The sequence below is a fragment of the Camarhynchus parvulus genome, chromosome 4 (assembly GCF_901933205.1).
Source record: "Camarhynchus parvulus chromosome 4, STF_HiC, whole genome shotgun sequence".
Classification (NCBI taxonomy): domain Eukaryota; kingdom Metazoa; phylum Chordata; class Aves; order Passeriformes; family Thraupidae; genus Camarhynchus; species Camarhynchus parvulus.
Window position 1 is genome coordinate 45,696,531 of NC_044574.1, and position 123,759 is coordinate 45,820,289.

Here is a 123,759-nt window from a genome sequence, read left to right on the forward strand (position 1 = left end):
CTCAGATACAGACAAGATGCTTAAGAAACTCTAGGGTTCATCAGGCTCTAGAAACTTCATTGGAACATCCTTGAAGCTTCATTGCAAGAAGCTGAGCTGGAATCCATTCAGACGTGGCTTTTGGTCACAGCACTGCCAAGGGAGATGTTTCCTTTGACCACAAGAGCTCTTTCACTGCCAAACGATGACTGTCCTTCACCAGGACGCAGCTGCCACAAGGCCACAAAGGTACTGCTCAGAGCAAGCAAATTTCTTCCCCATTCCTGGAAGTGTTCAAGTTCATGTTGGACAGGGTGTTGAGCAACCTGGAAGGCCTCTCTGCCCATGGCAGAGAGCAGGGTTGGAACAGGGGGATCTTCACATTCACTTCCAACCCAAACCATTCTATAATTCTTGGGCCACACTCTCATTGCTTTTCTGCACTGCCATTCAGTCCATCCAGCATCAGCATTCAGCTGGATGCAAAAAAACCCAGAAGGAAGCCACCTACCTACTCTCTTCTTCAGCCAGACCCACCGGCCACTCCTTTTGGGGTTAGGGTCAAACAGAGCCTCGAAGTAGGAGCGGTGAATCCTGTTGTACTGGAACAAGGCTACTGCTCTTGGGACCAGAAAGAGTGGAGGAGGAGGAGCAAGATTCAAAGCTCAACACATCTAGTTTGCTTTAGGTCTTCTCAAATTGCTGCTCTTTCACCACTAAAAGAACAATCACCAGTCAAACTGACAAGCAATCTAATATTGCATTCACTTCAGACATCAAAAAATACACCCTTCCTTAGCAGGAACTTCTCTCAATCACCTAAAGCCACCAACAGAGCGGGGCAATTTCAGACAGGCAAGCACTTTCTAAACACCTGCATGAGCCATCCTGCTAACAGCCCAGCCTGCCCCCTCACTTTGGCTTTGTTTCAGGGAGCTGAAGGTGGGATAGCAAATGCTTGGCTTCATCACTCCCTGATGGAGCTGGCTTCAGCTCATGTCCGCTTTCAAACCTCCTGGCCAGGGCAGTGTGTCTGCAAGCAGCCCTGAAGTTCTGACGGAGTGTGAGCTTGCAAATGGGATTTAGCAAAGCGCCTCTGAGTCTGTTCAGACCTCTGGAAAACATCCCAGTGGGCTTTCAGAGGAATCTGAAGGCTAGGAAAACGAATGCTTTAAGTTATTCACACACTAATCTCACTTCTCTGGAGAAGTTTTCATAACTTCTAGTAGGCTTAGGACAAATCTTCACCTGGGATTTTGGCTTCTGTATTGTAAGGTGGCCCTGCAACATGCCAGGGCATTTTGAAGTTCTTGCTACTGGGAAAAATCAAGAGTGAAGCAACTGGGTATTTTATTTTATTTTATTTTATTTGCTGACTTACTTGGAGGAAAGGGCAGAAGTCAGAAAGTATGATATTAAATCCTGTCATAACTTCAGCTCATATACAGTCTCAGGAAAAGGCTTAGTCCTAAAAATGGAAGAAAGTTGTTTGTCTGCTCATAAACAAGTCAATTGAATATAGATTAAAATATAGACTGTATAAGAAGAGCTTCCCACCTGCCTGTGAACGCCTAAGGGAAATTACCTGAAAATGCAGAAACTGTTATACAGATCAAACAAAAGCACTTATCTATAATTACTGGACTTATCTGTTTGTCTCGGGACTAGCAGCAACAGCTCCCATTGTCAGGAATAAATATGGTGCTGTGATTTGTATTCTCTTCTTCTATCTCTTCCACCAAGATCACTCAGGAAGGATTCAGTTTATCAAAAAAAAATGTTTCCTCAACTTCACTAAATAAAGGCAGATTGAAGAGATTTGGCCAGATAAATGAGGGAGGGAAACAGAGCAAGAAGAATAGCCAAAAGCTCTTTAGAGAGGATTTTCTTTCCTTTTAATAACTTTAGAGCTGGACCTGCTAGTATCTCAAAGACTTTGGAAAGTCACCTGGGAAACTCCTCACATTTCTGCTATGTCCTGGCTCTCATCCTACTTATTCAATAAAAAATTATTAAAGTTTTAAGTATGCACAGAGGAAACTTCCTGTTGCTTAGACTGAACAGGCTCCTGCCAACTTGACAAGCCAACACTGCACAGATGATACCGAAGCCAAAGGATAGTTATCCGGTTTATATGAAGCTGAAGGAAGTGAGTGCCCTGCTGGTTTGTAATCATTTGCTGTTGGCCAGTAGCCACGGGGACTTGTCTCCATCACACCCCCTCAAGTTTACAACTTTCTTCTGGGAAAAGGTATGCCTATGCAGCTCCCACTCAAGGGTGAAAGTGGTTAACCATGCCCTACTAACTACTAGAGTTTAGGAGGCAATTTTAAATACAATAGAATAGAATACCAGAAATGTGTCTGTTATGTCCTAGGGATGCCCAAAATGCATCCCAGTGGACAACATAGACATCCAGACGATCTGTGTCACGTTTGGTCCCACAGGCAGGTGGAGACCCATCCTCCATGAGCGGTCACACCTCCAACTGCAAACACTCACCACCCTATGGCTGCTGAGGGAGGACAAGTTACTCCTGCCTGAGCTACTGCCCAGCACCACTGTGTCCCCAGTGTCACCAAATGCTGAGGTTCCAGGTGACAAATGAGATGCCTGTGCATTCCTGCACCCCTGCATCTTCCAGCACCTCCTTTCCAGTCCTGCAGGCTTCAGTGCCCAATGAGAGACCAGGCACAGCCCTTGTGCCAGGGCCAGGGTGGGAGCTGTTTGCCATCTCTATGTCACATTGACAGTGTTGCCAGGAGATTCTCATGTGCAAGTGGGCAGCACAGAGGGCAGAGCATGGGGCTCAAGCTGTGGGGACAGATGAAGCTGAGAGGGATGGGGATGTTGGAGGGATGAGGTGGGACTTCCCCAGGAGTGTAAACTGCACAGACTTGGTGACCAGAGCAGCTCCCAGTAACTTCTAAGCCATGAAACTGTCATTTCAGAGAGGATGTAATTGATAAAGGAATTACTTAGTTAATCATCAGGGACAGATCCATTATAAAAAAAAAGAAAAGGTCTATCCGCGGGGCTCCCAAAAAAATCAATTACTGGAAATGGTCTGCTGGGGCTCCCTGGAACCACTATTGGCTTAACTGATTATTTCTAATTTAATACAAATCACACTCTCCCCCTCACACTTTCATCCACCCACTTCCTGGAAGCCAACCTGATGCCTGTGCCTGGATAAAATATTCAATGAATCCTGAACCAGTGTTGCTGCAGCCTTTTAGACACCTAAATTCAGCTGTTAGATATTTTTGAGGACTTGTGTCTTTAGGTGCAGCACTGAGCTCCTCCTCCAGCCCTCCAGACAAGAGCAGGTCCCAGAAAATGCTGAGTCCATTATCCATTTCCAAGGACAGCTCCTCCTTCTTTCTTTTTCTCCAAAGATGATAGAAAGTTGGTACTAAGGTGCACCAACAGCAAACTGTGGTGCTCTTCTGTGGAGAAAGGTCCAAGCTCTGGTCATCTTCCTACCACCTTCTTCTCAGAGGAAAGGTGTAAGCAGATAAACATGTCTGGGCACTGCAAGTCTTCAGACAAGAGTTAGGATGAATTTCTGAATCAAACACACTTACAGGAAAAAATTAGGTTTCCCACAAAGTAACTTTTTGCAAACCTTTGGCAAGCTTGCTTTTTCAATAGACCATCTAAAATCAGAATCCTTGGAAGAGGAGGAGGAGGAAGAAAGTGAGAATTTTTGGCAATAAAGGTTTGTGCTTTAAATCTCTCTCTCCCAGGAGTCCATCTCATGCTCCCTGGACAGATTTTCCATCACAAACTGTCCCACACATCCCACCAGTAACCCTGGAGGTGATGCACCTGCTTAGCAATGCAGCGCTGTACTACCTAAGCCCAAGAGCCTGTGGAGAGAGGGAGGTGAACCCCCCAGGTCCCTTTAGGGAACCCCAGTTTCCCAGGCTGCAGCCACCATCCCAGCCTGCCTCCACCAGCTCTGAGCCCAGCCTTGGCTGCTAAGGAGGAGCATTTCATCATGCACTACAATCAGGGAGCTGACAGGGAAAAAAAAACATATGGGAAGGAAACCTGGATCCTGATAGCTCTGGAGACTTTCTAAGCAAGTATTTTTGTATTTGTAAGGAAACCAGCTTCTGTCTGCAGCAGCTGTAATGGGTATTTGGGCCAAGCTGTGGCAGATGTAAAAACATCAGTTTGCCTCTGTACCCTCCCATCCCGTGGGTCTCAGCCACTCACCCCTCAGCCTTCTCACCTTGCTTTCCCCAGTTTCACTGCAGTTCCCTACAAAACAAAGTGCTGCACACTCTGAGACAAATTACCAAAATTTAGCCTTTTCTGGTTTTTGAGGTTTTTTTAAGCAATGGCTACATTCAGAGGCCAGGTGTATTTGTATGGTGAGAGTGCAGTAGGCTGTGTGATGTCAATGTTTTCCCTTTCAAAAGCAAGTGATACTGAAACTAGCCTCTTCTTAACTTCATCTATTTTTTGCTAGCTTTGGGGTTTTCTTAATATGCAATAGGGAGTCTTTTAGGAAATGTATTCTCTTCACAGCTTTTTTTTTTTGTCCCACAGTAACCCTTTTTAAAATGCTGAGTATATGCTTGCTCAGATAAATGTGTATCTGAACACACAAGCAATTATCCTATTTTCATATAATTAATTTTTTTCAAGCTTCTATATGCATTTCCTGCTCATTTGACCATGCAATAATTAATTAGCATTAATTATCTTAGATTATACCTTCTCCATCTACACACAAATTCAATTAGAAAGGCAGGCTTTTTACAGCCCACTTCAGAGGGAACACCACAAGCAGTGAAAACATATCCATGGTGAGGGCATACTTCACACCTGCCAGAGTATTCTGAGAAACTATTACTATTTTTCAAGAAACACTAAAATCAAAATCAAAGCCAGAAACCCACATGGTCTCTGCTGCATCCATGCCAGGGACTGGACCTTCCCCCTTCTCCTTCACTGTCCCTCTTTTCCACATCCACGGGGATATTTTCTTCCTGGAAGAAAGGTTATTTCCTTCCTCTAGATAGATATATCTGTACTTTGAAAGCTCTCTCACTGTCTGGACCGACCTCATGGCTCTTTGATGTCCTCTTGTCCATCTGCAGCTGGTACTTGCAAACACTCAATTTAAAGCCCTTGTGCTCCTCACTCTCATTACCTCCAGCAGCTCTTTCTCTCCACTTCAGGAGCCAGCAATTACAACTGAGGACCAATATCTAACATGGCTGACAAATTAAAGGGTTTCATCTCTGTGCTGCTAAAAGCTGATATGTGTTTTTCCATACTGGATAGGCATTCTGGTTTCCTTCAGGAGGGGCATGCCCACTCAGTCCAGGGAGAGGCAGTTGGGGAGACCTTTTTGGTAGTGTAAGACATTTTCAGCCAAACCATTTCACCACCTTTATACCAAGTCCTGCAGGAGTGAGACTGGAGGATGTTGTGGTAATCACTGCCCTCCTAAATTATTAGGGATGAAGTGGAAGGGAAAATTATCACTCCTGGATAGCTAATGCTATCTGGATGCTACAACAAGCCAACCATAAGTTTAACATGAAAGGAAGGAGCAAAGTACAAAAATCCAGACAGTGCAGCTTAGCACAGAGAAAGGGAAGTGGTAGCACAATTTTCTTTAGAAGACCAACCACATAAGACAGTGCCCCTGGGGCTAAAGCTTTTGAAGTACCAGCACAAGGAGATTAATCATCTTGCCATTAAAAAAAAAAAAAATATATAAAAAAAACACATCTAACCTGAGACTGTGCAGATGAGCATCATACTGATGCAAGAGATGAATCATCTGCCACCTGTGCTGACTCAGAGCAGCACCATGGGAAGCAGCTGGTGCTAAAGGCTTTGCTGCTGAGTCCCTGCACCCCCACACTGGAGAAGATGCCCCTAAAGCCCCCAGGGGAGAGGGAGGGAGGGAGCCAGGGATGGTGGGGAACATGTGCCATGGTGTGACATCTCTGTAGCACTGAGTCAGATCCTGTTCACTGATAAAAGCTTTGGGTGCACGTGCTGTACACACGCATATGTTCATGCATATAAATCTGCATATGCATGCACGTATACATGCATGACTGCCTATGCAGTCATTTGTACGCCCCGGGACAGTACACATAATTTGGCAGCTATTGGCACTGAGGGGTGTTTGTGACTTCTGAGAAACTGAGCATCCTTCAGCCACATATCATAAACCTGTCACCTGAAAAAGGGAAAGGAGTTTCTCCTCAGGGCATGTAAGCAGCTTCTTATCCCAGCCTTGCCAGCAGGGCTTGGTCCAGTCACTGTCTCCTGTGCGGTCTCTGAGTAGGGGATTAAATTCCCTGGAAGTGTTTGGTGGTGCTTCTGAGATCTCTGCTTCCTTGGAGGGGAGATGGTAGTGACATAATGGCCCTTTGCCTCTCCCTTATGAAGCCCCTTTCTGTGGCAGGAGCCATTTCCTCCCCAACAGATGGGGCAAGGAACAAACTTGGCCTCTAGGTACAGTGGCAGGTGTACAGTCCCCACAGCTGCCCATGCAGCTGGAGGCTCAGCTGTGGCAGGGAGAGCACCACCAGCACCCCTCCTTCCCAACAAAGCCAAGAGGAGATGGGAAGGGAGGTGGGAGAGATGCACAGCAGCCACTTTTCCTGTGTTTTGGTCTGGTCCCTTGCAGAGCCGGGTGAGGAAGCAAGAGAGCCTGAAAAGAGAATGTTGAGGCTGTATTTTGGAGTCACGAGCCTGCTGTTCAACTGGTGGTCCTAACTTTGCCCCTGGAGCACTTCAGAGCATCTACCAAAACATCCTTTGGTTCTCCTAGGCTTCCTTCATTTGCCTGAGGATTTTTAGCACGTTTCTCCCTGGCAGTGCAGCCATTAGGCAAGCCTGGCACTCGTTCTCTCCTCAGACTCCCCTGAGAATGCTTTTGGCAGATGAGATTAAACCAAACTGCCCAAAAGCACCCAGCAGTTCTCCTTCCCACCACTCACATGGGGACCAGCCCCTAGGCCAAGCCTACTCTCGTGCAACAGAAGGAATGAAGAAGGATGGTTTTCACATGTCAGTGGAAAGTAGGTCAAAGGATGTGCCATCAGCTGGGATGTGTCTGCATCTTGTGCCTTCCCAGACCCGTCCAAAACAAGTGTCTTCCACAGAGGAAATGTGCTCACCAAAGGAGCATCCCTCAAGCCCTTGAGCACAGCTTAGGCACATGTGATGGCGCTCCTCGACTGGGGATGTGTGCAGCCCTCTCTCAGGAGGCAGGCAACAGGACAACTATGGTTCATTACAGACAAAAATGAGGTTGCTTATAGAATTTAGTTATGTAAAGCAGCACCAAGAAGCTAAACTTTGCTGGGCAAATGATTTTCCCCACACTAGGTAATGATTTGTATACAGGTAGATATGCCAGGACATGGTTACAGTTCATTATCTCATGGAGCCACGACAAAAAATTAGAAAATACTCCCTCAGGACAAAGTCTCCCAAATCCATTCAGGCAGATAGCATTTGTAAGAAGGTTTTCCACGTCTAAAGATCCTTCCCACGTAGCAGACCTAAGGATGCAAAAGCTGCCCTCAGGGTCGGCATCCCAGCCAAATTCTGCGGGAAACCTCCTGACACCTTCACCACTGTGCAAATGAGAGCCTTACACATAAGCACTCTGGAGGGGGAATTCATGTCCCTGCACATTTTAAATCCTCTGGAAATGCCTTGCCCGTAGCTAAACGGAGTAAATGAATTAGTGTTTAATGCCACCGCAGGCTGTGCCAGGAGCTGGCACCCCCGGTGGTGTCTCTCAGCCGCGGATGCCGAAATGGCAGGCGTCAAGCAGCGCCGCTGGCAGCCGCAGCGTCTCACCTCGGGCAGCCGGGAGAGTTTGCGCAGGGAAATCTTCCATGAGACACAGAGGCGACTGCGGCCGCCAGCGCTGCCAGGTGTCTCCTGCAAAGAGCCTTTCATCCGGGCAAGGCGGAGGTGATGGGGAGGAGGGTGGGAGGCTCGGGAGGAGCACTGTTCCCCCAGGGAGTGCCTCCCGCAGCACTGGGATGCGGCCCCGAGGGCCAGGATTGCAGGAGGGTATGATGGCAAGAGGGGGCTCTCCCTGTTCCCCCGTGTTTTGTACCAGGGGGAAGAGGAGTGCAACAGTTTGAGGAGGAAGAATCTCCCTGTTCACATTAGAACAATTTCTCTTCCCCTCAGTGTCCCAAGGAAGAATTAAGTTTATCCTTGTGCCAAGCCCAAACCGCAGCTCGATGAGACCTAGCTCCCCCTGTGTCCCTCATGCTGCCTCCTTGCACCACAAAACTCCACAAAGAGGTTTGTGTCTCTCTGGGCTGCAGAATGCTGGCATCTCCTTCCCCCATGTCTCCTCAGAAAATAAATCCAGTAAGGGACAGGGACAGAGGATGAGGATGGAGGTGGGAGCAGCACACTGACATCTCCCACACCTAACAAGGCTCACCCTTCCTCTCAGCTGTCCCTGCTGTGGACTATACCAGCCCAAAAGCAAACTGCTGCTCTTCAGCCCCAAGGAAGATCAAGCCCTTCCCCAGGCTGTCCTCTGGTAACCCTAACATTTTGTCAGAACAAGAAAAAAAGCCAGAGAAAAACCCAAAATGTCCCAAACTAAGTGCTCTCAGATTTTTGTAAATGACAATTTAAATGTCTGCCAGTCTATCAGCTGATACCAGAAAGCAGATTGCAAGTGCAACAGGATGCAATCGAATCAGACAATTCCAGGGAGAGCAGCAGAAGGCTTAATATTAGGACTGTTGGCATTCACAGCCTCTGCTAATGCTTCACAATTGTGTGTGCTGATTTGGGCTGGCTTTGCAGTGCAGAGAACAACACTTTCTGTTCAAAGCTGAAAGAGACCATCAAGGCTTGATGGTCTATCTTGGTGGCTGCCTTCTTCTAAATATAATTTTTCCACACCTTAATGTGAAATAAATATGTCGACAAAATTAACAAACAAAGTCAACTCCCCAGATTGTAATCTCAAAGGATGGACATTTTATAGGTAATTTTTCAACCAACACCATTACCTCAGGAGAAAAAACACACCTGCAGGACTCAGAGGGATTTAATGCCATTGAAATCCTGCAAAAAGCACCAAAGAGAAGACAAGAGGTTTCTGCTGCCTAGGGCTACCCTTCTCTTTAGGGAAATCCACTTTTAAATTGCCCCTGTTGCAACTGGGAGCTGTGTTGCTCTCTTCAATTTGGTGTGTTAAAGCCCAGGCCGGGTGGGTCACACTGTCACTAAGATTGCTCCCCTGACTTTAAAGTGCCTGTGCATTTAAATTAAAAAATTCTCCACTCTTTGGAGGCGAGTTTGGCTGCTCACTGAGCTGCACCAGTTGGTGCCTATCCCTCCTCAGGCTGCCCTGCCCTTGAGGTTCATCGTGTACCAGCACAGAGGTACTTTGGAAAGAGGTCCCAAGCCCTGACCTCTAGGGAAGGGGCACCAAACAGAGCAGGCATGTGGGGATGGCCAACACATAGGAGACTGCCAGCGACACGTGTGACGCAAATCAGCACGTGCAGACAGCTCAGTGCCTATAGCATCTAGCAGCAGGGAGAGTGTCAACACCTTTTGGGTGGCTTGGAAGTAGATGTTAATTGTTAAATCTCATTTAGTGCTTCCCAGGGAATGAAGCCTGGCATACTATGAGTGTTTTTTTCTAAACCTACTGGAAGAAGGAATGTCCAACAGTTAAGTGGGGAAAAGTGGGGGGAAATTTTTTTTTAAACCTGAATAACCTTGAAAGCCACACACCAACCAATGAATCTATTAGGAGGAATAGCCCCAGACCCTCAGCAGCCTGCAACATCCCACCCAGAACAAACCAAGGTTTGTTTCTCATTTCATTGGGTAGTAGCGCTGACAGCATCCTGCATCCTGCTTTCCCCACACTTAGGCCAGCCAAAATTTGTGATACCTTAAAATAGGGCTGGTTTTACAGCATGAGGAAAAAAAGATGAATGCTGGCCCCTTGCTTTCTTAGCTGCCCTGGGGAGAGGGGGATATACCTTAAAAAGAAGCTTTCCATGGTTGCATTCTGTGGATGCTGCTAGAGCTGTGGTGATGGGGATGCCAACCAGTTCCCTACAGAAAGAAAGGGCTGCTGTTTTTCTGTGGGACCACAGGGTGGACTGGGAAGGTGACTGGGAAAAGGGATGAGAAGAAGGAAGGATGAGAAGAAGATGAGCTCAGAACAAGCCCTTTACCCGGCAGGTTTCATTACACGTTCCATTTCATACCCAGCTCAGTGCTCTGCTGAGGGGCAGCTCCCTGCCTTCACCACTGCCATAAAGACAGAAGACAAATCAGGAAAGCAAGACAGGGGGCAGGTAATGAGGGCATTGTTTAAAAATGCAAATTCCTTGCAGCTGCTGGATCAACTGAATATGCACACAAGGTCTCTGCACTCCCATGCTGCTCTTCTCCACTCTTCCCCACCCACAGATCCCACCACAGGTGTGTACAGGCCAAAAGGGCTTGAAGGCATCATTAAATCAGGCTGTCACCTCCATACACAGGTGACACACGCCAGGTACAGCAATGCCACGAGCAGGCTTCAGATGGGAATTTTTACCTCCCCATTGCTGCTGATTTGCATGTAGCAAAACCATGGAGCTGGGAGAAATATATCAATGAGTTTAAATGGACTGAAATGCCAAAACCATAAATTCTAGGTGACATTCAGCTTCCAGACCAGATCTTGCTCTCCTTGCCTCAGGAAAGTTTGTCCTTAGTGAGACTCAGACTCTGACCTGCACTGAAGCCTCAATGACACAATCCATTGCTCAAAAGCTTGGCCAGAGAAAAACAGTCTGAAAGAGCCAGCACATTGTGGGGGAACAGGATAAATATTATCTGCTAAGAAAAACATCATGTTCAAAGTGCAAGAGGAGCAAATGTGAAATTAAGAGCTTGTTTTTCAACATGAAAAGTGTGGGTCTCACCTAAGTCTGGAGTGAAGGGGCATTATATTCATCAAACTTTTAAGCTATCTTTCCTGAGAGCATTTATGCATACATATGTTTACATCCCTGTCACTAATCTAGTACAGACACACATGCACATGTACAGGCAGTGTCTACCTTCACTTGGGATTGGCATCTTTGCCCTCAGTGCAGCTGACCTGGTGAAATCTCCCAGCAGATGCCCAGAGCTGTTACAAACATCAGCCTCAGCAAACATCAGCTCTGCTGCCTGTTGGTTCTCTCTAATGCAATTAGGATAGATTAACATGGGTGACTAGATGTGAAAGAAAACTGCACCTCACCATCTCCATCCCACCCACATTTATTAATTTGAGTCCTGCCCTTTTCATAAACTTGCTGCTCTCTTGACCTCCCTCAGATGGAGCACCCCTTTTTTTTTTTGCTGCTTGAAAATTAAGGCAAGCTCTAGCAGGGAAGCACAGCCAGCTGAAACAGTCAAAGCCACAGGAGCCCTACAGCAACCGTCCACGAAGTTTCTTTGATAATCTGGATACATGTGGGAGCTTCACAAGCTCCCTAGTGGGCTAGCAGCCACCTCTCGACTCCTCTGTCAATCTGTGGTTTCAAAAGTCCCGAAAGGACTGTGAAAATAATACCATTACAACTCTTCGCATGGGACATCTTGATTTTATCTGTTCACTTTGGAACGCCAGGCATCTGCTCCCTGCATAGACCTCCAGCAACAGGGCAGACATCTTCAGGTTTGTGTCACGCTTTTGTGCCACAGTAACAGTTTGTGTTACAATAACAGCACAAATGGCTTAAAAGTGTGATCCACTGACTAAACCGGACCACACAATCATCTTTTCTGACTTCTCACACAACACAGCCTTTAGGTAAGCAGCTAAAGCACCATGACATGTCTTTTAGACAAATGCTTGATTGAAAGGCTCTGGCACTTCCCCTGTTAAATTATTCCACAATTTAAGAAAAAAATGCCGCTTGCTCTTAAAAATGAGAACCTTTCAGGCTGACTTTCTCTAGCTTTAGCCCTCATCTATTGTGTTTTGTATTGTCTTTGTCTGATTCTAGGTTCAGTCCACCCCCTGGCATCCTAGCAAAGAGTAATGTAAGGTGTGCTCCCTCCTTCTCTTGTGACAATGTGTTCTGTAACTCCCTAAGTGTGGACAGCCTAGCAAATGGCACCCCTCTGCTATTTATCTTACTCCAAGCACCCAGATTTTATTTTCTGTGTGGTCTCCAACCACAACATGATGCAAACATGGGTCTCTGAAGGACTGTAGGTCGTTTCTGGTCCATCCTTGGCCTGTGTGGATGTTTCCTGACAGGCCTCCCCAGCTGAGCTTTGGGTGCAATATCTTCTTCAGGCAATTTCTTTAAGTGCAGAACAATCTTTACAGTCAGAAATTACTGTCCTGGCAATAGATGCATATTGCTGCCAATTAGCCCAGGTTTTCCTTGCTTTATTTCCAGAGGATGTGAAGGGAAGTTGATGCTCAGCATTTTAACAGGATTTAACATGGAGCAGATGACTTACCATGTCCTCACAGCTGCCAAAATCCCAATCAGCAACTCCAAACCCTTCTGCTTGGGGGAGAGCTTTGCTGTATAAGCTGTCATTCCTGCAGATGACCTCTGAACTCCCTCATCTAATATATTCCTGGAAGCTCTCCAGCTGGCTGCATTTCTCCATGCAAAGCTTCACCAAGCTGTGAACACCAGAGGGTACTTCCCTGTGGGGCACACTTTGCCCTTGCACAGTACCACTGGGCTGCTGGCTCCAGAGCAGCCTGTTCTGCTGATGCTGAGCCTCTGCCCTCCTGGGGACCTGTGGGCAGGGGCCAGGTGCCCATCACTGCCCAGGAGGGGACTGCTCAGCAGCTGCTTGTGCTGCACCTTCCTAAACATCTCCCTTCCCACCAAGAGGGCTGTAACAACCCTCCTCTTTACACCCTCCCATCTTTCCTCTTTATCTGTCTCTGAAGTCATTCAATAAATCTTCCTCTTGATTCCCCACAAATGTCAGATGAAGAACAGCCTTTCCTGGTATTTGTTGCAAAATTTAACCCCCATTTTCTCTGCTTAGTTTTCCTAAATCAGCGGTGCCCTTCCATATCTGTCTTTCCAAGCTGTAATCTGTCCCCCAGAGTCTCTGTGGTGCCTGTTAAATCCTGGTTTGCTTCTGTGCTAAATATCCAAATACTTCCTGTTTATTTTCTATACTTCTGGCATGATTTCTGAAGGAATTAAAACCAAATCTGTTTATCTTTGCTAAATCCCTCTGCTGATAAGGGTATTAGTGTTCTTATTTACAAATGGAAGAGTAAGGCAAAGTAGGACTGGAAATAAAAATTGCATAAAGTGAGTCTCTAATTTGAGATGTCCTGAAAACATCTAGCAATTGAATTTTCTAAAAATGCCAGATAAAATATCCTCTAAAATTCATGCCCCTTAAGGTGCTTCAGTTTAGGGACCTCAAATCAGTGGCATCCCCACTCCCTTGGTACTGAAGAAAATCGAGGATCCTGCCACAGAGGTGGAGAGCTCATCCACAGTTTTTTGTGGAAGGAAATAAGATAAGTACATTGCAGGCTATGTGCCAGTCAGAGTCCTCGGCCACAGATAACCTTCTTCTATCAGAGCAGTTACTTTTTAATGTCTCCTAATTTTTCAGAGATGGAATTAGCAAGGCAGACATCACCCCAACAGCTATAATTTTTTTTAACTTTTCACCAGGTTCATAAAATCATTCTTTTCCTTGTCTCTCAACACCTTACTAAGGGAAGTAGAAGACAGGGTAGGTTACCACCCCCAAGAAGCAGTATAGCTATTTTTCATTTTGACAGTGGCATTCCATATTGGAGGCAGTGGCTGCATGCAATGGTGCATGTTGCCAGTTTAAGGCTGACCACTGAACATGCTTTGGACTCCGGCCCTCAGCCCTGCCCAAAGTACCTGCTGATGCCAGTGACCAAAAGCAAATCCCACCTGCATCATCCCACTGCCAGCCAGAAAGGGGCACACATTGTCACATTTGGATGACAGAGGAGACCTTGTGATAGTGAAAGCTGCCCCAATGAGCCAGGAAGGCAGTTGCCTTTTGCTGAAAGAAGAGAGAATTTTGGGGTTTTTAAGCAGCTCAGGGTGGCAAGGGCTTCTGCTGGTGCCTCACAGCTGCTGAACTCTGAAGTCTACTCTTCTTGCTCATCAAATCCTGACATAAAAATGTACCTTTTAACATTATGCAGCGACTGTGACTCTGATGTATGTTCGCATCTTCCAGCAGAGCTTCTCATCAGCTTTTTGAAGAAGGGCAAAAGGGCAGCTGTATATAACATCCCCACTTTCACCTGAAGAAAAAGGATTGAATGCACAGCTCCTTCCTTGAGCTGCATAACCCTAGGCTACTGCCACTTTGTGTCCAAATGGGTGTTCCTTGGGTGTCTTGCCCCTGAGGAGATATGGTGCTGACTCCCTGCCTAAATCAGTATTAGGCATGTAAGAAAAACTCAAAGCAAGCTGACAGCTCAGCTAGGACCACAGATAAACTGCTCTGCCAGAGAAGGAAATCAAAAGAGACAAAGACAGCTACAACATTTATCTTCTTTATACATTGCTTCTAGATTAGAAAATCCACACTGCAGAGATCGCCAGCACGCACACATTTACACTGCTTTGGAACACTATTTAGCTGCTTAAATGCATGCTGCAAAGCAGTCAGCTTTGCATATAGCTTTTATTTACAGGGTAAAATTGATTTCAGCAGAATTTAACTCGATGCAATTGTGCCTGCACTAAGGATATGAACAAACACGACACTTCTGCTCAAGGGCTGAGAATTTTTGAGTCACAGAGCAATGGCAACCCTGTTATAAGGTTTGGGTTTTTCATCTGGATGCACTGGGAGAACGGCAACCAACAAGTAAAGTCCTACTGAGCTTGTTAAAATGACTAATGATTAAAAATGAAAAAGTAAAGCTCTTTGAGTCATACAACGTTACAGCCCCTGCCCAGGCACACAGCTAAGGCTCCTTCCAAAGACTAGCATTTGCTGTATCACATCCCAGGTGTCTGTATATCAGCCTGTTTAACTGTTTCATCAGTCCCTTCTAGTTTTCCCTTGGCACCTTTCCCTTTGCAAGACTCTCTTAGGAGCCAGCTTTCATTACATGCCAGGAAATCACAGGCTGCACTGCAAGAAGTGGCACATATCCTTGACTTCTCTCAGTTAACAGCAAAACCTCTTCCTTCCTAATTGAGAGATGAGCTGTAGAAAATTACCAAATTCCTGATACCTAAAGCTGTATGTTAAAATATATACATTGGGAAATATCTAACTGAAAGGGACCAGTACTGATTACTGAGACTGTCATTAGTGTCACTAGGGGACATCAAGCTCACCTGGAACAGAGATACCTTTCCTCAGTGCTAGAGACACAGGGAGACTCTTTTCAGACACCTAATTTGAAAATGTGGTTTCAGGAGATCAGTGCTCAGTCACTTCCTCATTTTCTACCATGATGCTCTGAGGAATATGAAGTCAGTTTTCAGGGGGAAAAGACACCAAGCCCCTCTCAGGGCCCAGCAGCTGTAGGAATTTAGCCTTCCGTCCATCCTGTTCAATTTGTAGTCAAGCAAAAGTCATGTACAGGGACAGATGAGAGAGAAGCCCTTGAAAACAAGCCACTGTTCAAACTGGGACACTTTTTGGTCACGCTGAGAAGGCAGAATGAACACTACTGATTTCCAGCAACAGAAGCACCAAACTCCTGCAAAAGCCTCCTGCACCCTGCTTCACACAGGCTCTTCTCACACTGCTACTCAGGGCTCATCATATGCAAGAGATGCCGTTCCATCACTGTCACCAGCAGAGACCAGGAGGAGCCCACAGGAGACTCCATGGCCTCCTCCGCCTGCCTGCTCCCTTAACCCTGCTGTGGAGCCACAGGGCAAGAGCTGCCAGCAAGCGAGGTGATGCTGAGCAGTACAGCAGAGCCCATGGGCAGCACGTAAGGATCCACACCAGGAACCCACCCACAAGGCTGTGGAAGGCTTTGAAGATAAGGAGAGTAGGCAGGGGGAAAAAACAAGTAAAGGATTTGGCAGCTGTAGCATGCCTTTCCTGCCCAATCCACTGAAGCCCTAAGCTGTTCATGCAGCTGCAAAATGCTCACAGTTCAGGGGTTATCAAAGGATTTTAATTCCTCCAACAATCAGAGAATGGATGGATACAGCTACCAAATGTTGCTGTAGCCCAGAAATTCAGTGAGAGAGATGCATATTGTCACACAGAGAACCTGACACAAGTGCAGCAGTCCTGGTTGCACATCATTGCACAACGGTTCTGAGGAGGGTTAAAAGCACAGTTTTCCCCCCCAGAGCTGGACTGACTGATGGTGTAGCTTCGAGTCACCTGATGGCTGGGTAATGCACTCGACAGAAACAGCACAGCTCACCATACTTTGCTGTGACAGGCATTTGCCTGTGGGAGAACATTCCACAGCAAGCCTGACTGATGGAGTGAGACCAGCTGCCATCCTTGCTCACAGGGAAGTGTTTTGGGGAAGAGCAACCATGCACTCTGCTCCTGTCCCCCTGCATGTGTTGGTCTGTGCTACTAGGTTGATGCACTTGTTTTCCCAGCTTTGCTGCCTTTCCCAAAGGTGCTGCAGTCCAGGAGTGAACACAAATGAGCAATGCTGGCAGGCTGGGGAGGGGGATGAGCAGAGCAGGAAGAATTGATTTTGATCCTGAATGTCACCAACTCAGCTGCTTCTAGGATCAGTATCACACTGCTGCTCTTTCTTTGCAGGTCAGCTTCTGGCCTTTTCTTGGAAGGCTATTACCAGAAGTCAACAAAGTCAGCTCAGGAGTATCCACAGACCTGGTTGTCCATCCCTCAGCCCACGCTTTCCCTACAACCCCTCAGTAGAGCTTCTGATTCTTTTGCACAGAAGATTCAAGATTTTACTCCTACAATGATGAGAGAGCAAGCTTGGGATCCCAAAAGGACAAGCTGTACCTTCAGAAAGGGTCCTCCTGCTTCACCTCTGTTTAAGCCTCCCTTATCCCTTCTCCTCTGCCAGGGGCTTCCCTTCCCCAGGGCATTAATCCCAACCATGATCTTGAGGGCAGGAATTGCCCCTAGCAGATGTCTAGGGTGCCAAAATTCAGGCTTTCCAGCCATAAATGCCTTAGCAATCACAAGGCTACAGTCACCTTAGAGCCATAAACACTGAAGAGCAGCACAAAGACATCTACACCCACTGGCAAAAGCCAAGGGTTTAAAAGCTGAGCCATCTACAGCTCTTAGGAAACACACATCTCCCACCAACAGAATGACAGCACTGGGCAGACAACTCATCCCAGTGTCCCTGCAGGCATCCCAGCCACTGGGCACCTTGCTCCCAAACAGACAAACAAAACTCCTATGTGTCTCCTCTGCAACAACTCATCTCTGCAGTCCTGGAAAAGTCCCCTCCTGTGCAGGGTAGGAATGCAAAGACATGACAAATAATGATCTTTGATGAATTTGGGGGAAAAAAGTGAGGTGGCATCCTGTCATCAACATGAGTCTGGCAGGGCCACCTCCCGCTGCCTGCTGGCATGGCTGCAGCCCCAGCATCAGTGTGATCCCTCAGCTCTGAGGCTGGACTCGCAAGCTCATGGATGAGCTGATGTCTCAGGACCTGAAAAAGCCCTGCTGAAAGTATAAACCAAAGCAAAACAACAGCTCACTGAACTGGTCCTGTTGCCTTTCCCTTACCTTGTCCCTCTAGGGCTTCTGGTGGATGCTGCTGTGATCCAGACATGGGCCCACGAGAAATCAGTGTCCCTCATGACAGAGACAAATGTCTGTGTGGAGGAAGGACACAAGAGATTTTCTGCAGGCCCATGACATAACAGCAGACAGTTCTCTGGGCCCCAGAGGTTTGCTTGAGGAGGTGAAATGGGATATCTAGCAAATTTCTTCCCTCTCACCTCACACAGCTGTTCACACTTTATTATGGGGGCAAGACAATATGAATAAAAACAACACGAAAAGTTGAAGTCTCAGTAGAAACAATTGAGTTGTGGCTCTGTACTGGTTATTGCATAGAAATTCAAAGTCAGAGTTCAATTTGTCCCTGCAAGCTATGTGAAGTGGGTAGCTAATACAAACCCACTTATTCTGCAATGCGGGGTACAGGATGAAATATTGTCTGCACTGTACATCTCTCTGGATGTTTCATTTGGGACTTTGAGGAGGCCACGTACATTACATTCCCTCAGTAAGTCTGTCAGGTTTGCTCACTGCAGCAGGAATCTGGCTGCAACTCTTGTCCTGGCCCCCCCAGCATCCTTACCAGTGAGAAAGTTTTCCTCTAGCAGAAGGGCAAGGCCCACACTCTTTGAAACTGCTGGATTAATTGTGTGCAATTACACACGTACACACAAATGCTCTCATTGCAGGATGCTTTTCACCTGTGGTTTTGCCCATGAAAAATGGTGTGGCTGGGATAGTTCTAGAAACAGCTCCAGAACATTGTTTGAGCTAAGTGCATTTCAGCACACTTCCAAAGAAACTGCACATCTGTTTCTTACAGCAGGTACTTACTTTGAGGAATGCATACAACTTAAGTCAGGGGATGCCATGTTTGATGGGTAAAAGACTTTTTGCCCCCAACTCTTTAAGGCTGAAAAGTGTGTGTGTGGGGGGGGTTTATGGGACTTCTCACACGGCAAAGCAAAATGGGTCAAAATGTCTCATTCAATAAATACATTGAAGCAAACAGAACTACTCCAAGGGAGAATTTAGGTTCATGTCCCTCCCATCAGGCTGCTAACAATTACCAAGTAACATGCATTGTAGAGCACACTATATTTGACAGGGGTATGCTCAACAGAAAGCCATTGTCTTGGAAACCAAAAGATCCTGGTTTGCCAAGATGTAGCAGGATGGCACCGGGTCACTTGTAGGTCGAGATAGCTGAGCACAAGCTGGCAGCACAGGGGAGGCTCGGTAAATGTGCCTTGTGCTCCGGGAGGCAAGACAGTATTGCTGGTTCAGCAGGACTGCTCCTGAGTTTACTGAGCCTCGTGATTACAACAGGCTGTCATTAGGGCAGTAAAGTTGAAAGAGAGAGAGAGTGAGAGAGAGCAAAGAATAGGGAAGGGAACCACACCTATGTCAGGAAGCATTTAAAAAATGCACGCGTTTCTCACATTCATATGTGCAGGTAAAACATGCATGAGTGGTCCCTTATCTTCAGCACAGAAGCACAGTCAGAAAAAAGAATCCCAGCTCAGTTTCAAACTCCTGCTTGTGGCTTTTGGGTTTGGTGGTTGTTAAAGGGTTTTTTTTTTTTTTTTTTTTTCATTTTACCCACTCACTCAGGTTTGCAGCTGCTTGCTCATGCAAAGGGAAGATAGGTCTTTGCTCCGATGCAGCAGCGTCCTGCCAAAACCAGCCACCTGCCTTTTCCAGCCACAAAGGGCTCACAGGCACGGGAGGGATCTGAGCCATGCAAAGGAGGGTCGGCTCTCCCAGCACAATGCAAATTGCTGGAGAAAAGCACAGAGAGAGGCCCCGCCAAACCGTCAGCACCGAGCCCTGGTTGGGCAGAACAAGGGTGCAGAGGATGGAGGTGTCTGCAGCATCCTTAGAGCAGTTTAGGGACGAGACAGTGCTTGGAACCCACTGAGAGGCTGAACATGTTCATTCCTTGTCATATCAGCTGGATGTGCCACACCAGGGGATAAAGCAACCCCAGGCTTTAATAAAACAGGCAAACCTAAAAGGGTTTTAAATGCTTATTAAAGCCTGCTGGAAATCAAGCAAGTGCTGTGAAAGCACAAAAAACGGCACAATTGAGGCAGACCTTAACCATTTTTTGCATAATTTAGTTTTCCAAGAAGAGAGAGACCTGCGTCTATTTGCACAGATTTAGTCTGCACGAAATGCTGCTGAAGTCAGCTCTGGAGAAGTAAACACAAAGGTCTTTGTCAGAAACCCCAGGCACTTTCCTACAGGATAGGGCTAGCCAGCCCAGCACCTTTCCAAAGGGAGAACGAGCTGCCTCGCAAAGCAGCTATTTTAGCAAGTTGTAAGGGCAAACTTTTATTTCTAGTGTATTTCTGAAATGTTTCACAGAAATTAAAGTAAAACCAAAACTCAGCGTACAGCCTGTGATATGAAAAACAAATTACTCAGTGATGACCTGAACTTCCTAGAAATCACTCTGATCTGCATCAAATGCACCAGATTTGTCATCTTGCCGAAGCCCTTTTTCACCGGCCTGCCTTTGCCAGGCAGGGGACAGATGCGGATTCAGCATCTCTTGGGTACCACTGATGAACGCAGTGCTTGTAGACCTTCTCCTGGCACCCCCTGGAGAGGGGGAGAGGACCTGTCTGGAAAGCTAATGCTCTCCTAAAATCCTCCCGGGCCCCGCACTTGCCCCGGACCAGCGGAAGGAAAGCAGCCTGTGGGCTGCTCTACTTGGCGCAGTGGTAAGTGGAGGGACCCGCTGGAGGGTGCGGCCCCGGGCTCCGTCCGGCGCTCGGGACTCCGGGCCGTGTTTCGGCGGTGTGAAAGCCCAGCGCCGGTTTTCAGAGAGGAGATTTTGCATACTTCTGCTCCCCGCAGCTGCCCAGCTGGAAGGGCTCCGGCTCCGCCGGTGAAAGGCGGCGAGCGGCGCACGGAGGGGATGGCAGCGGGGAGCTGTCCCCGCCGGCGGGGGCTGGCAGGCTCGGGGGGCACCAACCTCCGCTTCCGGGGCTGGGACCGGCAGCCAAACCTCCTTCTGCGGCTCCAGCTGTCGCGGGCACGACACCGTTTGTCCTGCGGCGAGCCCCGAGCCCGTAGTTTGGGAACGGTGCCGCTGGTCCCGCTCGTCCCGCACCGAGCCGCGGGGCTGCGGGCGCTCCCGGGAACGAGCGTCCAGCGCACCCCGCGCTGAGCAATCCCCGCTGGCAGCCCGGGGTCTGCGGGCACAGGGCTTCATTTTGGGGAAGCCTGAGGGGATTTTGTAGATTCCCCCCCTCCACACACACACTTTTCTGTCTTGGCTTTTCTTTTACTCTGCCAGCCGGCCACCGCGCACTACCGAGCTGCACCCCCAAGCCTCCCGCCGCGACCGGGGGAGAGCAGCTCGCCGCACAGCAGACGGGCTCCCGGGGCCGTGGGAAAGTGCCGCCGGCCCCCGGGGACGGGACGGATGCGGCACGGGGGGTGTCCCACGGGGGCTGGCGCATGAAGGGCGGTACCCTCCGCCCCGCCGCGTCCCGCGAACCCACCGGCGAAAGCAGAAAAGGCGGAGGGGTGCAAGAGGGCGGGGGTGGGAATCCCCAAAAGGCCGAAAGAGCGTCAGCAGCCGGGAAAAAAGCCCCGCGCGGTCGGGAACGGGGACGGCGCCGGTGACGGTGCTGGGGGCGCCCCCGCGCTGCGCGCTGCGGGGGACCGGGGGGAGCCGTGCCGCGCGCGCGGGGCGGTGCGCGGGGCGGGCGCCGACGTCAGGGCGCCGCGCGCATATTGATGCGGGGGCCCGGCCGCGCTCGCCAAGGAGCAGAAGGAAGCAAGATGGCGGCGCTGTAGGAGCGGGGAGCGCGGCGCCCGGGCTGTGCGTGCTGGATGTCGGCGAGGCTGAGGGACGCGGCAGAGGTCAGAGCGGGATCCCCGCGCCGGACGCCTTCCCCGCCCGGCACCGCCGGGAGGTGTCGCGGGGCAGCGCCGCGTCGCGCCGCCGGGGGTCGGCGAGGAGGGGGCGCCGCCGTGGGTCCCCCAACATGGCTGATTGACAGGGGCGGCCGGGGCGCCGCCGCCCCCTCCTCGCGGGGCCGGACCCGGGCTTCGCCTCGCCGCCCCTCCCCGCGCCTTTGTCTGCGGACGGGGCACGGCGGCCGGAGGCGCCCCGGCTTTGTGCCGCTCCCCGGGTCCCGGCGGACACAAAGGCGGGCGCAGCCCGGGGAGAGGGGGAGAGGCGGGGGCTTGCGGGGCCGGGGAGGGCGAGGGGGCGGCAAGCGGAGCGCGGTGCCGGGGTCTCGGGAGGGAGAAGTGCGTGCAGGCGAGGCGGGGGCTCGGAGCGAGGCCTCCCGTTTTCCGTGCAATGGTCCACACGCGTGTTTCGCCCGCGTTGCTAAACCCCGCCGTCGGGGCACAATGTGGCCACGGGATGAAAAGGAGAATCACTTTCCCGAGCATGCTCCCCTAAAAGAACGCTTTCGGCGAGGTCAGGCTCGTTCCCCGCCAGATGACAGACAAGAGCAACAACCTCGCCGCGCCTGAGTCGGACGCGCGGCAGTGTGCGCTCGCTCGCTCGCATCGCGGCGTTTATCGGAGTAAAATCACCCCCTTAGACACCAGCACTGATTCTCTTGCCCAGAGTTAAAAGGAGGCTTTTCGGCTCGCGGTCTGAGTGTTGGAAATTCAGCAGACTCTTTTCTGCTAGGTAATTTTCCTTTTCGGAATGAGGTGAAGGGAAAAGTGATGCGGTCTAGCGTGCTTTCATCGAAACGCTGCAGCCTAAGATCTCATCACAAGATTTGCTTTCCATGATGAGCGGCGTGCCAATGTGCAGGCTTTGAGCAGTGATCGGCAGCTCCGAATATATGTTCAGCATCATTTTCTTTTCTTCTTCTTCCTTTCAATGTGAAGTTGAAGAGTTTCAGAGATGAGCAGATAACAGTGTCCCTAGTGAAAGCAGGTCAGTGGGTGTTGTTTGTCGGCTAATGAGGCCGTTCCATTCGCGTGTTAATGGCAGGTTGATTTACTGCAGCGGGGGGTGAGTGCAGTCACACATTCACTTGTGTATCGGCGTGTGTATTCCACTGTAGCACTTTGGAGGCTGCAAAGTACAAAACAGGACGTGGTTGCCGAAGATACTCAACAGGGAGATGTCAGTGATCAATAGTCATGTCTAAACTGGAGTTACAGCAGGATCTGGCTGCTGCTGTTAACTCTCTGAAACAATGTGCCCACCTTGGATTTTATCCCGCAGAAAATCACCATTTGGAACCAATGGAAAAAAATCTCTGTTAGGCAGTATTTTGTCTCTCTCTTGGAAAGCTTAGAATGACCCCTGCCAGTGAAGTCAGAAAACATTTAAATCTAGAAGCCAGGGTGAGGGGAGGAGGGGAAAAAAGGAAATGCAAAGCTGTGGAAAACAACAGTGTTTTGGTGGTGGTACTAAACTGCTGTTAATGTGAAATGAAGAACTCAAAAGTCATCTTTCAGTGGAAAGAGTTGTTACATTTTGGGAAGTGGCATAAAAACTCCTTTGTGAATGCATCCAGGGAACCTCGGAAAGTGGTTTTGTATTGCCCATTCCGAACAAATCTTCAAAAGAAGACAAGGCTGAACAGGAGACACTAAGGCACCTGAATCTACAGAACTATCACTGTTGGTAGTAAGGTTTTTAATGAGAACTTTGGCATTGTCGTGATTCATTGTGGTGGCTTTTAGCCAGAAAAACTGATATTGTTTTTGTATCATGCACATGGTCTTAGACTTTGGTATGTCAGCATTGTTTAAAGAACAAGAAATGAGCGCTTGTTGCAGAGTTATTGAGTTATTATGATGGACAGATTTCCAAGGTCTCTTGTTGGTACCAGTGCTGCACTGGGTAAAAGTTTTGGCTTTTGCATGTGGAATTGGGAGAACTTGTAGCTGCTGCTGGAATTGACATTTCAGCTGCCAAAGTTGGATGGGATTGTTCCTTCTTGCCCAAGCACTTCAGATGCTGCTGGCCTGTGTCCTCCACAGTGTTCTCTTAAATATTAACAAGAGCCAAATAGCCCTAAAGAAAAGGGGGAAAAAAACCCTAACCGTATTTTGGAACAAATCTGCTGCTCGAAAAAACATGAAGGTCAGGTTGAATTAACGTTACTGACTCTGGTCAGGTTTACAGGGAGTGCTTCACTCCTAAGTTGCATGGACAGTAGTGTTTTTATCAGTGTGCCTAAGCAGTGACTTTAAATCCCTGTTCCATTTAGTTCCAAGTGGAAGATGTATTTTGTGTTTCTACAAGAGCCAAGTAAGGTCCTTTTCGAAAAGCTGACAATTTGTCAAGGTGGAATTACAGAAGAGCTGTCAAATTTGGCTGGTCACAGAGAGTGACCCCTCTGCCTCTCTCACTGGGCTGCTGCACAGTAGCTCTAGGCATGGTAGCAGCATCTGTAAGCAAGCTTCACAACTGGAACTTGAAAGTGGTAGAACAAAGTTGCCAAGTTTCAAGTAGAGTCGGTGGTTATCTTGGAAACTGTGCTGGAGAACACAACCACAAATTATTTTGGCAAATAATATACAGTATTTATTTAGTCCAGCACTCTGATTGCTGTTAAGGCAGTCAGCCAGCAGCATTAAGAGTTGTGACATCATTTTGAAAGGCAATGTGCTGGTTCTGAAATGGAGTGGGATGTACTATGATTCATTATTAAAAAAAAAAAAAAAAAAAAGCTGTAGTCTGACAGAGATAAAGCATATGACTGCATCATGGCTGAAAGCCAAAAAGAGAATTGTATGAATCAATCACACTTGCAGCATTATTCCCATCCCTTACTTCATAAGGCAGTGAGTACCATCTTACTCATTTAGTGACATTCTGCAGCAGAAATAAGCTTTTGAACACTGAACAAGTAACTACTAACAAGTTGCCATAGTTCCGGTTGCTACTACATCATCACTGCTTACATGTTCAATTTTTGCGTACCTGGTCCCAATAATCCTAGATAATAAAGCTTTACAAATGGAAAGTACCGTGAGTAATCATCCTCTCAGTCACCCATTGAAAAAAATCACTTCTGCCTTACCTTAGGGTAGATAAGTTTGCTTAAAAAAAAAATCTGTATCTATGTGTATATATATATATGGAAAATCACTCATTTTGCCAAGAAACTGCTCAATGAGTGGATGCAGAGATGATGGGGTTAAAGGAATAAAATTCTGACCCTCCAGCATCAACTGGACTAATCCCAAGGACAGCTGATGACTGACCCAAAAAGGTTGTTTGGATTAAAATACTGGGAATGTGCCTTGCATTACGTAGCAGGGAGGAAGAAGGTAGAGAAAAACAAGGTCTGAGAAATAGAAAGAACAGCTAACTAATTTTACTCATGTATCTCACACTGTTCTTGAAATTAAGAAAAAAATAAGTCCTAACTTAGAGGTGGATCAAAAAAAGTTTTCTACTAGTTTTTCACAATAAAGAATTTTAAATCTGAGGTCACTTTAAAGACAATTGCCATGCTTTGAAAAACAGTTTAACAAATAAAAGGCATAAAGATTTAGATTCCTGTCTGTCTTTTCAAGCCGGCTTGTTCATCTCTGTAAAACACCTTCCAGAATGCTGAATCATCTTAGTAACCTGAACAAAATTGAGGCTGTCTTTAAAAAGCAAAGTTTTCTGTGGAGGTGGGGATTCCAAGTTGGAGTGTTGTTGCCTTGTAGTATACATATAGCAAGAAATCCCAGAAGGATTATTCTTACAGACAAATAAAGGGTTGCAGTATTTGACCTAATTCCTTGTGTGTGTGTTTTTCCTCTTACTAAAACAAAAATAAAATGTTAAATAGAGGAGGCATTTCTGTTGTGGTGTGGAATGAAATAGGCTTGTTCAATGCTCAAGTTCAGCAAGAAAGGAAAATTCAGCATTTTAAGCCTAATCAAGTACAAAGTTTTGTTAAACCACAACAGACAGTTTCAAAGAAGTGAGCAGGTGAGTGTTTAGATAGCTAAGATAACCAAGAATAGCTCAATAATCAAATACCTCTTGGAAGTGTCTTCCCCAGGTATAGGGCAGTACCATCTGCGCTCTGATTAAATACTATGATGCAATTTAGACAACATGAAATAATCTTCACATGTTCTACAGCATTACCTCTTACCTCAAATATATTCCACCTGTTTTCCCAGCATAGGAATATTGGTTTTACCAGGTGTATACGCAGGGGAGGGGAAGTTTAAAGGTTTAAGTTGAATTTTTGCAGCTGTATAAAGAACATCTTCAGCACTCTACAAAAGCTACCCTGTCCTTAAACTCACATTTCAATGGCTAAAGTTTAAACAACTCTTCTGCCTAATCTCCTTTCCAATAATGCATCAGCTGTCCAAGATTGTGTTCCAGTGTCCTGGCGTGAGCTACTGTAAGTCACAACGTGTTGGGAAAGGATTTGGCTCCTTTGCAGCAAAAGCCCAGCTTACCAAGTGGGGAGGTTTAGGTCAGGAGGATGACTCTCCATGTGGTTGCGTGCACGTGGTTTGAGTGTTTACAAACAGTGTCCCAGCATCCTCAGCAGCTGCCTTGACGCAGACAGTGAGGACAGAGTTCTAGGAATGTCCCTAGTCCTCGAGACAGCCGAGGAGGGGGACAGAAATAAAAAAATGCAGAGTTGTAAGAACTCATATCATAGTTTGGGTTTTGGCTGAGCTTTCTGCATCTGTGTTGCATTCTAGACTGCTGGATCCTTTGTCAAATGTTGTTGTTTTTTTTACTCTGCACTTGAGCACAGTCTGGGCTATGCTGATGGGTTTGTCTGGAACAGACTGACCCGAAGTATGAGATGGGGGTTAAGGGAATTATTGCAAAGGTTTCAAATTATTTTTGTGCCCCTCCTCCCCTTTTAAAAATGTATAATTAATTCAAGTCCCAAAAGCTTTTATGGCAAAGCAGCTCTTTACAATATAAGAATCCCACTGTAAATGGTTATATATTTTTCCATAATTAAACATGATTCACTGCCTGTTAGGATACTAGAACAATTCCCTTTTTAAAGAACAAGAAAGAAATCGTGAATCCCACTAACTTTATGAGTAAAATCAAATAGCTGAAAGTCTTTATAACTTAATGAGACATGTTGACACAAAGAGGTGTTCCCATTACGAAAGCTTATACCACTGCAAGGCAAGTTTTGGATCTCCATTAGATGTAAGAAGCTTGGTGGAAATTTCAGCATTTACCTAACCAAATGAATAATGCCACCAATCTGTTGCTATTAAAAAAAAAAAAGAGAGGGGAGAAGTGGTGTTAATTATTAGGGATTCCTTGCAGAGACAAAAATTTTGTGATTCTGTGAAAATGCACTGTAGCTAGTCAGAAGCACCCAACTGACAACGTGTTTCCTGCTCTCACCTGTGGACCTAAACCAAACCTGTCAGGCCAGTTCTGGTCTTCAGAGACACTTGGAGCCTATGCCCTGCATGTGCTGTAGGACCTTATTATCAGAGGTTCTTATGCTCCCTATCTGGTCCCATGCACATTTTTTAGACTTTCTTAGGCAGTTTTGCAGGAAGCACTCAGAACATTGTGCAAAGCACATTACTTGCTTTACAAAATAAATCCTAAGATCTGTTTTCTCCTTATAGCGCTCCATGTTTTGAATTTGTCTGGATGAGTCATGGTATTCACTGTAATGCAACAGAGTAGGAAGGCTGATCATAGATCTTGTTATACACATGGCTTCTGCTAGCAGTTGTATGTTCACATTGGTTGCTCCCATTTTCTGTTGATGTCTATTACAACACTGTAATTTTGTAATTACACTGCAGTGGTGTCTTCTCATTTGCAGGATAAAATTATTTGTGTCATATCCAGAATCTGCTTCTGTTTCAGTAAGCTCTTTAACCACTTTTCATTGTCTTTTCTGGCCTTTTTTTTTTTGACCCACAGTTCCCATTACTCTTGCACTGTCTGGGCAGCAGAAGGTAGCAAGCAAGAGTAAAGCATGTGAGACAATACGTGACAAAGGCATTCCTGAGTTTGTGCTGACTATTTTTTCCTTCTCTTGCCAATTCTAGCACTGTTAGAGAGGTCAAAGGGTAAACATTAACCCGGAGGGAGAGTTTTGCCCTCATCTTCTGTGTCCTTTAGCATCTTTCCAGATTTGTCCCTTTGAATGAAAGACAACTGTTCATGCAACACTCACGCCCATTTCATGCCCCCAATGCTTTTTTTCATCTTTGTTTAATCTGTTTGTTCTTTCAGTGCTACTTCACTTGTGTTTGAAGTCACATTCTTTGAAGTTATAAAATTTTTATACTTGCCAAAGGACACAAAACTCTTTCAGCTCTTATGTAAGCAAAAAGGAGAAAAGAATGATTGCATATTTTCTCTTGTGTGCAAGTAGTATTGGACTCTCCTGCTCATGGTAAAATAAGGAAAAGGAATTGTTGCAGTAAAACAGGAGTTTCTACTGCTTTCCCAAAGTTAAAGACCCCAGAAGTGAGGTATTTCCGTGAAGCTCCAAGTGCATGTACAGCTTAATAAAACAAATGCAATTTATCCCTAAAAGAGAACTTAGGAAAGCTGGCAAATACATGGGACTCATCTCTTCCTGGGATATGGAGCAGTGGTATGTGTGCACACATATTACAAATTTTAACATACTTTCTGGTTACCAAATTTCTGTTCCCTCTGCACTCCTTTGCTTGCTCTTCTATTTAATTTCAAGTTTGTTTGCCCAAAACAGCTCTGAGGTATTACTTAAATGGCAACACTAAAAATCAAAAACATGAAAGCTGAACAACTGGAAAGAGTCAGATTTAACAATTCTTTCATTTTGTGTATCTAGTAGACATTTTGTGGGAAGGAAAAGGTATGGTAGTGTGTTTCCCATTCCATGCACAGGTAGTTGCAAATGTACACATCACATACCTAGAAGCAAGTGAAAATACAGACCAAATAGGGAAAAACACTCTTGATATTCATAAAGATGAAAACCACACAAAGCAGAAAAATACAACAGCCTTTCAGTTCTCTATTGTTTCTATGGTACTTTCCATACTTTACATGGAACATTTGTTTTTCCTAAATAACTTCAGACCTGTACTTTTCTGCTTCCCTGTAATCCCTAATGCACAGAAGCTTCTGTAGGTGTGAGAAAGCAGTAAGAAAACCAAGAACTGTGCTGATCTATTTTCTTTCTATTACTCTGTGTACTGCCTGAGAAGTGAGAAACCAGGCAAGAAAATACAGATTTCTATCTATTTTTCCACTGTGTCTATGTTGTACAGTTGACAATACATTAAGTATAGGTGGCTTTTTTTTTTTCCCAATGTCAGCTGACTTGTGATCCTGCAAACTGCCATTTTCACAAAGCCCTATTCATTTTTCCTGGGCTTGCCAAGCTATACCAGAGACACCTGGAGCAGTGAGGCACCTAGTCAGTCATATACTTTGTAGTACTGAAAAAAGAAAAAGAAAGGTAGGTCTTTTTGGGTTTTGTTTTTTCTGTTTTTTTTTTGTGGGAACAGGGAGAAGAAATGGATGGAAAGACTACAGGTATAGAAGCTAAAAACCAAATTTTTACTTAGAAACCCCAACTTTTCAAAGCAATTGCAAGTTAACATGTATTTTGCTATAAAATGTCTCTAGCTGATTAATAAGAAGTTTTGCCTCTGGAAGAGTGGGTCTAGCTACTAACAGAATAGCTGCTTTTTCTTGAAACAGTGAGCTGGTTAGAGATACTTTGTTGGACAAGCTGGAGCATGAGTCTAATTCAGGATGGCAACTCTGATGCTTCTAAATATAAGGAGAGTGGATAGAGTGAAATTAATTATTGCACATTAGGAGGCACCTCATATCCCAGCCATGAAACAGAATCCCCCTGTGCTTGGGGCTGTACAAACATAAGCCATTTTTGTTCTGTCTTACTATTTAATTCAGTAAAAGAGGCAGAGAAAAGGGGTCTGGCAGCACACAAGGGGCCAGAGTGTTAGTAACTCTTGTTTATGGCAGAGGCAGGCAGTTCCCTTTCAAAAAACTAAATATTTGCAGTAAATAAAGCAAAGCTGCTATTAGTGCCTGCTCTGTATGTGTGTGTGTGTGTGTGTGTGTGTGTCAGAGGAGTTCCTAAGCAGAACTGCTGCAGCCTTTTCCCCAGGGTGCTGATGTTAATGAGCAGGCAAAACACGCAAAGAAGGAGAGAAAGGGTATAAAATTAATACGCAACAACTGAGAGCCAAAGCACACAGAAATCATGCAATGTGGTACAAACCCTGCTGGAGTCATTCTTTTCTGTGCCTTTTTTTTCTTAACCCTAGAAGACCTACAGGAAAGCTGTGGTATAGCTGGGAACTGAACCCATATCTCCTAAACCCCAGTGCTTTACCCTCCTTCCTGCTCATTCAGAAGTTTACTGATCGTTTTCTCTGCTTACTAAGATAACAGAAGTATCAATTTTAAGAAACAGAAACTGGACGCTTTTCATTTTTTTTTAGAATTTGGTTTTCAGTAGCATTTTCTGTTGATTGACAACATGTTCTGGTTTTGCTGCACAAACTTTCGGACCTCTAAATCAGCAGTGCTTATCCAAAACAACTCAGCAAATTAAATAAATGTCCTCAGAGAAAAGGATGACTTTTTGCTTTTTGCTTTGTGGCACTGTTTAAACCCTCCACTCCAACTGAGAAAGGATGCAGGGAAGAATGTTATCTCAATTTTACTGGCACTGTAAAATGATACATAAGTCCATGTACCTCCAAACAAATAATTAAAATAACAATAATTAAAAATAGTAGGTTGTGTCAGTTAATCACAGTGTGTGAAACAGTTATGACATTTCTATAAGTAGGTACTCCAGTTAACTCCCTTTAATACCCTTGATCCTCCTATTCATTCAGGCAAGATTTCCCACAGTCTGCAAGCCATTCATGTTCATCAGTTCCAATCTACCACACAATTCCCATTTGATCTGTTTTATCAATTAAAGGTTTGTCAGGGTCCACGAACCTTCATGTTGCCATCATAGTTGGTAGCAGCGCTCAAAGGAGGAAAAAATACCAAAATCAAACCAATTTTCATTTGTTGTCAGAAATCTCTCTGCTGGAGATGGGATGCACAAGCCTGCATTGCCCCGACATTAACCATAGCAGCATTCATAGCTTTCTGTTCAAGAGTCCACCTTCCTCTCCTCAACCTGAATTGGAGATGGTAATCTTTAATGTCTCTGGCTTTTGAGAATTCCTTTGCTGTGGATCATAGTCCTAGCTCAGCCTGCCTGGTTACACAGTGCATTTAACCAACCACCCTATTTAACTTCAGCACATTCATGGACTTCTAATACAATCCATGATGAACTGCATTTGGAAATAAAATCCAATAGGTAATTTAGCTCATGCAGCATCTCTGGATGCTGGCAGATGCAGCTGGCCATGAAGGACAGATCGATTTTTTCCCTGAATGTTTAGAGATATACCACTGCAAATACATTGGAAAAAGATGGAGTGGAGCATTCGGACTTGCCTCCCGCAGCTGCTCCTCTCCCCAGAGCAGTTTGGAGGTTCAGCCAGCCCAGCCCCACGTGGCTCACGTGCATGTGGCCACGCTGTTTACAAACACCCTCCTGGGTGTCACCAGCGCCGCTGGGTGCCACACTGCAGCTTGTGAGAGCTCCTGTGTTTCACCCGCGGTCTTGGCTGCTTGCAGCAGTCATGGCTGAAGGCAGGGCTCTGATGGGCTGTGGAGCCTGCTAGCTTGTTCAGGTTTACTCATTTTACATTTAAGCAATACTCAGGCCAGGGGTTTAGAGCAAGGTTGTCCACAGTGAGTCAAAAATAGAAACTTCATTGCTTGATAGCGTAGTAGCACTGGAGAGCACTAGCTGATGTACACACAAGTGTGAGGAAGGTACTTTTCTGCTTTCCAGAAACGCTACTAAGGAATTGGGTAACGTTTACGGTAGGGCAGGATTTCAAAAAGCCTGTGGAAATGAATGGACACTTTTATTTTTTTCATTTCCCACTAACAAACCAGGGACCAAGTCTTGTCCAGGTTTAAGAGATGGGGCTCAACAAAACACAAATAATTCAGAGCAGCTAGTATTTAAAACCAGAGTTGCATTGTCACTCCGAGAAGACTGCCTTAGTTCTGCTTTGTTTTAGCAGGCCACTGGCATACAGTAAGAAAGAGGTTTGAACAGCTGTGTGTTGCAGCTTTAAATGGCCTCCTATAGCTGAGGTACAAAAAGACAAAGCCTGTTTCTTTCCAGCTGCCCAGCTAACATTGTATTCACTTACTTTTTCTACTCTCCTCACCAGTTCAGAGTTCAAGGACTCATATATCTACCATACCTTGAGTTCAGATAATAAGACATAACTACATGGAGGGAAACAAACAGAAAAGTTCCCATTCTTCAAATATGAGCACTTTTTCTGTACTCGTTCTCCTGTTTTGTTTCAGGGTGTGCACAGTTTATTTTTCTCCTTTTGTTTTACTCTCCCTCCCCGCACCCCCTCCTGCTCACCCTCTGCTGCGAGCACACCCTCTTCCAGCCTCCTCTGGCTTGGCCGGCCAAGAAGTGCAGACTCAGCAGAGACTGGTAACACTTTAACTCTTTGTCCTATTCTCAGCTCCCCCAGGAAAGGTCAAAGCAAATGACACTTACAGCTGCGCTTGAAACAAAGCCCCTACAATGGAGAGGGACATTGACCACAGACTGTTCCCCCTGTCACATGTTTTGGGTTTTTTTTCCTTGAAGCATATAAAGTGTGTGGCCAGCATGAGATGAAACTTTGCACAGGTTTGGGTGGCTGAATCTGCTTATTTCTCGTTAAGAGGAAATTAAAGGCTCGTGACTTTTGTTTGTACTGGCCATATCATGCAACTTCTACTGATAAACAGAAATAATTTAGGAGGTACTTCCTCAAATGCCTGAAACATGGTCTTAATTTCATCAGTGCAAAGCCAGCAAAAAGCTATTACAGACACGAAGTCTCTGTTATGTGTCTTTGAAGTAATTTTGGAAACTTTGGCAATGTGTCCTTATACAGTTCTTTTCCCTAAGAGTCACAGTTTTGCATTGTGTTCTGGGACCATGTGGGCTCCAATTTTAGTGACTTAGGGCAGAAAGGAGTCCTATTTTTCTTAAGAACAATTCAGCACTGCCATTTGCTTACACTGACAGACAAACCTGCGGGGCCACCATCAACACTAGCACACATCCACGTGTGCTACGTACAGGAAAAGGTTCCCACCTGCCCTTCAAACACCGCGCCGTGGTGGCTCCCAGGGCTGCGCGGGGCGTGCGCCAGCTGGGGCGCTGGTTGGCGTAGCGACATCACCCTGGCGCCAAGCTTTACCTCTTGGCTTTGGCACTCCAGGTCATGCTGGTGTCTCGCCACGTGCTTACACGCACATGGCAGCAGTGTTTACAAACATGACCCCAGAACTCTTCCAGGCAGTTATGAAAGAGCAGCGAGTGCCACATCCCGCGCCAGGCTGACCTAGATCGCCAGCGCTGGGAACGAACAGCGAGGCGCTCGTACCCACACAGGCTCTGAGAGACGTTCAAAGCAGATGATTTTGCTTCCAAACTGTTTGGAAGTATCATTGCCACCATGAGAGCGTTTTCCACCATAAACTAAAAATAGCTACTATTAACTAGCAGGAGCGGTGGGTAAGTGATTCAGCAACTCAGGGATAGAAGTGACTGTATTCTTCGGCACTCTGAGTCTGTTTCTGCACCAAACTAACTCAGCACATAAAATTCTTACAATGGGAAGGAAATGCAAAGCTGGATTACTTTGGCTAAAAGAAAAGAACACTGCACGATCATGTATTTCCTGATTGACAGTTCCTTTTTTATTCCTTTATTAACATTTGCACTCAGGCACTAATGAATGCTTTGTAGTCAGGCTGTGACCATCCATTTAGGAAAAAGATGCCTTAGTAATTTCAAATTAAACACTTCCATCTACAAAACATGAATACCACTATATGGCTGATTTGGTTTTTTGACATGGGCCTTTAGAAAAAAAAAGCATAACAGAAATGCTGCTTCAGCAAATTAAGCACTGAGTGTTCAACTGTCAAATGTCCATGTTTTATCTTCACACATATTTTTTTTACAGTACACATCTACTGAAAAAAAAGAAAGCATTCCTTCCTCATTGTTGAAGCTCTTAAAAGAAGTTTGTATTGTACGTCAAAGTACTCCAAAGCAGCTTGCTTTCTAGAAGTTAGCAGTTTATAGTAGAGTGGAGTACATGATCCAACAATTCATTTTTGACAGATTCTAGCATTTTTGAAGTTGTCTCAGAAATACACGTGTGGAGGAAGACAGGTACTATAACTGTGAGTGATTGCTTAAGATAATCAGAGTTTCCTTGAAAAAGCTGCAAAATGAGCAAAAATAACCCATCCTTGCTAGAAATCACTTCCAGTTTTCACTTTTGGAATTGAAGAATTTAATCTCAGCTTTGCAAAAGCCTCCTAAATGATGAAAAATTATTTTCCTCCTCCTAAATAGAAAGTTTGGCTTTTCAGAAGCAGATGAGATGATAAAAAGATAGTAGTTCTATTGTAATATGTCACAATGTTTGTAAATATCATAATGATAAAACCTGTAGAAAGACACACTATGAGCTTCTCCATGCCTCTTCTGCAATACAGTCCAATCCCATTACTGAATAAAATTTTTCTAGGTATAGATGTCATCTTTTCCAACCATACCCATGGCAGCTCTACATTAGAGTTGTCAAAATTCCTGCAAAGTTTCTTTGCTATGTAAGCAAATGAAACGAGAGAGGGTGACACGTGTTCACTCTGGCTTGGTCACTAGCTCATTTCATGTGGTCTCTGATAGCTCTAACCTGAGCTGGGGAACTGCTCTGCAAGTCAGCCCCTGACCCATTGCCAGTTTTGTCCAGTCTCCTAACTATTTTTAATCTTGTATTTAGAACGTAAGCAAACATCCTTGGTCAGTTATTGTTGTCTTTTCACTGCTGAATGTTCATTACACTGTATATAATAGACCTAGAAATAAGAATGGAAGTACTGAAAATAGGTCACTGCTGTGTTCCTATTTAAGAGCTCTTTGTAGCATTTCTCCTGCCTGAGGAAAGCAAATCCTCCTTACTGTGAAACTGTACAAGTATGGGCAGAGTGGGAGAATGGAGAATTAGAGCCTTAGTGTAAAGTCATCCCTTAGTGTATATAGCTTTCCTCTTGGGTACATCATTGTACATCCTCTGGAGTCTTTCTTCAGAAACCCTAAAGCACTTTTTAAATTGTTCTGAAACAGCAGAGAGTACTGAGGCTTTACAAGGACTAGATTATTGGTATTTATGATGTCTGTGGGCTTTACCAGTACATTTAATTTAACCAGTGTAATGACTATACAGATACACAAATTCTGTCTGGTGAATCTCTTACTCAGAGAATGTTCTTATTGTTTATAATACTTTCTTACACTATATGAAGAGCTTCTTTTAGTCACCCAATGAAGAGAATATTAGGGAAGAAGTGCTGCTTATGATGAAATTTATTTTATTTGATGTTTTTAGCTGGGGGCAGGAGGTAAGGGAACAGTGTAAGATTACCATTGTATGCTACAGGGTGAATGCCGCCATTGTGTCAGTTTAGATGAGTATCTCAAAATAAATACAGACTCTCTCATGGGTTTGTCCTCTAGGTAAAAAAGCAGTGGAAACCTTGTTTAACAAGTTCAGCAAAAGGCACACCTAAAGTTTAATTATGTCTTCAGATGCACAGGTACAAGTCTTACTAAAGAGTTTTACTCAACTCCCAAAGAACAGACTTAGGACTTTTGATTTTTCTTATACTTAGATGGGTTGATCTACAGTCATGACAGTGCACAGTTTGGGGAAGAAAATCTCTTGGCATAATAAACAACTATTCCCAGCCACAGGTCTCTCTGCCACCCAGGTGTGTGGGAGAGAGCAAGAGATTATTCACCAGTTCATATTTTTCACTCAATACTCCTCTTTCCTCACCACTCTGAAAAGCCAATCTACCAAAAAAAGCAGGGGAAGATGGACAAGAGATGAAACAACACTTCTGGTATTTACCTGAGGGTTCTGTATTAATGTCTCTTCGAGTTGGGAATCTTGGATAGGATCTGAATTGCACATCAATTGTGCTCCAAAAGTTGAAGCACTGAATGAGGCAGTGAGAGGACTTCCTGACCTAGGAGGCAGACAGACGGGTCAAATTGTTCCTCTTACTCATTGTTTTCTTAGCAGAAGATGGTTCCTTAACAGACCAACTGCTTATTGGTTTTGTGCACAGAGAATAAAATGTACAGAATACTTGCTGGACAGTACATTAAGTTACACTAACAACTGCCTGTAGCACTCAAAGGCAAGGTGGGAATATTCAACAGGCCTCCTAAATAGCATAAACCACTGGCAGAAAGTGTTTCCCATCACCCTACTTAAAAACAACAAGTCCTGTAAATTCAAGAGTCATAAGAACTATAATATGTGAATAAGAGAACAAAACCAATGAAAGGAACAAGGAGCATTTCAGATTTTCTACAGTACTGAGGAAAAGTGCCCAGAGATGTTCTTAGGAAAGCACGAAAATCCCCCTTATAGAGTGAATTTAAAAAAACAAAAGATGGCTGAGCCATACCAGCAATGGCTCTTCTTCATATACACAGGATTAAACCAGTGAGGTGCTGAGGTTTCTTCCCGTGTCTTTCAGTCCTACAAGAAACACTACTGTGCTTTGCCCACCAGCCTGGCTTTGGCCATGGCCAACCCTAAAGCTTCAAAATATGACAAAAGCCCTATTTCTAGTAGTCAAGTTATATATCAATGAAAGAAAGCAACTGCATATATTTAACAGCCAAGCTGCAGAAACCCTGATTCATTAATTCAACAGAGATACACCAGAAGCAGCAAAATCAGACCATCTCTTCTACTCATGTTTCACTATCCTGGCCTTTTTCTTTTTTTTTCCTTGATTTTTTTTATCCTTGCTGCAGCTCCACAAACATGGACTATGGTTGTCTCAAGAATAGCAATTTCCGTGAAGTGTCATGCAAAAAAATGTCATGTTTCAGTGTAAAGTTTTGATGTTGACAATTTGAGTTAGTTTAATTTTGAGGGGAAGAGTGGCCAGTATCTTTCCTTTATGAACTCCTTTTTGGCCTATTCAAACTTGCTTGCACCCTTATCCAGGAAAATTCTCATCAGGATGTACAGCCTTTCCCTGTACCAGTGCACAGCAGTAAGAAAGATGGACAAGCTGCTCCTAAAAGTTGTATGAAATAGTCATGGAAGGACCATTTGTTCCATCTTCTTCTCCCAAGTCAGCCAAATCATAAAACTGGCACTTTTGATAAATAGGTGGATAATCTGCTATAGAAGACCTCTGCTAATAGAGATTCTGTACTCTTCCAGGTCTTCTCATTTTGATGAACATTTTTGCCTTTTGGACAGATAAAGCATGCTAGTTGAAGCCCTGCCAAGGCTTAAGAAGAAAAGTAACTTAATGTCTGACAAAGCCACAAAAAAGAGCCTGTGCAAAATTTGTCTTTTTTCTCAAAAATGTTGACAAAACTGCTCAGCTTGATGTTCACTCTTAACTTCAGGAACTCCTGTTCCTCATTCAGTGTTTTTGCTCATGATTGTTCCTGCCTTGAGACATTGCCCTCAGGCTACCAATAAAAGGAACATACTAAGAACTTCAGAGGAACAGCTAGTGTGTGAAAGAGAGAAGTTGGTGTCATCAAGGAGTAGGAACTGCATAGTGTAGGGATCTTAAGTAATCACACGTTTTTGTGAGGGTCTGGTGATGCATCAGAATGTGATGGTGATCCATCAGCATTTCTTGGCCAAGGACCATGCCTGTGTTATCTGGGCACACTGCTGCTTTTCTCTGCATGATGCAAAGAGTTCCCTGCCATAGAAGAAGATCTGGACAATACAATGAACAGCTTAAGTGTAGGCACTTGCTCAATGTCGCAGTAAAGAGAAGTAGGAAAAACAGATGAACACAGTACTTAATCTTAGCAGTATGTATGGCTTTGTTAAACTGTAGTGAATGAAGACAGAGAATGCAAAACACTAGAAAATATTTCTCTTGAGCTGTAGTGCCAGAGGTGTATGGTTTGACCATGGGAAAATCTGACTTCCCCTCCTCTTTCTTGTTCCAGTGGGATTTTCAGATGAAATTGGCAAATTATGAGTGTTCCCATGTACTCTGACTCCAAATACAATAGCTTGTGCTGGGTCAGGGCCTCAAAACAGGCAGCACAGAATGAGGGAGCAGGAAGTAGAGCACAGTGAAAGTAACTCTGGAGTGTGAGCTAGATAACATACACTCAAGACAGAGAAGGGCTCTGAGGAGCTACCTTTGGCTTTCTAGCACAATCTGAAGAAAAACAGTATTTAAAGAAGGTAGCAGCCAGCATACTTCAAATTGCTGAAAGGAAACAAAGAGAGCGGGTGTGCTTAATCTAAAGACCTTGCCATCACAGCCTGTCACTTAAGCAGGTTCTTTTGTAAGCAGCAGACATTTCTGTGAATTAGGACCATGTCTAGGCTTCTGCTCCTTAAGGATACAGTCTATAGGGGGTTTAAGTCTCATGGTTTTGGCTATCAGCTGGAGGTCGGCTGAATGTATTACTGAGTGATTATACATTTCTCTGAGGCATTTGGCCTTTAGCAGACCATGATAAAAGCAGACAGTTGTTTGCTTCAGTGTGGCACTTCTCAGCTGCTGCTGGCTGTTTCCCTGTGAGCTCCTTCCTCTAAAGACTTCGCCACAGTATGCCTGAGAGTACCACTGCAGCAAAAACAGGGTCCAGAAAATCTCTTATCAGAAACATGTACAGACTGTCAGACTACCCCAAGAAGCTATTTTCTTCATTTTTTCGTTTTTGCAACATCCCAGAGAGTTGTAGTTTATGTCACCAGCAGCAAGTGTGGCCATTTCCACAGTTCTTTGTAAAGCAGTGGCACGAACTGTTAAATTATCTAAAAAGAGCAAACAAGTGTTGGGGTTTTTTCAAAGATTAGATTGAAGGAACAGGAAAAAGATCTCTCTCTTAGCTTTTTCCTTTTGTTTCTAGTTTCAATATTTAATGAACATATGATATCGTTTTAAGCTAGTCCTGATGGTCTTGTGAAGTTAGTATTTAAAGCAGATGGCTGCAGTGCTTTAATAAGGTGGTTACTATAGAAACACAGCACTGTGAAAGCAAGAGTTACTGTAATGCATGGTTCCCTCACTAAACATTTTAAAGACTCCTGATCTACATGTAGCAGGCCCAAAGAATACTAACCAAGAAATGGAAAAGAGAGATAATATGCCCGGAGTATTTACTTTAGCAGGGGTCCACTTTAACTTAGCTGGATAGCTAACATTTTTGTGGCTTGCTAAAGAGCTGCTTGAAACAACATGAAACATGCGAGGAGAGATAAGCACAAATATTGATGGAGGAGATGACTGTGGGCAGGAGACAGATCGTTTCAGTTATCTTTTTTTAGAAGGCATGTTGGACTCAAACATTAACACAAACAAATTTAAAAATGCAAAACACTCCCAAACAGCTAGCTAATACACCTAAATATTTACTTCATAATCCTTGGGCTTTTTGTTTACTTCATCCTTGCATATCTAATGTTGCCTATCAACACACTTGTTGCAGCCTAATGCATGGGGAAGGACTCATCATGTGCTTTCAAGGATTTGGGCTTTTTATTACTGCCTCTGGTTTTCTTTCTTTTGCCAAAATTGTTTTAACCCGAAAGTACCTAAATTCCTCTGCATATGCCAAAGGCTATGACACAGACTTTAGAAATCCTTTTAAAATGTTAATTATATATATGAATATGATTTGAACTATTTGAGGGGGTAAATAGCAGTCCTTTTGGAAGGGTTACAGGTTCTGTGTTCAGAACTGAGCAGGAAAGTGCTACCTCATCTGATTGTGTCCTTCCCTCCAGGGAATTTACAAGTAGTTTTCAGCAGTCTCAGAGGGTGAGTACACGGAGATATTGGTTGGAGAACTGTAGAGACTGTGAAGCAAAGAAGGTTTCAAAGCAACACTGGATGTAAAGATAGCACTTGTGAGAAATAAACATCCTCTCATACAATCTGGGCATCCTGCAGAAACTCCTGTCTTGCACTATAGTCAGCAACAGTGCTGACCTGGACAAGGTTCAGAGGGAACTGGAAACAACCAAGGCCTTTTCTATGTTTTATCCTTTCTTTTGTTTCTTTCTATTCTCCTAAACTCAGCAGGTATTTGTGCTTGCATGTTTTCTGCTTCCCTCTGTACCTTAAAACACCTAAACTGGGCCGGTTCTGTTGCAGGGTTTGCCTCTGTTAGGAAGCCGAACATCATTTTAAAAGCAAGAAGGGAAAAAAACCCTGTGAGAAACACTCAACTAATAGGGTTTTCCTCTACCCTGAGACTTAAATTCTCTCATCAGTTCCTGTTTCTGTATGGTCATATCTGATTCCTTTATGGGCTTTTTCTATGACTTAAAACTTTCAGAGAAGGAAAACCACATGTGATCTAAAACACCTCTCACTTTTCTGCCTTGTCACTATGACCCTTGCCACTGTCATCCTCTACACACCAGTCAAGGTACATCGTACCTACTTTGCTCTGTCCTTTAGTTTCTTTCCTTGCAAACATCCCCTGTTGTATACCCCATCCCACTTATGAGGCTTAGCCTGCCTCATTGCTCTTTATTGCTCTGTATTTCTCTCATGCCTGTGAAGTATTACTGTGAGCAGCACTGCCCACAGCTTTGCAAGTTTAGCAAGTCTAGAAGTCAGAGGTATTCCCTGCTCTACTTTACATACTGTCTGCTTTGGTTTTGATGTATTTACAGTGCAGCAGTAGAGCTATAGACAGATACTCAGAAACAGGTATCAAGCCCTTATCATGATGCTCACTGTTTAAATAATCCTTCAGTACAGCATTCAAGGATCTGGGCTTCAGTACAGCATTCAAGGATTTGGGCATCCTCATCTCTGAGGATGACGAAGCTTATCCTCAGACTATCTCCACGTGCACTTACAGGTACATTAAACACACAGGCACAGCACACAAAACCAGAGATCTCTGTCTCTGTTTTCATAACAGGAATATTTTTAGGCATGACAGATACTATGAAGGAACTCTGCCTGGCTGCACTCAGGATAGATAGGCAGGCTATTTTAGGTTATTACATAGCAGTTCTTAAAAAAGAAAGCTTTGTAACTTGCAGGCAAAAGCTGAGGGAAATCTGTCCCTCAGACACCAACAAAAGGAGCCCTAGGGGAATGGGTAGCCCTGTGCTCTGCATGAAGATTTAGTCCTGGACCCACTTGGTGACCTCAGAAGGACTTGTGTGATCCATGAGCACCTGTTTCCAGTTCTGGCCTTTGTCTGCTGCTCAAAGTAGGATTGTAGTACTGAAAAGCTTTTTCCCCCCTTTCATTAAAAAGAACATGAATGCTTTTCCACAGTGGTGATTATTTAATCTCACAAATAATGTCACTGACTGCAGTGAGATCACATGGGAGAACTTACATGCATCCATGGAAGAACTCACTCTATAGCCCTTTGGGAAGAACAATATAACAGTGAGGGAAGCCAAAAGGGCATTTTATATCCTTCCAGTATCTAAGAGGAGGCCCCCTAGCTCAGCAGATGCATGAAGACATGCCTGTGGTATATAAATAGCAGATAAATACTTTTTCTGTATAATTTGTTAATTGTTTTTAAGTGCAAATACTGGGTAGAGGTGCAAAGCTTGGAAGTATATTGAGTGAGATGGTATAAAGTTGGGAAAATCCTTCACCCTAGACCTTACATTTCTGCTTTTATGGTAGAATATGAGTCAGAAGAGGCAGAAAGCTCTTTGTAGGAAGATAACACTAGAAAACAAACAAACAAACAAACAAAAAAACCCCAAACCCATGCTTAGTATGGCTTGCAATAGAAACATTCTGTCACTTGTCTGTGGTGGCAGTGGCTTATCTTTCACACAAGCAGAAGCAGAAAAAAGTCTGGTGATCACAGCCTCTGGGAGATTATCTCATAGCACTATCTGGGTTAGTCCTAAAGGGCTGGAAACCTTTTACATTGATGCAGTCATAATTAAATGTGATCCAATTGCATTTGTGGAATTAACTAATCACCAGTATGAGTAAGGGGCTCACAAGTCAGCCAGAAGTTACTCTGGGAAAACCTCTGTGGGTTAAACTGAAAGCTCTTGAGAAATGTTGATATTTAAATGGCAAAAACAGTAGCTCAAGAACACGGGGAATAAGCAACTCTGCTTCTAACATTTCCTGGCATATGACAGTTTTGAAAAGGGGATTACTCTAAACAAAATTCTCAGTCTCACGTATGTTCATAGCTTTAATTAGACGAAGCGTAGATGGAAATTCACAGTCTGCTTAACCTATTTAAATCTCTCTGATATGTTCCCTTTGCACACCTGTTTGAAATAAAGTGTGAGTGGAAAGAATAACCTCACAGTGCTCTTTCAGGCTTTTATTGTACAAGATAGGTGGCTTTGTCTGCCTGAGTTGCCTTATTTCCTTAGTATTTAGAGTATTTTTTAGTAGACAACTAGGATCTGTGTGTGGAGAATGCTTGTTGGTGGGTGCAGCAGGAAACTGCAAGGAGCAGGTTACAAGAGGATACTGTAACCTAAGTAGCGTGAAGACTCCACTAGCTAAGTCTCATAAATGTCCACGATCATGTGCAACTAATATATAATCCTGTCCCAGTTCTGCCTGTAAATTATATTTTCTTCAGTAAAACTACATTGTTCATTCTTTCAAAACCACAAATTTGAATGTTACAAGCTAAGGGAGGGGGTTACTGCTGGTCAGCAGGGGCTACTTTCATAGGTTAAAGTGTGAATATCAAGTCTCTATATGTGATTTTACATTAGCTTTTCAAATGTGTTTGCTAAAGGGGATGTTAGGCCTGCTTAATTTTGAACAAAACATATGTAAAGGGGCTGAAGATCCTTACTACAAAATATAAAATCACTATTGTGTGGTAAAATTAAAGTGGCTGCTGGCAGATGCCAGCATCATAAGGATTACACAGCTGTACCCACCACACCTATCAGCCTGACCGAGGAGACCACAACCTGCAAACTATGTTCTGAATTACAGGGGTTGCATATGTGCTGACACTCGTTTTAAACCAAAATTCTAAAAAGACCTTCTCACAAGAAGATGTAACCACATGAGAAGACTCTTGATTTATTAAAAAAAAGAAAAAAGTATGCTCTGTGAAAGTCCCTGCCACACCCCCATTAAAATGGTGCTTTTTTGAACTTCATTCTAAACTCACTGAAGTGAGTGAAAAGTGAGTGAGAGAAATCTAATTTCAGTGATCTTGGGATCATATCTTAAAGTTTAATTGAACAAATGCTGACCAAGTGCCCAGGTATAAGGCTATGAAGAACTACATCAACTTTTCATTAGAAAGCTTGCATTAAATTCCCACCAAATTGAATTGTATTTCTAATGAGCTCACCAACCTTTGGGATCAAAGTTCCTGATGATTTATATTTTAGCAGCAAGCTTGCCTGAACACTTGAGTATTCTGGGGTTTTTGCCTGCTGACTTCTCCCCTTCTCCCTCCCCCTTATTTACTCTGTTCTTTTCCTATCAGTATGTGCCACTGTACTGTACATGGTGCAGTTACATTAGCATTTATCTGATGGAGCTGAAAGCCTAGATCTTTCTCTGTAACTTTTGTGAGCCAAACTTTAAAAGCTTCTCCTTCTCCTCCCCCTCCCAGATCCCTGCAGGGAAGAAGCAATATGAACAAGAACATGCACAGATCTCTCAAGAATACAAATTATGTTCTGCACAGAGAGTTGGCTCATGCATGTCAATTACTTGTTATAAAGAATAAAACATTCACCTATAGTTAACCTTTAGAGGGAATGGAAAACACAAAGTTATTGCTTGCTATATGCTTTTTACTGAAGTGGCAACTGGCAGAATGAACTGTGAAGGGGGAAAAAAGTTGCTCTAGAGGATTCTGGGAGAGTAATTTTGAAGCAGCAGAGAGAAAGTCTTGCAGCAAAGGACAAAATTGATTTGTTGCCAGGGTGTGCAGCATGAGAAGAAGAGACATGCTCAGCAGTGGTGCTTAATTGTCCTTTTTATACTCACTGCACTGTGTGTAGTCAGGAGGAAAAAAAAAGAAAGCCCAATCCTGAGTAAAATAATGGAAATGCAGAGGAGTTCGGCCTGCCTGATCCAATGGACCTGCTTAAGCTCCTTGCTTATGTGTGTTACTAAAACACCTGTGGTCACTAGAAGATGTGCCATGAATTATTTACCATACTTGTTTCTGGTGTATCTATCAGTAGGTGCCTTTTCAAAATGCTTTTGCTTTTTCATTTTTGCCCGCTATTGCACGTTCTCAAAGCAGTAGTATCTTCAGGAGAAGACTGCATTGGCCTGTAGTGGCACAGTTGTAAGCCTGTCACTCTCATTAGACAGGATCAGCATACTCCATGACTTACTAATGTAAATATATGGAAAAGTATAATTAGTAGGGCAGAAAGAAGAGAAATTGCTTGGCCAAAGTGAAAGCATCAGAGCTGATGGACAAGGTAGTGAGTAACAAACCTACTGAGAAACAACCTACTGAAATCAAATAAACTTTTTTTATGAAGATGCAAAACCACAATTAGAGTACCTAAGCTTGATTCTTTTTATCCTCCACTATTAATAAATTGGACCTCATTCACTTCTACCCTTGCCTCAAGTCCATGCTCCTCCACACTGCTAGGGAGAACAGACTCACACCCTTCACACTGAAGTGTTGTGCTATAGACTTCTTCATACATTGCAAGGACCAAAATACCCACTACAGTTTAGTGGATAAAATAAGCTTCTTAGGGCACTCTAGAAGCTACAGATGAATACTATGGGTTTTTTTTAATAATAGAAATATGTCCTTGGGATCTTTCTGGTGCCTGTGTATGGGTATAAATTCTGGTTTCATAACAGAAGCCAAAGGCTTCTCTGTTCACAGTTTAGACCCGAGTAGGAAGTTGACGTGTGAGGTAATTTAGTAGTCTAGATCCTGACCTGATGATGTGTACCTCAAAAGCCACGAGGAGTAGTTCATCTCCACACTTGCTTCAGACACTCACATTCCTGACAGAGAGAGGCTGGTGCATAACTGTAATACTATCCTTGGTGACAGTCAGGTGATGGGGTTGTGTCTGGGATTGCTCAGGTCTTTATATGACGCTTGACTTATGGTCACCTTCTGGAGGTGAAAGCAGAGCACTTAAGCCAGGCATCCAACTAGACCATCAGGATGTAAAGGGGTACAGGAACTACATTAAGTCATTCCTGGTTTGTTTGGGGTGGAAGGTGTTAATCGAGGGCATTTCCTTCTTTGGGAAATGGGTACTTGCAATAGAAAGCTATTTTTAGTCACTCTGTGCTCCAGGAGTTGATACACAGAGCCTTGACCTGTCTGCTGATAACACATTACCTCATTTGCAGCTTCACTGCTGACGTGTGCTCCACCATGTCCTTGCCTGAACCTGGCAGGCACCATGTGGTACAGTTGTCATGGCATTGTCTGAAGCATTCAGCTGCAGAGAGGAGGCTGCTACATTTCAAACCGATGCAGAAACCCCAAATAAATTCTCAGCAGCAATATATCTTAACAGAAACACTTGAGGGGCAGGCTGACATCTGTGTTATACCAGGAAGATCTGGAATACTACCATTTTACAGGAGTGCAGTAACAGCCTCACTGTGTAATGCCATTGCTCAGACCTTGAGCCAAAAGTCAACCAGCACAACTGCTGAAATCAGGGCAGTTACCCTGACCCATAGCAGTGCAACACCTGCCCTCGTCTCCGCTATTTCTTGCAAAATACCAGATATTTTTGGCCAAAGCTAACAGGGCATCCTCAGCAAGCGTTCAGTCTCCGTAAAAAGCTTGTCACAAACAGTGAGTGGCTACCCAACAGACTGCCTTCCTCCTCTCTGCCAGGTTTTCACTGCTGCCAGCACAACGCCACATCCATCTGGACAGGCAGACAAGTCACACTCCCTTTGGAGGCAGCTCGGCTGCCTTGCTGCGAGTTGGCGCGGGGCTGGCATGGCAGCGTGCCGAAGGACCGGGAGCCTTCTGCCCGCCGGGAGCGCGCGCATCACCTCTGGGGCACGCTCGACATCCCTTGGCCTGAGGCCCATGGCCTGCAATCATGAGTCAATGCTCACACTGGGTTTGTCACCCAGCTGACAGTGTAGTGACCTTACTCCAGGACACAGATTTGGTTCCACGTGCCGCAGAAAAGATATCGTACAAACCATTTGATCATTTTGAATGGCGCATTCACAGCACATCTTGTGAACTAACTAGATGGGTAAATTCATCCTCCTGTATTTTTGCCACACCAGAGACCTTTTTCTCATCATATCCACCACTGTTACCACTTGGTCACACCACACTAGCTCTTAGAAGGAAAGAACAACAACTGTCATTCACAGAAAGCTGAAGTTCACAATTTTGTTAGATTAGTTTTAAAAGAAAACAGAAAATCCTATTTCTTATCTCATTTCTTACCTCTATAAACTCTTTTTCACCTCTCGCTTGGTCTGTTCACTTTCTGCAAGTTGAAAAATGTAACTGCTTTATTTCAAAATATGCTTTTGTAAGCTTTTTCTTCCACTACCCAGAACCTCTTTTTTTATATCTAGCCTTCTCCATTTCACATTCTCACTCATCCCTTCTTGCCTTCCTTCAGGATACTTCCTTTGATCTCACTGCTGTTTTTTCCAAAGAAGGCCAAACATCTGAATAATCTAAGCAAGGTCTGCATCTGTATCTGGATATATACAGCACTCTCCTTCTCAATTCTTGGCAGCTGCATGCTCCCAAAGCACCTACACATTTTCTGCCTGTATGACTGCCCTGCTTCCCTTCATATCCTTCAAACTTCTCTCTTCAGTTCCTGTGACCAAACTTTGCAGCTATCTTCAACTCTTTCAAAACAGTTCCCTTCACAAATTAAAAATTAGGAAGGGACTTCTTCTAGCACATTCCCAGCTTTCTGTCCCTTTTAGTTCTGAAGCTCTCCAGCCTTTCATGTGTGTGTCACTTTACTGTGTGTGAAATGTTCTCTGGGAAAATTTGTTGACTGGCACGAATTTCCTACCCTGCAGTTGCATGACTTAGCATGCATTAAAACAGCACAGAATTTTTCTAAACTCTACCACCTGTCTGCCCTACCCCCTTCTCAAGCATTGCTGTGGGCTTTATTTCTGACTTACCTTCCCCAAAACATTACTTATCAAGCTTCTCTCCATAAAAGACGAGAAAGCTGGAAATCCAAAGTACTGTCCTCTAGCCAGTCAAATTACAGTAAGCCTGTTGCTTCAAAAAGACCTGGTCAGTTTTACTTCTTACCTTCTCACCTCTCTCTGTGATCCCAAACAGGGAGTGTCTTCCTGTGAAAAGCTTCCTGAGAAAAGCTTCATGAGAAAAGCTTCCTGTGAAGCAGGAGCGTTTCACTGCTGAAACTCTCAGTCACCCAAGAAAAGCAAACCCAGGGTAATCGTAATCTTCCTGAGGCTTGGTGCTTCTGAAACTACCTGCTTGGAAAGCATGCCATGGGTCCCAAATCAGGAATAGTTCCCACTCCAGCCAGAATCATTTAGCATTTGCATTTCAGCTCAGAAATACTAAATATTAGTTTACAGCATGTGTTCTTCATGCTCAGAACACAAGTACCAGTAACGGTACCACAATCCCTGGAAAAGGCCTTACCTCCTAGGTTCGCATTCGGTTCTTAAAAACTCTGAAAGTAACTCAGGATAATGACAGGTATGTACTGACTCTGGAGTTGGATTCAGCCTGTTTGGGTTATTGATCTACTAATTCTCATGTTATAACACTTCTACTTCTTCAGCAATGAGGTTTCTGTATAACCTGCTCACTGCAGAATGATCTCCTTCAATGGGATAGAGGCACAGCTTCACAGGATCCTAATAGAAGTGTTTATTCAGGGGAAACTTCAAGACAAACCAGGAGGTTTTGAGGAAGTCTCAGACTACATAGTATTAATACTGAAATAACTACCATAAAAGGCAAGAAAAAATTATTTTCCATAATGCCAAAGGGATTTAGAATAACCTATGCAAGGCTATAGAGAAGAAAGAAAACATATGGCTGAAAACACTCAGGAGTATTCTGGCTTGCACGCAGTGTCATGCTTACTTATACAGTTATTCATACTTCTATATATAGCTCTGTGTATCCCCCAGATTGTCAAGGTGTTCTGGATAGTTTACATAAATAAAAACCTGACCTGTAAAGATCACTCTTTTCAGTTCCTGCCCTTTCCTTACTCTGAACAAAAATGTAGTTAACTATTTCAGAGGAAGACCGATTTTTGTGCCTGCAAATCAGGCTACTTCATCTTTCTGTGTTGAGGGTTTGGAGCTCACATAAAGGGAAGGTGGATTTACACGTGGAAATATGAAGCCTACTTCTTTTAGCATTTGTCTTTTCCTTGTAACTAAGTTTATATACCTGCTTAGCAAGGGAGGTCCAATATCAAGGTGAAATTGCTACTGCATTTCTTTTTTTTTCTTTTTTTTTTCCAAAACACTTTAACCTCAGCTTCATACGGCTGATTCTGGCAACTGTTCACATATTGTCAGGATGTTGTGGAGGTCAGCAGCAGACTAAGCAGGTTCCACGAACTATGTATGGGTCAGACTAAGACCAGGCAGGTTCCACAAACTACGTATGGGACTGCTAACTGAATGGCAGAGGCTGGTGTTATGGAGAGTGGGCTACCAAACCACCAGCAGTCCACAGCAGAGCTCGGGTATCCTGCAGGACAGCTGCATTCACAAGGGGATCTGACCTGTGTATTCTGTGGTCACCAAACCTGCATACCTGACTTCTGGTCAAACCTAAGGACCATCTCTCCAGCAGCATTCAGATGTTTGGAGAGTCAGACTGGTATTTCTGTAATTCCACAGAGTTTCTATTTGTTTGTAAATCCCCAGGACGTGTCCATCTGCATGTCCATGTGCTTAAACACCACTGCACATTTTGGCCCATCTTTCTCTCATGTCTTCAGTCTGGCACTCAGGTTTTGCTGAGTGCCACGCCGCTGTCCCTTTGTAGCCTCGGCAGGAATAGCCAGGCTTCCCTCCGTGTCCCTGAGCACTGCGGGCACGCCCCCAGCAGCCTGGCTGTGCGTGGAGAGCTGCTTCCTCAGCAGCTGGCTCACAGCCAGCCAGGAGGCTGCCTCCAAAGCACGTGGATGCACATGCAGCTTTTTCCAGCACGGCAAAGCTGTTCCTCTCCAAATCTTGAGATCAAGGTACTCAGAAGGTGCCAGCTTGTTTCTCCCTTAGGAGTTTGTCCATTCTGCCTACAGGAAAACTCTTACGTGCTTGAAAGTTTCACAGCAATGATTCCCAAGTTTAGACAACAATGAACACACAAGCAGTAGAGCAGCAGTGAAAGCAGTTCTCAGTGCTTCATGCACGCACAGAGCTGATGTTAGTCACGCACAGCAGCCAGATCAAAATCCAGCCTGTTACTTCATGATCCCTGATCACTGTGGGAATCATTCTGTTGCCTGCTTAGCAGCAGTCACCTCACCACTGCGTTCTCCTCCTGCATTTGCTGGTTTTCCCCATTACACAACACACTTAGCTATTTTTCCTGAATTAAAGTTACTCCCATTCCTTGCATATTTCCGTGATTACTCTGTGATTATCTATGATGTAATTAAGAGTTCTGCCATTTGGCATGGTGTATGCTTTCTGGAGTAATGCAGCACTCTGCACTCCTACTTGGTGCCTTCTGGTTTCCAAGCAAGGCCATGGGAGGACAGATGTTCAGCTGAGCAGCAGAAGAGTTTCTCACTGAGACCTAACCTTCTTGGCTTCATGGAAAATCTGTTTATTCTCCCCGCAAATATCCAAAATATTTTGGAATAACAGAAACAGAATTCTTCAGCTTAAGCATATTTCCTCCTTTTTCACTATAATTAGGAATTGCCTGGAGTGACTCACCTTTCCCCATACACCCCCTCTTGACGACTTCCTCCTGGACTGTACTCTCCCAGCAATGCTGGCAGCCATCGGGGTGTGAGAGAAGAAAGGGACAACCACCCTGGGTATTTTCTTCAGACAGAATTGTTCCTGAAGTGTTCTTTCTTTGGTGTGTTCATAATTGTCCATAAAATAATGAAAGGAAAAACATGCCTATGTTAGCCTGTCAAGGGAAGGAAGCAGGGCAAGAGGCTTGTTTTTAATTAGTTGTTTTGTGAACATTTGTGCAAGGACAGAGTCTGCTGCCAAACAGCATCTCAATTAGCATGTCCCTGTGGGCAGACCTTGCTTGGATTGATCTGTGACTTACAAAGGTGACAGAGAGAAGATGCAGAAAGGATTAATTTGCTTTTTTATTACCCCCCTCTTTTTTGGTGCTAGGAGAGGAGACTGGTACAGTGGGTGGTGTCTTAACTGGGAGCAGTGACCCAGTTCAATAAACCTGGCTTGGCTCCTGTGGGATTGGAGTGAGACAGTGCAGAAGAGCAGGCTGGGACCATACCAGGCACAGAGCAAGAAGCTGTTTCTAGTGTTTTATTAGGGAAGAGAGGTGAAACATGAAGCAGTAAGGCAAGGATGAGGAAGGATTTAAGAAAGTAAAAGTACACTGAGCAAAGACACACAAACCCAGAGAGCAGGTTTTGTCCCTGGTTGATAATTCTTTGCAAAGTATTTATCAAGTTCTCCAAACTTGGAGAGGTTTTTGGGGAGGGCTGGAATTGAAGGAAAGGAATACTTTTTTCCTAAGAAAAAGTTAATGAAGAGTATTTTTCCCTACTGAAAACAAGGTGTGCATCCTTAAAAAGCCATGATATTTCACCAGAGAGATATTTTAGAGGTTTTGGTGTTTTTGTCACACAGCAGAATGGTGTTTTGCATCACTGAAACTCCCTGAGGAGTGCAGTAGCATTTCTCAGCATGTTAATTGTTACATAGTGCAGCGGGTAGCTTCTGCTCAGGAGAGGGGGGTGGCAGTGAAGAGATTAAAATGATGATTCAATCAGGAGACTCTCAGAAATCTGCCTAGTGACATTTTTTTTTTTCTTAAAAGACTCAGGCTCTGTGGCATAGTTACAAAGGAGGAGTCTTAATTAAAATTAGCAGGCAGATGAAGCATTTGAATGGGCATCTTTCAATTCTTTTTCCCTTTCAGTTCACAGTAAACCCTCTTCTCCTTTTTTGTCTTTTCTCACAACAGCTTAAGTTTGCTTGAACAGTTTTGCTTGTCCATTTTCTTTCCATCACAAAAAAAAAAATCCTTTAAATTGTAGTCTCTCTAGAGTGCCACACAAATAACTTGCATTTCTATGATTCCTTTCAGCCAAGAACAATTTAGAGGCAGTTCTGATTATCAGCCTGTGAGTTAGTCTGTATATCACTCACTATCCCGTTGTAGTTTGTGAAACAGGCACAGAAATTAACTTAGGGTCTGCATCATGATTAGCTTTTGCTGGGTGTCCCTAACAGGAGTTACACATGGCTTATTTGCAAGTGTATCAGATCAGAACAGAAATGTTGTTCAACTCTGGTTCCAGTGCTTCTGACACCTGTTGACAGTTAGGGGTAAAATTTTATGCACTAGGACAGACAAGCAGAAACTAACTGTGGAGATCCTAAAGCTAAAATGAGTCCTTGAGCTTTCATACACACACACACACACACACACACACACACACACACACACACACATATATATATACACACCGTGCAAGATTTCACTGCTACTAGCAAAAGTCATGTCATACTACATTAATTCATATATAGGTGTTATAAATTATGGTAATCAACAATTTAATTTGCACCTCCTGTTTCACTACCCTTTCATCATGCAGGAAAAGCAGGCAAAGGTACATTGCATGCTTCCACCAGAGAAATGAAAGCCCAAACCCATTTCATATCCTTAAACCAAATTCTTCTGACTAAGCAGATAGGAAAGAAAGCACGTACTCTTGAGTAAGTATCAGCATTTAAAGGACAGACAAATGAAATCTATTTTTGATTATCATCATCATATAACCATAAACAGAACACAAGGCCAAATAACTTGGCTTTTAAGTTTCTTATATTCCTAGATTCAGGAATAGCTTTCAGCTCAGCATCTTGCTGTGTATTTACTTTGCCAGGCAGAACAAGCCAGCTTGCTGTATTTCTTGCTAGAGTTGGAATTAAAATGTAGATTCAAAGCAGATGGGGATGTTTCTGCAGCAGCTGAATAGAAATACACAGAAAATGAGAAAATTCGTCCCTCCCCTCCCCCTCCCAAACAAAGTCAGCTATCATCTCCTTCTGACAAAGGCCTATTCTTCTGCAGACCACATAAAATTATCTATCTGGTGAAGATCTGAATTTATGTACTATCAGAGCCCTTTGTGAAGTGCTGGTGAGCCCTTGGGCCAGCAGAGCCTCATTGCTCACAAGGCCGCTCCTCGAGAGGAGCAGAGCGACCTCTGTTCAGGAACTCCTTCAACGCTTGTTTTACATACAAAGGGAAGGGAAAACAAAACAACCAGAACCAAAATCAGCGAAACAGAAAATGATTTCCTAGATGGCTGGTACCTCACCATCACTCAGTCTAACCTGTTCTGTATTGGAGCAGCACAACAGAGCCATCCTCCTGGATTAGAGGTTAGTAAGCACAGACAGCTGGTCTCCCCCTGGATCTCTCCCCTACACTGACCTTGCACAGGGAATCCCTCCCTCCTTTATCCTTAAATAAACTCCTGTCGCCCCTGAAACCTGAATAACTGTGCCATCTCACAGTCACATTGCCTCTGCATCTGTCAGGCATCATTGTGAACCACATTTGTTTCCAGCAGGGAGTTTCAAGTCATTACCTGCCTAAAACAGGATTCAATCATTGTGTTAGTGACTCTGAGAGTTTTCTTTACCAAGGCACAGGAAGATTTCTTCTATTTGGATTTTTCTTTTCTCAGCTATTAACTAGGCATTTCATCAGATGATGACTTAAAATAATCGAACAAGAACAAATCAAAAAAACCCATCCCCCCTCTTTCTTTCTCTAGAAAGTCAGTAAATCGATTCAGTTTCAAATCTGAATGCTAATCTCTGCCATTCTACCCTTGGTGGGTGCATTTTACTTCTACAAGCTTTGGATTCCCCTCTTCACTGTTGCGGCTTCTTTTTCTTAGTCTTTTCAGTATAATTAGTCTCAGCTGTGATACTACATATTTTCTTCTTCCCCTGGGCAAAATATCCCCCCCAGTTTCTGTCTGTGCTTTCCCTCCCTCTTTAAATAGTAATTTACCTTTTAAGAAAACACAACTGCCTCCCTCCATGATACTGTCCTTATCTCCTCTATGCACAGCAAGAACAAGAATTTCTACTTCTTGAGAAAACACCCATAAGCTCAAGGAGAGAAAAGGTCAACTGTGACAAGGATTATGCATTTCTGAAACTCCTTCTCCTATCTACAAAGATTCCTATTTTATGTCCGAGCTACAGAACTCAGGTTTAGCCTTGCAAAACCAAAAATCTTGCTATAGCACTTGTATCACCTGCTACAAGGTGATGATACTGTTCTTTGTTATTCAAACAAAAGCTTGTTTTTCTGAATTGCTAAAATGCCATTTAAAGCTAGGAAATAATCCCTTTCCTTCACCCCTAAAGTTAGCTTAGAAAAATTTTAGCTCTCTTTTACAATTGGAAGAAATAAAAGAAAAAGGTTATAGAACTTTTTCTGTGAGACAAGAAGTATAAGCACAAGATTTTCCTAGATTTTCTTTCTTCCTCAGCAGCCCTCAAATACAGCTAAAGTTGAAAGGAAGACAATAAAAGCAACCAGCTGTGAGGACTGTAGAATTGAGGAAAGAAAGATTTCTGCCCATCCAACACTGATTCAGTTTTCCTCTGCAAAGCATTTTTAGTTCTGCTTTTAAGACAGACACTGAACATGGACCAAAGTCAGATGGGGCATTAATTTACATACCTTCCTGAGTGTGGGGAATCTTTCAGGAATATCCCTCTTATCTAAGACCTTGTGCTGTCATTTTGGCTTTTCGAGGCTCTGCCTCAAATGCTCAGATGCTAAACATACATTCAGGATCAATATCATGTAGGGCAGGAAACTAATGCATCTACTTTGTGCATTTAAAATCACCAAAAATTTTAAGTGAAGAAGCACAGTTTCTCATTTTTCATCTGGGTGGCTTGACTTTAACTAAGCTTGCTGTCATGACTAGAGATAACAAGTGATAGAACTGTGTAAATCTTCCCAGCAGATGATCTATTTGACAGCCTAACATTGTCAAATGCACTGTCTAAGTATAACATTAAAAGAGAAAGCTGATGATCTTTGCTCTTTTGAGGTGTCAGGTACTTAATATCATCTGTCTTCTTCATTCAGATACTATAAATCTATTTTTTCCCTTTTAAGAAAAGACAAGACTAGAATGAGATGAGAAGATGAGAAATACAGAAAATAGAGTTAAAATATAAAGGGGGTTTTTGTTATTTTTTTTAAAAGGCTTACAGAAGAGCTTCCCTTCAAGCAAAAAATACAAAGAATGCAAATAAACATTGTCAAGCCATGAAACACTCAGTGCTACAACAGAAGAGCACTGTGGGAGTTATTGAGGCATGACCAATATACAAAATACCACCTCTACTTTTCCTGTAATAGACGGTAGCGCCTTTAAGTTACTAGAATCTGTAATGTTTCTGCATAAAAATCTGATATCTGGCCTAGTCAACAGCAGTTTTTCCATCCATTGCAGTGGATGCAAAAGTTTATGGTCCTTTTTTCCACGTACAGTCCACAGAAATGAAAGTATTAATAAAGTGACAAATAATTTTGCAGGTATGTAAGTTGTTATATCTAAAACTAAATCTAAATTATGATAAGGCCACAAATGAGAAAAAAAGTCAATAACAGATTGTTACAGCTGCTCCTCTTTTCAGTCAGCTTATTGAAAACCCAGTAAGTCTCAACTCAAGCAAGTTCATTTAAAACTTAAAAGCTTAGCTGTTTGTTTTACAATGCCTATGAATAGCTCATCCCTGAGCTTCTGGTCGGAAAAAAACATCCTATATCCTGTCCTATGTGCTCAATGTTTTGCCATGCCACGCTGTACACAGTTCATGGCCTGTGGCCACTGTTTTACAGTGTCTGGCCACCCTGAATCCTTCAGGGAGTGTCACTCAGTTATGGCTCAGCATAACATGCACTAGTTACTGTTCATGTCTTCATGTGTGAAGTGCAAATCTTCTCCTGAAACATAGTGTTGGCAGTACTTGCCTTAATTAACCTGGTTCTGTGTATTAAAAATACATGTCTGTAGATTTAACAGAAAGAAACAATAATGATGCTCAGTGCTTACAAAATGTTTTTCCTGTGTTTTGTGCATTGTTATGTATTGGTTACTGCAATTCCCTGTGAGTCTGTATCTGTGGGTGTGACCTATATGAGCCAAACAACTGGCAAAGGCTGCTGCCCTGCTCCAGCTGGAGCAGGAAGGAAGTGGTGTCATGTGCAAGCCCCAGCATCATTCAGTAACTCTCTGTGGGGAGTAGGAGGGCTCTCCAGAGACAGCCTCAAAGAAGTGCCTTCACAAATCCCACAGGTGCGATCTCAGTGTGTGTGCTGGTGCCAGGCTAGATGGGAGGAGAGTATTCCAGTGCAAGTTGGCAGAACTGGGAAGGCCTATGGAGCTGCTCTGCACTGGGAGGGGTCAGAAGGTCGCATGGGCCAGCTCCTATAAAGACTGATTTGAAAAGTTATTGCAGGTACTTGGAAATGAGTGCCATAGTTGCAAACCACAAGCTGAAACCTTCAAATAAGTCAGCACAAATTCTGCAGTAGGCTCCTAGCAAGCCAGATTCAGGGGGAAACCTCTGTAATTAACACCCAAGAAAGGTCATTGTCTGCTGATTCCAGGGTTCACAGGCCAACCCCCACAGGTGCTGCAGGGGCATCCCAAAAATGGAAACTTGAAGACTTTTGGTTGGCAGTCCTTGGTAATTTCATCTCTAATGACTACTGTCAGTGTTTTTGTTATCAAATCTTTTAGCCACAGTCTCTAGCTGCTGCAATGGCTTCCTCCAGCTTCAGCTTCCTGCAGTTCTGTGGAGCACATTCCCTCATCCCCATCCACTTCCTCTTGTTAACCTTGTAATGGAAAATCTCTCAAAATCTCTCTCTGTCTCTCTTCCTTGTTGCTATCTGAAGTACACCAATCTTTCCTCCAAAACAAATACAATCTGACACAACAAACAGAGGGAGAGTTATTACTGCTGACCACATATTTAATCTTTCATAGCAATTTCCTTTGGAATCCTGATTGAGCTTTTTAGTATTCGGTAGACACAGGCTGTTCCCAATGTGTCTGTTGTAAAGGGGACTGCAAATCCTTGAGCTTTGTAATTTTCCCCTTTAATTTAAAGCAACAGCAGTGTATACCAGCATCTAGTTGTTTCCATGATAGCCTGTTTGACCAAGTCAGGATTTCAAACCAAACTTCAAAGAAGCATCTTCTATATTATGGAGGTTTGATTCATTTACAAGGCTGTGCGCATTTTTACAAAGCAGTTCCTCAGCCATTAGCCCACAGTACCAGACTGGTTTTAGCATAATCTCAGGATCTTTTCTCTAATTCACTGGTAGCAGCGCCACTAGAGTTAAAATGTTTTGGTGTTCTGTTTTAGCTCTAACATCTTTTTGCTGATTTCCGAGTATCTTGTTTTACAATAGCCTCCTTCAGGCAATAGAGTCCAGAGCAAAATTTAATCTTCAGAGGAGCATAACAAAAGGAATCAGCCTTAGTTACCAAAAGATCATTAAGTAGTACCAGCTGTTTTCAAGACATTGAATTTTTTCAATGAAGACAGAAAAACTGAAGCACAGACTAAGACTTTTGTGCTGCCTGGTTATACTGCAGTGTATGAGAAAACATCTAACAACTGTGAAGGTATCTCTGCCTCCACAGCTCCAAGGGCTGGGGCAGGGAGCTCAGGCAGGGGCAGGTTGGGAGCTGCTGGGATCCCCAGCAATTTCTAGGATGGGACTGGGACTCTGCTGGGTGATGCTGACACATGCTCTGTATACACTGCATGCTCAGCTGGCCCCTCTGCTTGAAGAGAGGAGCATGGTTTTCTTGGGATCTATCAGTCATAGGACTTTAGAAGTGCTAGAGGGAAAAGGTAGGAAATAGGATGGGCTTGGAGCCATCAGCACCCTGAACACAGAGTCCAAACAGCTTCATAACATAATTTCTCTCTGTCATGCTGCTACATTTGATGCTCAGCAGTACGGGGACATGTTCTGTCTCTAGCATTCACTTGATTTGCTAGTCCTCCACATGCTTTTTTAAAGGTTAACTGCAGGTACTGCAGGATATTTTTTCCCCCATTTTGTTTTAATTTCTAATTTTAGGTGCAACTAACTTTTCAGAATATTTGCTTAATCACCAATACCTATGAAAGACTTTTAAGACAATTTTGGTTTGGGAAGCTGAGGCACACATCTCATTTATTAAACACCGTTTCCACAGAAAGCTTTTGTGAGCTAGATGAGGCTGTTAGGAAGGCTTGTTTGCTGGGGAGTGTAATAAGCAGATAAATTTTGCCATTCATCCTTGTCTCGCACCCTTCCCACAGTAAAATTATTAGCTCATTTTCTCATAATCAACCTGGCTGACCCTCAAAGGTTAACAACCAAAGATAAAGTACCCTTATATGCATTTGACAGTAGCATTCATACTAGCTTAACTGACTGTATTAGACATTGAGTATCCTGATAGATGTCTCCTCTCTTCTCCCAACTCTCCATGCCTTTATTTTTCCTAAAAAAAGCAGCTGTTCATTGCCCCCAGAGGCTGTATAGAAGTACCACTACCAGTCACAGTCTGCACTGTATTTCTTCTGAGTAAAACCAGTTGCATAAATCAGATCTTAATCCTTGCCTATCATCCTTGCTTTGCCCTCAAAACTGTTCTCTTCCTGCAGTGTTTTGGGGGCTCAAGAGCGACAGAAGGACCATAGGTTTGTGTTGGCAAGAAAAGCAGGGACTGTGCTGTGCAATCCACTTGGCACATGAGGACACGCACATGCTTATGGGAACTGAAGCACACAATGCAGGGCGTTCTCTCCTACACCTGCATTCCTGAGCTCAAGACCACCACAGCTATGAGGCTGCTGGCTGAAGGACTAGCCTGGCAAACACTCTGCATAACCTTGCCAGGCAGGAGCAGTTCTGCAGGGCTTGTGGGATCAAGTCTTCATTGCTGGAGGTGTGGATTTAAAGAATGAAAAGTCACCTGACCCTTTTGAGGAGAGTTCCCCCGCTTAGGTTCCCTTAGGAAGACTAAAGAGAGGAATTTAAAAAGCTTCCATTAACTTTCATCGTCTGTAGGAAATATGTTTACTTAAGCTGAAAAAAGTCTCGGCTATGATTTATGAGTTTCATTCAAAGTAGTCTCATATCTTAGATTTGTCTGTAGTTCCCAGCTTTCTAAATCCAGTTGAGTGTGTACTTTACAATGGGGAGCCTTTCCTCCACACTGCTTCTTTGTGCACTAAGAGCATGGCTGTGTTGGGGACAGACAATAATCAATTAGTGAAACGGTATCTCGTGACTGAGAATATGAAGTGGGCTTTGCAGAGGCTGACAACAGCTCTTTTAACTCACCCGTTTCTGTATGTCTCTCAAATATCCCAAAATATCAAAGGTCTTTCATTAGAGCTTCAGACTCTCTCAAATCCATGCAGGCCACTAGATACCTCAGAAGACCATGAACTGATGTGAGCCAGCCGCAAGTGGCGAGTTGCCAGAATGAAGAACAGCCGACTGTTTTCAAAGCTTTGAAAATATTTGAAAAGGAAGGACAGAGAGAGAAGTGTTGCACTTCCCTTCAGGACTGCTCAAATGCCGCTCTTCCAAGTGTCAGCTGTGGGAGTCTAAAAGTCTTAGTGAGAGTTAAATCACAATCTGCCAGTTCCCCTGGCTCCTTTTAGCTTGGCAGCAGTGAATTTTCTGCCTCTTCATGTTGCATCCCGCCACAAAGGGAAAAATTTAAACAGGAGAAACAATGTTCCTTTGAATTACTGGAAATTAAAGAAAAGCAGGAATGCCAGCTCATTCTCGGGTCCCAACTGTTTCCAGCACAGCAATTCCGAGTCTTTTAATTTAGTTAAAGGGAGAAGCTTTCATGCTAGAGCTGTGTTTTTAAGCAATAATCCCATTCACAAAATCTAGACTGGTTTCCAGTTTCCCTGGAAAACCTAAGTGATATTCTACAGAAAGGAAAAAGCTTGCGTCCTTGTAATCATCTTTGTTCTCTAGTAGTTTTCATAAATGTTTCTTGTCACAAAATACATAGAACTCCCCATATACTGACCATTTATGCTTAAATACTAAGAAATTTTAAATGGCTATACATAAAACCCACATCCTTTGTAAGTGGGGATAGAACAAGATAAGAAGTAACTGAGAAATGGCCTCAGTTGTGTGGAAGCACAAACTGGAGCCTATCACTTTATCCTCAGAACAAGATTAACAGCAGTCTTCTAAAGAAAAACCTGAAAACCCTCTTGGAAAGGGATATAAAACTAAAATTAGAAAGGGAAGAAAAATACTGTAGCTGAGATGGTAACTACAGAAAATCTCTTTTTCAAGCCAGGCTTAAGAAGCTAGGCTGCAACTCCTCAATACATGCTGCCATGGTGTGTAGCTGGGGTCCTTTGACTGACAATTTGTTTGGGTCCTGAGCCTTTTCATCTAAGAAGATCAATGACCAAGTTCTTCCCAAGCTTATATATTGAGTATTCATAATGAAAACACAGTCCCACATCTTCATCTCAAACCTATCAGCAACAGTACCCATGCCAAGGTCTCTTGTGTGCTTGGAACTGTGGTACAGCAGCACCGGCTCACGTTTTGTTTCTCTCCCAGAGTTTTGCTTTTATCAGGATTAGACCTCAGCTGTTCTTAGGTTGTCAGCTGGCTCTGGTCATCAAAACCATATGGTCTTCCATCTCTGGTACATCTGGAGAGGTAACTATAACTGGTTTCTGAGATCTGGATTTCAGCCATTGTTCTGTGTAGATTGCAATAATCCACATGAAAACTGCTCCTGAAGACCACACACAAATGCAGAAAAGCTGCATGGCAACCATAGCTCCAGGGAGCATCTTCTCATAGACCTCTAAAAATGCATTAGATTCTTATCTTCTGTGGTGCCTCAGCAACTGTCGAAGTCAGAAGAGATGTTTGTGTGAGTAGCTCGAAGACTTAAGCACACTGAAAGGCTTTAAGGAAACAACCTTTTCTATAAAGCTCTGCTAGGAGCAACAAGCCTATTCTGCTGATTTCAGTGCGATTTATACAGTGAGGGAATAAAACTGCTTAGTTACTGAGGGGAAAGGCAAGGTAATTCATACAGGTTTTTGGAAGATTATACAGATACCTGTTATAGCTGCTCGTATATCAAGCATCTGAATTTGGAGAAAATCTAGCAGAGTGTAGCATGTTCATAATGTCTCCAGAGAACAGACTGCGGATTTGCTACGTGACCTCCATGCATTTGGTCAAGGAACAAATGGTATGGATATAGATCCACCCAGGGAGGAGATTGGATGTCATGAACTGGGTTGTTTATTCTGTCTAAGGAGGAGCATTAATGATAGTTTTCAGTTACATGGGGAGAAAGAAGCCATAGCACAGAAGGAAAAAAAACCTGCTCTGCATGTCTGTGGCAGATGGCATGAGCTGATCTAAGGTTATGTTTTAAATGGTAGAAGCTTTCTAATAAGTTAGATTAATTATTGCATGTAACTGTGTGTTATTATGCAATCCTCATCATCAGAGACTTTCAAAAACAGGTTGGCGTGGACTGGTACAGGTCTGGCTGGTGTTGCCCTGAAGCCAAGGAACAGGGCACTGACAAACCTATTTTTCCCATGTGTTTATGAGCAATTGGTCTGGTTTGTAAGTCGCGAAAAGCACAAACTGGGAGGAATAAAACGAAATCACAGGCGGGAATGAAAACACATTTTGAAATTAAATCATGCCATAATTAAAACAGTGTTAAGATGTTTCCAAAACAAGTACCCTTGTTTTGGCTCAACTCCTCCAGCTCCACTGTGTGGAAGTGAAGCCCCAGAAGGACACGCAGGGGCAGGCAGCATCTCTCACAGGGACACAGGGCATCTCATGGCTCTCTGGCCCAGGGGTCCCCAGAACCTGCCCCTTGGCTATATCCGCACGCACACGGCACACTGTGTGGCTGCCTCTCATTTCTCAAAACACAGCAGCCAAAAGTTGAGTTCACTACAACATCCCAGCCTAGGTGCGGCAGAGCCATGAGAAAAACAGAGGAAGAAAGTGTAGAGGGGTGTAAAGGCTACTGTAGCGAGGCCAGTGAAAGGGCTGAAAGCTCTGCTTTACCATCTGGACATGCAGTCAGAGTACACCTTAGAGCGATCAACATTCTCTTTGCATTCTCCTCAGTCTCCTCTCAGTATGACCTTCAACTTTTAAAAAGAAATTTAAGAAAACTGCATTTTGTAAAAAATTCTGTTTTCAACAGAACTGTGAGACCAACAGGTTTTCCTACTTGAAGTTCAAAGGATAATGGAAGCCAGAGCTGCGTAAATAGGTTTTCTGAGGACACTGCAGCCCACAAGGTTTTATTGTCTTCTATCAGTTCTTCTGCTCATACGTCTATTTTCTGATGTTACTAACACAACACAATGAAACCTTGAAATTTTTAGCTTGCCAGTGTTTCTTTTTTCCATCCAGTGGTTTTTCACTCTGCCAAAAGCTGTGATGAAATCACTATGGATAACTGACCTTTGACTGGTGCTAGGAAGTCATCAACCCAAGAAATCCGTGCTATATCCAGGTCTGAAGCCAAATGGACAAAGATCACAGAAAGAGGAAGATAATAATGACAGTGACCTCTTGGTAACCCTCCCTAAACAGCAGGTTGATAACATCAAGTGTGCCTTGAGGAACAGTTCAGCCACCAACGCTTGCTTATCCTGGCGTGCTCACAAGAGGCTGCACTGCAGAGCTTGGCCATAACAGCAAGAGAAGTCAGCTGTTGCTCTCAGGGAGCTGCTTTTAATCAGCAGCCTATATCACCATTGCCATTTGACACATGGAGTAGCTGAAGTACTGAGAGGAAAATCATCCCTCAGATAGCATCCTTTCTCCAGACACCAAAAACAGGTCAAAGCATGGGTTGTACACCTGATTAACACTGCTCAACACACCTAGCCTAGCATAATGGACGGAGATGAAGAAAAAGAGAATGTTCTGTTTTCCAACCCAAACATCTTTGCCAGCATTTAATTCACAGGCACTGGGGAATAACTGAATTATGTCCTGTGTGGGTCACAATTCAAAATAATTTTGCTCGCCCAGACTTCACAGGGAATTTCCTCATTATGCAAAAACATCTCACTCTACACACACTTACTTGAGCACCCCTGAGATTTAAGGCTATAGCTGTCTGTTGGATACAAAGATTCTCAAAAAACGAGCAAAGATGAAAGGGTGCTTTAGTTCAGCTTCCCTGAATTTGTTAAAGACATCTAATAGTCAGGGTGGTGCTCAAGAAATTGAACAATAGTGGTCTTAAAGTATGTTGGCATCCCAGCACCCACGGTAGTACCAAACAAACTAACCTGGGGAGCACTGCAGCTCTGTGGAATGGCCTGTCCATACAAACCACCTGGATCCACCATTCTCAAAACCTAAACCATGGAAAAGAGCTCATAACTGGCAAGAACTGACAGAGATGCCAACCTCACCTTGAATGATTTGGTTATTGCAACAGGAGGGTCCTTTTGTTTCTCAAATTCAACCTGGTTCTGAAGTTTGACCTTTAGGGAAACATTTCTTATTTCATCATACCATGGTGGCATTTAGAACAACTACTTTAGGAGCTGTGGTGTTTTGCTAGAAGTGCTACATAGTACAATTAGGTACAAAGTTTGTATGGAACACAAATCACAAAAAATGGGAACTGGAGAGCTGTGTGAGGCAACATTATAATTTCTGTTTACTCATATTTTATAATCCTGAATTCATTTCCTTTGCATAATTGGTTTTTTCCACCCATATTGTAGAGGCATTTAATTTTTACTTCCCTTGATTTTATGCAACTGTTAGAATAGTACACTTTTCACATCTGGGTAGAAATTACACAGTATCCAGTCTTGTTGATGGTTATATAATGTAGCAAGTGGAAATCACCATTTAGCTTTACTGTCATGCCCTCTGTATTAAGGTGAAAAATCAAACTGATTCAAGTGCTTTTGAAATTAGATCATTGTATCACTGAAATGCAGGAACTGGTGTCAGTAAATTGAGGGGCGTTTAGCACTAGTTGATTTTAAAAATGCATGAATTTTGAAGCGTCTGGCTTGGAGAAGATTTAATGAATTATTAATCCTCATATGTCACAAATCCCATGCTCTTCATTCCTGTATGTCTGCTTATATGTATATTCACTAGTCACCATTTTTCCTGTAAATTAAGGATAAATTAGCTATACATTAGGTAACAAGTTTTATCCATCCTGCATTTTCTTTTGTTTGACACAGATTATCATAGATCTAAATGCCAGAGAAGACAATTATATTAATGTAATATGACCTTCTGCAGAATACAGTCACAGTGCACTGAGGAGTTTCTAGATTAACCCCTTAACTGCTCTTTAAAGCTACAATAAGAAAGCAATATGCATGTTTTAGGAAAAAATATAGCTTTAACTATAACTTTAAAAAACTTCAAGGGACAGGCAAGGCATGGCATCCTTACTCAAGCTTTTTCCAAAGCATTGCTAATGCCCTAAATAAATAAACTATCCAGATGAAGAGACAGTTGAATGTAGAGCAAAAGGACCCTACTGTAAGCCATAGAGCTCAGCTAACAACAGAGTGTCCTTGTCCTTCTGGGGCCTCCTTTACATCTGCCTTGAAGCTCCAATGTGTTTTCCTCAGCCATCACATATGCAGTGGGGCAGCACAGCAGTGCTGCTGGTGAGGAGCAGAGCAAATCCTTAGGGGATGTTGTGGTGTTTTGAGCCTCAGCTCACCTTGGGTATGAATGCAATCTCTCTCAAATCTGTCCTGGTCTTGCCTCTCCTCTAAGTTTCCATGTGGAAGCTCATGTTGTTTCTCTGTGTATAAACTACAGTACCTTAAGTCCAAAACATACAAGAAATCCTTAAACTATACCACATGTGTTCAACTTTTTATCCCAGCAATAATGGAAATGTCTCACTAATAAGGAGCTTTGATGTGTTACATCACCCCTTTGCCATCTGAGTTCACTGCACGTCTTTCTCCTCTAGGGACACTGGCAGTTGCTTACAGGTGTTAACCAAGGGCACAGCTGCAGCAACCGGTCTTTAGCTAGGCCAGGGAATCACATCCCATAATATCAAATCCTGATGTTAAGCATCATTGTAACTGCTTACACATCTTGTTCCAATGTTAAAGAAGAGAAAGCTTTGTCATAGGGTTAATCAGAAACAATTTTGCACATATGCAAGTCCAGAAGATTTCAGGTTTTAGAACAGAAATTGAACTTTCTGACAATGTCATACATGAGTGCCCTTACCTAAGTAATAACCACTTGTGCCTCTTCTCAAATTTTCATTTTTTAGTGAAATAGGAAAAAACCCAAACCCCTAACTTCAGGAGCTTTTTCACACATTGGAAGTTCAGTATTTAGAACTCTTTGCCAGATGCATGAGCTTCAGAGCAGAGGTGCACAACAGCACATAAGGATACATAGCCACAAGTGAAGTCAGCTACCGTACACAGACAACAGGAGCAGGAGAGTGTAAGCAGAAAGTACAACTTACCAAAATGGAGTTTGGCAAGGCATATGGGCTAATTCACCTCCTGACAAGAAAGTGCTAGAAGGGTTTCTTGTCTGGGAGCAATTTAGACCTCTGTGTCATCTGGCAGTGGCAGAAGGGTGCCAGCAGGATGGAGGCTGTGGCAACACCCCAGGAACAGCCCAGTGATCCATCAACAAGCTTCTGGGTATCTGACTTCTGCTTTCCTGAGTCTCATACTGATAATCAGTTGAGCACAAGTCAGCTGAGGCTTTGATCTGAGGATGTGTATTTCTACTGGGGAAAAAAAACCTCTGGGGAGATAAATGTCTATCTCAGCTAACCCTAGAAGGGGAAAAACACCCATCTGGCATCCCACCTTTTGGTCCTTTTGGGTCTGTGAGTGCTCTATCACAGCTATTCCTCCACCTACTTTTTCTCCTGGGAATCTTGCCCAGTTTTGCAGAAGACTATACTCCCCTGCAGTGGGTGTATTTATTCATTCATTCATCTGAGCTGCTTTGCATTCACAAACTCCCCAGATACAGGTGCTATAGAAAATAAGCTATGAACCTCCAGAACTGGCTAAAACTAAAGAAAGATTTTCTGTGAAAGAAAATGACACAACTTCTGTTGCTGCAGAAATGTCTGTTCTGCTTGTAACAACACCTTCCACACTACACTGATAAGAGGTGGCAGGAATATGCCAAATTTGTCCATAAAACAAACAACAAAAAAAATCTCAGGCTCTCATTCAGTGCCTAGTTTCCAGTTTGTGCCCTGTGTGTGGCAAGAAATAAATGTACTTACATCGATTTCATCTGAAAAAGTCAAACAGTGCTAGTCTGAATTCTAACTTGAATGCATATCGGTGGGATGAGACGCTGATCCATTTGCACAGTAATGTGCTATATTTAAGTCATGCATCGTGGCATCTTCAAAGAGACCAGTCATAATTATGATGGATTAGACTGCAGAGTCAGTCCTAGATGCAGTAATTGTTTCACAGATGCTGATGATGTGACTTGAATTTTTAATGAATTATAGCTGAAGAAAAATATGTGGAGCTTCTAAATGATCTGGATAAAATACAGCTATGGGAAAGACTAAAAAGACTAACTGCTGCACTTGGGGGAAGGTAGATCTACTTTGAGAGGTAGAGAGTTCATCCCACAATGATTGTAAGGACAACCACAAAGACTTTTTAAGATGCAAGCAAGTAGGAGTACTACATAGTGTCCCAGTTAAAACCAGTAATAAAGATATCACGGCCATTTGTTTTTTGCCAGTTCTACATTACAAATTACGTTACTTTACATTTGCTGTGATTTGTAGTTGCTTGAGGAAGGTTTTTACTCAGGTGTGACTTGAGGATAGTGAATAACTTGAGTGTAGACAGTGAGGGAAAGAAGTATAATGCAAAGTTACCCCCATCCTAGATGCATTTCAAAGAATGCAAATCTGGCACTTTTAATGCATGAATTAACTTTGTATTTTGAAAAACCAAATGATTTCCGTGTTTTTTGCAATGTCTAACACCAATCCCTTTTACACTGAAAGTGGTCAGAATTTGGGGGAACATACCATGAGATCTTTGAGAATGATGAACAATAATTCATCTCACAAGATAACCTTGCAGGTTTTGAGAACAGCATGAACCTAAGACTCTTTTCTGACCACAGATGTGCTCCTTTGAGGGGTTTGCAAGCTAAGCTTAAAGAAATCAGGGAGCCCCCACTTCTAAAGAAAATGGTGGGTTTATCTGACTGATAGTAAAGAGTTGAGAAGAAAGATTGCCTGGGAATTCCCAGAAGGAATTTGGTTGCAACCCACAAGGTACACCAGAAAAAAAGCCCCCAGGCAGATTTTGAGGGCCAGCCAAAGTTCCTTGTAGCTTAGTCGCACAGACTAAAACTTTTTTTTAAAGAAATAAATCTTTTAGAAGCAGCTTGACAGCACGGTGTTAATCATTATGGTGTCCTTTATTTAATTTTGTACTTGCAAAATGCAGCAGCCTATACATATGTCTGTGGTTCACCTGCAGTTTTTAGGAATGAGAGGTGTGAAGGCAAAGTATGGCTTCCAATTTAGTCTGGCATTTTTTTTTGAGACACTCTGGGAGCATCGTTCTGCTGCCTGGCATAGAATGACACATCAGAGGAATCCTTTTCACACAGCTTTCTGCTAAGCATGGAACATCATCTCCCTGGGAAAGCTGCAAAGGCTCATGTCTTGTGGTACTATAAAGCTATGGTGGGAAATACCTCTAGAAGGGAATAAGCCTACACTACCATGTTAAAAAAAAACCCAGGCAAGACAGACAAACATATTTTTCCATCTCCCTGTTCTTAGTTTTCCCTGCAAAAATTCTTTTTTAAAGTATCATCACTTGTAGCAAGAACTTCGCTACTTCTGTCATAAAAAAACCCCATAAATTGAGTTAAGGAAGAAAAAACCCAAACTTAAGGAGCTCAAAAGTAAATCTAAAAACAAGTTTGGCATTCAGAGGAAATGAATACAAGTTATCATATAGATGCTTTCTGGTGAAAGTGTGCAGTTGAATTGTCCTGCTACTGAAATCAGAGCTGCAATAAGAGAGAATTCTGCTGGATGCAATGTATTTAATGAATTAATATTACTCCTAAAAGCATTTTAGAATCACATTACTTAACTAAGGCAATACTGCACTGAAAACTATATAAATTACATTTAAATAACATTTAAAATTACATTTTAATAACATAAAAATATTAATGTAGGATAAATACATAAGCAGAGCAACCATGATGGGAGAATTTTTTTCAGTATAATAGTTCTTCCTACGTAGTGGCAATACCAGCCACATGTCATGTTTCTCCTGACTCTGCAGTCCAAGCAGACCTGACCTGGTAATGGAGAACCCTTCAAATTCTCCTTTATGCAAACCAAAAATAAAAGCTTCAGAACAGACAGGCATTTATCCAAATTTTCTCTGTGCAACTTCAAATCTGTAAGACCCACTGTCACTCTGCCTTCTGTCATTTGTGACTGGTTGAGAACCATAAACCAAGAATAAATTACGAGCGGAGTCAAACAAGGGCTTTATCTATGTTAACTGGGTCTGTGAATTCTGGGAAGATGCACGTGAACAGGATTAGCTTGTCATTGTATGGAATTTGCTCACTGCACATTGTCAGTACTTTTATCCAGCTAAAAACTTCACTTTGTAAGTAAAGAGTGTATGAGAAAATAGGATTTCTCATTACAACAAAGAAGAAAAAAATCCTAACTCCATAGCTGCAGAGCTCAATTCAAAACCCAAAGCATGGTTTAAGCCATGCTTGATGTCTATATGTAAATTTGAAAGGATATTGATACCTAAAAAAAGCATTTCCATCAAACCTTTCAAAAATCACTCTATTTCTGTCAACTTTACTGATCTGCTGATGAACTGTTAGAGTTCCCGTGGACAGGAGTCAAGTATAGCTTTGTCTTGTGTATTCTGCCACTTGCATGGTCTTCAGGAATGCCAGTTATAAAAGACCCTGTCAGACAGCTGAGGACAGGAAAAAAGTTTTTCCCTCTAATTGGAAACTTGGTGGCAATACTCCTTCAAGTCAGACAAAAGAGGTTTGGCACACTTGATCAAATTACAGGATTAGCACCAAGTCTGGGAATCACGGTTTCAACATGACTTTCTGCCTTACCAAGGGCAAAATGTGATGACAGAGGAGTCTATGCAAATCATTCAAAAGCAGAGAATACTTTTTGCACCACTGCAAGAAATTTCTTCTGGTAAAATATCTTCTTGTGTGTTAAATGGGGGTAAGGAAGTCACTCTGTATTTTTACTCTCTTTTTATCTTGAAGAACAAACCTTTTTTAAAAAGGGAGACCTGGGGGTGCAAGAAGCACTAGGATAGTGAAACATCCCTTGGGTGTGCTTGCAGGCTCACGCTGTGTGTGGGAGCTGGTCAAGGCAAGGGGTGCTTGAGTGCTGCAGGAATTGCCAGTTACTGGCTGTCCTTCAATGGAAACTAAAACTGACTTTGATTCTCTCCTGTTTCTTTTTTCTTTCAGATACATTCAGAGGGTAGCCTTGTGGATGGCCTCAGAGCAGGCCAGATGGAACAGGACAGAACCAACCATGCTGACGGCAATAGATTGAGTCCATTTCTAATATCACAGTCTTCTCACGTCTTCCAGGCAGAGCCTTCTGCAGTGAAGCTACAGAACGGGAGTCCAGCAACAGAGAGGTCTGAAGTGGAAGTAAATGGAGACCACAAGCTACTATTCAATAAAAGCAACTTTGGAGTGCCCCACCCGAAGGGAAGTCCAAACAATTGCGTTAGCCCAGACCTTTTACAAGAAAAGAAAGTATATTCCAAATATATGCAAAATGGTGGGATCAAACGCACTTTTAGTGAGCCCTCTCTGTATGGACTTCATGAGAGCAAGAAAGTGAAACAAGATAAGGAGATAAATGGAGAAAAAGCTGAGCCAGAGGACAATAGTGAAAAACCAAGTGTCTCCAATTGTTACAGTGAGAAGAAATCGGAGAGTTTTAAAAGACAAGAAAACGAAGCTTCAGATTTGATACCGTCTACAAGATACAACAGCGTTGGTTCAGAAAACCCTCATGACCTTCTGATTCAGGATGAGCAGGAGCAGGAAAATATTCATTGCCATAACAGGGACATTGTCTTACTACTTAAGAACAAGGCAGTGCCAATGCCTAATGGTGCTACAGTTTCTGCCTCTTCCATGGAAAGCATGCATGGTGAACTCCTGGAGAAAACACTGTCTCAATATTACCCAGAACATGTTTCCATAGCAATGCAGAAGAACACATCTCTTATCAATGCCATTACCAGTCAGGCTACTAACGAGTTGTTCTATGAGACAACATATTCATCCCATACCTCAGGGCAGATCACTTCCCCACAGACCTCAAACTCTGAGCTGCCTCAAGTGCCAGCTGTAGTGGTTACTGAGGTCTACAACACAAAAGACTCCAGTAAACCACCAGGTAGCTGTTCACTTCAGAAACCAGATCTACAGCTACAGCAACAGATTCCAGGCTATGATACTCACCAGTTACCTGTAGGAAACAGTAATATTCATGGAAGCATAGGGCAGATTCCCAACCAAGACCTCTCTCTAAGTTCCAGCAGTAACCTGCAAGCTCAGAGCACTGCTCTGGAAAGGTACTCTGAGCAAGCAGAAAATAATGGTGCTTTCTTTACACAGAACTCAACGTTTCACAAAGATTCCTCCACTGCTCCTGCTCCAGAACTGAACAGTGCACTGTCTGCCGCGGTGCAAGAAGGACACCACTCCTATGACAACAGGTGTGATGAAACTCTTCCTGGGGAGATTAACAATGAAGGGCAACAGGAGGGACCAATGTCAGAAAGTCCCAGCCTCAGCCAACAACAACTTCAACCTCAGCAGAGCCTTCTGCAACAGGCACAAATGTCACAAGATGTCAGTGAAAGCAACCCACAAGCTGCTGTGGCCACCTTGATTCCGCAGCTCCCCGAAGGAGAGACGCTGGCGTCAGAATCTCCCCTCCAAAACCTGCACGCACACAGAAGTGAGGGTGAGTTGCAGCAACACTATCAGCATTTCCCAGGACAGAGAGAACCTGAGACTCCTCCTGACAAAGAAAAGGACCAAGTGAAAGAGCCTGTACAACAGGCTCAACATTATTCAAAACCAGCCTGGATAGAACTGGTTTCCACCCAGTTCTGCCAGGGAGAGCCTCCCCAGAAGCCCAGCAAAGCATTATTGCGGTCAATTCTTCAGTACCAGGCAAGCACAGCCCAAACAGTTTATACAAAACAGTATGCTGGAAGTCCTGATTCATTAAAGGGGCCTTCAGGACAGGCCCAGAGCCAGAAGATAATGCAACAGGAACAATGTCCTCCGCTGTACAAAAGTGAGAGCTCCCAGCTGCAGTCGCATCCCCCAGCTGACCAGCAGCTGCCATTCCAAAAACACTCACCGCAGCCACAGCTCACAAAGGTGGATTCCCTTCTCAAGTCCCAAGTGCAGCAACACCCTCCACAGCAGCTCCATTTCCAGCCAAGATCAGAACAAGCTGAACAGCCTTTAGGGGCCCCCTTGAAACAGCAGCACTTGAATCCCCAGCCAGGGGAAAACGGGCAATTCCTGCATTCACACATCTTGCAACAGATGCTGCAAAAACAGGCACATCCAGTGCAACTGCCATGCAGTCCACAGCTAACCCCAAACCAGCAGCAGGCTCCACAAATGAAAACTAAAGACCTGCCCCAAGCTGTACCCCACCCCCAAAGCAATGCTGAGCAGCCTCTAGACAGGATGTCCTTCAATCAACTGAAAGCAGATGAATGTTTCCAAACTGGGAGTAAGTATGCTAAATCAGCTGCATTCCCAGTGCCTAACCCTCAGCTAGGCCTGGAGCAGGTACAGACCATGAACAAGAAAGCTCCCCTTTACACTCAGAAGGCAAATGCCAGTCTCCAGCACCCTTGCCCAAACAACAGACACCTGATTTCTGAGAAGAAAGGGAATGCCACAAATATGGAATGCTTTGGAGCCAATAAAATGCAGGACTTGCAGCATGTGCAGTATTTTTCAAATAACTTGACCGCAAAGCAAGATGTGAATCACTGTTTTCAAGAACAAGAGCAACAGACACAACAAGCCTCAGTTCTACAGTTGCCACCCCTCCAGCCCTCACAGGGCTATGGTGCTAGTCTGAACCAAGACCTCCTGAATAAACAAGCTCCACAGATCCCTCAGCAGTACTTACCACATGGCCAAACAGCCCCCCATGCCCAAGAGCAGAGAGGCTGTCATTTGCAGTCCCAGACCCCTAAGGATTTTCAAAAGCATGCTGCTCTGCGGTGGCATCTTTTGCAAAAACAGGAGCAACAAGCATACCAGCAACCCAAAACTGAGATTGGTCCCAGTGCAGCACGCAAGCCTATAAAAATTGAGGCTGGCACAAAGTCTAATGTCTGCATGCGCCCATCAGCTGGGCAGCTGGAAAACAAAACGTGGAAAAAAACAATTAAACAAGAGAATCAGCACTTTGGCTGTGAGAACATGCAACAAAAGAGCATAATTGAGACAATGGAGCAGCAGCTAAAACAGATACAGGTCAAATCACTGTTTGATCATAAGACTTTTACTCTCAAATCACCCAAACATGTGAAGGTTGAAACAGCAGGCCCTATTACCATCCTCTCACGAAATACCAGTGCTGCAGATTTTGACACTCAAACCCCAATCTTAGATCAGCAAGCAAACTTGTCTGCTGAGAAAACCCCGACCAAAAGAACAGCTGGAACTGTTCTCAATAATTTTTTAGACTCACCTTCCAAGTTATTGGATACGCCTGTAAAAAATTTATTGGACACACCTGCCAAAACCCAGTATGATTTCCCATCTTGCAGCTGTGTTGGTAAGTGCTGAGATGTACTAAAAACGTAATAGTTCACAGGAAGGAAATGAGCCTTCAAGCTGGGATCACAGGGCTAGCTGGATGTTTTTGTTGGAAGATTTTTTTGGGGGTTTTAAAGAACAGTAATTAGTGAAGACTTATAAAACTGGGATTTTACACACTTATGCCTACTCCACTTACCAACCCTACACAAGGCCCCTTTCTCATTATTTCATAAAGCAATTACCTATTTGATTTTTCAGTCAGAATGCTTGTGGCTTCAGATCCATTCTCCTTGAGCAGCAGACATGTAACGACAACATACTGATAAAAAACAGGTCATAACTTTATGACCTAATTTATTTGTCAAGGTTAGATACAGCTTTTAAAAAAACTATCCTGGTCCAAAACTTTTTGAGCCTTATCGACATTTTTTGCTCTAACAGTGAAATTGTTGAAGTTTCTCTTAGTAAAGCATAAGAAAAAACAGATATCAGATTATTCCTCACTTCTTGCTAGAGTTTATCCTCCTTTTCAGGCATTTGTCTCCTGTAAGGCTAAAGAAAGTTTCATTGACAAGCTACACAAGCAGCACCAAAAAAAGCAGTGGGGAGACCCTTGTTGTTGCTTGATGGCAAACCCTGTCTCCAAGAGCTGGAAAAATAGAGCAGAGGGAAGCAGACTGACAGGCATGGTCCCTAGCCCAAGCTTTCATACAGTACTGACACTGCACATAGGCAAGTGTAACAGGCACTTTCAGACTCTACTGCATAAACTATTCAGGCTGAGACAAAAGGTTCAGCACCAAAAATGAGAAGAAGAAAATAAAAATCCTTGTTACAGTTTCAGTTACTAGGATTTTGTATTGACTATAAAAGAGGAAAGTTGAATCAATGCTCCTCCAAAATGCAAAATGGACCTTTTTGCTTATTTGAATGTTGGGGCTGTGTCTCAGAGATGATATGTGGGAACAAAACCAGGAAATAGTGTATATCTAGAGCTCCCAGGAAGAACTCTGGAAGTCAGTTCCTTGCTCTTCCTTGTTTGATAAGAAACAACCTTCAAAAGATAGCTTTTTTGGAAAACACAGTTGTCATTTTTTGGGGTTTTTAAATATTGTTTCTTCCATATAGTTAGCACAAGTTTTTCTGGCACTTATTTCCTTATCCTCACTTTTTTTTCCTACTGAAACCACTAAGCAAACTTAAGAACTTATCCTTCATTGCCATTTTAATCCTTCAGCCCTAGCAGACAGTAGGAAATACAAGAGTATGGAACTCTCTCTGAAGAACCCAGTGCCACAGCATAATCTATAGGTTTATTGCTCTTTCTCATCAATATTGTCCTTAAGAAGATTAAATTAAGCCATTCCCCACTGACACATTCATATTTATACCATCCCTTCATCGTGCTTCTAGAGGCTGGCTGTCAAGAGCAGCACCACCCATCCAGCCTGTGGGGTTAGCATGGCAGAAAGCATCAAGTCAGCATTCAGACATCAGCCAGCACAGCTCCACCATCTCCTGACTCCAAGCAGGGCCTGCCCATTTCTTTCACACAGCTGGAGCCTGATTCCTGGTATCAAACCAAAAATCCAGCATGTGTTGTGACTGCTGATATGGTTCTACCTACACACAGAAAACTGAGGCCACATGCTTGGCATACTAGGGTTTTTACCAGGCCTTGGGCATGATTTTTTTCAGCAAACTTGGGGGGGGTTTCATTTCACAGTCTTTCCATGGGTGGCAGGAATTCTCTGTGTAACCTTAGTAGCCAGTTTTTCAAGCTGTAAGTTCCTGCACTGTAAAAAACAAGTACAATACAGTTCCCTAACATCAATACTTACCAAGGTTATCCCATTTATCGTCCTTTCTATATACTGGGAGAGGAGGAAGTGGGAGAAGGAGAAACAATTGTTCACTGATAACAGGAAAATGCCAATTTGAATGTCAGTGTAGAGCCTGAGGTGTGGAACAAGTGTTTGTGCTAGGGAAAGGCACAGCTGTTTGCAGGATTGGCCATTGCTTTGCATGTTTAGTACAAACTGTGTGGGCAAATACCTGAGACATAAGTGTTTGAAAACTGACCCCAGCCCATGCAGCAGTCTTCTAACAAGCTAGAGGTAAGCTTTGCAATGTGACATTTTACATGAAAGAACTAAACTTCAAAGTAATAACCTTTATTTTGTTTTAAACAGAGCAAATTATTGAAAAAGATGAAGGTCCCTTCTATACCCATCTAGGAGCCGGTCCTAACGTGGCAGCTATTAGAGAAATCATGGAAGAAAGGTAATTAGTGCAAAGGCACAGAGGAGATTAACTTTTATCCTTTTGTGGATGTCAGAATTTTTCCAGCTTTTGCACATAAAGAAACAAACAACTGCAAATCAAGTAATTACTTGTAGGCTCAGCTACTCCAGCGTTGCCAACATTACGCACCCTGCTATTCAGCAGAGAGTCACAATATTTGACAGGGCTAACAGTCTGCTGGCTGGCACGGGCTGGGCCCTGGCACACACATGCCAGCAAGCCCAAGCCGGAACAAGTTCTCCCCAGCCTGCCAAGCAAGGCGGCTGGCAGGGGCTGCAAAGGCAGGCATGGAGCTGGTGTTCCCTCTGGCTAGGAGAATGCCAGCAGAGAAGGAGGATGAAGAGCAGAATACCAAATTTCAGCATGTTTCCCCTCACAAAATTACTAAATGTCTAAATCTCATTCATTCATGTCCAGAGGAGTGCCACAAAATTGCTGGATGGGATTTCAGCCCAAGAATCGATAAGTAGTGTTGTGAGAAAACATTCCCCTGCCTTGGAGTATTGCACAAACCCAGTCTTATCTTGATTATGGACAATCCCCTCTCATCATGTTGCATCCTGTGGTGTATTTAGTACATCAATGCTAACCAAACCAGGAATTTTTAAAGGCACAGAAAAGATATATTATATGTGCTGTTTAAAAAGATAAGTAAGCACAAACCTCACCAGCCTACCTAAGATACACAAATTAAAAGCTGTCACAAAAGTGACTTCTGCACTGTGAATTCTGCATTACTTGTAGCCAATAATGACCAGATTTTTAGAGGTATCTGGGAATTCAGTTCCTCCCTGAACAAAGAAGCAAAAGAAAAACTATTCAGTTAAGTCAGAGACAGATGGGAATTTGATTTGTTGGTACCTTAAAAATCTGGACTCCAGAATAGCAGTGAAGCTCCAGCTAGTTTCAGCTGGAGCTTCAAAAAAGCAAATGGGCATTATTGCAGTACTGAGTCTGAGCTAAGGAGCACTATTTCTTAGCAAGGTCTGTTAGCTTGTGTTCATCACCGCACACCCATGAGGCACTTGTAGCCTATTAAATCCTTCAGATTAAAACCTAAGGTGTTTTCTCTTTCTTAGCACCTCTTTCCCTGTGACTCTTATGGTTACTGGTTTGCCCCAGTAATTTTCAGCTCTGGGAGCAGCTTGAGTGCATGTAAACTATATAAATCAGCTTCCTTCTGGGAAGGGAGAGTGAACACTGATTCTCTGAAGAAATTCTTTACCATCTGATATCTCCAGAACTCTCACAACTGGTTCTTTAGTATTTCCAAATAATGAATAAAAGAGGAAAGTCATTCATGTTGTAATGTCAATTAGAGACATAACATTTTTTCTGTTTTTTACATTTTTCATTCTTAATATTGACCTTACCTTTTTTCTTTTCTTTTTTGAATTTAATTTAATTTCATGTTGACAGAAGGAAATTAGGAGATATCATAGGTGATGTGCACTAATCAGCCAGGTTCAGCGGAGTATAGCAGCAACCACTTGAGCAATGGCTAGTGTTCAACTGTATGGTATGAACTATGAAATTCTCTGACTGAAGAACTCCAGAACTCATTAGTCAATTTTGTATCCCTAAGTAAAAAAAAAAACCAAACCCTTCATCATAAAGATACTCAAGCATGCACGTTCAGTTGGTGATATTAATCACAACTCAAGTGCTTTTAACCTAGCTTCCCAGGCATATGGATTGACTGGTAAGGTATCAGCACTGCTAAAGAAGCCAGGATTTGGATTTAGACTTACAATTAATATTTTAGCTATACCAGAAGTAATTTCTTGCAGAATCCATAGTGGATACAGACATCGCACCTCTTCCTTCTCTCAATTCCTACTTTTGCTCAGTGAGATTTGCTCTAGTTTTAAAGCCAATCAGCTTTGGCCTGAAAGCAAGCATGACAAACATCAGGCACTAATTCCATTCTGACAGTTGAAAAAACTTGGGATGAAGTCCATTTAATTTCCAGTGTGTAATGTACAACATATTTCTATAGAGGCATCCACACAATTGTCCTGCAATCCAGATTAGAAAACTAAAAGAAAATGTTAAGATTTAAAAATGTTTTTTGAATGTGGTTAATTAAAGAAACAAATAAATACTAATGTCCAAGCCTAAGCAGGAAAAAGTGACCTAACAGTTGCCTGCAGAACATGTGTAGTACAACTTCATTTTGTTTGTATAATTTCCTGTGCCACTGAAACTTCACAATGAGATCACATCTAAAAATAAGCATTTTTCATTTCCTTTACAGGACAAAAGTTTAAATACAGATACTGGCCCTTAAATATGTCACCAAGATTTTAGTGCCAAAATAAGAAGAAAAAGGGTCAAAAGTCCTTAAGGCATCACTAAATGGCTGCATAACAGGAATATACCTTGATTACTCTGCCGGTAAAGGCAAGGAATAAGGAGACTGATTTAGTCAGTCCCCACACTTGGCTATTAAAAGTTAACAGCAGTGAGAGTGGCAGAATTCCAGAAATGGTGATGGAAGTGCAGTTTGTCCAGTGCCCAAGGAGCAGCCAAGTGGCCAGGGTGGCTCAGTCTGTAACACTGCAGCCACTGCAGGTTCTGCTGTGGCCTCCCCTGAGCCCTGGTGTGCCCTGGTGGGCAATCCCAGAGAAATGCCTGGAACTGGCTCAACACATGCAGCACTTTTTACTGAGTCAAGATACCCTTCATGGGGCATTTGCCACATATCTCCACCTGGAAAGTGGATCCTCTTTGCTCTGGCAACAGCGCTGCTTGCATATGGAGCTAGAGCCTGACTTGAGAGCATAATCCCCTTGTTTAAACGCTTCAGCAAGAGCTGAGCTTACCCATCTTGGCTGCAAAAAGGCACACAAATGGTGTTATTTGAGGCACCTTGTGATCCTATCTGGAGTACAGAAGTCAAGTAGAAGTAAATAAGTAACAATTTATGACAGGATTATGAAGTTAAAAAAATAGATATGAAGCAAATTAATCCTGACTTAACTGATTCACACTAAGCCAGAAACAAGCACAGAAAATTAATAAAGTGACTGTTACATGCCAGCTGTTCCATGACAACTTAATTATGTACATTTCACAGAAACAACTTCAACCCAGAAATTAAAATAAAAATATAAAATTCTTCACCAAAATAAGGAGACTTCCTTCTTTTAAAAAAATCACTTTTCAAAATGTCATCTATAACAAATGCTCTAAAGAAATATCTGAAATACTTGGTAATAATAATGTAATACTAATAATTTTTACCCATCTGGGATATATTAAAGACATTTGCCTCTCTTAATGTATCATTCCACCACTGTAATAAAATCATTAAGACAAACCACATTGCACATCTTTCCCTGTAATTCATAGTGTTTATTTTTCTAAGATAAGACTGGCAAATGTGCTCCATCTTTTCAGTGTTCACACAGAACCACATGAATCTGCTTACTGCACATATTTTTGTTTTGTTTAAGATTTGGACAGAAGGGTAAAGCTATAAGGATTGAAAGGGTTGTCTACACTGGGAAAGAAGGCAAAAGTTCTCAAGGATGTCCAATTGCTAAATGGGTAAGTGATGTAAACAAATTAATCTCATTCGGTATGATGGTTCATGTGGCTGACAGCAGTGACATGTCCTGTTAACTGACACTAGGAAACTTCAAATAGCTCAACAGCAGCAATATTATAGGGTGCCTGTAGCCTGCTACCACCCTTCTCACTCCATTGACTTGTTGCATGGAGAATACCAAGAATAAAATTTAATTCAAAGGTATGAAAACCTAAGAAGAAAAGCATGTTTGCTTAAAGTTTTGCTCCACCTGGCATTTTCATTGCTGTTTAATTTTAGCCTACAAATAAGTCCAGTAAGTGCACCACTGTTATGTCTTTAAAATACCCTCCCAGTTTGAGAGAGGTGTTAGGACACCCTCTCAGCAAACACTGTTGTACTTTGGAACAAATTACTGAGTGGTTGGGATTGCTGGGGAAAGACAGCATGAGGAAAAACTAATGCATTATAGTTTTTATGCATGCCAGACTGCACCCTTTTTAGGAAAAGCTTCTCAGTGCTTATGCTACTGGAAGGACACTTATTTGAAAAACATCTACTGCTTTCCTACCAACACTGTAATGTTTGTATGTAATAAGAGGAGGTCACAAAACTGTGAGACTGGTTATGAGTATAGCTGGTTAAGTTTGGAAGGGAAGGGGAGAGAGCTCCCTTGTCCAGTTATTTAGTCCCTTCCTTACTGCCTGCCTTTGCCTGCATGCTTCCTGCCCTAAGACAGGTGTCTACTACCCAGCTCTGTGCAGGGATACACCTCACGGCTCACTTCCTTGTGCTCACCAATCAATCTGAGCCACACTCAGTAACACAGATTCAGGAGAGGAATCCTGCTTTTACAAAGCTGGTTTCCACCACCACAGGTTTCCATGCCATCAGTCACCCTCTTAGAGTCAGCTTCATTAAACACAAAGAGTGTTTAACAAAGAGTAGCCCTGCCATATCACAGTGAGAAAAACAGACTGAACTGCCAGAGGCAAAGAGGAGGAGACAAGTAGAAATAAGCTTCCCACACACAGAGTAATGCTGAGGTTTCCCTCTCTCTTGCTCTTCACATTAAGAATGGCATTGTTTGTGTTGGGGCTCTGGGGTGTGTGTTGCTGTACATGCAGGTAGTCCGCAGAAGCAGCCAGGAGGAGAAGCTGCTGTGCCTGGTGCGCGAGCGAGCGGGACACACGTGTGAGACGGCCGTCATCGTCATTCTCATCCTGGTCTGGGAGGGGATCCCGACCAGCCTGGCCGACAGGCTCTACTCGGAGCTCACTGACACCCTGCGCAAGTACGGCACGCTCACCAACCGGCGCTGCGCCCTCAACGAGGAGTAAGTGCAGCAAGGACTGTGCTCACCAAACCTGCAGCTCCATCTTCAGACCCAGCTCCTCTACTCATGCTGTTACCCTGAAACATCTACCTTCCTAGCTGTTTCATGCAGTTTGAAAACCCACAAATTTGTAGGAAACCCAAAGTAAACACTCTTATAAATAGGGAAAAACATTTTCTTAGAGTTGTGAAGCATCTCAATATATTTAAAAGAAGATATCTCAGCAGGAGCCAGAATAGCTGATACCTCAACATTGAAATAAAAGCTGGGTGCACTAAAGTGTACTTGTGTAAGCTGACACAGACTAGCCTGAATTTAAAGAAATTGCACTGTATGTCTTTCCCATGCCTTTCTGAGAGACAAGAACATTTAGACCAAAATTACCACAGCTATCACTGTATGTTACTTTGGCTTCATGGGTAGAGTCATATTTCAGGCATTATTGCTTAGCCCCTGACAGAGGGCTCCCACATTCCTGCAGGGCTGTCAGCACAAGCCCATGAGGCACTATGAATATCAGTACCTAACAAGGCACCACACAAACATACCCTCACCCAAGCAAAGCCATGTTTCTCACACAAGTGTAGAACCCCCAAAGACCCTGCTTTGTAGCCAGGAAATTATTCACTGATAAATTCTTCTGTTATGATGTGTATGTCTCCCTCTTGCAATTCTACATTATTTACTGGTGGAAGATTATCCACACTGCTGATTCCCTGAAGCACTGGCAGAACGCTGATGGCCACTGCCAGAGCACCACAGGGGGACCTGCCTGCTGCTAACAGCTGTGTTCTCTTATCTTTTAGACGGACTTGTGCATGCCAAGGGCTGGACCCTGAAACTTGTGGTGCTTCATTTTCCTTCGGTTGCTCCTGGAGCATGTACTACAATGGTTGTAAGTTTGCCAGAAGCAAGATTCCAAGAAAGTTTAAGCTGATGGGGGATGACCCAAAAGAGGTTGGTGTCCATTTCTGAAATGAGCTTGATTTGCAAAGAAATGTTTTCTGTCGCTCTGCAAATAGAGATACAGTACAAGAGAGCAGGGCCTGAGGCCTCCCTGAGTGCTGTACATGTAGGGTAATTAAATAACTGCCAGTCAAAACCAATTGATTCCAGTCACTGAGCCAGCTGAATCGACTGCCCAAATTCTGACAGCTGGTAAAAGCCCTGAGACTTGAAACCATGTTTGCAGGCTTTCACAATTAGAGGAGAAGGCATGGCCTGAATAATTCCGGCTGTATTAGGCCTGCAACTGAGCATTCCCAAGTGGCACAATGGAAGGTTTACCAGCTAATGGCACATAACACTGCAAGTGGGAACCAGAGCAGACTGGTTCAATGGAGACAAACATGATGAAACGCTGAGATGACAATAGGAAGAAGAGGATAGGAAGACTCATTCTACATACAGTCCTGCCCCACTGAATGTTTCCAGACCGGGCTCTGTGTTACAACAAACTGGTGAACGTTTAAAACGAGCCAGAGTAATAAACATTGACCTTAGCCTGGACACAAGATACCCCGAAGTTATGACTGCAGTGACTCCTGGACACCTCCAGCAAGTCATGTGAAGCTCCAGTGGCCCAATCTGCTTTCTGGCAAGGATGTGCAGATTTAGTCCCTTGCTTGTGCACTGGCATGCTAGTTTCACTGTATTCTGATGTCTTACACAAATCCAAGCATTACTCTTTCATAATCAGAGAGACAGATAATTCCACATCCTACCGCCTGTGCTGAAAAGAGTCCACTGTTCAGAATACCATCATAACTAACATACAGGTTTTCCTGCCCACTGCTCTTCTACAGCACCAAGAACTACAGAATAGCCCTCCTCCGTACATGCTGTGGCACAAAGCCTTCTTTATCACAGCCTGCAATCCTAAACTACCTACATTTCTAAGATGATACCCGGCCAGAGCACACCAGGGCACTCTCCCAGCTTGCATTCTTGCATTTACTTCCTAGGGAAGCCAGATTTATGCAGGAAAGAGGGCTTTACCCTCCAGTCCTGGTCCCAAAGTTAGGGGCAGCCAAAGCATGCATCCAGACCAGGGATTGGGTTCCATAGCATAGACACAGTTTACAGGCAGCACAAACAGAATCCTCCCCAATAAAAACTAGAAAATACACTAACAAATGCTAACCTACAGGCCATAAAAAGCTCCACATTCTGGCAGCTGGCACGAGGTCACAGTAAGATATTTTTTGACAATTTAATATCAAACCAAACTAGGATATTGTCCCATAGTAGGGAATGCAAACTTTCAACACACCAAATGCATTCCTCTCTGAAACCTGTTTTCTCCCAGCTCTTCACATCTTCCTGCAACACAAAAACTCCTAAAAACAAATATGCCATTCCATTATGCCACCATTCTGTATGCATTTAAAATTAAAGATATGATAAACCTCATACAAGTGAGGTTTTGATTTTGGGATTCTCATCCTTATATGATGGGAAACAACTCTGGAGTATGTTTTAGATTATTTTTTAAAATGCTTTATTTTGACAGCATGCAATTTAGAGAGAAAAGGAAGTGTGGTCATTCCCACCTCCATATCACCAATTACTCGACACATCCATTCATTGCTTAAGGATTGGAAAGTTTTTGAAGACTGCAATATTTAAATATTTTGAAATTTCTGCATATAAAAATATTTCAGTATGTCAAAGTGTTGTCATTGCAATATGCAAAACACTTAAAGTAGCCATATTTATTTGGATCATTCTGATGTTATTTCTCTCAAGCTTTCTGAAGAGTATTATTTTTCCACAACTCCAAAAAGGAAAATAATGAGGATTATCACACTTAGATCTAAAACATATCCACATTGAAGAATGTGATTTTTCTTAATATAAAACAAATTAGGAGTATAGGATATGGTGTTCTACTGCAGGTTTTCCACTACACTGCTATAACTGCTCCATTCCTTTAAAGGCCTTAGAACAAAGAAATCAAAAGGAGATTCACAACAGTCACTGTCTAAACAACAGTGATACCGGTTCATGCCTTTACACAACAGTCTTTACACACAATTGTGTAAAGACCCCAACTTGTTGGATCCCAGATGTACAGTATGGAAGTGTCATTGAACCCTGTTTCATCTCTAACAGGAAGAAAAACTAGAATCCCATTTGCAGAATCTGTCAACCCTGATGGCACCTACCTACAAGAAGCTTGCACCCGATGCATATAACAACCAGGTATGATGGGGGGAAAAAAGGAATATGAGCAGTCATGGAAATACCTGGTTTTTAACATACTTCCCAATGCTTCAGCCTTGCACCAAACCATCACATACATTTTGTGCTAACATTTCTTTGATATCAGCATGAAGACAAATAGAAATGAACACTTGCTCTCACAAGTAAAACTAGCAGGATTTGGTCCACTAAATAGAATTAACCTTTTCAGCTACATCAACACGATAAAGTCATTTCACTCTTCAGCTCCAAAATCCAAATTTCCTGATTTAGCATGAAATACCATCCAAACCAACAAAGTTGCCGTGTATATGGCATGAAATTGGCAACAGTTTGCACTCAAGTCCCAAAGCCACAGTTTCTGTTCTGCTCTCTCAAGCAGCAGATGAATTTAGTTTTCACCAAAACACCCTTTAGAAACATGCTTTTAAAGTGAAATTCTATATTTTAATACACTCAGTCCTGTGTATGCACTCAAGTGCCTGCCCCAGCCTTCTTGCACAAAGGGATCTGTTCTCAGACACGTTCAGAGCTGTGAAGAGCTTCCCACTGTGGCTGTGTCTCATCTACATTTCATTACAAAATGTCTTTCAGATAGTTACACCAAAATTTGACAGCACACCACTTGCAAACATGTAACTGTTGACTTTATTTTCGTTGCTCAGGTTTACTACTGTTAGGAACATTCACAGAACTTGAGTCCCGAAACTTTCAGCATCTACTGCAAACTGTGACATCACCCTGCTTTCCTATTGATAGCATAGTACAACCAGCACAAGACAGATTCTCAGCTTTAACAGAAACAGTCAATTAATAAAAAACTGTCCATTATGATCTGCTGTAAAATTCACTCCTTTACGGTGTATTTAGTAGCAGCTAGACAGGGTAAGCAGACTCAGTGCAGACTTACCCAGTTTCATTTACCTGATCTGATACTGTTTGGAGACTCATCATGGAGAAAACTGTGGCTATGTGCCCACTAGCTGTGGTTATCTGTCCAAATATCTGAGAGACATTCTGCAAGAGAAAATAAGAAGAGAAAGAAAAGAAAAATGAGGTGGTGAACAATAAATTGTTTCTTTGCTTAAGCTGCTTTTCTTTTCCCACAAAAATTCACTTAAGAACTTTTCTCCAAGTAAGCTGTGGTACCGCCCAACATTTGTTGAAAATACATGCTTTTACAAGTTTCAATTTTTACCTTATGTAATAAGGCATGTGTATAACTTGGCTTATTTCAGGAGTTTCATGTAGACCTTGTATTTCTGGGGAAACTGTACTCGAGCTAATGCCAGTGGCTTTAAAGGGAGATGATTGAGTTCTAATTAGTATGATATTGTAAAAGCTTCTAAAACCAAAAAAAGCACTAAAACCACATTTCAAAAACCCAGATTTATTCTAATCCAAATCTGGACCACTTCTGGATTACAACCAAGAACTGGAAAAGGATTGTTTCCCAACTGGACCAAACAGAACATTTTGGAGAGCAGCTAAACCCATTTAGTTTGATGAGACAATTATAGTCTGGCTAACATTTCAGACTGCTCACATTTAATTCCAAAGAAGTTTACACAGTTTTCAAGTTTTTTTTCTGCTCTTGTTTTCAGATTCCAGGGAAATAAATAATCCAGATTTGAAAAATAAATGTCTGTGAGCAAACTAGACATATTTTTAGTGATTTTGAATGAAGACTTGGCAAAGCATCTAATTTGACCATAACTTAAAAAGGGATCTGTTAAGTTCCATTAAGTGTAGATGTTCTGTGCATTCACTTGAAAGGCTCAGGAATTTCAGAAAAGCATTTTATAAATGTGGTTTAATTTTTAATTTTTGAAATAAAATATGAAACAATCATTTTTCTAAGGCTTTATCCTCCATTACAAAATCCTTTCTTTTTGTGTAAGGTGTGTTAATGCATTTTTGAGTTCTCTGTAAAGCTCCTTAATAATGATTGCATGGGTACAAAGTACTGTCTTGACTGAATTCTCTCTCTTTTTAGTCAGGGTGGTTTAGATTTGCACTTAAGCTAATGAAATACATGTTTAGCATGCCAAAATATTACAAATCAAAAAGCAAATTATTATTTTTCATTAAGTCATTCTGGATTCAGTTTTCTAGAGCCATTTTCCCTTAATAGCTTGGTATACTTCCAGTCTACACAAACATATCACTCTCAGAGTGCCAGTCACGGAAACCATGCACTGCATTTGTCATGTAAAAACACCAACCCCTGGCAGAGTAATACACAAAGAAAAGTATTAGTGACTAATTTCACCATCATGCCAGAGACTGAAGGTACCAGGGAACAAAGCAGCAAGGAATGAAGCATGGATACAAACCAGCCATCTAATTGCTGTAGTTTATTTGCTTTCAAGATATGTTTGTTGTCACCTCCAAGGCATGAGGGAGACCTGCCCTTAGTCACAGCAGAGCATTCCTTGTGCACCTGTGGAGCACGCAGTGAACCCTGTCCTGTCTCTGCAGATCGAGTACGAACACAGAGCCCCCGAGTGCCGTCTGGGGCTGAAGGAAGGTCGCCCATTCTCTGGGGTCACTGCCTGCCTCGACTTCTGTGCTCATGCTCACAGAGACTTGCACAATATGCAAAACGGGAGTACTCTGGTAAGTCTGGGATGTGTAGCAGCCTCCTCACTCCAGCACTCAGCTCCTGGCTTTCATTCATTATCTCCTCTCTGTTTAAATTTATACTGCATAATGCAGATCAGTTAAAAAAAACCCATTAAGCAGTAACTGAGCTAAGTTACTACCCCCTACAACTTTTTCCTTCAAATGAATGAGACTTACAGTGTATTAAAGAAAGGTTTAACACAGAGCTGCTAGAAGAGAAACTGTGGAGACAATGGAAAGAAGGTCCCAGCAGCACTGAAATGCCTGTTTCGGTGTTCCTGGCACAAAACAGTTCATATTTATCCTCCTGAAATCCTTCTTTTTCTAACAACTTTGGATTATATCTTCTAATAAAATAAAAGTAGAAACAAATAACTTCTTTCTGAGAGAGTTTTGGAAAATTTGGATTTTATTCCTGCTTTGGATGAGTAGAAAGTCTGCTAGTCCATGTACCCTTGACTCTCCTCAGTTCTGATTTCTGGTAGGTACAGCAGAAGTTCTGTAGAAGATACTAGAAAAGCAAGCTGGTTTTGAATGTGTATTGGATTATTTCTGTAATAAAACAGTGGGGCCAAACATAGGAAAAAACACTCTTAAGGCTGTAATTAGAAGCAGCTCCCTAGATTCACAGTGCAGCTCTTATTATGACCAAAGAGGGTATCTGACTTTTTAACTCAAACTGAATTTTTCCTGTTTCCAGGGTCTGACTTAACTCACAAGTTAATCACCACTAATGTGCATTTCCAGCTGAGCTTTCTTCCCAAAGCTGAGACAATTATTTTGCTGCAGAATACATCCCTATCAGCACCTTTTTCTACAAAGATCCTCCCAATACCTGTTCTACCTAGAGCTAATACAACAGGCTTGCTGCAGTAACTCCCCTAAATCTTGTTATTAACATTACAGTTGTACTGTGAAGGGGGTGTGAAGTACAACACCAGTGTGCTATATTGCACACTCTCTCTAATAGGTAGCTACCTACCTCATGTATTGTAGTGAAAGAATCTTCAGGCGAGTACCAAGTCCCAGATTCCACTGCTTCAGCTCTCTAGCCATGGTACAATGGATCACAGAGTTTATTTCACATGAGGGTAATCCCTAACTCTACTGTTAATTTCAGCACAAGTAAAAGAAATAGATATCTATACACCTTCTGTTTCTTTTAACACTGTACAACAAAGTAATGGAAGAAATTACATTTGCAGGCTTGTTGTGATATGCAAAAATTGCACAGAAACTTAGAGTTTACAAAGAGATTGCCAGATGCCAGCACTGACAGTGTCAGGGCACAATGCAGAGGTAGAGTTTCAGATCTCTAATCCACTTTCCTAACAGGTTTGCACACTGACTAGAGAAGACAATCGTGAAATTGGCCAAACACCAGAAGATGAGCAGCTCCACGTGCTCCCGTTATACAAAGTCTCTGATGTGGATGAGTTTGGAAGCACTGAGGGCCAGGAGGAGAAGAAGAGGAATGGCAGCATCCAGGTCCTTACATCCTTTCGTCGAAAAGTACGGATGTTAGCAGAGCCCGTGAAGACCTGTCGGCAAAGGAAGCTGGAAGCAAAGAAAGCAGCTGCAGAAAAGCTTGCCTCCTTGGAGAATGGGTCTAGCAAAGCTGAGAGAGAGAAGTCTGCTGCAGCACGCAACAAGCAAGGCACCTCTGAAGCAGCTGGCCATGCAAAGCAGCTGGCAGGTAAACACAGGAATCTGAGTGGGGTCAGCAGTGGTAAGCATCCTACAAATCAGGGTCAGTTATAATCAGCCTCAAGAAAACCATTATTATAAGAATGTAATGAAGTAAAAAGGCAAGAGATTTCTTGAAAGCGAATATCAATATTATATAAATACTAGAGTGCCAAATGTGGTACAACTCCAGAGAAGAAAAAAAAAAAAGTTGCAATGAGAAATCCTTTACTATTGGATAGTTAACACTTGTAGAAATCTGGAAACAAACTCTGCTTGCCATCCAGCATATTGTAAAGTTATCTTTAAAGGACTAGTAGTACTAAAAGCCAGGAAGAGAAGTTGTGGTGCTGCTGCCAAAGAATGACCTACACATCACTCAATGTCTGCCACTGTGACAGAGCACCTCCTGATTTCAGGAGATACAAGCATAACCTCTTTACCACTATTTATACTCTCTGCCTCAAGACCAAAAGCAAAGCAGGCTTTCCAATAGTGGAGTAAGAGTTTATGGCAGTTCTCAGCAGCAGATTTGAGAGTACTGAGCAAAGGAGTTATCAGACCTGTTTTATTGTTGCAGCAGTTTTCCTAGAGAGGAAAAAAGTGATGCATCTAGGGCCACCCAGAAGGTCACTGAAATACCTATTAATAGAAGTCAGCTGTCCCATGACCCAGGCAAGGGTTGTGACCATTAAATGATGCCATTGCACTTTAATGAATGTTATTTTTGCTCTCATGTCTTCAGTTAATCTCACTTATTATTGCACTGCTCTGCCTACCAGTGAATGTTGGTTTTACTGCTAGGGACATTTCTTGGAGTCAGTTCTATTCATGTAGATGAGAAGAATTATTTATTCTTGGGGAAAAGAAAGTCACTTTGTGCACGGCTGTTTGGGAGCACTTTGATGCTCCATTTCATGGGCTACTTAAAAGACAATTCAACTCTTTGGATTTTGTGCATGTGACTCTGAACAGACTGCACTGTCCTCTTTTCCCCACTGCCACTAGCATCTGATCTTGTTGGACACATGCCAAAAAGGAAGAGTAGCCTTAGTATTTATTCAGCTTCTTAAAGGATGGTGTTTGAGATATGAGAAAGGGAGCGTCTGTTAATAAATCTACTTTTCTTAGAAATTTCACATAAAGTATGTAATTTGTTGGGTGGTTGGTTGGTTTGGGGCCTTTTTTTAAAAAGCCTGTTTGTTGTGTGGTTGTTTGTTTTTTTCCTTTTTACATCTACAGATCTTTTACGTCTTTCAGGACCAGCCACACAACAACAGCAGCAGCAGCAGCAGCAACATCCACAGCGCTCTCTCCCTAACAACCCTCAATCAAATCCCATTAACTCTTACTCGGGTTCAGGTTCTGCAAATCTCTATGGAAGGTTGCCTAATCCAGCCAATGCTTATCCAAACTCTTCGTACACTTCAGATCCATATGGAGGGTCCAATCCCGTGAGCCTCTATCCAACCTCATCACAGTCTGCGGGGTCTTATTTGAATTCTTCCAGTCCCATGAACCCTTATTCAGGATCTTTAAGTCAAAATAACCAATATCCCCCCTACCAATGCAATGGAAACATAGCTATGGACAACTGCCCCTCTTACTTGGGCTCCTACTCTTCCCAGCATCAGCACATGGACTTGTATATTGCCAGAGCCAAGACCATATGTCTAAACTAAGTCTACCACCCATTCAAACATTATACCAGCATAGGTTTGGGAATAACCAGAGTTTTGGTCCCAAGTACTTGAATTATGGAAACCAAAATATTCAGGTAGACTCCTTCAGTAATTGCACCATAAAACCAAATTTACACCATGTAGGGTCATTTTCCTCTTACTCAACCCATGAGTCCAATGGCCATTTTATGGAGGTTGCCTCAAGGTTAAAATCTAATCTGAGTAATCCAAGCATGGATTATGCCTCTATGAGTAAAACAGGTGAACATCATCACATGCAACCCCCTCCACATTTATCACATGACTACCATTCTGCTCCAACTATGTTTAGTGGTCCCCCTAATTCATTGCATCTCCAAAATAAGGATAATGAAATTATTTCACATGCAGTTAATGGTTTGTCTAACATGCTTCCAGGTCAAAACCATGACAGGACTGCTCCCCAGGGTGGTTTAGATAAAACTGACGTGCTGAATCCAGAAAAAGCAGAGGATCCCGATGAAGTCTGGTCAGATAGTGAGCAGAATTTTCTGGATCCAGAAATTGGAGGAGTGGCAGTTGCTCCATCTCATGGGTCAATTCTCATAGAGTGTGCAAAACGCGAGCTCCACGCAACGACTCCCTTAAAAAATCCCAACAGGAACCATCCCACCAGAATATCCCTTGTATTTTACCAGCACAAGAGCATGAATGAGCCAAAACATGGTCTGGCTCTGTGGGAGGCGAAGATGGCTGAGAAAGCAAGAGAGAAAGAAGAGGAATGCGAGAAGTACGGCCCAGACTATGTGCCTCAGAAATCCTACGGCAAAAAAGCCAAGCGGGAGCCCGTGGAGCCCCACGAGCCCTCTGAGCCAACGTACCTGCGCTTCATCAAGTCCCTGGCACAAAGGACACTGTCGGTCACCACGGACTCCACCGTCACCACATCTCCATATGCCTTCACACGGGTTACAGGGCCTTACAACCGATATATCTGACACCTTGGCTGGTTACCTCATTTGAAAAAACACCTTGTCGCTAGGGTAGTAGTGCTTTAGGTTTCATGGAGGGCAAGGGTAGAGAAGAAAACAGTGTTTTTACGGAGCTCATCGGTGGAAAAAGCCTCGGCACACCAGCAAAAAGAGGTAAATCTCACTAGAGCACTTGTTTTCCACTGATTTTTAAGTGGTCACAGATGGCACGTAGGAAACAGACCAAAGCATCCTATGCAAAAAAAAATTTACAAACAGAAGAAGAAAATAAAAGGAAAGAAAAAGGAGAGAACACAACAAAAAATTGTTTCACAATTTACATTGGAAAACACTGGCTCTATTACTGAAAGAGATAATCTGCAAATGGATATTTTTTTCTTACAGTTTTTCACATCTGTGGCCACTTTTAATGTCATCAAGTTTGCATAGTCATGGAACAGGAGCAAAAACAACCCTAATACAAAACAAAAAATACTGTGGTATTACAACTGCAGGAATCTTAAAATAACATCTGGTGCTGAATCTATGATGTACTGAAATACTGGAATTATGGCTTTTTAACATGCAGTTTTTACTGTAATCTTAATAGTATTTTGATTTTATTTAATGAAGTAGATAAGACAAATAGACAGCAAAACACTGAATTTGTTTGAATATTCTAAAACCATGGTGCTATCCAAGAGAATGGTGTCTTTATTTTATCAGTGAAACAGTTAATGCCTTTATAACAAAATGTCAATGATGTAGTCAAGTGTTCTTCAGCAACAGGGAGGACCTTTTCATTCATGTATGTATTGAAGTTACCTGGTGTTAAAATAAGCTTACTTTTTAACATATGGGAATTACAAAGACCTCTGGATTTTACTCATCCAGTCAAGTCCTAGAAAAGGACAATAAAATAGAGAGAGAGATATTTTTTTTTAAATAGTGTTTCAAAAGCACTTTGTCTACCTAAGCTTGGCAACTTGAACAATGCTAAGGTACTAAGACATTAAAAACAAAAAAAAAAAAGAAGAGTTTACTTTGATTTTAAAATGCAAAGATAATTTTTTTAAACTAAAAAAGCTTTTAAATACTTTTGGTTTAGCCATGCATCAGCTAGTGGGCTACATATCCATTTTTAATACAGTCAGTTATGGTAAAAATGGGGCTTACTGGATATAAGGGAATACTTTAGTACACAAAACACATTTTTTTCTGGTGCTCATCTCACACAGCTATACTGTAAACTGTTTTCTACAATTATTATGACAAGTTCATTGCTCAAATATGTACAGTTTTAAGGAAAGAATTTTATATTAACTACAGGTAATAATTAGCAGCATGCAGCAGACTACACCTAGTTAGCTTGGGCTTCTGCTGTTTCTAGAGATCTGTGCGCTCCCACTATGGAATGGCAGAACTGCTTTTGTGTTGATAATTATGTACATTGTGGTGCAAGTAATTTCTCGGTGCAAGTGGCCTCTTTTCCAGAAAGACTGAGCAGACCGATGCCTACACAAGATGAATGAAACAGGGTTAGTTCTGTGCGATTCCGTTGATTCATAGAAAAAAAAATAGGCAGCTGGCTTGCTGTGGTGGTTTTAAATCATTAATTTCTATTTTAAAAAATTTAAAAAGCAGGAGAGTTGTATAGTAAATTAAATTGTAAACAAAACTTTTTTTAACGCAATGCTTTAGTATTTTAGTACTGTAAAAATATTAAATCTATATATATTTGGGTTTTGAGCTGAATTCACATCATGGTGCTACTCAGCCTGCTACAAATATATCATAATGTGAGCTAAAAATACATTAAAAGGTTTGAGTGATGTTCCTACTTGTCATATACCTCAACACTAGTTTGGCAATAGGATATTGAACTGAGTGTGAAAGTTTATATATTGTATACCATCTTTTTCCCCCATCAGCCTTTGAAAAAAACAAACAAACAAAAAAAAAAAAAACCTAAACAAAAAACTCTCAATACTTGACATTTTAGCAAGTATAACTTGAACTTCAACTTTTTTTTTTTTTTTGTTCTAAAAATTCAGGGATATTTCAGCTCATGTTCTCCTATGCCAACGTGTCACCTGTTTGTATGTAAAGCTGTTGTAGGTTAAATATATTATTCTTGGGTTTTTTGTTTTGTTCTTTTTTCAGGGATTTAATGTTTTTCTTTTGAATCCCTCCTCTTATTTTTCTTGTATATGTATTGTGCAACTAAAACTAATTTTGTAAATTTGTTAGCTCTTTTTATTGTAACAGAAGTGTTTAAGAGATTTAGAATGTTTTGACTGTTTCAAATGATTAAACAAAAAGAAAGTAGAATGCACTGAGCTGATTAAAGGGAAAAATGTAAGGCAGGGGTTTGGCAAGTGACTGTTTGCTAGAGTTGTTCAAGTCACTCTCTAAACAAGGCTTCTTGGATACTGTAATGAATAAAATAAAATATAAAAAGGTACAGTCAGTACAAGGGCTTCCCTAAACATGCAAACCTCCATGTCCCAGCTATATCTTGTGCAATATACTGTAAGATTATGTTTGGTCAAAAGAAATTCTATACAACAGAATCACAACCTAACTCAAGTAAATCAAAGGAGGCCTTTGGGTTTAATGGTCAAATATTTATTATGGCAATTTTGGGTTTTCTCAGTCTGTGACTTTATCCACTCATTGAAACAAAAGTTTTGCCTTTTTGGGGAAAAAATGATGGTTCTATGCCAGATTAAGTAAATCATTATATATCTTCATCTTTTGGTGATTTTTTTAAAATCCTATCTAATTCATGTAATCCATAGTAGATGTTTGGTTAATATGCCATGCACTGTCATTTGCCAAACTGCTGGCAGCAGGAGCAGGAAGCTTAGTTGGAGAATCAGTTTTGTATTGTAAATACCTGAGCTGTAATTTTTGGTGTACAGAACCCTGCCTCAGTTGGAACGAATGACAAAGCAGACAGAGTTGCTTGTATAGGATTATCAGGTCGATTATAGCCATACTTGAAGATGCTTCTGAGAGTTGTCAACTTTACTTGAATGAATTTTTCATCTTGATTGACGCACAGCAGTATAAAGTTCACTTCTAAAGCTAGTGGTTAACTTGTGTAGGAAACTTTAGCAGTTTGACACTAAGGTAATGAACTTCTGTGTGCATTTTCTATGCTTATGTTCTACTTTTTTTTTTTACTTTAGTTTCATTCATTTTCATGAGATGTTTGGTATGTCTATAAAAAGAATCCAAGGATGGTTATAAATACTGTAAGTATTGTAATGTAATGCAGGTTATTTGAAAGCTGTTTATTATTATATCATTCCTGATAACGCTGAGATGTGGGTGTTTTTAATAAAATTTATATTTATTTAATGCACTCTGTCTTGCAGAAACTTGTCTTTCCTTGTCATTTTTACCAGCTGACAACAAAGCAGGCATCACGCCCAAACAAAGTGCATCACTAGAGACTTCAAAAGAGGAAGCCTAGACATCACATTCGTTCCTAGTTCTGCTTTGATTCTTACCTCCAACAGGTTGGGATACAGGCTGCTGAGGCCAGGCTACTGCTCCATAAAATCTGTGTTTACAGGGAAGGAGGGAGGCATTTGTATGGGCAGGAAGAGACAGTAGAGCTTCACTGCTGTTTTTCCATTGGTCTTTGTGTACACAAATGAATATGGCATATTCACTGTGCCAGTGCCTTCACTGCTCAAGTAACAGCCACAAATGCACACCTAGCAGAGGCAGGACAAGGGGGAGACTCTAAGCATTCATTTATTTGTTTGGGGTATTCAGCTGTACCTAGTTAAGCATTTTTCTACTTTTTTTCAAATCACTCCCAAATGGTGGGAGGCTCCAACAAACAGTATTGTGCCAGAAGAGGACTAGATTGGATGTTAGGAAAAATGTTGTCACCAAGAGAGTTGTAAGATTGGAAAAGGCTGTCCAGGGAAGTGGTTGAGTCACCATCCCTGGAGCTATTCAAAAGACATGTGGCACCTGGGGACAGGGTTTAGTGGTGGACTTGGCAGTGTAGGTTTTACAGTTGGACTTAAAGGCCTTAAGCGACTTTTCCAACCTAAATTATTGTGACCAAGAAAAACCTCAAAATCATTAAAGTCAAAACGCTCAGGTATAATCTAAATCACTCACAATCTAGAGAAAAGAAGAAGCAGTAAGAAAGTGTGTCTGAATCAATACCAGGACATACATTCTTGGAGGCATCAGACAAAACCTTGTTCTCTGAGTCCCTTTGTTTAACTTCAGGGGATATCAGGACTGAATTCTGAAACAACCCATTCTGTGGGAGAAGAGAAAAATTGCTCTCTCCACAGTTGCAAAATGTTTCTGTGACAATAACAGGAATTCTCAAGCTTCCTTTTTTGAGAGCCTGAGTTTGTTATCAGCACTGTTCCCCCCATCTGTTGGGTTCTTGTGGTTGAGATGACCCTCAAGGTATTAGAAAGTCTTTTTTTCCCAGCCCCACAACTGAAGAAGTTGAGATTTGTCAGTTCTGCTTTTCAAGGTTGTTTATTTTTTTCTTATCTATTACATTCTTTCTCTGACCTGCTGAGATCTGTCCAGTGGGTCGGGTTGTGGCACAGTGACTGCCTTTGTGGTGGTGTTAACTTTTTATACTACGAACTACGTGTACTTTATTTACAATAATTTTCCAATACCTATCAGTTATGTTAGACAGTCTGTCTCTACTTTAAACCAATCAAAAAGTGCCACCATCCCAGCAGAAGATGGAGGACAAGAAGAAGGAGAAGAAGGACAGGACATGCCCAGATTCGTCCATCTTGCTTCTTGAACCCCCATTCTAAAATCCCAAAATTCTACTTTTTCACCCTGTGACAAATTAACTATCATTTTACTCAAACTCTTGTGGTTTGTAAATCTCCACACAAAGTTGGTAATTGTTTCCATGGACTAAAATCGAAGGCACAGGTTTTTTTGATGCCATGCCAAGGTCCCTGAGCCCCTTGCCAGGGTCTCGAATCACCCAGAGCAGCCAGAAGAATGTCCTGGGTCCCAACACCCATCCATCGACTCCACACACCTTGGAAAGCCCCCCCTGCTACACACATTCAGATCAGTCAGTGTCTTGGGAACACAGTGATTTAACACTCCACAGTCTGTAATGTTCCCCCCAGCTCTCAGTGTATTCCCAGATGGGAGTTCTTGAGGCAGGCTAGCACCCTGCAGCAGCCAAGTGCTGCCCTTTCCTGTCCACAGGTGCATATTCCTGCATCAGCCAGATGAACAGACAGATGCACTGGCTTTACCAGAACTCTCTCAGCCCTTTAGCCTTCCTTGGCAAAGAATCGTGCCATTAATGAACATTCCCACTTGTGTCTTTCAGCATAATTTCTTCAGTGCATTTTGAGAGATCTCATTCCAGAGGTGCTAACATAGCACAATGTGCTCATAGCCAAGACCCAGAGAAGTCAAACCAGACCTTCCCAGGACACTTCTCCCAGGAACACAGGCTCTTCCTGAGACTTGGGCAGTTTGCTGTTGTGCCTCAGGGGGCCATGACCACTCACCATCACCACCCAAACCACTGGCTGTAGTCCCCATACAGTGGTTACAACTGGGAATGCCCAACTGAGCATCCAAATAACTTCTGCCTCACCTTTTCTCTTCACTTCCCTGTTTTGTCATTTCCCATGGGAATGACTGGAAAGCCTGTGGTAAGAAGCCAAACCAGGGTGAACAAACCCCAAGCAAAAATTAAGAGCAGCAGGTAATGATGCTCTTATGGAAAAGAATCCAACACAAAAAGGATGTGAGGAAAAGCACAACAGATTTCTCTTGGAGAAGCAAAACAACTTATAGAAGGCATGGATTAATGGTAGTTTTGGGCAATGGTAGTTTTGCTATATGCACATTTTCAACACACTTTCAAATGGGAAATGTTTTAGAAAAGCTCAAATCTTTTCACTCAAGTAAAGCTCCAAGCAGAGGAACAACACCTTGAATTTAAACATGAACCCTGTGGTTTACCCTGTCTGCAAAATAGAGCCTATAGAAATGCACATTCTCTTGCCTTTAGGCTGCTCCCAAGAGCAAGGCCCTGCCAGCAGAGCTCTCTGTTACTTCTACTTGTGTGACAAGTGCCACCCCAAACCTGCAAAGGCTTGCTGGTAATCCAGCAGCACTGATACTAAAACTGGCACATATCATCTCAGCAGCAAATTAATACTCTGCTGTTTAATTGACACAGTAACATTTATTTTTCCTTAGAAAGATGCATCTGTCAAGTTCCTGTTACAGTTGACTCTGTTTATCTAACGCAGACACAACTAATAGTTTTGGGGCACATTTTGTCTCAGAGGACTGACATTTCCACCCCCACCAACCCATGAGCCACAATGACTGCTCTCCATGCATCACTCTGTGAGACACTCTGCTTTCCAACTATGTTTATATGTTAAGCAAGTCCATTTATTTTGACCTGTAAACTATTCCCTAAGTTAGTTTAATTAGTGAAAATATTGTGCTAGGAGAGATTCTTGCAGAACTGGGGAGATAAGTCAGCTCTATGTTTTATTTTCCTCACCTCTGACCAGCAAAGAATATCAGTCATTACCACAGAAAGTGCTGCTGATTTAAAGAAACAAAAAATGCTCATTTTCAGAGGGAAGAAAAATGTTACACTGGGGGCAGGAACATGAGAAAGAAGGAAGAGATGTGTTGAAGATCTACTGCTGTCCTTTCTGATGGGGAACACTGAAGCTGGAAGCTGCTTACTTGACTTGGATGTTGCAACATGGGGGCACTTAAGCCCCAGACAAATACCACTGCCACTACAGCAGAGTGGGGGCCGGGGGCCCCTGACAGAGAGATCCCCAGATCCTAGGCCATGGAGAAGGGAATTACATACTTCCTACAAAATGCTGTGAAAACATCTCCTAGGCTTCTGTTTAGAAATCTCTTTACTGTTGACTTCAAAAGGTCTCCTTCCTTGCAAGTTTGTGAGAACAAGGTACCATTCTTTCTCCCCCAAAACCATTTTGCCATTAGTTCAGGTGCTTGGAATACTCACAATCTTGCCACTCAGGTCCTCCATGTCTGGACAGATTCAGATTATCATCATTCTAAAAGGCTTGAAGTACTCTGGGGTACACACAAGCCCATCCCACCAATCCCCTCCATCCCACATCACAAAGAAACACTTCCCACTGTTCTATGAAGGACTGAGGGAAGCCTGCTGTTCTACATCATTTTAAAATGGGGTTTAATCCTCAGTGTTAAAATCAGTGCCACCCTCTTGTTTCATGCTCCCAGGAGAAGCAGAACATCACTGCTGGAGGCAGCCACAGGAAGGTTTGAAGGGATTTTTTCTTTTACAACCCAGCCAAGCCAATCTATGTTAACCCACTCAAGATTTTTTTCAACTACCACACTAAATACTTTGTCTTCATAGTATTTTACACAAGGAAAGACAGCCCAGGGTAGGGACACTTCCTCCTAACGTCATGGCAACACAGCTGTACACTCCTAAATCACAGCAGAAAAGCCAGCCTGGCAGGAACAGCTTGGGATTGTGGTTCAGCTTCCTTTTAGTTTCCACTGCATTAGCAATTGGAGCCTCATTGCATTTTCAGGCACAATCATCTTCCTCTTATTTTTCTGCTCCCATTGTGATTATTTGTAAAAATGACAGCACCATTATCTTCTTGGATGTAAGGCTTCATACAGACCACTTTGGTAAAGAGATTTAACTGGAGGGAATGGCTTAAAGTGCAGTCTGCTCTGAAAAGGGCCGGGTAAAGTGGCATCCTGGGGCTCCCAGTCTGCATTTCAATTATTGTTGTAGGCCAATGTGCCTGATTTGGAAAGGGGGGGGGGTGGTATTTCCCCCCTTCCCCTCCATCTATCCCTCCCCAGACAGATGTACCAGATCTCCTCTGACTGGCCCTTCTCCCCACCTGTGTAGTCCTGGCTCTGTTGACATTTGTACAGGCACAAAGCTGGTCAGATGGCAGCAATCCAGTTATAATTAATGGGAGCAAATGGTTTGCTATAAACAGAGGAAGGGTTGGCATGGGGGAAGGTGACAGATGTCAAGCAAAGGGAAAACATCTATTAGCTGTTCCATCCTCCACTGCCACCCCAGTGCATTTGTTTTGCATGACAGCCCTTCAGTTCAGGCCCTGGTTTAAAACATCCAGACTCCAAATGCTGGGTCTGTATTTGAACATTTTCAGTATTTACACAGCCCCCCTAAGCCAGGACACTGGAAGGGACTGTATGAGGCAGAATTTTAAAACTTCAGGCTTGCCTGCTCTTCAGGAATTTATACAGTCTTATAATCAGTAACCCTTGCAAATCTCCCCTCTCTTTGTCTCTTCTGTGAATGCTCTCCATACCAGAAGCCAGAAAAGATTTTTTTGTCAGAAGGCTGCAGTTTGCAGGCATTTATTCTCCCAGCTCTTAAGATGAAAATCATTGCTCATTTGTACAAAAGAATTCCAGTACCTCTGGTGCAGGATGCAACCAAGAGCAGCCTGTTTCCACCTTGACCCAGGACCTGCAGGAGCCTTGGGCAAGCTGCAGAAACTCCTCAGCTTGAGCTGCTCAGGGAACACAGGGAGCAAGTCCATGGCACAGTGCACATGTGTCACAGAGGACACCTGGGCTCCTCTTGTCCACAGTGCCAGGCAAGAAACACTAGCACAGAGGAAAGTCACCTGTACTGAGACAATGCTGCTGTGAGGGGATGCCAGGTGATACCAGCCAAACCAAAGCAGTACAGGGAGGAGGGGGGAGTCTGACAGTACCTGAAGCACTCGAATTGCCAGGCAGAAATCCCAGCCACGTCAGACAAGACAAAGGTGAACCTCTCTCACAGGACTACCAAGACAATATTTAGATCTTCTCTCTTGGTAATTTTCCCAGCAGTAACACAGTGGCATTTTACAGAAGGATTTGTATCTCAGGACTCCTAGCCCCAGCACAGGCAGAACACAGATTCCAAGTTAAATCAAATTGAAAACCAGATGTGCTTTTGACAAGGAAACCAGGTCAAGTGTAGCCATGAGGTTTCAGATCTCCTGCAGCTGTGCCTGTTACATGAAGAAAGCAGCGCTGCCTCCTCCTTCACCACAGTCTCTGTTGCTGCACAGCAACAGCTGCTTCCTTGGGAAAGGCAGGCAAACAGCTTAGTTACACATTCTCAGACTCACCCCAGAAAAACACAGTTTAAGTGCAAGGGAAAAGACGAAAACTTCACAAAGTCTGAAGTGAACAAGTTTCCACGAATCCAGCAAGTGCTCTCTTCATGCATTTGCAGTTAGGCACTAAGGAACTACCCAGATACACAGCTAAGTATACATATCACAAAGTCACAGAGGATGGGTCAGGCTGGGAGGGACCACAGTGGCTCATCTGGTCCAACCTCCCTGCTTAAGCAGGGTCAGCCTAGAGCAAACATCACAGGATGGCATCCAGATGGTTCTTGAGTATCTCCAGTGAGGGGGACTCCACAAACTCTCTGGACAATCTGTACCAGTGCTCAGTCACCTGCACAGTAAAAAAATTTTTCCTCATGCTCAGGTGGAACTTCCTGTGCATTGGTTTCTGCCTGTTGTCTTTTGTTCTATTTCTGGGCATCACTGAGCAGAGCCTGGCTCCATCTCCTTGAGACCCTCTTTTCAGATACTCACAGACATTGATGGGTTGTCTTCTCGGTTGTCTCTTCTCAAGGCTGAACAGACCCAGCTCCCTCAACCTTTCCTTCTGAGAGATGCTCCAGCCCCCTCATCACCCTTGTGGCCTCTGCTGGACCTGCCCCAGGAGCTCCACGTCCCTCTTGTGCTGAGGAGCCCAGAACTGGACACAGCACTCCACATGTGCCTCACCAGGGCTGGGCAGAGGGGCAGGATCACATCCCTGACCAGCTGGCAATGTTCTTCCCAATGCAGCCCAGGATGCCATTGGCCTTCTTGGCCACAAGAACACCACAGGCTCATGGAAGGCTTGTTGTCCACCAGGACACTCAGGTCCTTCACAGAGCTGCTTCCAGCAGGTCAGCCCCCAGCCTGTGCTGGTGCTTGGGGTTATTCTTCCCTATGCATACGGTCATTTATAGCTCACATAGCTGGGAATATAAGAAACCACTTTCTTCCTCCTCCTAAGAAAGCAGCTTGCTGACAGTTGATAGTCACAAGTTACATGTATCTGTTAAGTTACACTGTGAGGATCTTTCTACAGAGAAAGCCATGGATCATCACTCTAGGAAAGCCAGTGCTCTCTTTTAGGAGTGTTATACTTGTGCTGATAAACAAACCAAAGGTTTGCTGCATTTGTAGGGCCTGCCTGCTTGCCTCCAAAGCACAGACCAAGCAGGGAGCAGACACTGTTTGATCCATGGAAGGTCCTGCTGCTAGCAAGTATTCCCAAACAACTCCTGCAAAAGAGCAAACAAAGTGCTTGCCTGCTCAGTTAACATCGATCAATCAACTACAGTTAAGAAGAGAGATTATACATTATACAACCCCTTGCCTACCACACACACAAACATCTTCCAAAATGCAGCTAGGTTCCTGTTAGGAGGCATGGTTACTGTTTTTAAATGACTGCCAGAAGAGATTCAAGCCTTCAGTGAAGGTGAAAGAGCATTAGTCCAAGACATGCACCTTCTCGAGGAAGGGGATTCCTCCTGCCACTCAACCAAAATTATAATAATGCATGTGCTGGGCCAGAGGGAGGGAGCTATGCCTTAGGGGAAGCATGACTCTGTAGTATGGGAATGAAAAGCGTTGCTGCCTGTTCTCATTTCTGCTTATGGATGTGATGTTAATGTTAAACAGCACATTAAAAGACAGTGCTCAGAAATAGCACTTGACCCCTGCCTTCCTCTTCACAGGCAAGCACCTTCCCCTGTAGGCTCTCTCCTTTCCCAGCTACAATTTAAAAGCAGCCAAAACAGAGGTGTGATGCTTGTCAGGAGCTTGGTTCCCCCAAGCACTGAGTCTACTTTGATCACAACTTAGGCAAAGAAACTCTTCATGTTGGGGTCAGGTCACATTTCCCTGTGAGCTGTGCTGTGGGACTCCCATTCTAAGCAGTCCTGAGTGGGTATGAATGGAGAATCCAGCTGATCATAGATGTCAGAGAGGTTCCTCACCTCCAAGGGTAAGTAGGGACTGAAGAGGGAATAGACAGACTGCAGTCTGGATTTCGGCATCTAAACTCTGCTTAGAACCTACTTTAGATATCCAAGCCCCTAAACTCAGTTTCTAGGTGACTTCCAAAAGGTTCTGCTCCAAACCACATGGGAATGTTACAGTAATAATATATTATCAATTTAAGTGTTCAGAAACTGTGGTAACAGCACCTGATTTTTGTATGCTTGAAGTGGGCAAGCTCAACTGCTTTTTTTCTGTTAATGTTAACTTTCTTTTTTCCTGCTTTAAACTTCCACTCTTACGAGCTAAGCTCTATTAAAACACTTGGCTTTTCCTCATCTTTGCTTTAAAAGTATCTCCTTTAGAGAACTGTTCCATTGTCAAACAGTTTATTTATAAAAAAAAAAGAAAACGAGAGGGTGAGGGAGAATGAATGAGAGACAGCTTTCTGTAAAATCTTCCAGCTCATCTAGTCCACCTCAAAGCAGGTATAGACAAGAATAGCTGCTCAGTGTGTGTGTAAAATTGGTTTACTAAATGTGGAAGGCAAAGCATTGATTCAGTCTCTCAGACACAAGAAGTCAGGATTGCACAGAGCTGCCATTAGCGCTCTCGCTGCTGTGAAATCTGAAAGGAGTGGAACGGCCACTCGCTCAGAGGCCAACATAAAGGCAATGAAGGAAGCCAAAATTACTCTTCTGAATTTCCTCTCAATGCTGCTATAATTGGGCACCCCAAGGTATTTTCTTCTTGTTCACAATGCTGAGCAATCAAACCCATCACTGCATACATAGTAGACAGCACAAAACGGTCAGCTTTTTCATTGATTTTTTTATAATATGATCAATCAAATATTTCACTATGACCCATAAAATCCTATGTGCATCATCAGAAGATGAGAAAGATGCTGAACAGAAAAAAACCAATACAAAATACTAAAACAAAAAAAAAAACCAACAGAAACAGAGGTGCAGATCTACTTACTACTTTTTCTCCAGTAAAAGCCCATACAAGATGGTTTCCTTTCCAATTCTAATCACATCACTAGTGAGGTGAAAAAATCAAACCCCATTGGCCAGAATCAAGTTTCAGCTGGAGAAGTGCCACACAATTCAACAACCATGCTTGTAGCTGCCTCAACGGCCAGAGCAGTGTAACAGGACTGGTTCTCAGCACTACAGGCACACTGTATTCCCTTGTTTGGAAATAACAGCATGAAACACTAAACAAAGCAGCCCTCCGTGCAAACTTTACCAGCTTGCAGTGAACTGCCCCAAATGGCAAGCTGAAAAGTGCAGCTTGCCACTGGCTGACAGCTCTACAGGCAGAAAGGCCCTATCCCAACTCCTCAGCAGTGACCTCGAAGAGCTGATGGAGACTGCAAATGGCCCTGGGGCAAAAAGTGTCTTTTTCAAATGCATTCTTTGGCCCATTGGGGTAAAATAATTAGAGGTGAAGACACTGAAATTCTCTTCCTTGAATGCAAATCCATGCCTGCAGAAAGCAAACCCCCCACCACTGTGGCTGAAGGGCCATTAACTTTAGAGCTGGACCTGATGATCACTGCAGGCCCCTTCCAACTCAGAACATTCTGCAAAAGAATGAAACAAATCTTGAAGTCTATAGAAAATACGTGGCCAAATACACTACAAACTTCTGGAATCTTAAAAGGTTTCAAGCTGTGCATGCTGAAAATCTTGGAAAGCCACCTGATTATTGGAATATAAACAGGTACTTCAACTTCTTTTTATCATCTCACATTAACTAGCCAACACTCAGCTGGCCACTTTGAGAAGTATTTGAGTGCAGACTAACTGTGGATCAGACTACAGTAACATCCATTTCCATACTTATTGAAACATCTTTTTTTTTTCTTCCCCCAGTTGTAACTGGGGGAAGAAATCTGTAATGTAAAAAAAGGCTTCACTTTGTAAACTTACAAACAATTTTTGATTGCTCACAAAACAGTCCAGATACACCACAAAACCTAAATTTTTGAATATAAGTAGTAGAGATTCTGGGAATTGGTTATGAAATGCAAAGCTTTCTCAGAGCCTTGCTTCACAAGGCTGAGTTCAGAGAGTGAGAGCTGTGTCAGATAGTGCTGCTCTGAACCTCTTGCCTTTTTAAGATCCAAGAAACTCTCACAACAGCCTATTCTCCAAAGGTCCTTCCCAAAAGGCAATTCATAAAGTTTGAAAGCACTAAGATGACAGTGGATATGGGACTTGTGGGAAAGCTCAAGGCATGACAATGCAGCCATTGGGCAGAGTGCTACAGAATAACCACAAAGGTGTAAGAACTGACAGAGAAGCAAGTGAACAGCACTCACCCTTGCCCATCAGTCAGCAGTTCAACAACTAGGCAGAGTTTGCACAACTCCAGCCAGGTTCACCGCAGCTTTTACTCCAAGATGCACACAAGCTACACTGAAGCAGAAGCACCATCTGGTAACTGCTACCAATCACAGGAAGATGTGGACTGGGGATTTCTGAGTGGATCATATGTGACAGAGGAAAGGCTGAATTGAAAGAAAGAAAAAGGAAAATGCTTAATCTCATTCCATATTCTCCTTATGGAAAAAGAAAAAAAAATTAACAGAAGTAGTGAAAAACATCACAATTCTGGCACAACACAGAAAAGAAAGGAGAGGGACGACAGTCTGAGAAGAGAAACTGTGACTGTTTTTTGCTGTGGATGTGACTGCACCATTGCCTGTTGCAAGTTGCAGGAATCAGGCTGAGACAAAGAGGATCATTCACACTGCAAAGACAACCTCCTGAGTGTCCAGTTTCCCCATGGGCCTCATAAGCTGGGACCTGAACCCAAACCATGACCAGACAGCACTACCTACAGAGCAGCCCCTGGGAACTGAGCTGGTGTATCCATGGGCATGGCAGAGAAAACCGATTCTGGCAGCCAGAACTGTTTTCAGAGCTGTAGCAGGGGACTACCAGGATGTCAATAAAAACCACAAAAACCTCCCAATTTATGCAGGGCTCTGGGAGTTTCTACAACTTGCAAATTCCTTCAGGGATTTTGAAAATTTCCTTCTTTGCATCCATTTTCAGGTGCTGAAGAGATCTATTCACACAACAGGTTGGAAACAGATTTCTCCTAACAGAGAAGGAGGGTCTTTAGTAAACACGATTTCCCAGGTTGTTACTTCTGCTTGGGACACCCAGACTTTTATGCATCAGTTACAAGACCTCCTATATCCTCTAAGAAATTGCTTTCCTCATCCCTCAATGGTCTCAGACCTTTAAACCTCACTGCACTGTCATTGCAGCTTTGCAGGAGCCTTTTGGAGCTCTCCCCTCTTCTACCAGGATCACCCCCCTGACTCAACAGCATCAGCTGACAAAGAAATATTAAGAGCAAAAATAAAAAGCCATTCTGAGAACTATTAGGTGAATTCTACTTGCCATTGTGCTATTTCTGTTCACAGTGGAATATTTTAATAAATTGCGTGCTTGTGCACTACCTTCCATCAGTCAAAAAAAAAGCCCAAACCTGCTTATGCCTTCATGACGTTTTCCTGCTGTGGATCTTTAATACTGTGGCCATTGATACTAATCCCAGGAAATTAACAAAAGCCTTCAACCATCAAGAGGCACTCACACAGGATTCTACAAGTGAACATCATACCAGCTTTTGCAGCCACCAAAATGCTTGTCAGTCAGAGTTTCCAAAAGAATCATACCTATGAGCTCTCTTCATTCCCCTCCTCTCTTTTTGTTTAATCCACTCTACCCCCCCTTCACAGCAACTCAATAACCTGTTTATCATGCCTACAGAAAACAGCATCATAAAAAGAATACTTGTGACCTATAAGAAAATTAATAAAAAATCTTATCTTGCAAAGTGGCAGGGAATGGGATCTAAACCAAGATCTAAACCTCAAAATTCATTGATATGCATTGTGACCCTTTCACATCTTCCACTTTAAGAGAAACAAAAAATATGAGCAATAAAGCCCCTCACTTCAGATACTTTGAAAGGAAAAGTCAGTGCACAACACACTCTTTAAGGACTCTCACATGGGAGCCACACCCAAACTTAAAATTTTTCATTTTAAGACATCGTGAAAATGAGACATTTAAAATGGACCTGGGAATGACTAATTCCCTTGGGCCGGAAGATGGCATGATTACTAGACTGCTAATAAAAATAAAGTATACTCAGAAAGACTAGGAAACAAGTGATAAACTCTAGTGTAACTAGCAAACAGGAGGTAAGGAAACCCAAGGAGCAAATGCCAGAACTTCCTCACACATTAGAAGCAAGTCAGTCCCACTCCTTTTCAATGTCTTTCACAGGAAGAAAACACCTACACTTCTGTAGCCACAACAGACCTCTTGTAAAATGGCCTGACTCACTCTGGATACAGTCAGCAGGCAAGTTTATTTATTTGGTCAACTGGCAATAGGTTGTGTAAACAGTGTAAGATCACCAGGTTCATTCACCTGCTCCGTGACAGCCTTGCTCACACTGGGCTTGTCCCCATTGGAATGGGGACATTCCACTGCTAATGAGCACTCCAAGCCTCCACCCTGCCCAACTGGGAGCTGTCTCAGTTCCAATAGTTACACTTCTAACACAGGGTGTTCCTTATCAGCTGAAGGGAGAGGTTTCAGCCTGCAAAGTAAATGCTTGCAAGGTCCACAGCAAGAGAGCCTAAGCTGTGGTTCCTTCTGTAAGGCACAGAAAGCATTAACAGTGTGAGTAAACAGAGAGAAAGGTCAGAAGCAGCCAGTTAATCAACTAATTCATGCTTCTTAACTGGAACTCAGTCCCAAAGTTAGTAAAGATCTAGCTGAAACCTGAAATGTTTCCACACGCAGTCAGCATCTCAGATTTCTCTTTGGCAACCCAGGACTCAATGGCATCGTTCCCCTTGACAGGAGGTTTTACCTGTTTTCTGGGGCCCCAAGACACTAACCTAACTTAAACACACAAGCTCTTGTGCTCAATCACGTATTTACTTCCAAAACGTGTTATTACACTAACAAAACAGTCTTACCAATGTTGTATCAAAACCAAACAAACCAACCAACCAATCATTAGCTTCAAGAGCATTTAATCACAGCCTGAAAAAGGTTAAATGCAGGAGCAGACTTGTCCATAAATCACAAAAGTCCTTTTCAATTTCCAGTGGCAACAGAGACAAGCTTTTCACTTTCTCACGGCCCATCAGAAGAGTCTTAATCACAGCCTCACACTCATTCCCTCGCCCATCAAACCAGAGCAGCTGCCACAGCCCCCATCACGGCCCATCCTTGGGTTTGCTCGCCCCTCCAGGCAAGGAGCCTGGGATGGTGTTACAGACCCTCTCCCAGGCTATTTTATCACACGTGGAGCACAGAAGGAACATGGATAGCTACACCACAGCACAACCAAGAGTGGTTTTATAATTTTCCAGCTGGGTTTTTATTTAATGGGTTTTCTTAAATTTCTTTTTTTAGAAGTCATACAGTAAAAACAAATTAACCAAAAAAAATAAAATCCAACTATCCCTTGTCAGTTACCAGGTGCTTTATTACACAAAGTATTTTCACATGTTTCAGTGATTTATTTTCTGACAGTGCTGGGGGCTAACAGCAAGGAATTCAGCCACAGTGGGACTTGAGCAGCTCCACAGGTGGCATTGCAGGGTCTAACCAAACACAAGGCCTTGGGTGGAACTTGGGACTGTGTCAACAGAATCACTGAGCTCATCCGAAGTGCAAAGACATTCAGGTTCCTCAGGAGATGCAGGCAAGTGGCAGAGCCCAGCCTCCCTGGGACCTTCAGATCTTTATGAAGAAGCAGCATCATTGGTCTATGATGCACATCCTCTGATTAAAAGAAAACACCTCTAGTCCTACTTTCAAGGCAGGAATCATTGCTTTTAGACCATGACTAATTTGACATTTAGCTGAAATGTGGTAGATGAGGCCTTAAACCCTCTCCATCTGGGAGGAGATCCAATTCTTAGCTCCAAGCTAACAGTATCCCAGAGCCTGAGCTTTCTCCACTCTTCCAATGGCTGTTCAGGCATTTGTCATTATATGGAGAAGAGCATGAAACACTAAAGCCTCCCTCTACTTCAGATACAGGCACTCACTACAAATCTCTCAGGTTGCATGATAAATTCAAAAAGTTGGATGAAGGCTGCTCCCACTGAACAACCAATTGTTCCCACCTCACTGGAAAACTCCACTGTAAGGCAGAAGGTGAGAACTCCAAGCCCTGAGCCCAAGGAAGGAGTTATATTGCTGCCTCTTCACAATTACCTACTACCATAATCTTCTTTCCCCTTTTATTGAGCTTTGCATTTCAGCCACGGCTACTATTTCATGATAGGAATTACACTTCCACAGCACCAGAGCAATGATACCCAAGATGGCCGTAAAAAACAAGCCTTGCTAAATCCTGCCAGAGCAGTCACACTGCAAGGAAGAGTAACACATACTCTGAGGTGTAAGCATGGTGGGAAGGGTAAGAGGCAACAGAAAAGACAGTTGGTACTGCTCTCCAACACACTCTTAAAATCCTTCATGTTTTAAGCTTCAAGATTTCTTGCCAGTTACACTGCTCAATGCCTTCCACACACACCAGTAGTAAGTAGGTATTAAACTGAACTCACCTTCTTAACTTGTTTTTCCCTAAAAGCTGCCATGATCTACCTTGGAAAGAGACCACCCCTCCTCTTCTTTAGTAACCTCATTTAAGAGGTAGCAGGTGTACCCTGGGAAGGAAAAACCCTCACTGCTGGAGAGCAGCCCCCAGCCCAGTGCTGGACTAGTCCCAGTCACAGCCACTCTGCCCAGCTGCAAACCCTCTCAATCAGCTAACACAGAACAGGTGAATGCATTACTGAAATGCTGTAGTGTTGTGTCAAAACCAGAGTGGTTTCAGCTGGGTGCTATCCTCCTTAACAGTGCCTGTCATTTTCACCTATAAACTGAAATATGGTGCTCTTGACTGATTCTGTCTCATAGGTGTGCCAGTTTACCTTAAAAAAAGTGGAAATGACAAAACCTGCTCTTTGCATTCCTCACAGTTAATTGGATTTAACTGGGTGGGGAGGAAGGGAAATCTCTCTGCCCTGATTTGGTTGCTTTCCGTGTAATGGTGTAATTCAGCTTTTCCCTGACACTACAGAACCCAGCTATGCCTTGCTTAACAGCAAACTCCCATTCTGGGAGTCCAGACAGTTTCTGTGGCTCCACAGCAGACTGTCTGAAACTGCTGTCTGGGGCACAGAAGCATAATTATACTAATTAAGAGAGAGAAAAGATAATAGATACAGAAGTTCTTTTCCCTAATCAGCTCTAGGTCAAAGCTTACCTACAGCTAACAAGGAAATAATCTATTAATGAGCCCACATCAGGAACCGGCATAGTCACAGCAGTGCAAACACAGAAAGTCATAATTTGCAACAAATGGGTTAGAGCCACATTTTTTAAAAATTGCAGTCTTGGGCTCCTTTAGCTAAAGACATTATTATCTTTAAACTGCAACTGCCTTGGTGCTTGGTCTTAGCTTAGAAAGAAGGGATCCACCTAAAGCAATGAATACAATATACTGATATTTCAGAGCTAGGGCTACCAGAACAAATGCTGAAAGTCCAAATCAACCTCTGAAAATGCCAATGGTATTTGGAAGACAGTTTTTCTTATTACTCCTGCTAAGCATGTTGCTTATTCAAGAGAAAGATGCCATCTATTCTTGAATGATGCTAATGCATATATCACAGGACTCTGAGTGTTAGACCATCCCAGGCAGCTTAGAGCTTTCTAGAAAAAGTAGACTGGTTTTTTCTTCTACAACTATTTTATTGTGTACTCTATATACAGTATGTTGTGTACTGTATATATATGTATATATTCTGTACTCTATGTACAGTCTTTCTTAATAGAAGACTAAGAAATTGATTGACAAAATATCAGTGCAGACTTTGGATATGCTACAGCTGATTTTTTTTTTTGTAACAGCTAGTAGACATCCCACCAGCAGCTGAAGTGCAACAGAATGCAAGGAACTGATTGTCAGCGCTGTGCTTGTAAGAGCATGGTGATGCACACGTTAGAAACTACCCTGGCTATGTCTCATAGCTGCTGCTGTGACTGATAATCTTTTCAGGGTAGCTGGCTGGAAGCAAGCCTGCTTTTTTTTTAATTTTTCTTTCAGGGAAGAAACAATTGCACAGATGCAAATCACAACTGACAGGTGCTCTGCTAGCAGCCTGCAGTGAAGGTGGGACATGGGGTCTGGGCTTTATGGTAACTCCTCTAATTCTATTTCAACTGTCATAATTGTGTAGTTATTGGAGGAGTTAATGTATATTTTATATGCAGCCTGCTGGGAGGAAGGTTTGGGAAGAAAGCAGTGCCAAATGCTGCCTTTCCTCTGTACAAGCACATACTTCCAGAGTATTGCGATCTTAATGTCCCCTAAGGAACAAGCTCTTAATCTTTTGTGGACCTAGGTTTTTGGCACAGCAGGGCTGCACAAAAGGACACAAAGCTATTGCAGTCTCCAGATTTTGCAGCAGAGGCAACAGTTGTGATTTCAGCAAGTAAGTTCTGCATGCAATGTGCAGGAAAGAGCGCGGCCCATGTAAACTGCTCCCTGCAGCATGAGCTGGTTCAACCAGCACCGGGGAGCACCTAGGAGGGGAAGCTCCTTCAATCTCCCTGTTCAGGGGCTCAGGCTGTTCATGCAGGGCAACAGGAGGCCCTGCTTTTCATCTGCAGTTCAGCATGCTGAGCTCTGCCCTGCCTACCCCTTTGCTCTCATGAGGAAGGGCAACATCTCTGCTACACAGCATGAGCAGAGGAAGCAGCAGTTTCCTTGCCCTTCCTCAGCGGTTACAGCACTCATTCAGGATGTGGGAATAAAACATAGTTCTGTGTCTACATGCTGGAACTCAGATCCATCTGGTGAGTTTTGCAAGGGCTGAATTTCCTCAGAAATTGGAGAACTGAACACTCTGAACCATGGCGTAAAATGACCAGTCTGGAAGCTGCTTGGATGGAGCAGTGCAGGGAGAGCAGCCTGTGTATGGCTCAGGTGACACAGATGTGCCATGGCACTTAGCCGTGAAGAAAAAACCAGAAGTGTTTCTGACAATGGCAACAGTAGGACTGTCCAAATCCAAGGATTTATGTATGAAAACCAAGGATCATATGGTTTCCAAATTTAGATGGCCACAAGCAGGGTGCAATAGGAGCTGTATTAGTTCTTCATGCAGACCAGGGCTTGTGATTCTTCATGCAGACTTCTGCTCCAGATCAGAGGCAGGACAGACAGCATCTCAGGTCCATGATAATCAGGCCCACCAAAACAGAGCCCAAGCACTCAGACATAAATAAATCATAGGACTATCTGTTCATTCAGAAAACTAAACAAACCATATCCAAGGCCATGCTTGCTTCCCTGTTACTTACTACAATTTCCCAAAAAGAAACAATGCTAAAACCGTGTACCTGCTAATAATTTGCCAGCAATTCCCCATGGTTTATGGCTGACCAGCAATCTAGGAAACACTTGCAGCCTGAGAAACACTTGAACAATCATGGTTCTTCAAATACTACCATCCTTTTCTAAAAAGATTTAATTTCTAAAGATAATGGGGAACAACTATCCAAAGCCAGGCAAGGCAATATCTCATCTTGTATCAAGAAAAGTCTGACAATCTCATGTCAAAGACAGAGGTCATAGCTGCTTTTTTGTGATCACAGTTCCCAGTTCAGAGAGAAATAAGGAAAGCACTCACTGTAATGGAATTGTTAGATTCAGCTGGGAGAATGGAAGAACTAGCTTACACTCCAAACAGGATAAACCAGCTCCTACCGGTTTACATAAAACACCCTAAATAACAATGCCAACACCATGTGTCAAATCACTGAACCAACAGAGCATAAGATCAAATTGCTGTTGGATAATCAACAGGGCCTCTGAGCCAGAGTGTGCTTATCTTCAAAGAACTGCTATTCACTGACTGATTCTTTAAGGCATCTCATATTCTTACACCCTGATTTTCTTTATAAAATCATAGAATGCCAAAAAGATGGTAAAGGGGAAGTACAAGCATATTATGGAGAACATCAGATCATCTCTGTTCAAATGCACCTTTTGTGGCTACCACAGGACCCTGAACATACACAGGATGGTCCTAAGCACTGCGCTCCTCCTGAGTCCCCTCCTCACAACCCTGCATTTCTAATATTGTCTTCTAGACTCTCACCCAGCTGAAGTGACCTTGGCTGGTGTGCAGAAAGTACTTTATATTGCTACATACTGAATTTAAACCATCTCTGCAGTGCGCTGTGTTTCTGGTCTGTCTGGCTCAGGCAGCTCTGTCTCAGTACGTTCCTGTGCTTTTATTTTTCTGTACTGCAGCAGGCACTCAATCACTGTAACATTTTAAAATATGATTCCAGAAATGACACAGCAGAAGTCCATTTTTATTGGTATCAGCAATTAGTGATCACTGCCTGCTTCTCAGCTTTTGGGGTGGTTTGCTTGTTCTTGAGTTTTTGGTGCTTTTTAGGGATAGGATTCTGTTTTGATTTGAAAGCAAGATAAAGAGAAGGGAAAGTAATTCTTAACCTTAAAAATCTGTATACATGAAAGCTTTGTGTTCTTTTTCAAGTAATGCAAGTTATTTCCTGCCTTTTTATTTTTGACTGTCATTATTCTTATGTTGATAATGTAGGAGTCAGAAGCCAATCTGCTAGCTTTTAACTATGCTGACCATGCAAAGCAGATTTTAATCTAAACAATAAGCAGATTGAAGCCAGAAATAAATGTTGGTCTCCAAGTAAAGGAAGCCTACAGGATATTCCCAAAGTAATATTTTTCAGGATTGTTTCCACTGATACTTGTTAAGTGAAATAAATTGGCAACAGTTCCCTTACTGACAATAACAACAGAAACCACAGTAATTCTAATAATGATTTCCATTTCTTAACATTTATAGAGACTACTAGTTTTTTGGGCTTTCTGGCTTTTGGGGTTTTTTTTCCTAAGTAATTACACAGCATAGATGTAGTTAAATAGAGGATCCAAAATGCATCTGCCCACCTTTGTCAGTGCTGCATTTCCCTTGATTTATTTAGTAAAAAACAAATTAAACTCCAGATTTATGGGGTCTGAAAAAAAGCCATTAGTGAGAATTTTATTTGCATAATTGAAGTATCACCATGGAAAGTAAATGTTATTTATTATCACAAAAAAGCAACAAAATTGAAGTGGTGTTATTAGGTGTTCACTTGCATTGCAATGGGGAGAAAGGTCAAAAGCATTTAGCATTTTTAAAAAAGAAAAAACTATCTTCGAAGTCGCTCACTTGCAAACACCTAATTCATTCCTAACAATTCACTATAGCTCCCATAATTTATGAATCCCAAGGATGCACTCAAACATCTGCAATTTCATTATTTCATATTTTATACCATTAGCTTAAAATTTTGACGAGTCATTGTGCAGGTAACAAGTCGAGAAGTTGAGTATTACTGCTGCAGGAGAAGCAATGAACACGGCTGTTCAGCATGATCAAGAAAGGATTATTTCCTGCGACAGGTCATAGCAGAGGATTTTCTTGCTGTTGTTTAATACCTGCAACAGCTGAAAAAACAGCTGCTTGGTTTGAACATTTCAGAATTCCCCAATGAGAAAATAACCTTTGTTTTTAACGTCTTTTGTGTTTTGAGGAGGCTTGTTTGGTGTGTGTTTTTCAAGAAAAAATGCAGAGCTCACAACCAACTCATTTGAGATCTTTCAAATTCATAAAATCCCACTCCACTCCTCTTTTACCAAACCATAGTAGTTTTCACAAAAAGCAGCAGAGTAGACGTATCATAACAGCCTCATGATATAAAAAGGTTGTTTTATATATACACTCAGCAAAAGGTACTGAAAATTTGGAGCATTTGCAGAATGGCAGTGAAATACTATGCAGCCAGTAGTGAAGAGCCTCTCACTCCTGCCCTTCCACAGAAGTGGCCACAGCCACTGGTAGAGCAACATCCCTTGAGGATATCCTCTGCCTCACAGGATTTGCCTTTAGCCATAGTCTAACCCCTTATTCCAGTTTTCTCTCCCCTTGTAATTACAGGAAGTGAAGCTGATGTCTCAACTACTCCGTGGCTTTCAAATTCACACACTTTCTCCAGGAGTTGCTCCATCTTAACCCATAGATGCCTCTCACATCCTTTTCTGATGTGTTCCGTGAAACCAAAGAATTACAGGAACAGAACTAAATTAGCCACTACCCTGTCTGTTTCTACCTCCTCTACCCAATTTCTGCATTTAGTGTTGGAGTCAGTTTAGAGAAACTCTGTCTGATTCAGCAGTTCTGCTAATGATCACACAAGGAACACCACTACTGGCTTGCTGCACCTAAATGGTAACACTCCTTACAGAAGCAGCATTCCCTTGTGGCATTGGAGTTTCACACAGGCTGGGAACAGTAATTCACCAGCTTCCCTTCATCTAGGTCAGGTTTCCCAACCCATGGTTTCCACACCACGCATGATGTGCAAAGCCAGCTCGAGAGATATGCACTAAAACCAGAGCCGCCCACAGTTGTTTCTGTGGAGGAAATAGGAGCAGTAAATACTGCCCATGCAGCTCAATACTTCTTCCTCTTGTGCCTGCCAGCAGTCCCAGACCTACCACCATGTCTCTTCATGTGAAAAAAGTTAATGCTGAAGGTGGAAGTCAACAATCTTTGAGTGTTTACTTATTTGGACAAGACTTCTTTTCCTGTCCTCTAGGCCTGGGTTTTCACAGAAGCAGGCTTTGTGCACAAGGGTATTTATTTCACTGTTTTCACTGCTCAGCATGAAGTATAGCACCAGAGATTCTCCCGTGCCACATGACAGTGGGTCCCAGCAGTCCCTCTGCTTTCCCCTTCCCTGACTTGTCCTTCTGAAGTAACCAACAAATTACTTAGTGAGGATGTGAATAACGTGACCATGCAGCCATGCAGCTGTGCTCAGTCATCTGACTGCCATGTGGCATTATCTTGGAAGCTAATCTGGATGAAGCAGTCATTTACTTTCCCTCAGCTCACCTTCCTTTTTTCCATACCTCATGAAAGCCTCCCATAGGTTCAAATGGCATTTTTCCGCTCAGGGGATTGCAGCATTTGCCACAAACTCATTTCAACATCAAGAAAGCAAACTTCCCAACCAAGTCCTGCAGGGGGCTGGGAGAAAAAAAAAAGCAACGGCAGTAACTCCCATCTCCATGCACACCGCCACAGGCAGCAGCATGCTCCCAGAAAAGCACTCCTCTGAGCCGACACCCTGCACCACTTCCCCTTTCCTGTCGCCGTCCCAGCGCAGGCAGCAATGGGAGAGGCTCTGTGGTTGCTGCCCTGGTCCCTTCTGCCAGGGGAGCAGGAGCCGGCAGGGAGCGGAGCGGCTGCCCGAGGAGCAGCGGCCGAGCTACCCCTGCTGCTGGCGGGCAGAAGTGCGCGGCGGGGCGGGGCGCGCCGGCCCTGCCCTCGGCCCGGCTGCCGCTCCCCGCGGCTCAAGGCCGCGCTTCCTGTGTGTAGGTGTTTAACCGAGAGTCACCCAAAGGTCACTAAATGACTCCATCTGCAATAAAACTTGAAAGTTCTGATGCTGTAAATCTGCCACTTGCTGAAACCACTAAATCACGTGTAGAAATCAACATCTGTAGTAAGTCTAGAGCTTCACAAAGCGTGACCACACTTCAATTTGGGATCTGGGATGCAAGAGACAATTTTCTAAGTACTCCAATTTTCTAGGTACTTCAGGAAAAATTAGATCAGACTTGAGCCCCATATTTGGTTTTGATAGTTTTAAATTTGACTTAATTTGTACATAGCTCTCTCCCCCAAGCATATTTCTTTTCATTTGCCTGCACCACTGAACTGTGTTCTCCAACCAACTTCCATAAGTGATCACCTTAGTGAAATAAGCCATCGTCTGTTCTAACTCGGTAAAAGGAATTGGACCAGGTCACTGGACACAGGGCAGTAAAAATAAGGCATTAACAAAAATTTGAAAAAACACGGTGAATGCATGGATCAAAAGTTTCTGCAAACATGGAAGTACTACTTCTGTTCCACCTGACATCTCCAAGTGCCATTTTTCTTCCTGGGTCAGTGCCTGCATCCTACAGGATCTTTTCTTAAGACACTGTAACAAGGAAAATAACACAAGATAGATTGAGAGCTTGACGGCTTTTAAGAAGCGAATGAATCAACTGTTCCCCCTAAGATCATGCTCCTTTCAGAAGTGGTTGGGGCCTAAAATAACTGGGGAAGTTGAGGCTACCACCTCTCTAACCCCTCACCACAGTCTGACCATGTTCTCAGAATGAGAAACAAGCTGCTGTGGTCAGTGTGTGTCACGGGGTTTTGCAAATGATAAAGAAAAGATGATGGGCTCTGAGACACAAACCTGGGCAAAAGGGGCCTCTTTCATTCACTCCTGCTCACAAGAATAAAATCAGAAATGTAATAAACAAGGTGGGAAAAAAGATCCCTCACAAAAATCTGCTTCTTTCAACTTCACAGTCTCTTGTTTTCATATACATCACTTTCTTTCACCTTTGGCACCCAGACAACTCCAGATCCAACACTTCTACAAATCTATGTTCTCCAAAAAGGAGCGCACAACCCTTAGCTTGCCTGCACACTCACTATCCCCAGTCTCAGAAGCAACAGCTCAGCACAGAGAAAACTCTCTAGAGCTCTACTGCTGCCTAATCCACATGGCAGATCAATTTTTCCTCTGTGTAAATTCCTCAGCTTTTCATTCTCCACTGTACAGCTCTTCTGCTGCCTTCTTGTCTCAAAAACAGTCAGAATGTCTCTGAAGGCAGACATATTTCTCAAAGGATGCCAAAAGTCCATCTTCTGCAGAAATCACTAGTGGCTGGATCATACTATGATGCTAAGTCCTTGTCAGCCCTCTCCATGAACATCTGAAATGGGCCTAACTAGAATTAACAACTTTGGAAGGGAAAAAGGGAGGGAGAAAAAAAGAAAGAAAAAAATGGCCTAGTGTTTGCCAACAAACAAACCATAAAAGTTCCGTTGAACTTCTTCTTTCTGCCTTCCTCAGATGGTTCTCTTTTTCAGATGGAAAGGGGAACTGTATAAAGAAAGACTTTTCTGATCCTCTTTCCAAACTGGCTTAATGATCATCCAGGGTTTCAAGCTGTTGTTAGGAGTTGGGTTTTAGTGATTTTTTAAAGGCTGAATGCTTATTCAAATTCTGCACTTCATGGTCATGTCACCCTACCACTAGCTGTGACCCCACCAAGTAATGCCATATTCCTTACTGTTTAAAACAAAATACAGAAATTTTATTCCTGCATGGCTGTTCCACTTCTGACATAACCTATGAACAGACCATTTCCTCTGGTTGCAACAGAGATGCCCATCACTAACTGTTCATGCCATGCTTAGCTCAGTTACTACTTCCTCAAATCTGCTGACTTGTTTAGTCTGGCTATTCCTCTGATAGTCATTTCTATCAAAATGCCCTTGCTCCAGTTAAATAATCAAAGCTATAAAACTTTGAAAGCCTGATCTGAGAGGTGGAAAGCTCATGAGGCATTTGCTACAGTTAGATACTGTGCATCAACAGCCCTTTGGGGACAGTCTACTCAACTGCATCAGTCTTACCATAAAATCTCTCTTCCAGAACTACTGCGTAATTTAACATAGCTAAATTGTGCGTTGTCAAAAGAAAGACATGTAACATTTTCTAGTCCCCTAACAAGAGGGAGGGAGGATGGAATAAAATTCTGGATATACTCACACTCCTATCCCTCAATCTCATGAGCTTCAGGTTCAAGCAGAATACCTCTTGGCATTCCCCCTCTACACTGCTGCACAAGGGATTAAAGTAGTGATTAGAGCAGACTTCTAACAAGAACAGATCTGCCTCAGCCCATTTGAAAAATCAGAGAGGAAAAAAACCCAAGATATACTCAATTGATTATCACAGTTGTTTTTTGCTGAAAATACTGTAATTCAGTTAATAAAGTTGCAACTGAGTTTAAATTGGCTCCGTGTCCTTTAATGTAAATAATCTGCTGTTGGCATTAAACATGTTAACATTTGAGCATATGGTCGAAACACCACACTTCTACTGAAACAAACATCATCAGCTTGAATAAAAAGCCAAATACATAGACTCCTACACCAGAGCATCTTATTAATGGAAATCTGCTAACAAATATAGTTACTTATTGGGACTCTATGAATAGTTCAGCTTGGATGACTACAGTCCCATCACACAAATATTTTCTGCCACCCTGCCAAAGGAATTGCCTCTTGTTTATACGTTCATTAACATACAAGATTGGAAGTAAGAAGAAAGGAAGGACTACATTAGGTCTGCATTATGTGCAGAAATTTCTTCACATATTAAAAGATTTTAGCTTCCCACCCCTGCCACCATGTGTGAGATGAGCATTCTCTGTCAGTGCTGTAGAAGTATTTTACAGTAACACAGGCTAGGTAGGTCAGTAATCTCTAAGCCAGCTCAAAGGGTTTGCAAAAACAATTTAAATGATGCTAGCTTAACCCCTGGAAGGCAGTGACTCTTCACTCACAAACTCTTCAGTCTGGCCACAATTTAGAGAAAGACATGAAGGCTGGTGTCATTCCTGAAAGCTCCAGGATTCAGCTGACAAAAGGACACAACAGATAGGGTTTAGATCCAGGGAAAAGAACTTCCTCGAGGTAAATCACACTTTTACCTCATCTGTGAACATAAGGATTCCTTTTCTGGACTTCTGCAACATGTGGTACGTAGGTGAGCAAGACATTAGGATACAACATCATGCATTTAAGGTCCCAATACCCTACATTTTTACTATGTAGGGTATGCTAAATTTATCCTGCTTACATGGCTGTTTTGCATCACAAGCAGCCAGTCTCCTCCACATAACACAGAACTGTCAAACAATAGCACCATGACATTGCAGTATGGAAGGCGAGGGGTCAGGGTCTGTCCAGAGCTCACCTCTTTGACATACCAGCCACTGCCCCTGAGTAACCACCTGGTGTTCACCTGCTCCTCAAGTTCTCTCCATGGCATAACAGGAAAAGCATTTAATTCTTCTACCATATCTTACCATTTTCTTATGCTTATGAGTGTTAGCTCTTTGAGGCGCTATGTATATTTTGATGTACCTACTATTATCTCACTGATCATGATTACTAGTTCCAATAGATGCAGAAAATGGTTATGGCTGCAAAATTAGGTTTCTCCATTATTCATATTCTGGAAAGTGGCATCTTTAAAATCAGAGAAAAGTTTTCTAGATGTTATACAGAATAAGCATTTTATTTTTAAGGATACTCTGTATCATTTGATGGGTCAGAATACTTCAGTGCAACATGGTTTTGAAATGAGTAATTTAAAAATAGGCATTTTTAAATAGGAAAATGTATAATTTAAAAATTCAGAAAGCAAAACCCAAAGAGAAGTGGGAATGAGTCAGCTATATCTATTCACTATGCAACTAATCATCATAAAGAAACCATTTCTGCTAAACTTATTTTAATAAACTTATATTTAGAAACGGATTAGGCTTTTAAGTTAAAAGGAAAAAATCCTGAAGTTTTAGGAGCTGCTGAGCATATGTTCACTAACTGCTACAGCTTGCTTGGTCCCTTCTTGGGAAAGGACATATCTCCCATCCCACCCCTCATCCCTATTTCTCCCCGGTCTTTGAAGAGATTTCTTTTACACGAGATCACCAGATCACATACTCAGTGAAAAATATCACGTGCTGTGCAACTTGCATACATTACACTTTCGGGCAGACCAGAAGGATATTGGTATGATTCAGATTAGCTCTACTGTGTATGCAACAAAGAGCCCCTACGTCACAGAAATATCATTATGATATTTTCAAGAACTGTCACTTCTTCCAAGAAGTGTGAATTGAAGAGAGACATCTAAGACTAATTTGCATTTCAGTTGGAGGTATCTTGAACCATTCCAGCTCAAGATAAACTGCTAAGTGAATCCAAGAGCAGACTTTACAAAGCAGATTAGTAATCAGGGAAGAACACCTTTACAGGGCTTGCAAATAAGGGACAAAGAGGTTGCAGCAACACTTAGGTCCACAAAAACACATCTCCAATCTCTTCTGGTACTGGGACAGGAGATGCCATTTCCTTTCCCACATCTGAGTCCCCTTGGTCTCTCCTCTCGTTCTCCCAGTTGCATGACTAGCTACAACTTTCTTTTCATATGCACTTTACGATAGTGCTTATCCTGACTATTTTCTCTTGCAGGATTTCCCTTCTACGAACACACAGCAATAGAAACTTTCTTTGACAGGATCCCAAAACTCCTGAATACTGAGAAGCTTTGTGCTGCCAACCTACAGGGTTGGAGAGACATCTGTTAGTAATCAGACTTCTTTGATCTTTAAGGTTTTTAAGCCACTAATGTCCACAACATTACTGTAACATAAACAGATACTACCCCTATTTATAGACACAAAAAGTAAGGGAGAGGTTTGTGTGGTTTGTCAGTCAGAAAGCTCTTGATTCCCAAATCATAACATACAAGGAAATCTAGTTATAGCAAGGCAGTAAGGCAAAAAGTGAATTTCAGTGAACAGTTGTCAGGGGAATTTTGTCCTCACCTGACTGTACCTTCCCTCTCATCCCAGCTCTCCAAGAAAGCAGGTTTCCACTCAGATGTGATTTTTTACTACACTGTAAATTTTTAAGTAGCAGGATATTTTTACTTTGACTCTTAAGCCAGCTTTGTTCCCAAGTCTCCTATGATTTAAAGGTAAAATGCTCAAAACTCCCAGGTGGTCAGGAATTATACTTTGAATTTGGCATTTCTGCACTCCAAAAAAACCCCATGAATAGGCCTATTAGGGGACTTAAAGGCCTGCTTAAAAATTGAGTCTAGTCTCCTGAAGAATTCACAAGGACAAGACACTAATTTACACTTTGAACTTTCATCACCACTGATGCTCTTTTCACTCTTAGAATACTTATGCCATCAGACAACCCTTGGGCAGATCAGTCTGACTAACAAAGTCTGCATCTTCAGCCAAATCCTGCAAAAAGCCTGTCAGTATAGCTCACTCCTCACTGTAAACAAAGCTAAATGAATCCTACATTTTCTGAGACACTGGAAGGAGTTCCCCCCTTGCTAGGGCAAGTCTCTATTAAAAATCAGACCACTCTTAAAAGAAACTTTTCTACCCATTTTACAGGTAGAATAAAGATGACTTGGTCTGCCCAAGCCCACAAGGTATGCTCAAGCCCACTATGGAGAAGCAGAATTTAAAGTTAATTCTTTGTAGTCCAATGTAAAGCTTTTGATTACAAGTAGATGTTTACTCTTCAGCAAATTAAAAATGTGAAATACAAAATGCTTGAGAGAATCCCCAAACTTGTAGCTGGTACAACAGCAGCAGGCAGATTACATAGTAGGCCAACCAGATGCATAACATTCCAATATCCCTATTGTCATTCACACACCAATAATTGAGTACAGCACTATTAATAGCTACAAAGAGCAACCATTTCAGTGACTGCACTTACTCTCTTCATCCCAAAAGAGAAGCCTACAAGACCATCCAGTGATTTTTTTAGAACTGGATACTGCACAGAAAACCAGATTTTCAGGTCTGAAAAAAACCCTTAGCTTCCAGGCAAGTATTAGTACATACACAGAAGCAAACAACTAGGTGTGCAACTGAGCACACAAATTTGCATACGTGCTCTAATGCCTGAGTAATGAATGTATTTTTTGTTCAAAGATAATGAACAAAAAAGTCATAAACTTGGTGACATCTATAAAGAATCTACAAACTTTATGAGGATGTTGTTAGGGAAAAAGCTAAAGGGCAGCAGTGCTCTGGCACATAAGAAATACCCTTCATGCATAGAATAGTGAAATTATTTCTGGTTTCTGCATTTTCCCTTACGAAGAGAAACCCTTTTTTGGCCCTTGCAAGTAGAGCAAATCATCAACAAAAATCCTACATACTGACTTAACATTCTGAATCACTGACAAGGCTGACTCAGTTGTAACTGAGCAGATCTAGAATGAAAATTTTAAAAAAACATGCAGCACAACTTGAATTCTGCCCAGACCAATTTAAGACTTCTGCTACAACAAGTAGTGAAGAATTGATTAGCCAAAGCTGACAAATAATTGCAAAGTGATAATCTGCTGCAGTGAGCTTGGCTTTTTTTGGTTTACTCTCTAGACCCCATCTGTAGCTTCAGGAGAGAAGGCAGCAGTAACAGTGAGCTGTGAGAAATCAAAGACTCTGTGGGTGTATCAGTCAGTCAACACTGCTGAGCACCCTGGTTATATCTGCATAACCCAAGAGACTCCCAGGAAATCAACAGCATATACAGTTGCTGCTTTCCATTATCTTCCCCCAATCAGGTGGCTAAAGATTAAAGCACTGTTTCTGTGCACTTAGGGGATGCAATTACAACTTTTGTGTGGTAGGTAAACCTTCTTCCTTGGCAAGTGTATCCTATTGACCTCACCAGTTGCATGAAATTGTTATGCATTGCCCTTATTTTTTACGCATGTTTTAAAGCATTTCAGTCACTCCTATTTAGAATTCTATTAATTATTTTTATTTACCTAAACCTCCTAGATTCTTTCTGTTCTCTTCAAAAAAGTGAGCTTTTTTCCTACTTGTTCTCTAAATCCCAGAACTCCGGCCCATAGGGAGTGGAACCCACGTTGTCAAACCTGATAGGAAATCACCTTATACTTTACAGCAAGGGCAGAAAAAACAAACTCTTTGCACCCTACTGATGTAACACTAGGTCTCTGCCTTTTCACCAGAAAAACTGAACTACAAGCCATTAAAAAGATTCAATCCCATTAAAAGCAAAGGGACGGATGAAACACTTCAATCAGTTTAATACTGCTTTATGCTGTAGCTCACAAGTGTTAAACACAGAAAAGTTATGGCAAGGAGTAACATCTTCTTGCATAACATCTGTGAACAGTTCTCCCAAACATACCTCAGAATGACTTCCTATTCTTCCAGAGGTTTTCAGAGTATATCCTTTATTACTAACAGCATAAAAATAACATCCTGACAGGGACAATACCATCCTATTTTCACAGTCCTTTTATTTTCACACTTGAAAGAATAATGAACATTATTGCCATGTAAGTAAAACTCAAACCCCACTTTCAGCTGGGGGGGATTGATGTGTGAACTCCATGCCAGTGAAAGGTACTATTTTGAGCAGCAGCCAATGATTTAGGTAAGTAAAAAGAACCCTCACTGTTACAACAGCAAGGGGAGAAGAAAAGTAACCTCTCCTTCCTCTGCAAAGAGGAAATCAGGACGAAAATGTATCTTGAAAGTATGTGCATGTGAGTATTATATATTCAACACAGAAAAAATACAGTTAGGATGGATTTATTTCCAGGAGAAAAAAGTGATGTTTCTCTTCGTGTCCTCATTTCCAGGAGATATTAGTATCAGATATAAAAAAGTTCCTTTCATAAAACTATTGAAAAGTGCACACTGCTACACTTACCTTCCTGCTAAAATGAAACCAATTTTAAATAGAACAATATACGCAAATAAACACAAACAGAAGACCTAGCCTGTGAAAAGAGTGAAAATAAAACAAAATAAATGCTTATTTCAGACTTTTTTTCCTAGGACCTGAAAAATATATTCTAGTTTCTCTGTCCCATGTCTCTATAGCTCCTTTATTATGCTTAATTTCTGAAAATTTTCAGTGGTATCCAATGCATTCTCTCAGCAAGGCTATGTGTAACAGCACATCTTTTATCTCACCTGGGAAAAATCTTCAAAGAATGAACATGAACACTTGCCTTTCCTTCCAACTATTTTCACCATGACAGTCATCTCTTTATATTCATATTCAATAAGAAAGACATAAACATTTTCAAATTTCTGGTAGTATTAGGCATCTCTGATCACTTCAGTTTTCAGTTTTCCCAAGTACTATTTGTTATTTCCCTGCACAAGGCCTTATCTGATTCAGAAATTTATTTTTGCTTCTGAGATTCATAACCACATTCCATAAATATACTTAGAAATTAAAGAATACTGCTAAAATTTACGTGAAGTAAAATGAAGTAACTTTTGGCCTATCTTGACAATTCAGCACAGGTGCATTTGTAATCAGTATTTGGTTTTTACATGAGTACAACTCACCTTCTCATGTTGTCTAAAAGAAAGGTAAGGACAGCAGTGATTATGTAGAGGGAAAATAATTTGATTTACACAGTGCCCTTCGTTGTTCAGCTGTCCTTAAGCACTTCACAAAACAGCAAGCCTCCCTAGGTATACTACCATATGGGAAAATACAGCAGCTGTTCTGCAAGCTACAAGAGCTCACCTCTAACCAGAGGAATCTTATCCTGAGAGGCTGCATGCCAACACAAGGCACTCAAGAAACATTTAGTCTGTTTAAGAAAACCTGGGGGTATAATGGCTGCATGTACTTAGAATTCTTAAGTATAAAATAAAGCATGGAAAATCAGTGCTGTAAGTGTATGTTGGATACAACGTGTCTCTTGACTACAAAAAATAAAAGTAGCCCCTAATGTCTGAGGTTTACGTTGCATTTCTCCTATCACACTTAAACCCTGAATATAAAACAATACAAAACTCTATGCAGATGGGAGAACTTCATCTCCTCTAAAGTGCTGAGGCCCAGACTGAGATCTCCAAAGTGACTGGTGCTTGTACACTAAACAATACACTAGAGAAGTCTAAAGAAGGGAAATTTTATCCTAAAATCAAAGAGACATTCCCAAAGGTGAAACCTTTCTTACTAAAAAACTTACCCTTTATAAGGAAAAGTTAATCCTCTCTGGCAAGCCACAGCCTAACTTTTGCAGTTCTTTGTCTTCCATTTCCACCCTGTGTCAGCAGCGCTAACCTTCTGTTTCCGTCATGGGACAAAGCAGACAATGCTCACCTTTGGTCTCACTAACAAGCTGGATAAAGCTGTCTGTCTATATTATCATTTCCTCTCTTTCTGCTTAATAGCTGCCTTTTTTGTCTTTAATGAACACTGTGGCCAGACATAATCCTGCAGTAGGAAAAAATGGCAGATATTTGTACCATGAAAGCACAAAGCTCAGTTCTGTACATTTTATTAATCTTGTCTCATTGAACAAATAATTATCAAAAGTATACACAGTTCTAAAAATGGAAGCTTTCCATAAGAAAAATCCTTCCTGTGTGATGAAACACACAAGTTATCAAAACAGGATGAAGAACAGAGAGCACACATGCATCCTTGCTTCAGTTGTTATGGCATTAGTGCTTCCTAGTCAAATTAATCTTTG

The 123,759-nt window shown here is 42.7% G+C and overlaps 1 protein-coding gene across 1 annotated transcript; it reads left to right on the forward strand.

Annotated features, from left to right (window-relative positions):
* The first annotated feature begins 21,455 nt into the window (after positions 1-21,455).
* On the forward strand, positions 21,456-90,310 carry TET2 (tet methylcytosine dioxygenase 2). Its single transcript, XM_030948430.1, is given in 11 exon segments — positions 21,456-21,585; positions 68,616-71,988; positions 74,165-74,255; positions 77,735-77,828; positions 78,936-79,144; positions 79,951-80,101; positions 82,259-82,348; positions 84,830-84,967; positions 86,309-86,669; positions 87,902-88,306; positions 88,309-90,310. Coding segments are annotated over 11 exon segments (5,952 nt in total). The 5' UTR covers positions 21,456-21,555; the 3' UTR covers positions 89,319-90,310.
* The last annotated feature ends 33,449 nt before the right edge of the window (positions 90,311-123,759 follow it).